At 44.5% G+C, this 124,335-nt stretch overlaps 1 protein-coding gene and 1 long non-coding RNA gene across 3 annotated transcripts; both read right to left on the bottom strand.

The window, feature by feature from the left end:
• Nucleotides 1–24,078: 24,078 nt before the first annotated feature.
• LOC143482846 (uncharacterized) lies at nt 24,079–27,299 on the bottom strand. Its single transcript, XR_013122304.1, has 3 exons — nt 27,205–27,299; nt 25,621–25,693; nt 24,079–24,135 (listed from the first exon to the last, which is right to left on the bottom strand). It is a non-coding gene; the product is annotated as an uncharacterized LOC143482846 (long non-coding RNA).
• A 14,407-nt stretch (nt 27,300–41,706) lies between these two features.
• On the bottom strand, nt 41,707–121,531 carry LOC143483082 (cadherin-18-like). 2 transcript variants are annotated; one of them, XM_076981797.1, is made up of 12 exons: nt 121,233–121,531; nt 79,405–79,994; nt 68,628–68,922; nt 66,242–66,361; nt 53,405–53,572; nt 52,569–52,756; nt 52,120–52,373; nt 51,333–51,469; nt 49,637–49,758; nt 47,860–47,974; nt 44,763–45,014; nt 41,707–42,533 (listed from the first exon to the last, which is right to left on the bottom strand). In XM_076981797.1, exons 2-12 carry the CDS (start codon nt 79,753–79,755, stop codon nt 42,025–42,027), a joined length of 2,511 nt encoding a protein of 836 aa, XP_076837912.1. In that variant the 5' UTR covers nt 79,756–79,994; nt 121,233–121,531; the 3' UTR covers nt 41,707–42,024. The 2 variants fall into 2 exon arrangements, with proteins under 2 accessions (XP_076837912.1, XP_076837909.1); XM_076981794.1 differs by lacking the exon at nt 121,233–121,531 and adding an exon at nt 87,417–87,760.
• Between the last annotated feature and the right edge of the window lie 2,804 nt (nt 121,532–124,335).

The following is a 124,335-nucleotide window of genomic DNA, read 5'->3' as shown; positions in this document are numbered from 1 at the left end:
TGCTATGTACACCCGGGTGCAAATAACACATACTGCTGCATATACCCGGGTGCAAATAGCATCTGCCATAAAAGGATTAATAATAATATAGTAAACAATATCAAATGTGTGTTCTCTCAGATTTTTGTGATTGGTAATTATTGTGGAGACTTTAATCTTATAGCAAGTTATCCAGCATATTGGACTTTTATTTTGTACTTCCCATGAGGCTAGGTGCTAAATGCTTTATGGTTTCCTCCTCTTCATGAAGCACTGCTGAAGTCTATTTACACACACTGGTTCCGCTGGCAGGATGTTTTGCATGCGTGAATGTGTTTGGAAGTGGTGGCCTCGCGGGGGGACAGTCTGACCACAGATGAGACTGAGATGAGATGAGATGAGATGAGATGAGACTGAGATGAGATGAGATGAGATGAGATGAGACATATGGCTGTGTGCAGTTGAACCCCCATCTCCAGAAGGTCAGGCCCTGGAGCTCACCACGCATGGCTCGAGGCAGAACCATCGTCTGACCACCACGTTCTACCATGAACGCCCTACTGCACGTGATCTTATGATCATGTGATCAGTGTGCAATGTGGTGTTTTGTAAACGTTCTTTCCTCGACAAACCTCACCACAATCATGTTTGTGTACAATGCAGGTTGTTTACAGAGCTGCTTTGATATTACCTTCAATTTTAAATGTTACCAAAATCCCTGGCCTATCCCTGGCTTTCTGCTCACCGATACAGGGCTGTCCCAAGGTCACCTGTGTAATTCTAAGAAGACTAAAAACATCAGTTAAATGTGTTACATCCAATGTGTATCCACTATTTCTCTCCACTATAGAGAGAGAGAGAGAGAGTGAGAGAGAAAGAGAGAGAGAGAGAGAGAGTGTAGCATTACTTCACCAAGCCCCCCCTCTCTTTCAATCTCTCTCTCTCTCTCTCTCTCTCTCTCTCTCTCTCTCTCTCTCTCTCTCTCTCTCACCTGACTTCATCACTTGTTCCCTGAGGTTTCTCTCTTATGGGTTCACGTCTATATCTTGGTTGGGATCCGGTTCCTTTGAGATCGACCTGAGGTCCAGCATGCAGATGTATCATCCACACTTGGCCTATAACTTCTTCTGGCTTTTTGTTCAGAACCCAATTGACCTTCTGTACTAGACCTCAGTGCCAAAGCCGAATGGGAGAACCCTTTCAGTTGTTCTCTGCTCAGTCGTCCTACTACGGTTTAATAATGGACCTTTAAAATCTTCCTGTGACCTTGCAGAGGGGGGTGGTGACCCCACCCCATGGCCCTGGGTTCTCATTCTCACACTAACAGGTGAGTCCAAGCCTACATTAGGCCACATGCAGGTGTAAACAGATACCTGTAGTACCCAACGGTAGAAACCAGACAGGACTGCACCTGCCTGAATCTGTCAACACCTATATGGGGACAAAGGTCAATCATAGTACCCCTCAACACACTGAACAGAACTAGTGTTTCTGGGCCCTCACCAAAATGTGTACTGCCATGATCCATGCACAACCGGTTAAACCTGCTCCATGTTGCTATAAACCTGTCAGTGTTGTAAATATTCCCATTTGTAAAGGTGCCTCATAGACAGAGACTTAAACCCAGAACTTCTGTTTCAAGCAAGACAGGTTATGTTATCTTCACTGTCACATGTGCTCTGTCTAAAACTGTAAAATTGATTGTCTTTCTGACATTCATATTATATTCACCTTGGAGTGAATTATATTCACCTTGGAGGTTCCAAGCAACTACGTAGCACTTTTGTAAGTCGCTCTGGATAAGAGCGTCTGCTAAATGCCATAAATGTAAATTATTTACCTCCGATCCATATCTATGTCGCCCTCCACTGGCGATCGATCGCGATATACAAACCCCCACCCCGCTCAACAACTTACGTTCGCCACCGCCCCCCCCCCCCCCCGCTCAACAACTCACGTTCGCGCCCCCCCCGCTCGACAACTCACGTTCGCCACCCCCCCCCCCCCCCCCCCCCCGCCGCGCTCAACAATTAACGTTCGCCACCCCCGTCAACAACTCTCACACTCTGACATGAATCCAAAACTTGAGAGCCCTGGTTATGTATGCAGGGCACCACAACACGTCACTATATACTTGTGGTCTTAACCTTTCCCAGCAATTTCTTACTACAACTCCAAAGTGCCGTTTAACACCTACATGAAGGACTCGCATGACATGCAGACACAGGCTTTCTCTTCACCAACAGTTACCACAGCAACTGGAGAACTCACCGGAACACAAACCCAATATTCCCAAACCCAAGATTTATTTTATAGGACAATCATTGTAGTCTCTGGCTAAAAGTTACAGCGCTAAAATTAGTTTTCTGTGACATCTACAGTATAATTGCAGCAGACTAAATGTAAGTCTACATGCACTATTATGTGTTTCTGTAATACTATACTGTCTGACCTTAAAGTTGAAATAAATAATGGTTAGAGAACACGAATAGCTACCATTGACATTAGGAATCACAGCAATGCCTAGACCAACTCCATCATTAGGGCTTGTGGAATCAGGTGCAGGACTGAACCTTGTTGTATGTTTGTGAAAGACAACATGCTACAAGCACATTCCACTAGCAGCCCAGGACAGTTGGGTGGTATAAATAAAGTAACAACACAGACCCAGAGCTTTATACCACACTCTACAGCACAGTGGTTTACAGGCTTACGCTCAGTGAATATTTAGGATGCCTGACAGTGCAGATCTTGTCTACGTTATTAGCACTTCTTTGCTTTTTGATACAATGTAAAACATTTTCTGTAAAAAAGACTATACATACACAATTTAGTTTTAAAACAGAACATCACAGAAACAAATATGCAAACAATGACAATTAAATGCTAACAATTAAACAAAGGAAACTTGGAATAACTGAAAAACTGCCATAAAACTATTATTTGTGCCCAGCTTGTATCAGTTTAATTAAATAAACTCAATTGCTTGGACTCATTTGCAGTAAACTGCCAGTGGGGGGTGCCATATAGGGCCAGGTTGGGGGGGCTAGGATGATTCTAAGGGTCTGTGACTGACAGAGACCCTAAAACATTATTAGAACATTAGGTCATGTGTTTTCATTGGGGCCCAGTGTCTTCTCACAGGCCCCAGATCAGCCTGGTGCGCCCCCTGTTGGAAGAGCCCCAGCTGCATGAGTCAACCACTGACTGATGGTTTTATGCTCAGAGAAGTTCACTGTCGTTCTCTGGCCTTTCCTGACAAATGGTAAAGACAGCAGTGTTGAAAAGAGAAAAAGCTCCATTGCTAGAGAGGTGTCAGGTCATCTCGAGAGATCTTGATAACCGTGTTTCCGACACGAGTGATGCTGAGATGTTTGTGGGTCATGGAACTATGAGGGATCTCCAAGGACACGGTAGAAAGACAAAAGCTGACCTGGAGGAGTGATCAAGAGGAGTGATCAAGAGGAGTGTCCAGGAGGAGTGACCAGGAGGAGTGACCTGGAGGAGTGTCCAGGAGGAGTGTCCAGGAGGAGTGACCTGGAGGAGTGACCTGGAGGAGTGATCAAGAGGAGTGTCCAGGAGGAGTGACCAGGAGGAGTGATCAAGAGGAGTGACCAGGAGGAGTGACCTGGAGGAGTGATCAAGAGGAGTGTCCAGGAGGAGTGACCTGGAGGAGTGACCAGGAGGAGTGACCTGGAGGAGTAATCACGAGGAGTGGTTGCAACTTGTGCAACACCCAGAAAGGCAGCGTACAGACGGCTTCCTGAGAGATGAGAAATCACTACTGAATGGCCAACATAAGAAGGCACGACTGATGTGTGAGCAGATCTACCCAGAGACACTCCAACACTGACAGTGCAGATCAGCCATGTGTGAGGAAACAAAGCTGATCCTGGATCTGAAGATCAGCCATGTGTGAGGAAACAAAGCTGATCCTGGATCTGTAGATCAGCCATGTGTGAGGAAACAAAGCTGATCCTGGATCTGTAGATCAGCCATGTGTGAGGAAACAAAGCTGATCCTGGATCTGAAGATCAACCATGTGTGAGGAAACAAAGCTGATCCTGGATCTGAAGATCAGCCATGTGTGAGGAAACAAAGCTGATCCTGGATCTGAAGATCAACCATGTGTGAGGAAACAAAGCTGATCCTGGATCTGAAGATCAACCATGTGTGAGGAAACAAAGCTGATCCTGGATCTGAAGATCAGCCATGTGTGAGGAAACAAAGCTGATCCTGGATCTGAAGATCAACCATGTGTGAGGAAACAAAGCTGATCCTGGATCTGAAGATCAGCCATGTGTGAGGAAACAAAGCTGATCCTGGATCTGTAGATCAGCCATGTGTGAGGAAACAAAACTGATCCTGAATCTGAAGATCAGCCATGTGTGAGGAAACAAAACTGATCCTGGATCTGTACAACTGAGTTAGTTTTAAAGGAAAATCACCAGACTGATGTTTATAAACATTGTGAGATATTACTATATTACTAAATATACTAAAGCAAACTAAAGTTTTAATTAAGTGCAATGACCTGTAATGGGAGCTTTAAAGTCGTTAATTATGAGTCAGTTGTAAATGTAAATTGTGAGTCATAATGTGAAGACTTTAAAAATGTAAAATTAGAATATGTTGTAATATGAGGACGGTGTAATACGAGATTTGCAATGGACATGAACACAACAGGAGACATTTATAAATGCCTATGAATAAATGTCTGTGTGAGAACGTATCTGGAGTGAGAGTGATGCCTTTATAAAAGTCAAGAGAGCATCTGGAGTTATAGAGTGAGAGATATACAGTGAGAGTTATAGAGTGAGAGGTATAGAGTGAGAGTTATAGAGTGAGGGTTATAGAGTGAGAGATATAAAGTGAGATATATAAAGTGAGAGTTATAGAGTGAGAGATATAAAGTGAGAGGTATAGAGTGAGAGTTATAGAGTGAGGGTTATAGAGTAAGTTATAGAGTGAGGGTTATAGAGTGAGTTATAGAGTGAGTTATAGAGTGAGGGTTATAGAGTGAGTTAGAGAATGAGGGTTATAGAGTGAGTTATAGAGTGAGGGTTATAGAGTGAGTTATAGAATGAGGGTTATAGAGTGAGTTATAGAGTGAGGGTTATAGAGTGAGTTATAGAGTGAGGGTTATAGAGTGAGTTATAGAGTGAGGGTTATAGAGTGAGTTATAGAATGAGGGTTATAGAGTGAGTTATAGAATGAGGGTTATAGAGTGAGTTATAGAATGAGGGTTATAGAGTGAGTTATAGAGTGAGGGTTATAGAGTGAGTTATAGAGTGAGGGTTATGGAGTGCGTTATAGAATGAGGGTTATAGAGTGAGTTAGAGAATGAGGGTTATAGAGTGAATTATAGAATGAGGGTTATAGAGTGAGTTATAGAGTGAGGGTTATAGAGTGAGGGTTATAGAGTGAGTTATAGAATGAGGGTTATAGAGTGAGTTATAGAATGAGGGTTATAGAGTGAGTTATAGAGTGAGGGTTATAGAGTGAGTTATAGAATGAGGGTTATAGAGTGAGTTATAGAGTGAGGGTTATAGAGTGAGTTATAGAATGAGGGTTATAGAGTGAGTTATAGAGTGAGGGTTATAGAGTGAGGTATAGAATGAGGGTTATAGAGTGAGTTATAGAGTGAGGGTTATAGAGTGAGTTATAGAATGAGGGTTATAGAGTGAGTTATAGAGTGAGGGTTATAGAGTGAGTTATAGAATGAGGGTTATAGAGTGAGTTATAGAATGAGGGTTATAGAGTGAGTTATAGAGTGAGGGTTATAGAGTGAGTTATAGAGTGAGGGTTATAGAGTGAGTTATAGAATGAGGGTTATAGAGTGAGTTATAGAGTGAGGGTTATAGAGTGAGTTATAGAATGAGGGTTATAGAGTGAGTTATAGAGTGAGGGTTATGGAGTGAGTTATAGAGTGAGGGTTATAGAGTGAGTTATAGAGTGAGGGTTATAGAGTGAGTTATAGAATGAGGGTTATAGAGTGAGTTATAGAATGAGGGTTATAGAGTGAGTTATAGAGTGAGGGTTATAGAGTGAGTTATAGAGTGAGGGTTATAGAGTGAGTTATAGAATGAGGGTTATGCTCAAGTCCACACGGATGTGGTACCTCTAGGTTTTTCTCTGGCCCTTCACCTTTCTCTTTTTCTCTCTCTCCCCCCCACCCTCTCACTCTTTCTTCCCGCTTCTCGCTCACTCTCCCTCCCTCCTTCTCTCTCTCCCTCCCTCCCTTTCCCTCTTTCTACCCCCTTCTCTCTCTCTCTCTCTGTGCCCCCTCTCCCTCCCTCTCTCCCTCGCTCTCTCTCCCTCCCTCCCTCCCTCTCTCTCTCACTCCCTGCCCCCTCTTTGTACAGACTTGGTCTTTCTTGTCTCTCTGAGGTTGGCCTGTTATTCCATCAGTTCTTTCCCAGCATGCCCCTGTGCCCACGCAGCACTGACACAGAAGCATGTCTGTAGCTCTCTGGGCAGCTATGGTCCTCCCTCTCCAAAGCAGAGGCCTAGTTGTTCAACCAGGAACACAGCTCACAATCTGGAAAATGAGACGTTGAACCAGTTTTACGGGCATACGACGAGCAAACATCAGACTGTCACTCATTTTCCAATATAACAAAATTCTTTCACAAAAGACAATTTGTTACTATGTGTTATTATTAACTACACATTAACAAACTGCATCAAACATCTACAAACATCCTTGCAGGTTGTGTGGCTCTTGCAAAACTCACACACTGCATCTCACACACACACACACACACACACACACACACACACACACACACACACACACACACACACACACACACACACACACACACATGCATTATGAATATGAATTGGAGCAGCGGAACTACAGGGTCAGTGGCTCCTCCTACTTTGCTTAGCAACCAGCCGCACAGCTGCACGGATGATCACCAGTGCACCTGTGTCCAAAACAAATATCTCCAGCAGACACAGCAAAGCTAGTCAAAAGGTGTCGCAGAGAACGTTGTACAAACAGATGACAGATAAGATCTGGTTTCCAGAGAAAATATTAAAATGATGACCTGCCTCTTATTTGGGTCACCGTGATCAGATAAGGCTTAATTCAAACTCTGCAGGCAAACAGCTGTTAACTGAATGACACATATGAGAAAAGTGGTATTGACAGGCAAAAAGTGGTATGAACTTCTGAAGAACTTTATTTATTTTGACTTCTTTGGAAAGTGTGTTGACACAGCACGCAGAATTACAGCACGGATAACTTGGAAAGACTGATCTACTGAGATCTTCAGGTTTCCTCTTCTGTCATGACATGACTGATCTACTGAGATCTTTAGGGTTCCTCTTCTGTCATGACATGACTTTAAATTGCCTTTAAAGCATGTTGTTTGTCGGAGTTTTATCTGGGAACGACATAATTGTATTACAGCGTCTGACCGCACACCCACGTCGTTCAGAGACCGCACCATTGTTAAGATTCAGACACAACAGAGTGTAACCAGAGACGTCCATTAGACAACGAGTTGTACCTCAGACATGGACAAAGGTTTTTTTGGAAGCATGGCACAGAGTCTCGACTTTGCTTTGACTTTGCATTAAACCAAATAAAAAAATAAAGCAGCAGTTATGATATCCAAATCTAAAACAAATGCTAAACAAATGTTTAACAGAAGATACACTGTTTTACAGAAGTAACAGCACACAAATTCTTCAAGAGGAAATAAGAGAAACAAGATTGCAGAATAAAGTAATACTTATCAGTATGTTTGCTTTGGTATGTGTCATCTTGTAAACAGCTCAATCTCTGGGTATTAATTACTAGATTTCCATATAACAGTTAAAACAGAAGCTTAAGTCATCATTCCAATTGTGTGGCAATCCAGATTGCATCCGACATTCTACATATAATATAATCTTGAAAAATAATAAAGATAAGAAAATATGATGCTAAATGACAATTAAGGTGCAATAAACATGGACCATAAGGTCAATTCAATGCATGTGGTAGTGAATTAAAATCAACAAAAGTATACTACAGTGACCTCTGGTGGTAAGGTTACAATATTACATAGTACTTTTTAATTTTTCCCGAGGCCTTTCCACGCTGTCAGCTCCAACCTCCAGAGAAATGGCATTTTTATTTTCTCCTCCACTGAATAATGTGTTCCTCTCATGTCCATATAATATCATTATGTGCATGAATGGACGGCTTTGACCACAAATGCATCCACGGGGGAAACAAAACTCTCTGCTTGTTCACAAGTGAAAAGTCACAGCAAGCCCGACTGGCAGTTAAATTAGATCTTTTTCTTTCCCACACGGCCAAGACGCGTCTTCTGTTTTCCTTCAAGTCAAACTGCTTTGGACCTAATGTCTCTGTTTGCAGGTTCAATTGTTTTAACGTTCTTCCCAACAAGCACGAGATGGCGAGCACACAAACTTTCCTGGACTAAAAGATGATCCAACAGCTAAAGGCAACACAAACACTGGTGTTTTCTGGAACTTTCTACACTCTAAAACTTCCAGATATATACTGCCATTAGCACCCCTGTGAAAATGATGTCCCTCACCTACTGATCAGCAATATGGACACACATTTCTAAAAATACTTAAAGAATGTTTTTGTGGGTGTATGTAGTTTGAAAGAGGGACTTTGTCCAAGTACAGCATTCTTATTTTACCAGGTCTGATAATCGCAGGTCATTGTCCTCAGGAAGGCAGCATTAAATCCATTTAGAAGTAGCACCAGAACCGGATCACATGCCTTTGCCCTGCTAGTTATTAATCATGACCCGTCAGACAACCTTCGAGGTGTCGTTATGAATTTCTGCCAGATTTGCTTGTATCTACAAGGCAACTTGCTGAACAAGGACTTTTTGAAGCTAATGTACAGCGTGATCTGTAATTGGACAGTGCCACTTACAGGCCCAGGCCGCAGTGTGTGTGTGTGTGTGTGTGTGTGTGTGTGTGTGTGTGTGTGTGTGTTGTGTGTGTGAATTTGTATGCACACTTTGGAACTGGCTTGTCATTTCGATGCCCTCAGCCCATTTATCCTTAGAACCCACTATCAACCTCTAGGCTATTTGTGCAAAATACAGAGGAGAGAGTTTGGAGAACAGACTTTCATGGGAGGTAAGATATTACCCAGACCAAAGCCTGTCCCCACCTGCCCCTGTCTGCCCCCCCCCCCCCCCCCGCCCCCCGCACCCCCACCTGCACCACCACCTGCACACGCACTACAGAAAAGACTGCAAACCCAAAAAGCAATTGCATGCTCAATGCAAATTAATCTTCTGGACAACTATGACTTACACTTATTAACACTTATTAACTCTGAGCTGTGCAAGCTCACTTAGGGATTAGGCAGGACTGCAGGTTCCTGTCCCAGCGGAACACCCCGCCCCCTTCAATTAAACTCCCCGCCCCCTTCAGTTAAACTCGCGTTTGCAGTAATATACATTTTTTAATGCTGACACCGACATTCTGTCTGTCCATTCATCCATCTGCCTGTTTAGAACCCGAGGACTCAAACTTCTTCCTTTTTTGCCCACCACTAAATAATTCCAGGCGGTCAGGCATAAAATTGTACTTTCTCATGAAGGCTGAAACCAGGCTGGCCTAAATCTAAATCACTCTGTTAATCACCAGCACTTCAAGATCAGGTCAAACGTGTAGTGTACAGACTGCTCTAACTGCACACTGCAATAGCATTTATGATGAGTATTGCAACGTGTCGTTTATCGTTTGTGAAATTATATCCCAAGGAAACGGCCGTCGCCACTTTCCGTTGTCGGCCACCAGGGGGCAGATGTGTAAAGAGAAAAGTTTAGACGATCCAAACCTGTCCAGAATATGAGATTGCAGGGTCTTTGCCCACATTCAGGGGGGTTTTGTAATCTCATACTAAGTAGAGGATTACGCTCATGTTAAGAAAAGCTGTGAGACATTTAGACGAAATGCAGGTAAACGCTGTTCGTAGGCTGGAGAGTCAGCCAGGATCTTGGCCTTTTGAAACTAACACCTGCTCGTACCCGCTGTGTTTACAAACGGTTAGGTAATAATAAACTGACCAATATCACCCATATAAGGGGTGGTGACGCATGCGATAGGGCATCCACCAATCAGAACGCCCAATGACTACATTCGACCAATCAGAACGCCCAATGACTACATTCGACCAACCCAGTCGCTGGTCTGCTGAGCAGGTCCAGGTTCATGCACACATTGAACTGTGCAGCTGTGATGTTCTAGTCACTCACCAAAATGATGTGTGCTAGCAAACCGCCTTCTTCTCCCCTGATTTATCCACTGTACATGTCAGAATACAAGCCATAAACATACGATTGTCTGTGATTTTTTCATATTGCAAACATGCAAATAACTTATTATTTGATTATATGATTATTTGGTAATATTATACTGAACTAACTTATTTGATTATAACTAATTTGATTATCGAGAATCATCGTAATAATAATGTGGTATCCTCACAATGATTCAGTAAAACCGGTTTCATCATACACGTGTATAATACAGGCCTTAAGAGGGGTCTTCATAAACAATGTGCAAAAAACCTCTAAAAGAGGAACACAGTTCATATATTCATAAAAAATATTAATGCTTTTATAATGCCATGAGAGAAAATCAAATATTTCATCTTCTACTCGGTTATCACACAAGTTAATAGGCCTACTTTGTTTTAGTGGTAGAATTCATTTTGTTGAGGGATAGTCATGTTTGCATAAACACGCTCATTTTAACGGAGAGGAAGGTGAGCTACTGAATCTTTACATCCTGGAGGATCCGAGAAGCAGGCGGTGGGGTTCGGTGAGGTTCGGTGGGGTTTGGTGAGGTTCGGTGGGGTTCGGTGAGGTTCGGTGAGGTTCGATGAGGTTCGGTGAGGTTCGGTGGGGTTCGGTGAGGTTCGGTGAGGTTCGGTGGGGTTCGGTGAGGTTCGGTGGGGTTCAGCTCTGCCCGGCTCCGTCCAGCGCTTTGCCTCGTGCAGCCCAGTTACTGAGCTGATGAGCTGAATCAAGTATTGATTGGTGGGACCTGCAGGGAGAACCGTGCGGGCCGCGCTGTGCCTCTGAGGCCGTCTTATCCGCCGAACCGGACAAAGTTAAAGAAAGGGAACGGATGTGTTCATATAATTTCAGGACGCCTTTTCCAAACACTTCAATCACTCTATTCGCTATTCAGAACAAACCAACAAGCAGTTCGCCCGCCCACTCAATTACGACTAATTATTACGACGCCTTTTCTTTTCTTGTCTGTTTTTTGTTATTTTTCTTTTGTTTCGTTTCCGGAAAAGTGGACGGAAGGAGAGTCCGGGTACTGTAGGTGGTAAAAGACGTGTTGACGTGAATAGGAGTCTGTAAAAGTGGCCATATTCTTCTTGAACATAATCAATTCTCCATTTATATGAGAGAGGCTTACTGTCGCACACTACAGGACAAACCAATATACTATTGTGCTGGCTTTCATGTGTGTGTGTGTGTGTGTGTGTGTGTGTGTGTGTGTGTGTGTGTGTGTGTGTGTGTGTGTGTGTGTGTGTGTGTGTGTGTGTGAGTGTGTGTGTATTATGCATGAATATAAAAAGCTAATTAACATCAGTGTTGCCATTCAACAGACTGCAATAGTCGTCACAATCTACCCTGTTTGAACTGAACTACTCTCAGACAGGATACGATGTTCCAAACTTCAAATCCGCTGACATGCTATGTTGACTAGTAAAGTGTCCTCCCTGCCCCAAAAAGGTTTGGTGCTCTTCCCAGTTATCATTAAGGCTAACGGGGCACGTAATTAGCAATTACGAAAAAGACAGATAAGTGTGTGTGATGATAGTCTCATTTCTCCATCTGAAAGTCAACCCTGGAATTTAATTATTAATACATGAGCTTTAATTGAGCTTCTGTCTGTGCACATGCTTGGAGTAATTAAAATGTGACTGAGATACGCTCGGAAAGTTAATCAGGGAATCAGGGCTCTAGATGTTTCATGAAAAACTGAGCAGGCTTGATAGCGAAGGCCATTACACCAGAGAAGGCAACGCGGTCACGGTTGTCGGTGAACCCTGGATATCCAGTATCTGTGTGAAAACTATTTATCACCTTCCCCTGGCAAACATTATGTTTCCCGCGGTACTGCACATCCATTTAGTGGATGATTAAAACTGAATCGTACTAAACACTGGAGCAGAGGTCCTCGGTCCAGTCCCGTAGAAGACGCCGGCCAAGACACATTTTCGAACAGCTACAGTGTCCGTCACTGAGCTCCAGTACACCAGGAGCTGGAGTGGATCTGGTAGAAGGCGACAGGCCTTCATTAAAGCTAACGGGCTAATCTCACTTCCAAGTTTCAAGCTCTGATTACGCTCCCCGATTTCGCAAAACAAACAAACCGCAAAAAAGGCAATCGATCGCCAGATTAATTTATGCATACTTAAATACAAACAAAAGAGAGGAATCTGGCATGTGAAAGGTTAGTCTGAAAATAACAAGCATTAATTGCATGTGAAATGCTCATTGATATTTTATCAAGAGCGAGGCATTGAGGACGAACTGAGGGCACAAACGCTTTGTGTTCTCCCATTATTGTCTCAGTGTGAGTGCCTGCAGCCCACCCAGGGCTGTGGTATAGATCCCTCCTGCATGCTTCTCTCTGCCTGGTTTAACTGTAAGAATGTGGGGCGTGGTGATGGAGGGCCCCTCCCATCACAGAGCGTGGGGGCGGGGCTGGAAGAGGAGATCGGTAAGCTAAGCACACCCGGCTCTGGCCTCCCCATGGGGCAGGTGTTGTGCGTCGCAGCCTCTGAATCCGTAAGCATTTCTATTGATCCGCCAAGGAAATTAGAATTCAGGGCCGAGCAGACAGGAGCTCTCAGGAGCGGCAGGTCTCTCCGGCGCCTTCCACGCGGTCTGCGCGGGGCCCCTGTCCGAGCGGCTGCCCGGGCCGAGACAGAGGAGTTTCCAGACGAGGAGAAAAGGGGGGGTCGTGCCCCCTCCCCCTCCGGTGGAGCCAAGGGGTCAACTTTCTTTCACTCTCTCTGCTGTTGTTCCAGGAAATATCAGAGCTGAGTGGGGGGGGGGACAGACGCATCGAGCCAACAGGTCTTCGGTGTCCATTCTGAAGTTCCGAAAATCCATAGACGTGATCCACGGATCAGCGCGGTTCGGCACTCCTGCAGAGCCGTGACCTTTCCTTCGGTCTGGGGTGGGAGGTGTCGGGGGGAGGGAGCCCATCTGATCAAAGACCCCATGGGCACTTCTCCACCAGACAGGCCTGGGAGACGGGATAGTGGAGGTATCAGAGGGAGATTAGATACAAAACAGTAGAAAGCAGCAATTTGAGCTGGATCTGAAGGGTTTATCCCTGCCCATCACACCACATGGAGCTGATAATTGGCTTCATGTTACATTTTGGCCACTGGCTCATTAGGGTTCACTTTTAACTTGACTCCTTCTGCGTTCATGCTAACTGGATGAAGAAGTTCAGAGAAATCAGTAAAAATTATTAAATAATATAAATAATAATTAATTTTACTCAGCCAGACAATTTTTTTTTAACTGAGGTCGACACAAATACATAATATTATATAAAGCAGGTGAATAATGACTTGGATGTGCCTATTCTATCACCAAGATACCATTTGTTCTATGGAATTTTTGTTGCCATAGGAAACCCATGAGTAATACGGCATCTTGACAGTGATCATTCACATGACAGCTGGTTTGACGTTGTCTCCTGGACCAACTGTGGCAACAATAACTAAAAGGGCTCACGGTCTGGACTGCTCACGCCGTTAGAGATTAGAACAGCTGCTGTAGGGTTGACTAAGGGCGTTTTCACATGTCTTGAATGCTTGAGTCTATGCCCAGGACCGGTTCTGGGCTCGTCTGGGGACGGTCTCAGTGTAGCTGGTGTCGTTGATTTGCTTTCACACGAAAGAATCCCGTCCAAGCCGAAGGAGCAATTGCGCAATTCCATTTGTCACTTTTCTGTGAGCAGGACTGAAATATGTTATGGAGAAATGAGTCAACCCGACCGGTACCGGTCCACATTACAGCCACATCTCTCCTTCCTGTACAGTGGAAATAACCAACCTAGAGGCAGACAAGCAACAGGTAGTATGACAGGTTTCTTGACTTTCATCTCCGAGACAGAGAAGATCCCCCCTCCCCCGGGACCCTTCCTCTGATTTAGCAGTGACATTCAAGCCTCTGTCTCTCTGATTTGGGATTCGCCGGTGACCCAGAGCATCCTGATGTCTTGCTCGGAAGCGAATGGCATTTAATGCTTTAATCCTCAGAGTGCAGTGCATCTCTGGAAATATCAGTCCCTTCCACACCCACAACATCTGAAGTGGATTTGCATTCTATCCGAAAGCATGACCAATGCAGGGCTCGGAAGATTTTTCAACAATTTGCACGTACCAAAATATTTGCTGCAACAACTGAGGAAGTCACCAAAACATCAGTGCAAAATACCATTGAATAGATTGAGTGAATATGTGAGTTGAAAGGTTTGAGTATGTGATTTGAACGGATTGTGTATGTGAGTTGAAAGGTTTGAGTATGTGAGTTAAAAGGATGAGTATGTGAGTTGAAAGGTTTGAGTATGTGAGTTGAACAGACTGAGTAGGTGAGTATGTGAGTTGTACGGATTGAGTATGTGAGTTGAAAGGTTTGAGCATGTGAGTTGAAAGCTTTGAGTATGTGAGTTGAACAGACTGAGTATGTGAGTATGTGAGTTGTACGGATTGAGTATGTGAGTTGAAAGGATTGAGTATGTGAGTTGAACAGACTGAGTAGGTGAGTATGTGAGTTGTACGGATTGAGTATGTGAGTTGAAAGGTTTGAGCATGTGAGTTAAAAGGTTTGAGTATGTGAGTTGAAAGGTTTGAGTATGTGAGTTGAACAGATTGAGTATGTGAGTATGTGAGTTGAACGGATTGAGTATGTGAGTTGAAAGGATTGAGTATGTGAGTATGTGAGTTGAAAGGATTGTGTATGTGAGTTGAAAGGTTTGAGTATGTGAGTTAAAAGGATTGAGTATGTGAGTTAAACAGACTGAGTATGTGAGTATGTGAGTTGAAAGGTTTGATTATGTGAGTTAAAAGGATTGAGTATGTGAGTTGAAAGGATTGTGTATGTGAGTTGAAAGGTTTGAGTATGTGAGTTGAAAGGTGTGAGTATGTGAGTTAAAAGGATTGAGTATGTGAGTTGAAAGGTTTGAGTATGTGAGTTGAAAGGTTTGAGTATGTGAGTTGAAAGGCTTGAGTATGTGAGTATGTGAGTTGAAAGGATTGTGTATGTGAGTTGAAAGGTTTGAGTATGTGAGTTGAATGGACTGAGTATGTGAGTTGAAAGGTTTGAGGATGTGATTTGAAAGAATTGAGTATGTGAGTTGAACGGACTGAGTATATGCTTTACTTCCATATGAAGTGAACATTTAAGTTTCCACCCTAGTTGTACTTTTAGTGTGTTATGTATGTGATATCGCACTCTCTTTTTCTTCATGGTGTCATTAGGAACATTAATGACTATCTTGTAGAGCTCCAAATATAGACAGTGCAACAAGTAAAGGCAGGAGCCTGACGAGGGACGTGACACTACACCCAACGTTCCCAGAGATCTGTTCATTTTTCCTGCTCCTACAGCAGAACCCACGGCCCTTGCTGTCTATTTCTGGAGGATCCCACACCCATCCAAACTTAGACCCGTGGCAGCAGGGAGATGTGCATTTAACAAGGCCCATGCTCGTATTAAGGGAAAGGGCCGGCGTGTGGCCCCTGCTCCGCCCCAAGGTTCGCTCCATCGTTATCCAAACTGTTTCTATTGAGTCACATCCACAAAATGACCCGGAAGGAGATACCAGTAATGGAGAGACTGGGATGGAGTGGGAGTGGGTGATCGGTACCGCCGCCTGTGTCTGTGTGCCGCTGTTTTATTAGGAATGAGAGAGGCAACCTGCCCCGCTCTTGCACGGACATAAATGAGTGCTACACGGGGAGTGTTAGACGCAGCAGATAAACGTTAGTTAGAGCCACAGGCCTCGCCATGTGTTTTTCTGCTTCTACGGCCATGATTAAGAGCCCTGGTGTTATTAGGAAGCTGTTCTCTCTCGCTTACATAGCAACTTTACAGAAGGAATAAACATCATCCCTTTCCTTTGGTGTGTAAAACACCAAGACTGAAGAAGAGGCCGTGTGTACGCCACACGTGCCAGGCTGACGTGTGCCAGGCTGACATGTGCCAAGCTGACGTGTGAATTTCTTCTTCTGACTATCTATCTTAGCTTATTTAATAAGATAAGCACAAGAAAATTAAAAATAAACCAGTGCGATATTACTGTAAAGCTACAGACGTACAAGCTACAGGAAACTTTTTTGTGGACTGAGCGCAAGAAAAGAAATAAGTGATAAGATGCAGGTACATGTGGGCGTGGCAGAGATTGTTGCTAGTTTTGTGACCAGCGCAGAGGGACCAATCAGCACAGAGCGGCACAATTACCTGCCAATATATACGGCACGTAGTGTTATTATTATCGTTATCTGATTCCTGTTTAATAGTCACAGCGTAATTGTTGCTGCCTACAAAAAAAAAGCAATTAAACCGGTTGTATTGAGGGTGAGGATATATTTCGATGGGATGGCGATCATGTTTAAAATTCCGCTGTGAGAAACTGGAGGCGTTATGTACCTGATTGATAAGAACTGGACTGAGAAGGCGACCCTGTCGTAAGTCGAAATGAGTTCAAAACTAATGTTGCACTGGCGGATTTTAAATGTCACATGCGGTGTTGTGCCAGGCCAGTCACGTTGTCGCAAGTACATTTATTTCTGTTCACCACATTAACAAATGGCTGTGACTTCCTGCTAGTCGGCTTTAATTTCTGGTAACCTCTCTGTTCTGAGTTCCCGTACAGGAAGTGCCTTCTTCTGCTAAAACAACTCCTGTACATGTTTCTCCATAATCTTGACTTTATAATGTATCAAGAAAATGGCGCAAAGCACAGGTGGATGTAGACGGCTACTCGGTGGTCGCAGTAAGCGTTCTTTCAGGCTGCAGATCACATGCAGAGAGCAGCTTGGTGGCCTCCACATGTCTGGATGGGAAGAGCCACTCTTGAAAGCCCACCTGACGCGCATTTGATACAGTCAAGGACAAAATTGTTCCCTGTTAATGGAAACATTTTGATCCAAATGTTAATCATCTACAAAAGTGGTCCACTATCTGAAATGTCATTGCCACCCTCTCCATCGCCCTCCTATAATTAAGAACCTGTTATGGACCTTCTTTTGCCTTTTTGTACCGAACATCCAGAGCCCTTGTGATTTAGTGATTTTTTGCAGGACTGAACGGTTCATTATTCGGACCCCTGAGACGCTGTGAACGGCACTCCGTCCCTGTGAACAACACCTCTCCTCTAATCTTACACCCTCACTTCCCCTCAACACAGAATTTGCTTGAATACATCATAAATCGTCGTCACACGGTACATTATTCAACAGGAAACCATATCAAACATGGACAGCCTGCACAAAAAAAAAAACCACAAAGTCCAGTGCCAGGACAGAACCGGCTACCATCGTTATTAAATAAGTCATCACAAGGAAAATGTAATTTACAGCAAATTAATTAAATAGGAACTGCATTATGCAGAGTATATATTTTATGCATCATAAAAATGAGGTAATTTAGTCCACATTTTAAGCCGGATTTACTAAATAAAAAGGTCATTTATATCTGAACAGGATAGCTATAATGTTAACAGATAATCTTCATAGGCTGCAGGATCCATGCGGTCTCAGCCTTCCCACGTGGTACGGAAGGCGCACGCTCTGCAGTGTTAGATCGTTACACCGGGAACGTAAATCTGCGCTGTCAGGATGGCACGGTGCCAAAGGAGACCACGAGCTGTTTTGCATTCTCAGCCCATCACGGCAGCGCGAGGTAAAACCTTCCACCATGTCTAACATTGCCCAGTAATTTATAGCCAGGGACTCTTGGAGAAAGAGGTGAGATCGAAATTCACGGGTCGGTCGCCATTATCGCGTGCTTTGGTGATGTTTTTTTTTCTGCATAGAACCAACAGCCGTGACCTTTGAAAGGGCCCCATCACACAGAGGAACCTGCGAGACGCCTGAAGGACACAGTAGATGTTCGGGCCTGCACCATATTCGTATGACATCTTTATGTATTTGATTAAAAATAAATAACAGATGCATTCAAGAAAGCAGAATATAAAAAAATGTAAGGGCCAAGAAGTGTGATATCGTTATCAGACAATTCAGGGGTACTCCATACTCGTTTTATATCTGGAACTATTACTACCTATTAAACAATGCTACTAGGCATATAATGCATAGTGTTGTACCTGCTACATGTTTTTGACTGGTTCTGTCAATAAACTGTCAATAAGCTTCCAGTTTATGCACTAATACATTATACACAGGCGTCATGCGCTCAAGTACATACCGCCGACAATGTGGATCTACACAGCAAAGATGGAGGATTCAGTAGTAGCTCAAGTAGATAAAATGCGGGTATTTTCATTTGTCTATGTATTTAATGATGAATTATGAACCAGTACGTTGTGATTCACATGCCAAGACTGCTGGAGGCTCGCGCTACCCCCTGTAACACCCCCTAATTAGGACAGGCGTAGGGAAGCAGCTATGGGACTCCTATACTCCGGAGTATGCCACCCGTTAACAAAATGCTTAGATATATTGTAATGAAATATTGTTATAACATCGGTCTTCCTTGCAAACAGTGAGACTCTTTTATGTGGTACATTTGCTCAGCCCGAAATGGTACATAACTAGCTAGCATAACAAATGTTCACTTGCTAGCTAACATTAAACTGCCTTTGTTTGCTAACAAGTTTTGGTTAACCTTAGCATCTAAGAAGGTTATATATGAACTGTATTTAGCTTGAGTGTACCGCACGGTTTAACTCACATCCGATATATCTCCTCTTGGCTTTGGAAAAGTGAATAATACGGCACCATCTCTAAACTTATTCTCTCTACTTGAAATAGCCTACTACATACTACTTGTGAACTGATTGGGCCCCAAATCAATAAACAGTATGCAGTATGTACCCAGGGCAGTATACAGTATGTAGTATGCTTTTTCAGCCTTCCTAGACTAATTCCAAGTTGAGCATGTTGAAAGAAAATCAGCTAAATTAAAGTTTTTTGTGTCCACCCTTTCGCAGTGTCACCCCCGGTTACCCATTACCGAGGCATCTATAAATCCTGAGCTTGGACATAGGTTTCATTAAATAAAGTTATTAAATACAATAAAATGTAATTAAAGTCATTATGTTACACACTGCTGACCCGGACATTGCATTAGTTACCAACTGTCACCAAATGGAATTCATCTTCGGACTCTATTAAATGTTTATTTTTAAAGAATCGAACCGGACCTTAATAAGTCATAGTCTGAGGATATATGGCCTGTTTATATTCATGACTCACAGCTATCAACTTATATCAACTCAATGGTCACAATCTAATCATATCTCTGCTACAGTCCCTCCTTGGGGACTAGTGTAGACCACCATTGAGCACATAAACTGGGTAGAAAGGAGCACATTGTTGCCACATGCAATCCTCATAAGAACAAGAATGCAAAACAATGGGCCTCCTTATTGGACACTGATTACCATATTCCCAATCAGTATGCAGCAACTTCTCACTTTGTAGGAAGGAACAAAGGTGAATAAAGAATGAAAAAGCAACAACAGCTCAACACTTGAGAGAGGTGAACAGGGAGGTGAACAGGGAGGTGAATGCTAAGTCTCTTTGTTGAAGATGGCGTTGCTATATACCGTTGTAAGGTCTAAGTAAAAGCAACTGCTGACGTTATAATGTATAAATACACGACAAATTATGCTGATAAAAGTCTTTTATTAAATTAATGAATTACAGAAGGCTGGCAGTCAATTCTGATTATGTCTCTCACAATAGACACACGCACACACATTTATCTTTGCAATTTATTCACTCCCTCCAGATTCCTCCACAAGGCTGCAGTCGTTCCTGCCGTGACGCCTCTAACCAGATGGGCCGCACAGCTGGAGTTTCCCATCATCCTGCCCTCCATCATAGCTTCATCTGACATCCTCAGATGGACAAAGACATGGCGGAGGACTGAAAGGAGGAAGGATTTGCTGTGACACGTCTATAGTGCCTCCCAGAGATGATGCTGTATTCCTCTTATCTCAAACACTGACATGAAATCCAATGAGTTCGGGATGTTTATTACAGAGACAAGTGTCTGCAGGTTTAGGCCAGATACCACTGCGGTAATAATCCCCAGCAGACTGTAAACAGAAATACACTGGATTACCAACTCTGGACTTATCGGTGATCATGTGTCTGCCCTATGTCTATTTTTTGTGAATCTACATTCAGTTCTTCCCACATTATTTCTATGTACATGATCAGTCCTATCGAAGAAAATAATTTAAGGAAAAATACAGAATGTATGAACCTGCCTGTAATGCCATCCCCGTCCAGAACATGCTCTGCTTGGCTCGAGGAACCGGTGTCATTTTGCTGTGTTACAAGAAATATGGAGGCAATAAACACAAAGCCCACCAGGGAGGACCAGACAAAAGCGCAGTCCAACACCGTGCAAATGCGGTACAAAATCACCCAAAGATGGACGCTGAAGTCATTAAAGGACTCAATCACGGGAGTACCTTGGGCTTGCAGCAAAGGCAGGCCAGAAACAGCTGAGGACCCAAACGCCGCTAACAGAGAAGGCTTTGTTTGCCCGCCACCCTGGGAATCAATGTGTTTAGCATAGGCGTACATGCTTTAATTTGCAGCATTCCACCCACACACACGCTGAGGGCCCGAGGTAGGGCTTAGACAGAAACACAAATGTGAGGGCCTCCTCTACACACACACACACACACACACACACACATATACACACACACACACACACACACACACACACACACACACACACACACACACACACACACACACACACACAGGGTGAATCTTATGTTTTCCTTAAAACCACACAAAAGCACAAACACAGCACAACAAGTCATAACGAGCCGAGTCTTCTCAAACGCTCCCACGTGGAGAGTTGTGCATTCCTGCTTAATGCCGTGTCTAATTGCTGGCTAATTGCAACAGGCTGCAGACTCTGTGGATATTAGCACCAAGAGCTTGGGACTGGGCACAGGTGCCAGTTGAGAGGACTTCAGAACCACGGACAGGGACACGAGCAGCTGTTGCATCATTGCTACTGACGACGGGGAGGGAGGAGGTGTGTCTCGTATACAAATCAGTCACTTTTGTCGAAGGAGTCTAACTGTTGGGGAAATATGAAGAGGTGGGACTCACTACCTTCATGATTTGATGTGAGCAAACACGGAGGTTGAGACCTCACAACTTAACAACAGTACAGGAATCCTAAAGGAGCTGTGATCACGAAGACCGTCTTCAATTGGGCTGGTGCACAAGACACTTACTACAAAGGCTGTAAGAGTGTATCACCACACTCTGCACTTACTATAAGGTTGGAAACAGTGATGGGGAGTGATGCTTCCAAGGTGAAGGACACTCCAATGTACATTTAGGAAAACCTTGTGAAATGTTTTGAGATTTCTTGGGTTTCTCATTTTACCAGATTGTTAATTTGATGATGGAATTTATTGGTAAAAGTAAATTTACAATATAAAATGTACAGTAAAGTTAATTATTGGTTTGATCATTGTTTTGATAATATATTACTAAAACACTTGTATTACATCTCAATAGTAATAATTATTTATAATATTGCTGGCAAACTTGAACAACCAATTTCACGATAACAAGAACTTGGGAATTGCGTTTGGAAGCCTTGAAGGTTGCTAATGCAAAACATTTGTGAAAGAGAACAGAAAGGTTCTGGTGCATATTGCATACGATGGTGAGTGGTGGGATATAGTGTAGCCAGGTTCTGAATATTCTGTGCAGTGAGGCGGTTAGGAGCAGGTGCAGAGAACGGGCCGTGTAACATTGGTAAAAATAACGGATGGGTGCAACATTCATGTAAACTGCTTATAGGTTCGGCTTTGTTTGGAGCAATGCGTCAAATTGTTAGAGAGAAACAAATAAGTAAAAGCTACATTGCACAGTTATTAATGTGACATCACCAGGTACATTGTGGTTCTGTACAAACTCTTGGGTTTGTGCGTTATCTCCTGCTGAACAGACGCTCTCCGTGCCACCTAGATCTGAGCTTTGAAATTAATTAAAAAGTCATTGTTTTCCTTTACCAACCGGTCCTAGTGGCGCTGGCATTGCGAATGGTCAGTTTGTTGTGTATAAACAAAAAGAAAAGTCTCCGTCTCGAGCTGGACTGGAATGTTTTGGAGGAAAGGGTTGGTCTTGTTAAAGGTTGGACAGCCTGCATGTGGTGACCTAAATGGGCCAGATCAACTACTGCCTGGTCCAGACTGACAGCTGGCCACTGAGCAGAACCATGCACACCTTCTCAGGACAGAGACGGACCTCCTCTTGTGCAAGCTGTTCTATCTCCTGCTCCTAAAGTTCCCCCGTAGACCCAGTTACTGCCGGGGCAGAAAATGAGCCTGTCTCTCACTCATGAGCCGTCTCCCCGCCTGTCTCTCTTTCTCTGCCTGTCTGTCTCCCTGCCCGTCTCTCTCTCTGTATTGCACACTCCCACGACTGCGTACACACACACACACACACACACACACACACACACACACACACACGCTTATGCAGTGCGAAAAAGTTCAATGCAATGTGCAGTTACATCCCGCCAAAACAGACCACGCATGGCCGTCACATTCATTTTCATGCGGACGTGTCTCTCAGACTTGTCAAAAGCTTTATCATTATGTCACTCCTGCATTCACTAGTAAATGTTTTTAGATGACGTTACAGAGATGCTCAGAACAGGGTGATATCCAAAGTGCCTTGCGTCTTCTTGAGAAATGTGGATTAGTGTGGCAACCATGGCAACCAAACATCTCTTTAGCAATTCTCCTTATTCTCAGTTCTAACAAAACTGCAGGCATGATTTGCGTTCTGCTAATAGAAAACCATTTCCTGCCCAGTAGCAAAAAAGGTAAATTCAGGAAATTTGATGCAGCTCATAACATACATCCCCCATTACTTCTATCAAAACATAATTATCATCCCTTGTTCTTCTGAACAAAAATAATACTAGCTTTCACCAGCTTTCACCACATATTTGGCAAATCTACAGCATATAGATCTATAGCATAACTGAAGATCACACACCATAACACTGTACAATGAGCTCTAAAGTGCATCTAGGTTAAGCCCTGAAATACACACTGTGAAATTTTAAAGATAAAAAAATAAATAATTTAGCCCTCCGCAACTGTAACATGAAGGGAGATTGAGTTCTTAGAGGTAAGTTTAAGGAAATGCACCTTACAGGGGAACTGTACAGTACCCACTGTTCTGACACCGCGGAGGTATTTCCTCTGGCAAACAGCTGTGTCCTTGACCTGGATTCTCTGTGATATTTCTTGCGCTGCACATTGGATGATGCAACCACTGGACATGTGGCTGGACTTTGAGCCCTCTACTGAGGCTCTGTGTGACGGAGCTGACCGTGGTGCTGAACAGAACATAGTTCAGCTGCTTATGCTGAAGATTGAGGGGGTTTTAGACCAGCGTTTCAGAGGCTGTCCAATATCTGAAATATCAGTTTATTTGGAATAAATTAAATCACACTGTTGTGGATGACTGAAGACGAGTGCCTACGTAATAACTGACTTTGGGCCAGAACAACAAACACTGAATATTTAAAAGATCTTCTAAGCAAACCAAACAAATTATTCTTCTTATAACCACCTATCACTGTCGGTTACTGCAATATAATGTTCATTTGTTGAACAGAGTTCAAGTGCTCTTCCAGACATGAAGTGAAATGTTCTCAACAGCCACAATGAAGAGCACGACGAGAAGTACTAAAGCTGACCAGCTGGATTCTCATGAAAAACAAACCAGTTTGTCTTTCATACAGGCTGGTATGTAGCACAAAGCAAACTTCGTCATTTACAAAGGATGTTTACAAAGCTGTTAATTACCTCTGCACCGCAGTCTTCCAGCGGCAAACACGAGAAACGGCGCAGTCGTCTGAATCGCTGCTGGGCGGAGTTTGGAGAAAATTATTGCCTTTCATTTTACCTCTCAACAAGAGGTAAAACACAGTATATTATATTACGTACAATGTATTTAATATATCAATTAATAGCTCCGTTAATGTTCAGGTTTCCGTGGCTAATCGATTCTGTTGCCAATTTTTTCGTTGAAGTCTCTGTTGATTGGTGTCCAGAGCCACTGTGATATTTGCCCCCCGCTGATGTGTGTGTGTGTGTGTGTGTGTGTGTGTGTGTGTGTGTGTGTGTGTGTGTGTGTGTGTACATGAGGAGATGAAAACAAACAACAAACAACAAACATTACAAACAGGATCATAGCCTACAGTGCCTACAGAATACAGTAAGGTCTCTAAAGCAGCTTTAATTAATATCTTTTTCAGTGCTTTTTTTTGGTTGCAGTAAGTTTCCTTTTTCTCATTTATAAACCTGAAAAATCCCCAAACGAAGTTATATTAAAAATGACATCAAAACCCTCTGGCTGTCATTCCAATACCAGCAGTTTCAATGCATTGCCACAACTCTGCTTAAAGAAATGTGCTCCATTATTTCAAAGATCACAGACGGGCTTGTGCATTTTCTTCAAAGTGTTTAAAAAAAAAAATATCACCGCTGACAGTCTCCCCCTTCTCGTCCCCCCCGTTTCTATTACACGGCGACCCTTTCATTTTCTTTTCTGTGCAGTATGCAAGAACAGCCCGGCCCTGCGCACTTCTCTCGTGCTACAGTGTGTGAAACGTTCCTTTCATTGCATTTGCTGTGATTTCATATAGCGCTGCGCGCTGCGATAAACTCCCCCGTGCCCCTGCCAGCACCTACAGGCTCCAGCAATGCATCAGTTTCCCTCGCCTCTCTGGTGTCATCCATCACTCGACAGCAGCAATCAAGGCGTGTCTATGGAAAAACTCCTTCCCGGGCGTAAAACAGCATCGAGCCCAGTGCTGACAATAAACTACATGCAAACCTTAACAATTTAATTGAAAAAAGGAGGGAGAACTGGGGAGATGAGCTCAGAGTCTGTTCACATACCCGCTCTCAGCGTGCGAGTCATCACCGATAGGTCATGCTTGGGTATCCAAATTAAAGAGGTAATTAATAATGTTTGCCACATGTTCAGGGATTCTAACAAAGCAGCAGGCCCGTTTGTACCTGTGGGTAGTCGCCCTGTGTCTGACAAATCCATCACGAAACCCCAGTGACACCAGCTTTAAGGGGCTGTTTGCAATGGGTCAGTGGCTACAGGAAGTGCCGTTTTCAGCTCGGCAGTGTCTGTGCCGCGCGGTGTCCATGTGGACTGATGTTAGATCCTCTTTGATCCGCCTCGCCTTTACCCCTCCACCCACCCCCCCCCCCCCCCCCCCCTTGCCTACTTTATCTCCTGTCAGGCGGTGGAGTAATGCCTCTCCCCTCTCTCCCCAGAGAACGGGAAATACACCGGGGCCTGCAGCAACGCAAGCGTCAGGACGTCCGTACCTCCACATCAAAGCGCAGGTGCTCACCCACGTCCGTCCTTCTGACACAAACCCGCCGTCCCGGGCCGCACTTCCTGCGGTGGAGACATGGCAGGTTACAGTCATGCAGTCGTTGGCTATTTGGTTAATCTCAGTCATCCCCCTCCACTGGGGGAGCGTACCCACAGTGAACAGCTCAGCTGTCATGCAGAAATCTCACTTTATTAAAGCAATGTGCAGGGTGGTTATACAGAACTCTGCACTATCGTAAACACTTTCAACAGTGTTGTGTTCTTAATCCGCACGTACGAAGTCATTTATGTTTATTTTGTGTATGCTCGTGTTTGTTTGGTGCTCGTGCCAAGATGCTTGAGAGATTTTAATCAATAGTCCTTCATGACTTCTGTCATTATCTCTAACTACCCCATAAACCGACAGCCATCTCATAAACTCCACGCCTGTTTATTGACCTTTCAGTCATGTACTTGTACTGAATTTCTCAAACATGCTTTTATATCACTAGTTTGTCTAGACGTCAGTTATGCTCTCTTTAACTCTAATTGGCTCTTAAGATTGTCTGCGGGCTTGTCTGAAAAATCTTTCCACCGTGATGGTTTCTCTGTTTTAATCTTGTTTATGTCAGTTTGCTCTCACGGAGGACGGGCTGGCCTCAGTATTCCTCACGCCATCTGCGTGACATTTTTCATTTCCACTACCACCCGTGTCGTCCTCATTAGGAGTCTCATTAGGGAGCTGGGACCCAGGTTTCTGTAAATCTACACTGTGACAGCGTCTACTGTGGAAAAAGTGCCTAAAATGAATTGAAATACAAAGGGCAAAAAGACAACAGTTGTGACCTGATTATCTCACACACCACACTCCTGCTCCGGGCTCGCGGAACTTGATTAGTTTAACCACTAAGGATCCAGTCCTATTGTAACCTTATTAATATTCACGGACGTAGTTTTGGGGGGGGACGGGGGGGACATGTCCCCCCCACTTTTTCAAAAGCCGGTTTTGGTCCCCCCCAGTTTTTACAGTTAAAACCAAATATTTAAGTAGCGACGAAGTCATGTCCCCCCCACTTTTTAACGGTTAAAAAAACAATATCCAAATAGCGACAAATCTAGCACTAGGATCATGCAGCTCCGAGCCCCCCCCCCCCCCCCCCCCCCCCCCCCGCTCAACAATTTTTGTTCACAGCGCTCAACAATTTTCATTCAACCCCCCCCCCCCCCCCCCCCCCCCCCCCCGCTCAACAGTTCGCCACCCCAGGTTGTGTCCCCCCCACTTATGAAATCAAAACTACGTCCATGTTAATATTAATGAATTATGTAGTATCTGCTTTCAATTATTTAGCGATTACAATGAAATTTAAATAAAAGGTTTTTAGTTACAGAGCAGAATGAGCCTCTGGACCCATCGGCGGGAGTGAAACGGGTTAACTACGTTCACCATCGGAACTGAAAGTAGCCAAGCAAAATAGCTGCACATTAATCACGCGCGTTAGCACGGACGACCTCTGGATCTCCACACGTGCTCGGGTGAACCAACGTGCGCACTGGAGTCGGAGTGAATGACAGCGAGATGCAGTGATATTACTCACTAGATGGACTAGAGCGACTGGCATTTCCCGAAGCTCACGGGGAGTTCAGACGGAATCGGCGGTTCGGGGATTACTGGGTCAGATACACGTGAACACGGCTCACGACATCCACGCGCGTCGTGCGCTGTGCGCTGCGCGTTGCGCGCTGGAACCGCGAGGTGCGCGCACAGCGGACTACATCCGTACGCACACGCACAAAAGGCCCAGTGAGAAAATGACGTGCTTTAGATTAATATTGTTCGGAAAATTAAACAGTCAATGGTTAATCTGTTAACCTGCTTGACTCTTCTCATACGTAGCTTAAATAACAGGACCAGGAAAGGAAGAATTTTGGCTGCAGCTACTGTATCACATACATACTCCATTAGGTCTGTCTGCCTTCAGACGCAGGAGGGAACGAGAATCCATTTTTTCATTATGCCACTTTTCAAAACGGAACATCTCATTTGACTAAAAGCTTTAATTTACTGCGCTTCTCAACCGATTTAGCTCATTCTGCCTGAGGGCATTGCGCTAAAAAGAGTTTTAAAAACCTGACAGGCCTACTAAAGGTTTCTGGGGAATTGATTGCACATTTTATTTCGTTACAAAGTAAAGATAACGTTGGCTAAGTTTGGAATTCAAGGCCAGTCTGTCTTCATTTCACGTCGTGATAAAGCGTCTAGAATTCCCGTCGCTGGAATCAAATGGATTAACACAGATCAGATTATATTCGGAAAATCCGAGTGGTAAAAATTGCTTGTACACCGAACAATCACGACATTATTACTCAGAAAAAGAAATATTTTTACATAGACCTGTGAAAATGTGTTTTGACTCATCACGCCGAAATTTATACTGTTCAGCAAAAGCAGAATACCTGATCCATTTTTTTGACCCGAAGCCACTGACATTTCTGTCCTCGACATAATTACTGTCAATTACATTGGCACCGTCGCTGGCACGTATCACAGTGGAGACTCAGACTGCTTGTCGTATCTCCTCTTCAGTGTAGGTCATGCTAATTTGAAACGGGCAGGCGAGGCAATCAGCTTGAAACCCTGTCATATATAGATGCTTCATTCGTTACGTGCAAGTATAAACGACGCCAGTAAATTCATTACACTGGAAAACCTGTCTGTTTCGAAACGCATCACATGGTAAACTCCAACGAGATCTTTAAACTGGTTGGTCAGTGTATACAAGTTGCCAAAAGGTTGTGTGTGACATCTTGTTAAACAGTAAAGAAATAAATAAAATGAAGGAAATAAATGGTATTGCATTTGATCCAGTGAACCTGAACGGCACTATTTCCTTCCAATTTAAACATGAGCGTTTAGACCTGCTCTCTCTCACCTGACAGCCCTACCGGTGTAGGAGCTAAAATGGCGTCCATACTCATCTTCTGCGTTGGCTAAAGTCTGTTCGCTCTCGAACGTTTGAAGGCCAGAGCTAATGGTCTGACTCTGCCACATGACCCCTCGTGCTCTCCGCTCCACCAGGCCCAGGGGAGGTGGGGAGGAACGTCTTTGTCCTTCCTGGGGAGGATGTGGTGAAGATCTTACGGGGCAAGAGGCCACAATGGGAAATGGGGGCCACAGAGCTGGATCCTGGCGTAAGGGTTCTAGACTGCTGATCACTGCTCCAGTGGGGAGGCCCCCGGTGGACACACGGAAGGGCCCGAGAGACTTCACATCTACAGTGAGTGGGGATATTGTGCCATCTGTGCAAGACAGGCCCCAAACAAGCACCTATACATGACAGAGAGGTGGAGAGAGAGAGAGAGAGAGAGAGAGAGAGAGAAAACAGCACATCCACAACAAGAAAATTGACCACGACACACACAGCCCAGACGTCATCAGCTTGGCGGCTGCGTTTGTGGGAGTGTGTATTGTGGAGTTCCCCTGGCTGTAAAGAGGGAGTCACTACAGACACACACACACACACACACACACACACACAATCTGCTACGTCTGCTGCGTCTTCCAGGAGACAAACACAACTTTCTCCCTCATCACCCAGCACTTCTATCCTCTCACTGTCGTTCTCATAAGCCGCCAGTGCAGCAGAAGAGAGAGACCAGAGGAACCTGCAGATGCCTTCACACGTACGGAAGAGGGAACGCAGGGGAGTCTGGGAAACACAGCACACGAGCACCTGCTTAACTCATTGTTAATTCAGCACCGCTGCTGGGCTTAGCTGGGTAGAATATTCCTGGCTGGGTAGAACATCCGTCACACGCTACATTTGCGCTTTTATCCGGCTCGGGTAGTTAGAGTCATCCAGAACTTTGTTCTGCCAGTGGATACAGCACAGAGGTAGGTGCCTCATTTGAGAGCTCTAGTGTTAGGTCTTTTTAAGCAAAGCAAATGAAGAAAAAAAAAAACCTTCCTGCCTAAAATTAAAAGCCGATCCAGAATCTATTCAAAACATAGTCCAAATATTCCAGCCACAGCTCCTCTATAATGTTTATGTACCTGCATAAAACATCAGCTTCTGTTCATTTACCGCTGTTTACAGGAGACAGGACATCAGGGGAGGGACAGAATTCTTCCGCCCCGCTGTATGTAATGGATCATGTGTCTTGCGTGGGTTGCGATCGAACTCTGCGACTGCAGTCACATATGAAAACAGCAGGTACTAGCAGTGTGATCATGTGAACCCACCATCCACATACGAGGGTGAGAGAGAGAGGGAGAGAGTGAGGGAGAGAGAGAGAGAGAGAGAGAAAGCTGAGGTTCGGTTGGTCTGCTGTACTTCCTATATCTACAGTTATTATATTAGAAGTCGGGTCTTCAGTAATGGTATCACAGCAGTACATGTGTTTCCTTTACTGTACAGGCATAATTGCGTGAGACAGCTACAGCTGAGAATATCTTTGAACAGACGGCTGCAGAGCGGTAGACATTAATAAAATGACTAAGACAAAAATGATTTACCTTGCAGTTTTTACTTTTTTTTAACTGTTATTTTGACTAATTCACTACGTATGATTAATGAAGAGTAAATATTTGTGAATCATTAGATGTATTAAGGAAGCTTATATGAAGGCAGTATAATTACATTTGTTGAGATTTCTGATACTCGCTGATAACATAATTACGCCTTGCTTCATTAAACCCACTCTACACAGGCATAATCTGAGATTTGCGAAGGTTCCTGAACTGAATGTGACTGAACAAACATGCCTTGTTGGTTTTGAAACCCATAACCAACTAACTCGGACCCAAAGGAACATTCATTGGTTCCCTAAACTCCCTCTAAAATGATGGTTAAAGATACTCAGTCATTATCAGTTCGCAAAGAACAATCTGTTGTTGTAATGATGTGATTGGTCAGCCTGTCAGATAGGCCCCGCCTCCTGGTGGTGTGTGAAGCCAACCAGCGTCACCTTTTCAGCTGCTGCGTGTCTGATGTCACAGGACAGCTGAAGACACCGTGGAGAGCCTCACCATGAGTCGTGTGGAGGAAGTTCTCCGAGCGACCGAGACAGATGCAGCCAGGCAGAGGTTCTCACGACAGCGGCGAGGACATGAACGAGGACGCTGGATTAACGTCTCCACGTGGAGCTGTGACCCCCCCCCCCCACCACCACCAGGCATCATCTACAGTAGGTGCAGGTGGTGTCAGATCTATGAACTGGCCTTGAGCAATGCCTGGAGGCACAGGATAGGGGTGCACACACACACACACACACACACACACACACACACACGCGTACCCACACACATTTGATGCTGCATACCTCTGGCAGCCTGATGAATGACTGTTGCCCTGGACAGACTAGAACTTCCTCATCTGAGTGTTTCAGAAGCTGCTGGCAGCGGAGAGCAGCACATCTAATCCACGATAGATCCAAGACACAAATTGGTTTATTTTCCTCACGTGACTTGATATTTCCAGGCATTTTCTTTCCATTATCACCTTCCCCTCATCTTTGCCCGCCTTAATAAGAAGGAGCTTCCAACATCCCATTATCGCCTGAGCAATCTGGCTAACTACACTTTAACCATCTTCCTCTATTATCACTTGCAAGACTTTAATGGAGGGGGGGGGGGCAGGAATCAGAGGGAGGGGAGGAGGAGAAAGAACAGCCTGCCACACATTCACTCCCACACGTCTCCTTACAGCTCAGGGTCGCCATTGTCGCACTACACCGAACGGGCCTTGGCGATCCGGCACCTTCTCCTGTCTCGGTCACCCGGACCTGGACGCACGTGCTCAGCTGTCCGGCGTGACACTCGGAGTACGTCCCACGCGCCGCGGGGACACCGTAGTTACCGCGGGGACACCGTAGTTACCGCGGGGACACCGTAGTTCCTGCCGAGCTCACGGATGGCGTCGGACGGCGTCCCAGGAGAACTCTGGTGAGTCTTGGATGGGAGACTACATGTTTGGATGGGACACTACATGTTTGATGCTGACCAATCAGGAACACATTTGCGTGAGGTCATAGGTCATCAGGAAGAGAGTAAAGAAATTTACCAATTATGAATTTCACACAAGACATTGTAGGAGTTGTAAATCTAGGCAGAGAAATACAAAACAAATGGAGCACGTGAGACTGTTCTTGGGGGTGTTGTGGGCACTCTAATTAGACACAATGCTGCTCTGTGATTGTTACTCAAGATGTCTCATTACCAACGCTCATATTTGGACTCAGAGCAAGACATTTACCAGCTATTCCCGGATTGAATTTGTGCAGTCTGATCCCAGAATAAGGCTTTGGTAGTTGAGGCCAAATAATTCCAACTGAATAATGAGTGTGGCTGACTTGCTAGCGGAGATGGCTTAACAGTCATAGCAAAATTAGTCAAGCTCAGTCATCTCATTCATACCATGCGTGTTTTTGTGAATACCAACATGATCTGCTAGAACAGAAAATACTCACGGCTGGCCCAAGAATGACTATGATATCTACAGTATCATGATAGCCACTGCAGACAGAGTTTTCAGGTCAAAACCTTGGACGACCTTGGTTAGAACTAGTTCAGTAAAATTTTATGTGATATACAGTTGGTGTCCACCACTGGCCCGAGTATCGCTGAGGCTGACCGGGCCGTGTTCCTCCCCCCTCCTTCCACGGAGAACTCTTCACTTTATTGATGGGCACATGCTTCCAGCTGGCATATCTAACCCAGTTTAAGAGTCCTTGTGCTCTGGTGCTGCTGTATAAGACGACTGTGTTCACCAAGAGCACATCGAATTTAGGACGTCTGCCTCGTGTATCATTAATCTCACCGAACTACTAAAACTTTAAGAGCTGCTAAAATCTAAAGGAACACTTCCATTCAAACAAACTAAAGTTACAAATGACAGAAGAAAGCAAACAAGAAGCAGCATTTGGCACACAAGTTCGTGTTAAATGAGACTGTGCAAGCAGGGTAGTCAGTGCACCTTACACATCCTTTATGTAACACTGGCAATAATCCATTGGTCAGATTAGAGGCCTCTCAGTTTGACTGTGCAGTTATCTGTGTGTTACTTTGAATGAAGGTTTGCAGGAAGCATGTGTGAATACACGACATCCAGCTGCATTAAAATATCTGTTCTGCATGTATGCGTCTATGTTTCCTTTTTACAGTTATGAATGATTAATAAACAAAACGGTATTCACACTTAATGTAAATTCTATGCACCTTTGCCTGTTGAATAAATATTCAACTAGATTCAATTAAAATGTATTTGTATAAACTCCTGGGATGCCTGCGAGGAAGAAACCTTGAGAGGAACCCAAGCTCAGAAGGGGGTTCCTCATCCTCCTCTGGTTGATACCAGATGGCAATCGAACAACACAAAATAAACAATCATTAGGCAGAGATATTCAAATTAATCAGATAGCACATTCGCACTGGTATGGTACGGGTGCTGCAGCCAAAATCCCAAATGGTTCTACGCTTCTCCAATGCAAAATCACAGATTCTCAGCCAGATAAATCGGTGCCATTCTGGCCCAGTGATCTCGCTGGCCTGGAACCAATGGCTGTGATGAAAGGGTCCAAAGGGCCCGGACCCATCATCCCCTCGTAAAGTTGTTTATCCACCTCACCACCATTTATGACTAAAAGCGGAAACCTGCAGTGAACACAGCAGTACAGAATCTACAGTGGCGGAAGAAATAAACTCACTGCTTGCGATATGTCCATGCAGCTTAAACGAACTCTTCTGACTTCTGCCCACATGCACATACGTAATCATTGGGGTCTCAAACCGGTGGAAACGCAAGTCAGAGCTTAATAGTTTCACTAGTTTGCAGGAACCAGCATCAACTCCGTTATGCGCACCAGTGCCAAAAAATAGATCCACAGTGGTCACACTGGTCCATCTAGGAGACATACAGGAACTCTTCTAGTTATCTCTGTTTGGAAATGCAGCAGACAAACATATCGGGTTAGCGGAGCGAAGCAGAGATCGCGGCAACCTCTGCTGCGGCCGAGAGAGAGAGAGAGAGAGAGAGAGAGAGAGAGAGAGAGAGAGAGAGAGATGACAGAAGGCAGCGCAGGCGTGAGGGCTCCCTGAGACATCAACGTCCCTCTGCTCAGCTGTCAACCAAACCATGTGAGAGCGACATCTCCAACATATCATTTACCATTAATCTCAGTGTCCACGAGGCCCAAGATCGATGCTGTTCGTCTACACAGCAAACGTACTTCTCAAAAGCTTGGCTAAATGAGCGCGTTCTCAATCTACGCTTTAAAAGTGAGATGGTGTCTGAATGTTTGATTATATTCCAAAGTGTTGTATGAAACTGCTTTTCTCCCTGCTGTAACATGATTGTAGGTACTAACAGATAACCAGGACCTTGTGATCAAAGTAGATGTGATAAAAACAGGATCTTATTTAACTTGGGTACTTAAGGAAAAAGGCTGTTCAGAAATTTATATTTCAGTTACAAAATTTCACAGGCGGCCGGTGTAATGTAATAATATCAGTCTAATGTGGTGAAACGTTCTGGTTCCTTTAAGGAGTCTAGCCACGGCATTCTGGACTACATGAAGCTTATTTTTACTCTGGCTGGAACATCTCAGTATCGTGAAGTGGTAAAAGGATGTGCATTGCATGTGCTCCTGCAATACAGGACAGCTCAGGATATGTTCTGACACCAAGATGTTTTACAGTGCAGTGTATTCAGTGCAGTAGAAAGGCTATCAAGATTTAACATTTATTATTCATTAGTTTCCATCAACTTTAGGGCCAAGAAGAAGGACTTGTGTTTTGTCTGGGTTTAGTAGGAAAGTCTGACTGTATCTTTTACATAGTATGCAATCTTATTAAGTTGAAGTATACAGTTAGGATTAGCTGGTATACACAACTATGTTTAGGGTGGAAAATATAGGGAAAAAACAGAGGCCCTAGTGGAGAACCCTGAAGAACACCTTGTTTTACCATTACTTAAATTCTTCACTGTTAACATTTACAAACTGATATTGTTCAGATAGATAAGATAGGGCTTATCTTGTGACCCCAACAAGTTTTCTAGCCCATTTAGTATGATAGGAGCATATTTAATGTCAAATGCTGAATTCACATAAAGCAGAAGAAGCAAAGATATGTAACCTTGATCAGATGATAGTAAAATATCATTTATCTTCACTAATGCTGACTGTGACATGGCCCAGGTCCTGATTTATGAGTTTGATGTCAGTGCAATCTTAGTTTTTACACCACAGTTTCCTTCAAAATCTTTCATATAAACAGAAGATTCAAAATAGATCTTTAATCGAAGAGCTCAGAGGGTTTTAAATGAGGTTTTTTTTGGTGTACTGAAAGATTTTGGTATACTGAAAAACATGATCAAGTATGTTCCAATTATCTACATCAGTTGTAAGGTAGCAGATTAATCAGGGTTACATGGGCGATTTCAAAAATTCGTCTAACAGTTTACATTTTATTACTGAAAACATTCTTCTTTCAGACTACTGGAAAGAAATAATAAAATACAACAGTGAAGATGGAAGAAAACACAATGCTTTCATCATCATGATGATGCTTTTTCTGAGTGGGGTCTTCCACCTGTTGAGTTAAACAGCAGACCATCACTACTGAGCATCTCTGCTTCATCAGAGCACACTTACCTCTAAAACCACGCCCCCTGTTTCTGAGAGCTAATTGGTTTACGTACAGGGTTCATTGTTTCATTTGACTATGAACCAATAGAAAGACGAGCCCTGCAGTATGCCACAACCCACATCTGTGAAAGGACACACTGGTCCCTAAAAGTAATTACCCCTGAATCTACACAGAAAGACCATGTGACTTCTACAGGGCAATAATGAAATGGGCAATTATGTAGTTCATTATTTTTAATGCTGGCTGCCATGTTGAACAGGGGCGTGGAGAATCTTCCAGCAGGAGCTTCTGTGCCATAAAAGTAGTCATCAAAGGCAGCTTGGGAAATTACTGCACACCAGCTATACCCGTGTTGTATGACTCATCACGGTTTGATTCCCTGAGCAATTTATGCAGACGGGATGAAATACGTTTGACATTGTGGGACTCGTCCAAGGTCTATTTCTGTGGTAACTAGCACATCTGAGACAGAGTCGAACAAAAGGAGGATAAAGGCGGTATGAAAGAAAAATGCACTCTGCTTAGCCATCTTGGTAGGGGTAAAGGGGTGAGTAGCTCTGTCTCTCTCTCTCTCTCTCTCTCTCTATCTCTGTCTCTCTCGCTCATACAAACACACACACACACACACACACACACTCTCTCTCTCTCTCTGGTGGTTCAAACCGATTGGCTGTTTTGTTATTCACAGCTCCCTTGGCTGGTTTGACTTGAGCAAATCTTAATGTCTGTATGCTTTTTTACATATAGGATTTCTCTCTGTCTCCGAGACCATGCCTCATGATGCCATGGCGGACGATTAAAGGATTACTTGAGAGAGAAGCATGCTAATACGTTTTTTTTTTTCAGCCATTGAGTTGATGTGTTGGTACAGGCTGCCACACACCTCTCATTACTGCCGGTGCCCCATTATATTCTACTGCAGAAACGCAGATTCTTTTCCAGCCTTCGGTTTTGCAGAATAATCCCTGCAAGGCTGAACAGGAAAGGACTGAGGTAATAACACTGGATGTTTGAGTTAACAATCGTGATGCCTGCATGCAGTCATTAGACAGGCAGAAACTACTACACATTGCTACTAATGATCAGTAAGAAATCAAAGAAAAAAAAAATAGATTTAATAATAGCGAATGTGGCAAAGCTCAAATCAGGCGTTTACAGTATGTCAAACTATTAATGCAACGGTTCTATTTTGCACTGTGCTTCTGTGCTTTTAAAATCATGTTTAATAAGAGGCAAGAAAACTGTGTCAAAGACCAGCAACGCAAAACCCTACAGAGCATCTAATACCAGCTCACAGAGCACACATCAGGAGCAAACATCTGAACTTTGTTTAATTCATTAACAGAGTCCACCGCAGGCAATTATTGAGGTGCTTAAAGAAGTATTCAGGTGCTAGTCTGACCTACCAGTCTGTCCTTTCCACAGACCTGAGATCTCTCTATAACCTGTTCCTGAGTGCTTTCAAGTGTTCCGTGTTCACAAATGCAGGGTTGTTTGGGCTCATTTTGTGAACGTCAGCACCTGGGCACATGTCAAGCTGCTGATGTTGCTTTAATTATTTGTTTGTTTGGGAAAATGACACAGTTAGCAATGGAGAAAGTGAGCCCACATCTACAGGGCTCGTCTTCCGAAAAGTAAAGAGAAGCATAAAGCCGGCAGATCCAAGAGAATACCTTTGTTGAAGTGAGAACAGCGCCATGCTGGCCCAACACACTGGAACGTGGCCCAAACAGACTCCACTTTGTTCCGTATCAAGATCACAGTATAAAACAGAGTCAGCAAACAGAGAACAAGCAGTCACGTTTCACTATCATCGCATGAAAGGATAATTTACTGTGAAAGAAGACGAGAGAACCCGGTCTACAAAGTGCCAGATTTAGCCACCAAACGGGCATTTATCCTCAGCGTACTGTAATTCATGAATGAGCGCGTACTTGTTAGAAGCATTTGGGAGAAGCTTTAGTGACCAATTTAAATCTCACGCTGATAGCTGCCGTCGTGCTGTTGTCGATGGCTAATTGCGCTGCGCCTCCTTCTAAATGAAGTCAGAAACAGGAATAGAATGTGGCATTTAATTACGGGATGCTTCAAAATGGCACTGGGTTCCCAGGAATAAGGCTCCCTGATGACTGGGTGTGATTGTTGAATAGGTCTGAATGGCTCTGCTTTGTCTCGGTTCTGCTGGGAGTCAAGCTCACTCTGACAGTCTGATCCGTGAGAATTCGCTCTTGAACATGACAACCGAGAGTACACAACCAACATGAAGGGGAGTATCTCTCTCTCTCTCACACACACACACACACACACACACACACACACACACACACACACACACACACACACACACACACACACACACACACACACACACACACACACACACACACACGCTTGCACACACAATATGTTAGCAATTGATTTGCCAGTCATATGTGTAAGTGGCCTATTTAATCGATGATGAGTCATTATATTTAGGCAAGTAAATGAGAATATATTAACGCCATTCACATCAACACATTGACCTCACTATAATGTGCCATTTTGGACTTAAACTGTGAGATGACGTGGAGTTAAAACTGCCGTTGTCTTCAGCCTCATGCGGTGTGAATAATTGTAAATCCATAATACTTTTAGAAGCTCTTTTTTCCATAGCTGGATGCACAATAATGATGATTTGAAATGTCAGTGTGACGATTTGGCCGTGTGATGTGCTGCACGTGATTCCCAGCAGGCCGTGCGTGCACATACAGCCCATCTCGGGAAAGACACTAATCATCAGAATAGATCATCACCATCAGAACCAGCCATCGCTGTTAACAAAATGGCTCTCCCTTCCCCGTAAACAAAAACATCCAATTCTCCATCACGGCCATTAAGCTGGAGAGCGGAGAGGAATCCACACTCTGGATCAAATCCACTGTGGGTAGATTTGATTTGCTGAACCGTTGAATGAACAGCAGTCTTCTTCCAGCTGTGAGAAACACAGAGTAAAATTGAGGTGTATTCCCCTCCAGTATCCAGACTGGGGCAGGAGAGGGGTGGAGGTGGGTGGGGGTGGAGAGGGTGGAGTTCACACTGTGCATGTCCATCCATGTTGTGAGCAGAGGAGCCCAGAGAAACACCTACATCCATCCACACTAGCAAAAACACAAAAGAGTACAAGCCAGATGTTCTACAACTAACCCAAGATGGAACGAGGAACATTATAATGAATGTATGCCATTGTGTCCACCGCATAGTTAAGCTATTAACGGCCATACCAGATAGAAGCTATCGAAAGGTTTCTAGACTTACAGCTGTGATTAGCCTGATATACGCCAACAGTCATTTCATTTAGAAACGTACCTTACAGGTGCTTTTCACAAGTGCTCAGTTACACACTGTAGTCTAAAAAAAAAAGAAAACTGTCAGCCAACCTCTACCACTGTTCAGGTTCTGATCACAGAATTGACACAGGATTAACGGGGCGTGGACACAGATTCATCAGGTGCTGCAGTGTTGCTGGGGTGTCAATGTCACTTCTGCATCGAGAGCGACTCACGGCCCAAAAATAGCCAGCCAACAGCAGGGCTGTGCTCAGAAACACTACATCCACTGGGCTGGATTCATTCGTTTTTTTTTTTTTCTTTTTCAAAAAACCTTTTGAAATGTTTTTCATGTAGGCCTGTTACAATATAAAAAATGCTGTGTGTGTTTAATAAAAACTAACATTTTCTGCAACTGTTCTAAATTGATTTGAATGCACCGGAAAGCTGAGACGCATCACTACCCACTATATACGAATGACTACGGAGCGGAGAAATAGTCCCAGGCAAGGTGTAAGATTACATGCGTGCTTTATCAGGTTTTTACCAGATAGTAATAAAATGGCTAACAGAACCGCTGTTCGATCCCAGTCAATGTGCCGTGAATGCTTATTGGAGGTAATTTTTTTTTTGCTTTATCTTATGACATATTTCAAAAACAAACAAGAAAACCATCAAAACATCTCAACAGAGAAATTAATAAAAATCCATCAGATGTGTCAAAGATGTTTCTTGTCTGGAGGGCGCGCGGGGGGGTATTATTTAAATCACATGTGCTTCTGTTAAAATTTTGTCACCACGCCACCATGTGGAAGCCCCCAGTGTCCACCACCCCCGTCCAGTTCTGCTCATCCTCCTCTTCATCTTCTTTTTGCCTTTCCCTACGTCTTCAGAATCACAAACAGCACCACTGACAGAACCAGACCCAGTCAGTAGTCGCACGAGTCACACACACAAATAAAGAAAACACATACATGAAGCTGGAGCTACGAAAAGCCCTGGGTCCGTATCACGAATCCGTATCAAGAATCCAAATCACAAGCCACATGGAGCTACTTAACTCCTGCATGCAAATGCAACATCGTATTGCCAGTACGCAGATGTTTGTGTTTCTGGAGGCTACAACTAACCTTTGACAGCCACACTAGCCCAATACACAATTAACAAAGCATTGGGACCAATCATGCTACCTTTGGCAATAGTGATAAACAGACATTAGGTGTGTAGACTATTATATGAGTGAGCTCGTGATAATTGATGTCTATTGGGTTCCATGGTCCGGTGGTAGGGAACTGGTCTTGTGACCGGAGGGTCGTGGGTTCGATTCCCAGACCTGAGGCCATTTCTGAGGTGCCCTTGAGCAAGGCACCTAACCCCAACTGCTCCCCCGGGCGCCAGGCTAGGGCTGCCCACCGCTCTGGGCACGTGTGCACCACAGCCCCCTAGTAATCACTAGTGTGTGTTCTAATTGCACAGATGGGTAAATATGGCGGACAAATCTCGATTGCGGTGAATAATCACAATTGACAAATAAGGCATATTTCACATTTCAGGAACTGTTCATTGTCAGCATGTTTGGTCCAGTTGGGTTGTAACTGAGCGGGTCTTGTGCTCTGCTAACATCTGCCTATAAATAAACGGAACTGAGCAGGACTCCACTCGCTCTTACGACTCGTATTTTGGGTGGACTTCTGCACCAAGGACATCGTTTCTCTCCGTAATGAGGAATTATCAGTGCTGCCACGCCAGGCAATTAGCCAGCCAAAGCACAGGGAGACTTGATCAGCGCACTGGTGAAACTGTGTGAGGTGAAAATTAAGAGCAAAGGTGCAATTATTATCATAATAATTACATTTGCTAATTACACGTCAAACTCTTGAATACCAATTAAGATTAGATAGTCTACGCTTGAGGTGGGGGTGCGTTCTTGCTTCCTGCGTCACGGAGGAGGGTGCGGGCCGCGTTAGAAACACCGTCCTGGGTTCTCCGTACACAGAAGGCGCCAGCTGCATTGCGTGATTTAAGGCGGCCGGACCGCACAGCCCGAAACAATCACAGGCTGATGAATTATTCAGGAAAGGGAGCCTTTTTTCTTATCAAACTATGGTAATATGTAGAGCTATGACTCTCATACTCATCTTAGATGGCCAATTATATTACACACACACACACACACACACACACACACACACACACACACACACACACACACACATATATATATATTGAAATGCAAACAAAAACAAACAGATAAACAAGCAAAGGGATAGTGACTGTCAGTCTACTGTGGATGTGGCACAGTGTTATTTGCTCACAGCTGCATCTCTACCCAAACAGCATTCAGCAGCTCACACAGTTTCTGAAGCCTGTGTCTTCCCAAAACAAAAGACTCGAGAAGCGTTTATGCCACTTTCTCCGTCTCTTTCACACACGAGTGGATGCGTTGCCCGTCTGTATGGATTCAACTTCACTATCTCCCGGAGAGGGTTGGGCAGAGCAGGCGACCCGACGTGAATCCGACCCGTACTGGAAACGCAGCACGCATCCAGACCGTCGTCTTCCCGCACAACGCGCTACACGCTAGCTCACTTCAACACAGAGGATCTGCACTTATGATCGTTTGCAGTACCGCAGCAGACATTAAAGCCGGTTTCGGCCTTCTTCGTCATACTGGTGCTGCAAGACTCCGAGGGAATTGATCAGAACCAGACTGCAAACACAGACTTTTCACAGTTGATTTATAAGTCCCAGCAAAGTACTAAAAGCTGCTCACTGAAGCATTTGAATCCAATTATCTTTTACAGAATGCTGTTGTTATCCAATTAAAACTCTTCCAGCTCTGGAGAATTCTAATAAGTTATTTTGTTGGATTTTGACAATGATGATTTATGTTAAATTGCATGCCCTCTGACCTTGGAAACCATCTGTGAGCAATGCGTGTAGAAGAGGAATGTCGAGAATGTATAAATGGGGCTTTGGTATAGTTACTGGGCACTGTCAGGAAAACATCGGCCATAAACGTAAAAACCACACAGCTTCATCTCACAGTCTCCCGTGAAATATTCAGACCACAAACTCAGTGTTTGGGTGATAAATTTGGAGCATTTGCCTTGTGCTGAGAAAACGTAAATATACAATAGAGTTAGATATACTTACTCAGGAATCATGAACTTTATTAAGCAATATAAAATAATAAAATAGACAAGAGGGAAAATAGTTTCTTTTGTCTGTCCTCGTTTTTTCTCAGTTTTGTGCATTTTCTTTGAAAAACAGCTTTTACTTTCTTCCACTAGTAGAACCCAGTTTAAAAAACAAAACGAAACCAAAAAAGAAAACAAAAAACTAATAGTCAAATAATCCCACAGCAAATCTGGACAAACAAAAAAAACGACAGCCGTCTGTGCAGTACCACCGGAACATGGAGGAGGAAAAGAGAACACGACAGAGTCGACAGACAGACGCCGCCACTATGAGGTCTGCTGGCCGCCCCCCTCGTGGAGACGTCTGGCGAGTGCGTGAACTTCGGGACCCCAATCGGCCGCCTCGGCGGGGTCCGCCTCCAGCTGCGGCCCGGGCAGGTCCAGCGAGCTGATGGACCCCGCGGGGGAGCCCTGCCCCTCGTACGCGTACGTCTGCAGCGAATCGTACGGCGGGCCGCTGGTGTCCCGGTCCGCTTCCACCACCTTCATCTGGATGACCTCCTGGATGTCCTGAACGGGCAGGGTGACGGAGGGGCTGAGGCCGTCTACGCCCCTCGCCGCGCCCCACGCCTCGCCCTGTGGCTCCCTCCTCCTCCTGGCCTCCACCGCGGCCTCCGGGTGGCGCAGCGCGGCGATGTCGAAGGCCTCGGTGTCCGCCTCGCCGCCCCCCTCGTCGTCGTACGTCACCACGTTCTCCCGCACGTCCTCCTCGGAGATGATCAAGGCCTCCTTTTTGCTCTTTTTGCTCCGTAAGGTTACGAACAGCACGACGATCGCTGCCAAAGAGACAAAGAGACACGCATTTGACTAACACCCAGTCAACACGCATTTGACCAACACATAGTCAACACGCATTTGACTAACACCCAGTCAACACACATTCAACTAACACCCAGTTAACACGCATTTGACCAACACATAGTCAACACGCATTTGACTAACACCCAGTTAACACGCATTTGATTAACACCCAGTCAATACGCATTTGACTAACACCCAGTCAACACGCATTTGATTAACACCCAGTTAACACGCATTTGACTAACACCCAGTCAACACACATTTGACTAACACCCAGTCAACACACATTTCACTGACACCAGTTAACACACATTTCACTGACACCAGTTAACACGCATTTGACTAACACCCAGTTAACACGCATTTGACTAACACCCAGTTAACACGCATTTGACTAACACCCAGTTAACACGCATTTGACTAACACCCAGTTAACACGCATTTGACTAACACCCAGTCAACACGCATTTGACTAACACCCAGTTAACACGCATTTGACTAACACCCAGTTAACACGCATTTGACTAACACCCAGTCAACACGCATTTGACTAACACCCAGTCAACACGCATTTGACTAGCACCCAGTCCAAGACGCAGAAAGACCAGCAATACAAATTCTGCCTTTCTTACTGAAATACTCTTGGCCACAGCTATGGCAGCGTCGTCTGCCAGCGTGCATATGTTTGCAATGCAAGAGGCTACAATTAGCCTTTGACATTAGAAGGCACTTGAGGCAAAGGCTTGTCTGTGGGAATGATTGCATAATTGCTCATCTGCTGATGTAAAATCAATTGTTCTGTGTCTCCCCATTAATCTTAAAAGTGGTTGATGAGCCATTCAGAACCAAACAGTGAATTATTAATTCTGCCCTATAGCACTGAGACTGGTGCCAAGACACGACGCGTTCTCCTGCTCCAGAACCTTCCTGTGCATTGTGTTCTGTACTGGCAGCAGTGCTTGAGGGAGAAGTGGACCTCACCATCTATAACAAACACACCAACCTTCGATCTGGACTAATTTTAGTCCAGTTTGGTTCTGACCTAAAAGGACTATCCCATTGCCATGAGCGTTGTCACAGAATACCGATAAGTGGATCGTTTACCCCCCTGTACCTATTTTGTACAACCACGATGCTCTCTGGGAAGACAGGAGCCATGTTGGGAAAGGCAGGATTCTCTCCGGAGAGGGTTTCTATATTTGGCTATGTCAGACATGCTGAGAAAAACATTGGGGTTTGCACAAGTGACGGAGAGGGACCTCAGCTCCTACTGTGCGCCCTAACGGCATAACTTTAGGTGTAGCACGAGATGGAGAAAAGCTCTGAGGACAGTATATACAACCCGTCTACTTTAGCTACATGTCACCAAGTATCATATAGAGCCAATGTTACTGGAAAAAAGATTTTCATATCCCATATTCCCTTATTTTTAGCTACCATAAGAAGCTATTCCATCTGCAATTTTTTACACTTCCAAGATAAATCTGTTGTGTGGTATTCTGACATTTTTAGAAGCTAAAAAACTTCTAAACAACTTTAGGCAGATCTTAAGGCAGTGGTTATCAACCCAAGTTCTGGGGCCCTTCAGCGTACATATTTTTCTCCCTGCACACCTGACTCAAGCCATCCTTAAGGCCCAGATAAGCATTAAAACTGTAAAACAGGACACGATGCTAAAAAGTCCTGCTTCTTGGTCTTCAGGACCATGGACAGAGGCATAGGCAGAGTAAGCACCACCAGCCCAAAGCAGGTAAACAGATAAATGACTGATGAAACCCGGCACAAATGTTGGTCACAACTGAGACACAGCTGCACCTAATCAGGACCGATCACAAAGCTGCCTCACTCAGCGACTTGGCGGGGGGATTAGTGCAGGGAAGTCTCAGTACTTCTGGCTGACATTGCTCTCTCTTTCTCTCCTTATTTCTTCTCTGATGGCACCACATCACAGGAGATCACATCAAACCGCGGTGAACAGAACTGGGACCGATGCAAATGCCTTAAGAATTCATAATCAGAGAGAACACTGGAAACCTTGAATCTGCTGAAAAGTAGCTGGGCTCACTTGACAGCAGGGATAAATGAAGTTTTAATAACGTAACGATGTAGAAAAAAAAACTCAGTCCTCTCCACTTCACTGCGATCATACACAACACCACACCCGCCCCCACCCGCCCCCACCTGCACCGACTCCACCTTCTTACCCAAGAGGATGAGGACGCAGAGTAGGATGGCGATCAGGGCCCCCGTGCTGAGACCCGCGGAGGAGAGGAAGGCCTGTGCCTGGCAGGCGGGCACACGCAGGCCTCGCTGGCACGGGCACACGCGCAGGGTCAGGGTGGCGGTGCTGCTCAGCTGGGGCTCGCCCCCGTCACGCACCACCACCGCCAGCCGGTGGAGCTCCTGCTCGGCCCGGTTGAAGCCCCAGCGCCGTGCCACGATGCTGGCGCTGCTGTCTGAGAGAGAGAGAGAGAGAGAGAGAGAGAGAGAGAGAGAGAGAGAGAGAGAGAGAGAGAGAGAGAGAGAGAGCAGAGGGTTACTCCCACCCGCCACTCACCCCGGGGTTCTATCGGTTCAGCCGGATCGGCAGGCCGAGACCAGACCGACTTCACACATCGAAAACCAGGAGGGGATTCAAACGTGAGGGCCCGTTGAGCGAAACGCAAAGGGCCCGTGGTGCAGCCCGAGCCTTGGGGGGACGACGTCTTATGGCGTTCGCAGCCACATGGCAGTAAAGGATCGAACTGTTTTTTTTAGAAGTCACACTGACCCGTCTGGATTCGTGCAGGTTCGGAGCGTCTGCTTGACTCGTCACTTGTGCGTTTTTGAAGACAGAACCCGGTACTGGGCAAGTGGGCCGTCAGTTGGACCGCCACCTCACACAGCAGCAAACGTCACACTTCATTACATCTCCAGGTCCCCATCTCATCACATTCTGCACAGTTGTGCAAATTTACTTTTTTAATTCTCCCCGTCACCCACCCTCTCTCTCCCTCCCTCCATCGCTCTCTCTCCCTCTCTCTTCCTCATCACTCTCTCCCTCCCTCTCTCTCTCCCTCCATCATCACTCTCTCCCTCTCTCTCTCCCTCCTTCTCCCTCTCTCTCTCCCTCCATCATCACTCTCTCTCTCTCCTTCTCTCTCTCCCTCCATCATCACTCTCTCTCTCTCTCTCTCTCTCTCTCTCTCCCCACAGAGCCCTGTAGCGTATGCACAAGCACAATCGGCTCCTCAGCTATGCAGATCTCAGTCTCCATGGAACAGGCAACCACAGCACGTGCCCAAGCCCTGGGGTGGGGGGGTCGACTCACTACCGGGCGGCCCCTGTCGCTTCCTGCCTGTCAACCGCAGTGTGCAAACATGCCCCCCAGGGGAGGTCTCCTCATCAGCGCCATCGCGATCATCCACCACACCGCAAGCTGCAGGTCCACCATATCACTGAAGTCAAGGCCGCATCGCCCCCTGGGGGAGGGTGTAGGAATACTGCTGGTGTGGCTCGCTGGTGCAGCATCGAGTTCATTCTCACAGAGTTTATGATGAAACCCAATTGGGTTTTAAGTTGCCCTTTACAAGTAAAGAGAACGCTCATCGCAAGTAAAGTTTACAAAAATAGCTTCCTCACTTTTTTGCCTGCAGGCTGTATACACACAAACACACAAACACACACACACACACACACACACACACACACACACACACACACACACACACACACACACACACACACACACACACACGTCCTTATTTTGATATGTAATGAACAGAGTGCCTCTCGTGAAAATAAGCACATTTCTTTAATTACTCCAACGTTCACAGCAGGTCTTTCAATGAGACGACAGTAAATCATAAACACATTTCCTGGAAATCGCCATGGGAACCAGGCCTGCATAAACTGCAGATGCGATGGAACTTTGCGGTGAGGTGTACGGCCCTGTGTCCTCACTTCTAGGTCTTAACTACAGCAGCACTCGGGTCAGACGAGTTTAAAAGGGCCAAGTTAACACAACAGATGAAACGTAAGCCACCTAGAGCACACAGTGCCACAAAGGTGTGCTAACAATGAAAACACATTATACATAATAAAACCCATATAGCATTTAATGTAGTTTTACGATGTATGCTAGCCCAACATTCCTGGTTTAATGCAGTTCAAACCTCCCAAATTTTGAATATCATTTATGCCACAGCACGTGAGAGTCAGACACACTCCCTCAGAATTCTTCTAAGAGGAACTACAATCCGGTTTGTTCCACGAGCTTCTGTTCAAGCCCTGCCAGTCGGCGCAGTGGCACAGCATGCCAAGAAAGATGCCCTGGAAAGTGACTACACCGAAGCTCTTCCTCCACATCCATCCAACATCCATCCACATCCATCCACATCACCCAATGACAGTAAAGTCCTGGCCAATCGGTCGCCTTGAGTGGCCAATCAGGTCAGACCACACAAGGTGGTTGTGTGAGATTGACACAGGTGCCCCCCAGCATGTAAATCCTTCCATAATGACCCATCCGTGGAGACGTCGTTCGGACGGAACCGCCAAGCTGTGCCAACAGAGCTCCGAGCTCTCGGGGAGTCCCAGCATCTGTTTCTAACCTCCGCGATTGTGGCGGTAAGCCTGGTGCACTCGACCTGAAGCCCCGACGTGTTCCACAGGAGCGGCCCGTTTTGAGGGAGATGGATCATTATGGCCTGGCCGTCTCCAGCAGACAGCCTTGAGCGAACACACACACAGACCTGGTTTCCTGGGCAACGGCAGCGCGGGTCTCTCTCTGATATTAGACGAGTGCGGGGGGGGGGGGGGGGGGGGGGGGGTAGGGAATGAACAAAACCTGTGTGACAACACGCAATGCTAAATATGTTTGTCTGGAGGCACTGGTGGTTTGCTTGAAGCAAACATCATGAAATCAGCTCTCACAAGGCAATTTCCATTATCGGGGGCATGAGTGTAGAGCACTTCTAGATTTTATTTGATATCGCAAATATCACAACCAACGGGATCCCAATTTTTGCTTTGCCAACGATACGTCAGATGTCATAAAAAAAAAACTTTTCCTGATTGAAGTATATTTCTTGCTCAGTAAAAAGAAAAGAGTAAAACTACTTCAAGCAGGATTTATGATTTATTTCTTTAAAATATCATAAAATGAAAATGGTTTTTTTTTGGTAAATGTACAGTGACATGCAAAAGGGCTGAAGTCTCTTGGGTTTGAAATGCCAGCAACAGCTGCGTACTGCAAACAGAATGTAAGTGGTTTCATGCATTGTCAGCCAATACAACAACACACAAAACATCCGCTTGTACCTTCATTGTCCTTCAGGGTGAAATTAGGGTTTGCTGGCATGTCGGCTGGCAAGGCAAAAGAGAAGCGTCCGTTGGCGAAATTGTCCTTGTCCATAGCCCTGATGGTATGTATTACCTGTACAATGACAAAAAGAAAGAAAGACACAAAGGTAGATAGACAAGACAGTCAGACAGACAAACAGACAGACAGGCAGTAAATGAGCAAGCAAGATAAGGAGGTGGAACTCCTTGATTCAATTCTCCACCGTGTCCGTCTTTTTAATCCTGCAGCGTCATTATTCAATGACCTTCTCCCCTCTCTGCCCTGACGTGTCTGAAGAGCATTCGCACGACTCCCTCTCCTCCTCTCCTCTCCTCTCCTCCTCTCCTCTCCTCCTCTCCTCCTCTCCTCTCCTCCCTCCCCCGATGCGTCTGAAGGGTGTGTGCTCTTGGACCCACCGCCCACAGTACACATACACCATTTTTGGCCTTGGCAGGACTCCTGAAACCCAGGAGGCGGACGCATGCCGGCCTCCAGCGCCGTGACGCTCTGTCAGCTCGTTAACCTAATTGGCTCCCGCTAACGGAGCAGCGGCACGTGGGGGGAGCTCCTCACGCCCAGGACGGACCAATTATGGAAGCTCTTCACCTGTCCATGAGGGAAGACACCCAGAAACTGGGGAGGGGGCTCGGCTGGGGCTCAAGCCGGAGCCGGGCCCACTTAGACACCCTCCCGGGCAACTCTTCGCACTTCTAATACGAGACCCAGGATGTGACAGCCTCTACTGTCTCTTTGCCTGCTGCTGTCATAGCTACCAGGCCCACCGACAATCTTGTTTCTCTCGTCATCGCTCTCCGTAAGAGGATGAAGTCAGGCGGTCAGAATGAAGAGAATTTTCCGCTGTTTTGAATTAGACCTGAATATGTTTTATTTTTAAAATGTGGCGTGGTTCACTAAAAATAAAAACAGAGAGGTAAACAAAGCTATGCTTTATTCCCAGTAATTATCGACTCCATTTATCTGCAGGGCAGGCAGGGGAATTTTTCCCCCTGTGGAAGTCTGACCTGGCCAGTCACCTGCCGGACATTCCGGCTGCAGAGCCGAGAGATTCCTCCAGGATCCCGACACGCATTGTCCACCATGTGTCTGGCTTATCTTCCGTGTTTCGCGATCTCCATTCAAGGGAGAAAAGACGACAGCCAAGAACTCCGGAGCCTCGCGATGCGAGATTGGAGCGGCCGCGCTCCGCTGTGCACGGGGCCCGTGTGGAAGGGGCCCGTGATTAACATTTGCCACAAACCTGGCACCGGTGGGGCCGACACGGGCCACTATCTCCTCCCAAAGACATCCGTTTATGCTGAATAATTTATGGGTTCAAGAGGCTCAGAGGCCTGCAGAACCATAGATAAAGCCGACCCTGATGGTGTCAGACATATCATAAAGGGACTGTGTGTGTGTGTGTGTGTGTGTGTGTGTGTGTGTGTGTGTGTGTGTGTGTGTGTGTGTGTAGAAGTGAGCCTGGGGAAACAGAATTAAACAGTAGACAGGTAGAGTGTTTGAGGTACAGTGAATACAGAGATAGTGAGAGGGAGAAGAAAGGAGCTGTCAAAGAAATGAACAAACCCAAAAAAAAAGAAGAAAAGAAAATGTGAAATGAGATGGGACTTTGGAAGTTCCCAGTAGTTCAGAGGCTAGATGAAACCTGGACGTGTGACAGTGTGAAACGTAGTAGGGCTAGGTGAGATGACATTATTAAAATAAATATATTAATAAATGGACTGTGGAGGGATCACCAACCTGGCCTGCCTTAGCAGCCTCACACACGATGATGTCATGGTCCGTAGGAATGTAAGGTGTGTTGTCATTGACATCCAGTACCTGCACTGTCACTAGCACAGAGCTCACCAGACTGGGATTCTCTGAGAAACACAGATATAAGACGCAAACGTTCAGAACGTGAATGGTCTTGAGGTCTTCATCAATGATGAAGATGATGATTCATTTGTTGGAGTCATACGATGATCATATCAAACATAGTTTTAAGGAGATGCCGTCTAGGAGTTGAAATAGACGTGGAGTTGTGGAGATCGGGTGGAATATAAACCCTAAAATGTTAAGACAATCTCCAGACAATCTACAGGTATAACGACTTGGTTGCATCATTCAGATTTTCATCAAATGTGTGGGCGTGGCCAGTGTTCCATGCTTGTATGATGTAATGGCTGAGATTTTTAAATTAATAATTTAGAGAGTAGACAGGAGGCCACTAAGTCGCACATGAAGATGATGATGAATGTGACAGTGTGGGGAATTCTCCACTGCACAACTTTGCATCAGCTGGGCAGATCTCGCTGTAATTTTACTTGAAATGTGTTGTGTGGTGCTGTGCACCATAAGCGTACTGTGAAACCACACCCCTATATATTGTATTTCTATGGAAACTTATTTGATGGATACAGATAGCACTGGGGAAATATTTTGGGCAGAGACCACTTTAAACATAAAGCATTTAGGGCAGCATGACATCAGCACAGAGACCCCCCCCAGCTGAATTTTACTAATAACTGTGTGAATTTTGTATTTAGATGGTGAATCAATTTTTTATCTTAGTGAATTCCATTATGTCTTATTGATTAAATGTAACCCCAGAGTTCAACTTTTTGCCATCCTCTGACGGTAATCCTAACCTTTCCTAATTTAAAGCATTCTGGATCTGAGGCCGTTATCACTATGCATTGCCGGGGTGGTGTGTGTGTGTGTGTGTGTGTGTGTGTGTGTGTGTGTGTCTGTTACTTTGTGACCCATGTGAATCCAACGCCTGCCCCTGGGGATTTACGTATGAATTCAGCAGCTTAAGTCTACAAAAAACAGAAAGCACTGGCGTAGATCATGGTGCTATTTGAATGTAAATTCCATGAATATTTCATCAAAGCTATCTATGAACACACTGAGATCAACCTGAACGGCTTTGCATTTTCAATCCTAAATTCTATCTCCATCAAGCTGATTTCTGAAGTGCTGATAACCGATTCTAAAAAAAAAAGATGAATATCAATGAAAACCATGAGTGTGTCGATACTCTCCTCCAAACATATGCAGATTGCTAATGGTGATTGATCACTGCACTGTGTTAGCTGATGTTATCAATGTGCACCTTCAACCCATTAACCAAACACCTTTACACAGAACGGGATAAGGAAAAGGGTAAATGCGTAGACAAGCACTGGCAAAAAAAGGCAAGAGAAAGTCAATTTGGCCTGTGCACCTCGATTACAGAGGCACGTCACCTCCTACCACAACAAGCATCCCATAATGCATCACTCCTTCAAACAGTCATTTGCTGTAGTCAATAATCATGATTTTAACCGTGCTTGGAGATAATTTCTCGCATAAAAAAAAATCAGAATGTCATCGGTAAGATTTTCCTCAAACGTGGCTCGCTGTATCTGCATGGAACCGGTTGACATGGGATCCTGGGCCTAGTGTATCTCACCAGCCTCGGAGGCCTGAACGGTGATGTTGTGCCAGGGTACAGCCTCCCGATCCAGACTGGCGCTGGTGGTGATCAGTCCGCTGTTCTCGTCGATACTGAAAAGCCCTTCTCTAGTCACACTGCTGTCAACGAAATACCTGTAATTAGACGAGAGAACAGTTTTGAATAGTTAAGAGGAAATGGGTATGGATGAGTAAATTATTCTAGCACTTTCTTAAAAAAAAAAATTGGAGCAAATATAATAGTTCTTCATTACTAGGCGCTCTGTGGTAAAAGATGGTGGAGGCCTTGAATGTGCTAAATATTTTAGAGTTGCGGTGAATATGTTAGCCAAGCTAATGCACTGAAATGAGATCAACATGCCAGGTCTCCTTTCATCAATTTCTTCCTTTTCTTTTTTCTCCCCATAAATTCGTTGAAAGCTCATTCCCTGTTTAACGCTTTGGGAACTGTGCAGTGCGTCTGTGTGCAAGACAGCAACACCTGAATCGGTTCATGAGGGCTTCGGTAATGAGGTGGTAATTTGAACACACAGTGTAACAGCAGGGGAAACATTAAAATGCACTGTGTGTGCCCCTCAGGAGCTGGATTGGGAATTATTGCTCAAAATGTCTGTCAAGGCATTCAAAAGCACTGACTATGTCACCTTTTAAGAGATGTGCTCTGTTTGCTATGCTAAGCTACACCTTCAGCAAATTAAGGACAAATAAAAAACAAGCAATTAAAATGTGACGCGTCACGGTGGTTTGCTTACTTGAATACTGAGTGGGTCTTCTACGCCTCTCACCTGACTTTGCCCCTAGCGTTGTCGGGGTCTTGGGCTGTCACCACGCCGACGTGGGTGCCGGCCAGCGCGTTCTCGTAAACGTCCATGATGTAATAGTCCATGGTGAAGACGGGAGCTTCATCCACATCTCCGACAATGATCTTGAGGGTGGTGGCGTCCTTGAAGGGCCCCAGGTGGGAGAACCGGGGGTCGAGGTGTGTGTTCTCCCCCTCGATGCTCAAGGAGTAGGCTTTCTTCTTCTCGTAATCCAGCGGCTGCGAGAAGCACAGATAGCAAAAAAAATGACCTTCAACTGCAGAGATGTTTCATTCTTTCCCAGGCGGGGAGGGGATCCGCTCGACTGAACAGGAGGAAGCGCTCGACTGCAGGAGCCTGAAACCGCCTGCAGACACTGTGGTGCGCTATCGTTTCATTTCATTTCAGGTGGACGGCAGAACGCTTTTACAGACCTTTCCGAGAGAGATGACCCCCTCTCTCTTGTCACCGTCCGTGGCGATGGAGAACATGGCCGCCCCATCCTCATTAGTGATTCGGTACGCCATCTCTGCGTTGACGCCGAGGTCCTCGTCGTTGGCTCTGATTTTGCCCACAGCTTTTCCGACCTGAGCGGACTCTGGCACGTACAGCTGGTAGTTCTCTGAAGCAGAACCCTAGCTTTCAGCGCTAATGTGTTCGAATTGCCCATCTCAAAGCATAGGCGCAAAGAGGACAGTACAAAGGACGTGAATAAGCTAATTCTGCTTAACACTCTATATGCACCAACAAATGCCTATTTCCCCCTTTTAATCTATTTTCTTTTAGCAATGGAATATCAATGCTGCTGGTGTGATTGCGAGAAGAATATGACATCATTATCACAGTTTATATACATGATGCCAAAAATACACAACAATACTTTATGATTTGAAATCTGTGGCTGTCCATCGCAGCGATGGCAGCAGACTCACGTTGCTTTAATGGTCATTTTTCCGAGCCAAACGCGGATATGCATATTTGGCAGATTAAATGTGTGTCCTTTGGAAACACTGCATTAGCCTACCGCACTATGGACTCTGCAATATTGGCAGAAAGGTATCTGATTATGGTAGATTAAAAATATCATCTTTGTTGGAGTGAAGTATGGAAGAGACTATTAATTTGTGAAAGGTTATTGCAATTCTTTCGGCTAACAAGTGAGAGCGGACCAGCTGACAGCCTGTCCATGCTAACACCCACTCGGTTGCTATAGCTTTTTTCGTTTATTACTAGCAAAGAGTAAAGTGCTCATTTGAAAATTGTCACACACTTTGAGGAAACCTTGGTGGATTGTCGTTGACATCAGTGAGGGTGATGTTGACGGTAGTGGACCCAGACAGACCCCCCACAGAGCCGGCCATGTCTTTGGCTTGGATGATGATGGAGAACAATTCTCTGGTCTCCCTGTCCATGTTGGCCAGAGCTGTCCTAATGACACCTGCGGAAAAGAAGAAGTTCATATACAAAAGGGGTTTTGGACGAAAATACTTTATACTGTAGTAAAGTCAATGTGATTTTTAATATATTGTGTCGTTACAAAACAAACAGTAGAGTCGTGTAGAAACATTGCGTCATGACACGACGTCGCCACATTAAGCTGAAAATGCCTTGTTCATTTTTGTTTGGTCTGAAAACAGTTCCTTTGAACTGTGGTCTCTTAGTCAGTGGTTTCCTTCCTAATGGATCTATCAGCTGCCCTCGCCCACTAAGTCATCACATTAGCATGGAGCGCATTAGCCCTCATCTCTGTACTCTGCAGAGCAGTCGAGACTCGGTGTGAGCACAGGGCTTACTACACCTTACTCCACCTGCCAGTCTTGAGATCTCTGAGATTTTATAACCTCATGTGGCATCAGGTTGGGTGAGGGGGGGGCGGGGCTGGCTGTCTTCTCCCAAAAATACTTCAATTCCCACATTTTGCTGTGACTTTTTATGCAGTCCCATGGAAATCAATAGGCAGCTTTGGTCTGCCTCACAAACTCTCAAATGATGCGGTTGCCAAGGGGGACAACCACATCCAGGAGATCAAAGTAAGAGCCGTCACCCCGAAGGATGAAACAGAACACACATCCACTCTTACAATGAATGCAACTTAGCTTGGTTCTATTGATCAAATTACCATTAGCCGTCTGGGTTCGTGCAGCAGGCTGCAATAATAAAAAGGCAAAGAAAATGGAAAATTAATCTTAAAACCTTCAAAACACTAAATAATTCTGGGAGAACTCTTGGCATGCTCTTACATACCATATAATAAAAATGTATTTTATTGACCAGGTGAGACAGAGTCTGATTTAGCAGTTACTGAGATGGTTACAAAGACATTTTTTCAAATAAGGATATACACTCACTGGCCACTTTATTAGGTACACCTGTCCAACTGCTCATTAAGGCAAATGTCGAATCAGCCAATCGCATGGCAGCAGCTCAATGCATTTAGGCATGTAGACATGGCCAAGACGATCTGCTGCAGTTCAAACCGAGCATCAGAATGGGGAAGAAAGGTGATTTAAGTGACTTTGAACGTGTCATGGTTGTTGGTGCCAGACAGGCTGGTCTGAGTATTTCAGAAACTGCTGATCTACTGGGATTTTCATGCACAACCATCTCTAGGGTTTACTGAGAATGGTTCGAAAAAGAGAAAATATCCAGTGAGTGGCAGTTCTGTGGGTGCAAATGCCTTGTTGATGCCAGAGGTCAGAGGAGAATGGCCAGACTGGGTCGAGCTGATAGAACGACAACAGTGACTCAAATAACCAGTCGTTACAACCGAGGCATACAGAAGAGCATCTCTGAACACACAACATATCAAACCTTGAGGTGGATGGGCTACAGCAGCAGAAGACCACACCAGGTGACACTCCTGTCAGCTAAGAACAGGAAACTGAGGCTACAATTCACACAGACTCACCAAAATTGGACAATAGAAAATTGGAAAAACGTCTGATGAGTCTGGATTTCTGCTGCGACATTCGGATGGTGGGGTCAGAATTTGGCATCAACAACATGTAAGCATGGATCCATCCTGCCTAGTATAAACGGTTCAGGCTGGTGCTGGTGGTGCAATGGTGTGGGGGATATTTTCCTGGCACACTTTGGGCCCATTAGTACCAATTTAGCATTGTGTTAACCCCACAGCCTACCTGAGTATTGTTGTCCATCCCATTATGACCAGTGTACTTCCAACAGGATAACGCGCCTGATAACGCAAAGACTGGTTTGTTGAGCACAACAATGAGTTCACTGTACTCGAATGGCCTCCACAGTCACCAGATCTCAGTCCAATAGAGCACCTTTGGGATGTGGTGGAACGAGAGATTCACATCATGGATGTGCAGCTGACAAATGTGCAGCAACTGTGTGATGCTATCATGTCAATATGGACCAGACTCTCTGGGGAATGTTTCCAGTACCTTGTTGAATCTGCCACGAAGAATTAAGGCAGTTCTGAAGGCAACAGGGGTTCAAACCCAGTACTGTGTGTGTGTGTGTGTGTGTGTGTGTGTGTGTGTGTGTGTGTGTGTGTGTGTGTGTATTTAAATAAGGACAGTACATTTTAAAGACAAACAGCTAGTTTAAATAAGGAAGAGGTGTGTGAACATATGCCTCACTGTACACTGAAGCATATGTTGACACACTTATAGCCAAGATCCAGCACGCCCTTCAGTGGTGGTTAGAGTTGTAGGCAAGCAAATACGTTCTGCCTATTAGGTATTTAGACAGCACCATATACACCAGCAGTGTTATTGTACAGTTGATCATTTTTTACCCCATTAGTTACTGAGGAAGACTACTGTTTTGGAGAAGAAGCTGTTCCTGTTTCTTGTTCTTAATTTTTTTTGATGGACCAATATCTGCTCTCTGAAATTAGAGGCTGGGAAGCCCGGTGGGCGGGGATGTGTGAAGAATACCCCTGATCCGCACTGCTGTCTCTATTCGTTATGGTCTTTCAGGCGCCTTTGACGGAGTTCTACAGCCAATAATCTCTCCTGCAGCAGGAACGAGTTCGGTCTCGCTGCCAGTTGGAGTCAGTCACGCGTAGCTGTGACAGCTTGGCTTGTAGTAGCTGCCGGATTACTGGATTAAATGCAGAGCTGAAGTTGATGAACACAACTGAGATATGGGAGTCCATGCAGCGGAGATACAGCAGTGTACGCGCCCGATCGCACCGATATGAACCCGCCAGCTCTCTACGCAAACCGCAGAGACTCCAGTCTGGGGCCCGTGGTGGTTTTCAAATGGAGAATATCTCAAAAGTCTGACTACTGAAGTCAGCATGAGAAGTCTGAAACCATGCTGACCTGATGTTCCTGGCATGCTTTAACTGGAATGTGATGAAGTAACACTTCTACGAGAGGTTTGCACACTGCAGTGGGCCAGAAATCAATTGAAGATATCAGCTGAAAGTGGTGCTGGTTGGAGTGGCAGATGCTTCAGGAGGAGTCGATTTAGCTCTTATTTGCAGATCCAGGGTGGAGCAGATGGAGCAGCGGTGGGTGGAGTGCTGGTGGAGGTGTGGGAGGGAGGAGGAAGAGAATCAGAGTGATACGGGCTTCAGCCACGGAGATGTGCAGTGGAACTTTCAGAACAATTAACAATTCTTGTTAAAATGTTGGTGGCTTCCTGTTCCTTCTCCTAGCTAAGGATAGATAATTGACTAATTGGCTGGTCATTAGCTGTTTTAATTCATTGACTCATTGATTATTGACCATTCCAATTACATTCTCCACTCTACAACAAATTGTAAAGGTCATTATTTCTGCTCTGGTATTTATGTTCCTTTGTCTATCTAAGCTGCCAAAGTTTAATGTGTCACCAGGGTTTATAATTATCTCGGCTTCATATATAACACATTTGGCATTTGTTTATTTACAAAAACCGATGTACAACATATCTTTGCATGTTAATTCACTTTGGTCTTCTCTGGTGCTCTGAACATGTTCCATTTTGCGGAGTTCATCTCTGCAGTTCCTCTATGGTTTGGGTCATTCATTTTTCAGTAGTGGCATCAGGCTTGTCAGTTTTTAGCTGTTACCTTTACAGCAGACTGAGATGAAACACGCTGTGGTTAGGATACACCAGAGCCACACGAGGATGAGGACGATACGCATACTTCATCACAGCATAGCGATGATCAAGCACTTCCGTCCTCCCCACTGGCACAAGCGATGTGTTGTTTATGTAGTGTGCTTTCTTTGCTTAGCAATGCATTATTAAAATCTCCCAATGTGATAACTGAAAAGTTAATATATTATGACTCCAGGTTGGCAGTTTATTTTTTCATGCAGCACACGTGGTTACTCTGTTACTAGTGTCTGGATGTTGAACACTGCCCCTCTCCTCTTTCCTCTGTAACTCGTGGGTCATGGTCGGCTCTCTGTGAAGCTGTAAGCTGTTCAGCTGGTGTGCATTGTCCGGAAGTGATTCACAGGTTTCTGTGCTACAGAGAGCAGACGAGAGACCCACATTCATCATGATTAACAGCTGTATGTGGTTTGTTAGACAGAGACAGAAGGTTAGCAAAGATAACTCCAGGATGGGCTGAGCGTAGGCACACGCCCCTAGGTTGAACATTACGACAGTTGGTACAAGAGCTTATGAAGACATCAACTAGACTTCACAGGACAAAAAACAGCATATTTAGTGAATGTTTGGAGTCAAAAAAAGCACAAAGGTTCCTTATAGGCACATTTGCTTGATAGCCAAATATATATAGGGCCTACAAGCACTGCTCCTACCATATCTTAAATTTGAAATGCATACTGTTAACACTTCTATCAGGGAAAAGATGTAAGATTTAATGTTGGTAACAGGGTTGCAGTTAGGACTAACTAAATGTCATCTGCATAGTAATGAAAGCTGGAACCATAACCATTTGTCCCAGAGGTACACTGCATACGATGTGGACAGCAATATCAGGGTCTGATCATGGGGGTACACCGTGATACGGACACTGGATGTCTTTTGATTTTGTACTGATGTTCCATGAGAGATATATGATCTGCACCATTCTGGAACCTTTCTGAGCCATTCTGGAACCTTTCTGTACCATTCTGGAACCTTTCTGAGCCGTTCTAGAACCTTTCTATACTACTCTGGCTGAAATGCTACCTTGTAATATAGAGTATAGAAAGCCACACTGAGGTCAAGGAGAGGAAGAAGACTTTGTGGACCAGCATCAGAAGAAGGCTGAAGGTCACACACAACTCTTAAGAGAGACGACTCCCTTTTGTGATGTGAATGAACGCCAGCCTGAAAGGGATCATAGAGATTATTTACAGTGAGAAAATCTTTAAAATGTGTGAGTAGCAGTCTTTCCATCAGTATAGATTAAAACAATCTATAGAGATTGATCTGTAATAGTCAAGAATGGTAAGAGCAGGGTAAGTGTATGCCTGCTAGCGTATGACATCACATCGCTGCCTTTCTGGGCCATCCATGGTAGATGACGAGTAGGAGGGTCTTTTTTATGCAGAAAGAATTAAAATCATCATGCAAATCCAGTGGAGTCTTTTCCATTGAACCTTATGCTACACACGTGTGAATCACAAACGGATCTGTTAACAATAACCCCCAGCCTAAACACATGCATTGTGCACCCTGACATTCATTTATGCACATCCTTTTATATTTATGTCTCCAATTAATGGTTCTTGGGAAAAATCGTTTTTAGTCAGTAGCGTGTTAGATAAATATGAAGATTCTACATTCAAGCACAAAACCGAAAATCGCAGCAAAATTAAAGCGATAAAGGGTTCTTGCTCCGGGTCCCAGAAGATCAAAGCTCTGAGCCTACAGTTTCATCACGTTTGGTCGCTCAAATAGAGGATTTATATTTTTTTGAGTACCAAAAGTTGTTCATAAACGGGAAAACCCAAGAAAGTGACCAAAGATTGGAGACAAAAGCATCTGGTGAAGCTTTGCTACTGGTAGGAATGGAGCTAATCACAAATGTAATACAGCACATACACAAGCTGCATCAACTAAGGTGACCTGTGTGTACCTGAACAATACATAGTCACCGTAACTCTTGCTATCTCCATAATGTTTTGCAGGGTTTATTACTAGAAGCATTTGACTGTGTTTATTCATCTTTCAGGCTGTCTGGTGCCATAAACAACATGGAGTCTGGAGACCGGGCAACAGAACTTCCATCATTTAATTTGGTGATTTGATTACATGGACGCCTGGAGGAAAGATCATTGAATCTATCTACTACCTTGATATGAGGCGAGTCTTTCCAATGAACATAAAGTTTACTTTCAGCATTTGTTGCAATTTCCTGTTTATACCCGTTTCTCTTATTATCATATAAAGGAGCACAGAACTAGCATGACGCCATCTTGTCCGTTTTTACATCCTGGCACTCTGTGTGTCATGATTACTGCACACGACGCATTAGGCTAAAGGAACAGACAGAGAAGACAACTGCAGGAGTAGAGACGACAGAGAAGAAGAGTTGCAGTAGAGTCAAACTCACGGATACACTGGATGTAGTGATGAGTTCAGAGACGGTGATGGGAACTTCAACGCGGAAACACATTTTCGGGTGGGGGGGGGGGGGGGTGTAGTGAGGGCATTTCTTGAAAATGGGATATTGTGCAGCGGAATGGAATTGTTGGAAGATTTTGCTGACTTTATCCTTGAAGAAATCTAGTAAAGCTTCAAAATGTTCTGCAGTGCTTGGAGCAGTTGAAGAAGGGGGGATTTGAGGAGCTCGATGATGACGTCTGGAGGATGGCTCAGGAACGGAGGAGGAGATGGTAGCAGGTGTGGCATTCAGGAAAGGCAGTTAAAGATCAAGCTAGTTTTAAGAAAAGTATCTTTTGAGAAAAAAAGGGGGGGCGAGTATGTTAATAACAACAACAGTGGTGAGCAAAAGCATCAAGCACTTAAAAACTGTATCATTGAAGCTGACTGTGGAGAAACGCCCTGACCAATGAGTCCACCATGGTATGTGACATACATGAACACACTGAAATCAAGCCTGTGTGACCGTTTACATTCTTAAGTTTATCTGTGGCAAAGGTTTACTGGATCAATTACCAAAGAACAGCCTGGCCAAACATAAAAAGATGAAAAATTAAACCCTGAGTCAGACATAGTGACACTCATTTACCGGTCACATTACACAGGGAAAATTTTGAAGTCTTCAATGACACCGTGTTAGTCCACACCACACCAAGTTGGTAAAACACCAATTTCCTAGCACCTATTAGCCAGAGCCTCAGGAAGAGCTAAACCGTCCTACATAACAACGAGACAGGATGACAGCCCCGCGAAAGGGTAGCAGCTCAGACGTAATCAGGTGGTGTCAGGAGGGTGGAGAGGACAGACCGGTGGAGCAGCTCCATGGTGAGAATTTAGAGGACACGAGGGAGAAATCTCAAACATAAGCAAGTCCAATATATTAGCAGTAAGGGATCTGCTAGTACAGATTGTAGTATAGATAATGTAGTAATGTTATTGTAGTAATGCCATTACGTATATAGTAGTGCCATTATAGCATTGCCCCTGCAGAAATGCCATTGTAGAAATGCCGTAATTCATCATCAATGTATTTATAGGTTTTTGGAATACAATGTATATCTATTTCCTACATAGGGTTAATTTTAATAAGTTGTCAACTGAGATTCTTGCATACACACAGCCATAAAGATTTAGAGTTCAGAATTGGTCACAAATATACATCACAGACATCGTGGTTAAAGGAGATAACCATCCTGCTCCATATGTTGTATCTGATACTGTACACCAAGGCCCATAATCAGACCAAGCATCAGACAGCATCTAAACAGAGACATAGGACACAAGGGGCAAATATACATTGTAGACAGTGGTAAAGGGAGACGGTTACCTGGGTCAATATGATGCACCTGACACTATTACACTGAGACCCATAATCAGAAAGGACAAGAGAGGACACAGCAGAGACACTGGACACATTACTGTACTCTCCAGACGTCTGATACACACACACACACACACACACACACACACACACACACACCCTTGGAGCTGCCCTGGGGAATCGGCACCCCCTGCAGGCCAAAATGCACAACTACAGCATGAAAGTGGGTATGCATCCAGTCTTCAGCAGCCTACACAGAGCAGTGGGCAAAGACTGTTAAACAAAGAAGCTGACATATTTGACTCTGGGACGCTGACAGTGTGTGAAAGCTAAAACAGTATGTGATAATTATTAGTGGCTGTGCTGATCATAGACCTGCTCTCTGGATCTGAAGATCTCCGTTTGCTCTTTAGAACCTGACATTCAGATAAATTGCCATCTGCACCCTTTGATAGGTGGAGGCACTACGCCATACCAATATGCATAATTACATCCACATCATGCTACGCTGTTTTAATATAGCGGATTTGAGTTTTTGAGTTTGGACTGTGCTCTTTTTTAACGATTAAAGCTAGTAATGACAATAACCACTATATCTGATGTTCTGTATTGCTGTAAGTGTTCATACTTTAGCTGTATGCCTACAGCGAGATACAGAATAATGTTCTGGGCGCACACGAATCACATAGTACATGAAGAGCCATGATTTCACCATCAACCAGGCTCCAGAAACAATAGCCCCGGCAGCAGGAAAACACACAAGATACAAACATGTACTTCAGTTTTGACATGGTGAACACCAAGCTCTGTACGCACCATGAGAACATTCTTAGTGACACGCACGTCCATGTATCTAGAAACCCCCAAACAAGGACGAACTTCACACCGGCGCCCGAGTCTGCTGGTGGGAGTGAGATTTGGAAACAGCTCACTTTACTGCACTAAAGAACACACGAAAGGTGTGTTTCTTCATTTGGGCCTTTGTCCCTTGTGGCTACAGCACAACCAGGTCACACTGCAAGGCGATGCTTCAAAACACTCGAGCCTTCTGGAACGGTGAAGACCTGGTTTCCTGATTACGGTTTAAGCTTTAAAATGGCTTCGTTGGAATGTCTGAACTAAATAAATGCCTCAGGATTCAGTCTAGACTCAGGACAAGACCAGACTGTAGATCCGTGTCTAGTAAGGGGCTACGGCTGCACAGACGTGTACCGCAGAAACGCTTCAAATGCCACGGAGTGAGAACAGCTCAGCTCAGAGGGTCAGCCAAGAGTCCTCACAGCAGGACGCCACCCTGCTCAGTAACTGCAGGAAACATTTTGGCTGCCGTCATTACCACTACAGGAGAAACAAGTGTTACAGTTTTGTGTTCTTTTCACACTCCATTTATTTAATATCAGGTCTTGGTTATGTCGCCATCGAAAAATGCTCAATGTCAAAAGTATGTAAAACTGTAGAAAATCAGACGGGAACAAATATGTTTTTTTAGAGCCCCATAAAGCATCTTCAATTTACCCGAAGCCTGCCCTTTGTCTAAGTCTAATATATTACGTTGCCACAGTTTCAAAGCCAAGGTTAGCCATCCCAACCTTTTCGTCATTTTACAGTTGACTATACAACCTTGAGAGATATGAAACACAGCTCCCCTGAAATGCATCCATAACATCAATTGAAGAAGTGTGTCGTAAATTCTATGAGGTGCCATCGTTACGTAACCAGCACCCCGAGACGACGAGCCTTCTTGGACCGGACCAAGGCGGCGCTGCCCCGAAAGCGTTTGCACATACAGACAACCCGAACGTGCTCACGCAGACACGCGCCGGGTGTAATACATACAGAGTGCACGCAGAGATTAGAACAGAAAATAACAGCGGCGGCACAATATATCATTTGTTAATCGTAACCACAATATTGGGGTTTTTGCAATTCTTACATTTCAGAAGGCTGCGGTGCGCAAACGAGCCCTTGAACAAATCACGGCTTTTTGTATTGCATGCTGTGAGCACTCCGGCCAATTTGAGACAATTACAGCCGTGTACAAATGATGTATGCAGCTGTTCTAATACATCACAGCGGTCTCTTGATCTCCGAAATGTAAATAATTATCATCAAACTAATGCGAGCCAACCTCTACGTGAACGGCCAGCCAGTGACATCTGAATCGCACCATGTAACAACACAGCCACAACATTGCGTTTGGTCATTTTTGTGATGCCTTGGATAGCTTGAGAGAAATGTGCCGTGACTGCAGGACGCCGGGGAGAGACACATGCAAACAGGCACCAGAGTCCACCAGGACTAATAAAGCCATGGTTCTGCACAGCCCCGGAGAACGCCAGAGAGACCGAGCACATCCACAGACCCTGCCAGGATCCCACCTGGCAGGATACAAACATCAGCCCAAGACAGAATGCAAAACAGCCAAACATCCATGTGAAACAGCCCGTGGCATTGTGCAAAAAAAAAAAAAGTTCTGCAGGAGGATTCAAACAGGAGAGGACAAGAACGTTAGCCCCGTGTTAGCTCTGGTGGAGGGCCACGAAGGTGTGAACGTGCTTTGGAAAAACTCCACCGATCAGCAGCTCACGGCCATTAGCCGTTAGCATCGTTGCTAGGATCCATAGTCCCTCAGATCCATTATTATTTGTGATATGAAATGAGCTTTTGAATATGATGAAGGGCAGGACGACTCGACCCAGAGGTTCACTGTAGGTTTGCTGTAGCAGGGCGCTGTCGTTTCCCATATGTGTTTAAAAAAAAAAACAAGTGCCCTTTTGCTCCAAGTAGGTATGCAAATACGGAAATAGGGGGACAAATTTGGGACAAAAAGCACAGAGAGAGAAAAGAAATTGGAGAAGCGTGAGGTTTCAGAATAGAATCCCTCCTGCCACATGACCTCATTTCATGTAGAAGCCTGAAATTTGCTTCATACATTGTGCTTTCAGGAAAATGGTCTTTTTCAACCAAATTCAACCAATTCACAACGATAATAATAACGTATGTGTGAAAAGAACTGCACTGATTTTAATGCACTGCATTTTTTTTTATAATTTCTGCATTTCATCAGCAATTGACCGGTCTTCCTTTGACAACAATCCTTGACAAAAGAGGACACAGCGTTAACTAAGTGTCGTGGTCCTTGTGCAGAGCTCCACTGATAATGCCTTCCCCGCTGACGAGCACAGGTGTCACAAAACACACTGGACCGAGTGTCCTATTTCTTTAGCTGTGCAGGTGAGAATTTTCCATTAACCATTCCATTCTAAGACAAATTGTTCCTTCCTGACCAAGGAGGAGGATTAAAGCCTTTAGCCACAGTCCCGGAGACTCACCAGTAAAACCTATGGTAAAGACGTCGACTTCCACTCCACCATAAACAGCCAATCGGCTTGTACGGCAACGGATCCCACAAAGAGCAGCAGAGAAACTCAGAAAAACACACACTGCTTTCTTTGAAAAGAGAAATCGAGCCGTTTCATCATATTGATAATTTGTTAACAGTTTTCATAGAGGTTGACAGAAATTATACTTGTCCAACCTCCAATGGCCTAGAATAATCAATAGGTCGGATATCGACAAGTTCATTAGCCACTGGGGTGGAAAGAGTTGCTGTCTTTGCAGCTGAAAGTTCAGTGTTCAGGGCTCTCTCAAGTTTCAGGCAGACAGGTAGGACACAGAAGCTTCAGGCAAGCTGTGAGATCGATAGCCAGGCTGCAGACATCCCAGGTGCTGCGTTTGACAGGGCGTTGTTGACGATGGAGCACTTCCAATACATTCAACACTTTGTTTTATTACGAATATAAGTAGCTTCATATGACCGAGAGAAATATAATTATGCTTGTAATACCTCTAAAATATGTATCTAGACAAAGCAGAAATAATGTAACGCAAATCACATCAGTGACATGCCGACACACACACACACACACACACACACACACACATATAGGGAGCCCTGGAAATTTACATCACAGACGAATAAGAGTCAACCAGACACGTTCAACGTGTGAAAAACAACAGCGGCATACGCCATGACTCAGCTTTGAGAAGCTGCCGCTACATACATCACATCCCCACGGGCTGAGCGAGGGCTCCTACCGATACCCGTCAGTAAAAAAAAGATTGCACTGTATTGTTTCTGAGAAAATGGGCCTGGATTTTTAAGGCCCATTCTGAACCGGCCTACGCCTGCCACATCATATGCTTCCTGACACAAAATATATATCCACACCCTCTACCCCCTCTTTGCAGTAAGAGGGAGGTATAAGCTAATAAAAAATTAGGGGCTATATTAAAATATAATCATATAAGCAACCCTATAAGCCTGATCCCCAATGCATACACCATGAAATATTAAAAAATACTTTATTCATACTTTATAGAAACAAGTGAATAGGAAATAATAGGCAACATTATATACATTTATAAAATACACTCATAACCTTTCTTCTTAATATGTGCAATTTTCCTCACCCACATTTGAAATATTCATTTGCTATTGGTGGGTTATAGCAGAGTGCGTTATTATGCTCACAGGAACGCTGGCGAATTTGCAGCCGCCGACATTCTAAAGCTGGGTTCAAGTATAGTTCAACAAATTGGTAATTCCTCTTTCCCTTGTCTCCCTGCTTTCGGCTGCCTCGTGCGCCCGCATGCACGTGCACGAGCAACCTCGTGCGTGAATGCGCCCCCCCCCGCGCCTAACCCCCCCCCCCCCCCCCTGCGTCCAGTCAATGTGCTCTAAGGCCATCTGAAAACGTTTCCGCGTTGCTTTCAAGGACGCTGCCACAAAAGACGCATTCCACCAGTGATGGAGAAAAGAGCTTCCTGTCGTGGTTTTTTTTTTCTTCTTCTTCCAAATACTGAAGAGCTCGTTGGAAACTCCCCTCCACAATAAGAAAGCCCTTCAATTACAGCCTGTGGAGGCCCGCCACAATAACCCGGGACGCTGAAGTACTCTTTACGGGTTCCCCGACCGTCTGGGCGTAGGGGCCGCCGCGGGGAGCCGACTCCGTCGCTGGCTGCGTTGTCAGGAAGCTCACGGGAGGGAGGCAGAGGGCCCGGTATCGGTGATCGGCAGCTACTGTCTGATTACTGCCTTTGCCCTTGACGATTAGCACGAGCTGAGCGAGGCGCGTGAGGTTGACACGGAACGTGGGCCTCGTTGAGGGGAGCACGTGACGGGCGCACGTGAGCCGAGGGCGTAGAGGTTTATGTTGCGGAGGGGGGGGGGGAAACGTGCGCTCTGATCGCACTTACCGTTTTTGGGGTCGATGGTGAAGTACGGCTGACCTTGCAGGAGGCTGTAGACGATGCGTGCGCTGTTGCCGTATGTCGGGTCGTCGGCGTCCGTGGCCGTGATCTGGAACACCGACGTTCCTGCGAGGGAGAGAAAGCGAACGTCGCAAAGACAAGGGGTCTTGGGGGGGAGGAGCCAAAGGCGTGGCCTGAACAGAACCAGGAAGTGAGCTCGGGGATGTAGCGTCACACGGGGGGAGCACAAAACCGTGGTGGGGCAAAGACGTCAAAACAACCCATTGCATACGCGGGGCGACCTGCGTTGAGTCACATGACCGAGTCACATGACCAGGGGTCACATTACATCGCTGCCACCGGCCGTTAATCCCGCCCTCCAGGAGCAGACGGCTCCGCAGTCATTATGCATCTCCGCTATATCCGAGCGGGCTGAACTAGGGGAGGTGGACGTGAGAACACATCGGACTCTCTCCACGCTGGGGCACCTCCAGGGAGACACTGAGCAGACAGGTCGTGAAGAAGGATAATTTCACAGCTCTTTGGCTGGAGCGCAGCTAATCGATTTAGAAAGGAAGGAAGAGATGTGCAGACAATTAGCACTTCTCTCACACGCCCCCTCCAGCCGGGGGGGTGGGGGGCAGGGCGGGGGGTGGGTCGGGGGGCGGGGGGCAGCCGGTGCTCGGGGCTGCAGGCCGCGTGGACGTGATTACCCGTGGATCGGACCGGACCTCTTTTCCCTGAAAGAGGAGAGTGGGGGGGGGGGGGGCCGCGTAAATATTTGGTTTGTCTAAGTTTGCACCATCGTCCAAGGTTCCAGGGTGCAAACAATTTTTATTTTTTTTTATCTGACTCTTGTAAAATATGGAGAACAGTTTACGTATTGACTGACCAGCAGGCTACGAGATGCTGGAATGACTTTTTTTTTCTCGTCTAGAGCCGTTTAAGGCCTGTATCCTCTGTGCAAGTGCTCCGTAACCATGCCAATAGACGACATAAATCGTGGTTGCAAACGAGCCAGGCTTAGACAGGCCAAACCCCGGGCACAGCAGCGAAGCCTGCAGTCCTCCATCAGAAGCTGATGACCCGGCTAATAAAGCCATGTGCACAGAACACATCTCTCTCTCTCTCTCTTTCTCCCTCCCTCTCTCACTCTTTACCTCTCTCTATCTCTCTCTACCTCTCTGCCTTTCTCTCTCTCCCTCTCTACCTCTCTGCCTTTCTCTCTTTCTCTCTCTCTCTACCTCTCTCCCTCTCTCTATCTCTCCCTTTCTCTCACTCTTTACCTCTCTCTCTCCCTCTCTCTTTCTCCCTCTCTCTATCTCTCTTTACTTCTCTGCCTTTCTCTCTCTCTCTCTCTCTCTCTCTCTCTCTCTACCTCGCTCCCTCTCCCTCACTCTCTCTCTCTACCTCTCTATCTCTCTTTACCTCTCTTTCTCCCTCCCTCTCTCACTCTTTACCTCTCTTTCTCCATCTCTTTCTTTTTCTCCCTCTTCTATCTCTCTCTACCTCTCTGCCTTTCTCTCTCTCTCTCTCTCTCTACCTCACTCCCTCTCCCTCACTCTCTCTCTCTACCTCTCTATCTCTCTTTACCTCTCTTTCTCCCTCCCTCTCTCACTCTTTACCTCTCTCTCTCCCTCTCTCTCTCTCTCTCTCTCTCTCTCTCTCTCTACCTCGCTCCCTCTCCCTCACTCTCTCTCTCTACCTCTCTATCTCTCTTTACCTCTCTTTCTCCCTCCCTCTCTCACTCTTTACCTCTCTTTCTCTCTTTCTCCATCTCTTTCTTTTTCTCCCTCTTCTATCTCTCTCTACCTCTCTGCCTTTCTCTCTCTCTCTCTCTCTCTCTCTCTCTCTCTCTCTCTCTTTACCTCTCTCCCTCTCTCTATCTCTCCCTTTCTCTCACTCTTTACCTCTCTCTCTCTCCCTCTCTCTTTCTCCCTCTTCTATCTCTCTCTACCTCTCTGCCTTTCTCTCTCTCTCTTTACCTCTCTCCCTCTCTCTATCTCTCCCTTTCTCTCACTCTTTACCTCTCTCTCTCTCTCTCTCCCTCTCTCTATCTCTCTTTACCTCTCTGCCTTTCTCTCTCTCTCTTTCTCTTTACTTCATTCCCTCTCTCTATCTCTTCCTTTCTCTCACTCTTTACCTCTCTCTCTCTCCCTCTCTCTCTTTCTCCCTCTCTTTCTCTTTCTCCCTCTCTCTCTCTACCTCTCTATCTCTCTTTACCTCTCTCCCTCTCTGCCTTTCTCTCTCCCTCTCTCTATCTATCCCTTTCTCTCTCTCTTTACCTCTCTCTACATCTCCCTCACTTTCTCTCTCTCTCCCTCTCTCTCTCCCTCTCTCACCCTTCCTGCCTCCAACACCCACACAATCATGCCAGGTGAACACAACTCACCGATGTCTGCCATCTCCGGCACGGACGCGGTGAACGGCCCTTCGGGGAAGGTGGGGGCGTTATCGTTCACGTCCTGCACCTTGATGATGAACTCGGACTCGGGCTCCACGACTCGGCCGGTGAAGCGCTCCACGGCACGAGCGTGGAGCACGTAGTGACTCCTCTTCTCCCGGTCGAGGCTCTGCGTGGCGTGGATGTCTCCGGTCACCTCATTAATGGTGAATATGGTGCCTGCTCCTTCTCCGGAGAGGAGGTACCGGACCGAGCCGTCACCCTTATCTGAATTGGAGTGCAGCTGTAGAAGACGACACAAATATATTAGCCCACATTGCACCATGATATCATACTACAAAGCACTCCCGTGGTAAAATTGGAGGAAGTGCTGATTTAAAAGTCAGTGTAATAGCTCAGTTTGACACTTCCAAAGCTGTTTATGAACATACCGTCACAAGGTGACACAGGTTACCTCGGAAACCATGCCGTGACTCTGGTTTGCCAATCGTATATTAAGAAAGTGTAATTGGAAATGGAATGACAGTCGATGGCCTACGTCTACAAATCTAAATAGGCATGGGCAAAGAACATTATATTAGAAATTCAGTGTTTTGATTTAGTTCTGTTTATGATTTAATTTGGAAGCACTTACGCTGACATAGCTGTGAATTTATTCATGTACTTCAAGTACCGAGCATGGGAAACTCCGTGGGAGAAAGACCGAAAATAATGTATTGATTGAAGCTCGAACTATTTCAAGAGCAACCTATGAAATTGACTTCCAATTTCTAAGAAAATGTTTTCTCAAACAGTAATTAGAATATGCATAAATAGGTTTGGCTCAATTCTAAACACAGGCCAATCAAAAATCACAATTCTTTTGTCATTTACACAAGGAAAGAAAAGTGTATTTTCAGGCTCCTTGCACATCCTGTACGGACTACAGGATTTTTTTAATGATGTGCACATCAGATATAATAACGCAGTTCCTATTGATTTCCACTCAAATTCAAATGTTGTTAACTGCTATCACTGATGCATAACGTGGGAAGATTACCCTTTAATACCAGTGAAACAACCTCAGATAATTGGAAGTGAATTATGAGTAGTGTGAACTAGACTTGTTAGAGTCTTTTCAGCATTTGAATTGCAAACTTTTTTAAAGTTCAAAAACGAGGGCCTGTGAATTAGACTGGGGGCAGCATTATCTCATTTTCCTTTAATCTCACTTTAGGTGTAAGGGAAATATTTTCCATGAAATGTCAGCTTCATGTTGGCCTTTCCCAGACTCCTTTGCGCACGACGATCCTGCAGCAAACGGCGCCTCTCCGTCACAGCAAAGCTGAAAAGTTTTGTTTTTCTCTGAATTTTTTGGTTTTTTAAATCCAATTTGCAGGGAGCAGATTCTGTAGATGTTTAGCTGTGCTGACATCGAAAGCTCACGGCGCGCGGCTCGAAGAAAGCAGAGATACTGTAGCTTGAACCGTGAGGGCTGAGGTGAAGGAGGGCCGGCTAATTCACACCGCATAAACTCACAGCAGATGGCATCCGCCCAAAAATCTTTGCTACGTCACGGTTACTATTATACGATCAGCGCTGCGCTGCTATTGTGAACAACTATTCACAATTAAGGGAAAACAGAGTGAGTGTGCACTATATGCGTCATGTTGAACAAGCAAACGTATTTACTGAAGAATTGTTGTTTTAAAAAAAAAAACAACAGAAAACAAACAGAAGATTGTTTTCACTGCAATGCAAATTCAATGAACTTATTATTTGTTGCAATATTTATAACAAAAAACATACAGCCTTTGGTCTATGTACTTTATGGATCTGATTAGCATTTTCCCCTTTCATATTCCTCATCAGTAATAAGTGGTTATGAATTTTTGATGCAGATTCCAAAGGTGTTTGTGTCGTAGCAACAGCAAACTTATTTGCATATAGTCTTCTGGATCTGCTGAGAGACAAACTGTGGATTTGCACATTTGCGATGCACCTTAAAATGTAGCATGCTGTAATACAGAATTAATACACAACTGCTATTGGGGTTGTGCATGCCACACGCACACCACGGCAATCCATGTCATTACAGTAATCATATTTACTGCAAGCAGCTCTAAGCCAGCAACAACCCTGAGGCAAACAGGAAAAAACGGCTGCATGAAAGCGTGAACCAATCCAGATACACGATCATTTGCAGGTCACTTACGCTTATGCTGGCATTTAATTTGCTAATGATCACTACCGCTGCCCTACACAAGCAGGGAACAGGTTCAGTGGAAGACACCAGGCGAGGCGAAATGGCATGACATGTCCCCGGGTGAGAAAAAACAATGAAATAACTTGGCACAATGGCCAGACCCACCCTCCCAACACACACACACACACACACACGCACACGACACACACACACACACACACACACACACACACACACACACACACACACACACTCTCTCTCTCTCTCTGTCCTGCTGTGTGCTTGTTGGTGTTGGCCGCCACCGAGATCCCTGAGCAGAGAGTAATTAGTCAGAACGATGTCCACCTTCCAGACCCACTACCCGTGTCTGCTCACCTTCACAGAAACGAGAGCCAGGCCGCCCCTCTTATCGTGCCACACCTGTTTACTCACACACACAGAGCTCACTGTGCATAGTGAACGCTCTGCATACAACACACATACACACGCACACGCACACACACGCACACAGGCACACGCACAGGCACACACACACAGGCACACACACACACACACACACACAAACACACACACACACACACACACACACGCATGCACACACAGAACCAAGCTCAGCACTTGCAGCCTGAACTCATTCACACCAAAGCATCACCCTGTAGATGGTTTGAAGGGCTTGAAGGAGAGCGTTGCTTTGAAGCCCACACTGATGCTTCACTTAAAGTTCACCTAACTTCCCAGCCCGTATTTGGCACCAGCGAACACCGGCAGAAACTCCATTCAGTGTCAAAACTAGAATCTAGCCAGAGTCTCAGATCTACGCAAGCTTCAGAAAAACGGTTCTTATTCACACTGGAAACTTCACAATGGTTCTTATCCACATTGAAACCCTCACAATGGTTCATATTCAGATCGAAAAACGAATTCTTCAGCTTTTTCAGTTGTTTTTTCGGTCTTCGCTGTGGTGGTTCATATACGAGGACCGTCCTACCAGCAATTTATCTAACGTGAGCCGTAGCAGGTAAACATTATACAGGAGAAGAGAAGAAAGAATAGGGAGAAGAGAGGAGAGGAGTGTGGGATTGTTGAGGAAAGATAACATTCACACAGCATTACTAGAGCCTCAAATGATCCACATTAATTGTCTCAATTACACAGAGCTGCAAAGTGATATTTTACCACAGAGAGCTGCACATAAGATCAGAAATCGTTAGACCTTAATTGCAAAAATGATTTGGGCTAATTTCTTTATCCCACAAAGTTACACTACCTCACAGAGCTGAATTACCCCCACAGATACGCAATGCCATAAAAGCTGTATTTGCATACAGAGGAGGGCTCACATATAGATCTCCATTAGTATATAGAGCATCAGTAAAAGAATGCTAATTATTTAAAAGAGCTGCATTAGCATACAGACCAGAGTTATCATATTATACTGCTTTAGCGTATAGAGCCGAATTAGCATATAGTGCTGCATAACGCCACACCTTGCCGCACAGTACATAGCAGTGGTATTCAAATCACAAATCACCTTTAAACCTTAAAGTTTAGGTTTAAACACCTTTGTGATTCTTCATTATCATGTCGTGATGCATTAGCACACGTGAGGGACTCGGGAAATGGAGCATGAAACATGCATGAAGATCATACAATAAAACTACTGCATAACATATTAAGAAAGGTTGATGTGCTGGACACAATGGGATACAAGACTGGAATTAGCGTTTGAGACCCGAAGTGGAACACCGCTGGAGAAGTGGATATTCATTGTCATTTGACACCCACACACGACCATGCACAGTGCCCTAATAACCTTTTCTCCTTCACTAAGCGAGCTGATCTTGAATTACACAGCACGCTACACTGGCATAATGCACTGCAATAGCGTTTGGTGACCACACTCGTAACAGATGCAGTGTGCAGTTACACTACATCAGTCATCGTCAACCGCTCGTACGGAAGAGTGGCTCAAATCTGGCTAAAATTTCGTGCAACACTTTCAATCAAGTGGATCCTGCGAGATGTAAATCGGAATAATTGCAACATCACTTCAACCGTGCTGGAAGGAATCTGAAGGCTATTTCGGCTAGATGTATCGCTGGATTCATCTGTGCCTTAAGAAGTGAGTTATTTAAATATGTGTGTATTGTGCATGTGTTTCAGTGTTTAAGTGACACTTTGAAGAAATATTGCCCCATATTATCATAACAAGGCCCTCATTAGGAATACCTTGCTTCAATGTTACATTGACCCCATTCTGACAGCTTCCCCAAACGCTGTATCAATATTCATAACAACGGCTACATTAAGAGCAGTCTGAAGGAATAAAAATAATTGGACATTTTTCTCTTTTTTTTCTGTCCATCTCTTAACAGGCTCGGCAGTAATATGGTGAGGCTGTTGAGAACCCGAGAGCGGCTGGCTGGTGCGTGCAGGGGCGGTGGAGGCAGCGGTGGAGGAGGGTGGAGGGGGGGGTTGATACACCACCCACGCAATGAGAGCCAACTGATTAAATCGGAACTCAGGCACTGCCGCTGACCACAAATTACACCTCTGCGCCTGATGGAAAGGTCAATTTTACACTGCAGCCAGAGTCTCTGCTCCTCTAGAACAAAGCGTCGAGGTGTATAACTCGGAGTTCGTTTAATTCACTCTTCGTTTGAAGAAGGTGAGAGTTTTTTTTTTTTTTTTTTTTTTGCCGAGTCTTCGGTACGGAAACCTCATTAGCTGTTGTTTACTGTACAACAGGCGTGGCCCTTGTGCATCAGGGCGACCTCTCGCCCGACACACAGGCTTCCAACTCCTCGCCCGACGTTGGCGGTTACAGAGCTTGGTTTCCCACTGTGGCTCGCAAGCCGGAAGGGGTTTGTAGTGGACACGCGTCACTGGGCGAATGTGACCTCTACATCCTTGGATTTCCAGACCCGTGAGCAGCTGGGCTGCTAGAGATTGGCACAGTGCTAAATGTCCGTGGCTTCAGGAGTGACGAAGCGATCCCAGTGCTGAATGCAACCAGGCTGCAGTAGGTGAGAACGTGGAAGTTGTCTGGCCTGGTCAGATGGTCAGTGGGCGTAATGCAGTATTTTCGCTCAAGCCTATTTCTAGGATTGCACTCTTCTGGACTGAGATTGATGATGAAGTTCTGGGATGTTGGAGCCACTCCTCCAGCTTAAGGTTCAAGTGCCCCCATCACCTAAAACCTTAACCTCAACACTCCTCTGATTTTATATGGACGTTTCTTTACTTTAAGATTTCAAAAGGAAAATCTAAATCAAATCATTGTTTAGTGTGACCACCCTTTGCCCTAAAACTGGATCAGTTTTTCTACATTCTTCTAGATATTCTATGTAGGAGAACACTTCTAGGTATTCTTCTCAGAGATTTAGTAGGATTATAGTCATGTGTATGATTAACCGATTATACCAAACTGGACGTTTCATGTCACAGGTCACACACCATGGCAAGAGTGAGCAGATGAACAAGCTGCAGGGTGTTTATGCTGCATCAGAAGGTGTCTCACAGGGAAAGATCTCAAAGCATGCTGGGGTTTCAAGATGAGCTGCACACGCTTGTTTGAAGAAGCACAAAGAAACAGACAACGCCAACGACAAGGAAACAGAAGAAAGACACATCATGCATACTTCTCCTCGCAATCGGAAGTTGTCCAGTAGTACCCTGAGCTTGGAACTGGCAGGAACCAATGAGACACAGGTACACCCATGTCCTGCTCAGAGACGTCTGGACAGAAGTGGTGGTCATGGAAACAAGGCCATGTGACTCAACTATGCACAAAATCACAGGATCTGGGGTGCCGGAAAGTGTAGGTAAAATGTGAGATATTTGGGCTTTCTTTAACAGCATGGAGGTTTGTTAGGGCTGAAGTGTGGTACAAACAATGTGGAGGTTTGGAACATGGTGGAGGTTTGGAGCTGGCTGCATTTCAGCAAATGGAATTGGGGATTTGGTCAGGATTAAAGGTACCATCAGAGATCTGATTGGCTCCAAATTTATTATGCAGCAGGATGATGAACTCAACATACAGTTCATCCAATGTTATTAAGTGTTACAAAGTAATAATGTAATGTTCTTATTACAATCTTCAGCATAAGTGAATCCTGGAAGTGATACGGTCTCATCAGAGCCCGGATTTCAACATAATTGAGTCTATACAGAATTACGTTCAGGAAGAGACAGACAGATTTGAGCAAGCCTCCATCCACTGAAGATCTGTGGATACTTCTCAAAGACATGTGGAGCAAAGTCCTGTCAGGTTGCTTTAAGAACTGTGTGCAAGTGTATTGCGCACGAGTGAAGTTCTGGGAACAAGAGGTGGTGACATCAAATATTGATTTGATTTAGATCTCTCTTTTTTTTCATTCACACTGCAATTTGTTAACTGACAAAGATAAACTATTAACACTTCTGTTTTTGAAAGCACTTTTTCCACACCTAAGCTAAGCTGCTTGCCCACACATTTCAAATATCTAGGTGTAGCCTGCAAAATTAAAAATTTGAGTTATTTGTTTGTCTGGGTGTCTGTTGGGGTATGTGTGTGTGAGTGTGTGTGTGTACACATGCATGCGTATGTGCATGTGTGTGCGCATCGTAAGGCTGCAGAGACTTTGGGGAAAGTGTGTGTGAACATCGTTCTTTTTGGGCTGGTACAGGAGAGCTTTGAACGTGTCGCTCCTTCAGTGTGGCGTGAAGTTCAGAGCAGCATGTTCTAGTGGTTGGAATGATGGAGCAGAAACCACAGGGCTGACAAACACAGCCCCTCAGGGGTCCTAATGTTCCTTTGCCCTTGAGCTAGCCATTTAACACTTCTACTGAAGACTCTTAGCAGGAAAAAGATCCCAAACATCTCCATGATAAAATCATTACTTCAGATTAACTTAATTCGTCTGCACGTTTTCCTTTGTTTAGTATTAAATACTTTAAATTTCCAATGCATATCGACGACATCTGGAAACGCTACCTGGTTTAGGCAAAGTCGTAAAAATAAACATATATCTTAACGAGTATAATCACTTATACAAGGATTTATTGCTTTGTAATACAAGTCCGACTGCAAGTCTTTGGTATGTAGCTAAAAAATTTCAAATGAATTATTAATTTGGGTTTCGTCAGTAAATCAATTAGTAAATAGTGTCCCAGTTTTTAGAAAACAGCCCAGTATTATAACCACCCTAACCACCAGAGAAACTGTTCAAGGCTATGGTGCCTCGGCCATCTTATTTGTGTTATGATACCTTTGGGAAATGTCTGCTCTACTAATTCATATCTACTGAGTGTGTAAAATGAAGTTAGACAAAAGGCCAGCCAACTTCTCCAGTCCTTACAGTGCCCTATCTATGCTTTCTGGAACATTCCATGCTTTATTTCCACTATTGTCTTCAACTCCAGCTCCTAACCCACAAAAAAACCCACTGCTCCCATGACAATTTCTTATCATCTGTTTGTCAAAGTCACACACTTTATGCCCTGTTGTTCTATTTGAGGCCAGAGGAGTTTTAGTAGAACATACCCATCTCTGTGTGTGTGTGTGTGTGTGTGTGTGTATGTGTGTGTGTGTGTGTGTGTGTGTGTGTGTGTGAGTACACATATGTGCAATTGTCTGGATGGCAACAGGTAGAGCAAAATGAGACCAAACCTAGTTCTGTCATGGCGCAGAACAACAACCTCAGACGATAGTGTATTCAGCTCATTCAGATGGTTCCTAGACCTATAGAAGGTTCATCGCCAAGCATAAAATTAAATGGCACCCAAGTGTCTAGAAGGAGGCCCTGTTAGTGTGTGCCACGCTCGAGGGGGTTCTTGAGGAACGGTGGACCTTCATGAAAAGAACCTGCAGTCTCTACTGATCCTGCCGCCTTACCCAGACTATATAATTGGGAAGGAAAATTAAAGGTTGAGACTTTCACAGAAAGCATAGATTAAAACACGATTCTGTGAGGAGCATGCGGGAAAGAGACTCGGCTTGATATGACACAGCTTGTCTTCATTTTTACCCGAGACTTGCCTGCTAATACTCGTTAAATTTAAAGAAACTGCTCATTCATTTCGGCCCATTGTTTGGAATGGTGCTTGGTGTTGAAGATATGAATACAGTTTTCTCATCCATAACCAACAAAAGGACAAGAAAACATTCAAATTCGAAAAAGATGGAAAAGTTTGGGGAAAAAAGCACAAGAAAGTCTGTACTGTCTCCGTTCATAAACCACTGTGCACCCCAGAAGCAGAGGAGATGCCCGGGACTGTGGGTGTTGTGGTGGACCGTCAGAAGCTGCTGTGGAGAAGCAGGTCTCCTCCACTCGCCTCAGCGCCTGAGGGATGAGGGTGTGAAGGTGGGTATTTGACTTCCACTTGATCACAACTCTGAGTCAGTGTCACGCGGTCACCATGCTAGGGACATCCTGAGGTAATAGAAAACATGGAGCTGGAGGTGATCTGGGCTATTATGAATAAACAGGGTTGGTTCTGTGAGGTCCGGGCGAGGCCTCCTCCTTCTTTACTGCCCCTGCTGCACCTCGATCTCCAACCGCCACCGAGGCGGTGCTGATATTATCTGTAACCCATGACAGTGAAGCCCATTTTGTAGTGGTAGCCATGGTAAGCTTGTTGTTTTCATCAGGGTTCATCAGGTAATAGCCAGGTATAGTGTGTGAGTAACAGCCAGGTGTATTGTGGGAGTAACAGTCAGGTGTAGTGTGCGAGTAATAGTCAGGTGTATTGTGGGAGTAATAGCCATGTGTAGTGTGTGAGTAACAGCCAAGTGTAGTGTGTGAGCAATAGTCAGGTGTATTGTGGGAGTAATAGCCATGTGTAGTGTGTGAGTAACAGCCAAGTGTAGTGTGTGAGCAATAGTCAGGTGTATTGTGGGAGTAATAGCCATGTGTAGTGTGTGAGTAACAGCCAAGTGTAGTGTGTGAGCAATAGCCAGGTGTAGTGTGTGAGTAACAGCCAGGTGTATTGTGGGAGTAATAGCCAGGTATAGTGTGTGAGTAACAGCCAGGTGTAGTATGTGAGTAATAGCCAGGTGTATTGTGGGAGTAATAGCCATGTGTAGTGTGTGAGTAACAGCCAGGTGTAGTGTGTGAGTAATAGCCAGGTGTAGTGGGTGAGTAATAGCCGGGTGTATTTTGGGAGTAATAGCCAGTTGTATTGTGGGAGTAATAGCCAGGTGTAGTGTGTGAGTAAAAGTCAGGTGTAGTGTGTGTGTAATAGCCATGTGTATTGTGGGAGTAATAGCCAGGTTTAGTGTGTGAGTAATAGCCAGGTGTATTGTGGGAGTAATAACCAGGTGTAGTGTGTGAGTAATAGCCATGTGTATTGTGTAAGTAAAAGCCAGGTGTAGTGTGTGAGTAATAGCCAGGTGTATTTTGGGAGTAATAGCCAGGTGTAGTGTGTGAGTAATAGCCAGATGTATTGTGGGAGTAATAACCAGGTGTAGTGTGTGAGTGATAGTCAGGTGTAGTGTGTGAGTAATAGCCATGTATATTGTGGGAGTAATAGCCAGGTTTAGTGTGTGAGTAATAGCCAGATGTATTGTGGGAGTAATAACCAGGTGTAGTGTGTGAGTAATAGCCAGGTGTATTGTGGGAGTAATAGCCAGGTGTATTGTGGGAGTAATAGCCAGGTGTAGTGTGTAAGAGTGTGGAAATCTCCTCATAGGTCCAGTTGTACAGGAACTACTGACAACACTAAGGAACTATTGGATTGGATTTAGCTTACTGTATCTTGCCTTCGTGAACAGGGCAGCTAAAATAATTTTATGGGATAGACAGCAGCATTGTCAGGTAATATTAAATTACTTAAATGACCAACACAAAACAGATTACGACATCCATACCTCATACCATAATTCAAACCAACGTGCTTTTCGGTATAATGACTGAAAAATAATACGTTGAAATCTATTGAGTTGAAGAACAATGTGTGTAGGTAAAGATGAAGGATGGTAGTCCTTCTAACAAACAGTTATAATAAATGAATGATAAATGTCTTTAATTTTCCATTAATTATGACTTTCGCAGAAGTTTCATTAAATTGCACAACGTCTAGGCTGTGTACAACCTTTTTATGAGGTCGAGTCAAATAAACAGATAATGAAATGACCAGTTTTGTTATCTCAGCTTATAATCATCTCTCTGTGCTGTCCTCTGTGATCTATGCATGCACTTAATTAATCATGAACTAATTTGCTGAATGAAGTTGAACACAAGCTAAATCAGTAATCTCAAGAACATAATGTTCAAAGGGACAGGGGGTTCGTTTCTGAGTGTGTTGACTCAGTTCTTGGAAAAGGACTGAAAACACTAAAATTTCAAGAGCTGTATGTCAGTAGCAATTTAATAGCAGAATGCATTTGCTAACAAGCTTAAAGTCAGAAGACCAATAAACAACATCTACTCTTTTCATGAGTTGGGGCCAAAATTGAAACCGCCTGTATGACCGTCAAGCTCCACGTGTAAAATGAAATATCACAGCTAAAATACATAGGTGGTAAGGTTGCAGTCTCTTGCGTCTGAAGTCTTTCTCACCTGTGGACAAAATTTGGACGGATGAACCCAGATCTCTTACCTTGCCGACATATTGTGCTTCCGGACCCATGTGTTCCTCCAAAACGAAGAACTGATTCCACACCCAGCCTCGTTTTGGCCGGTGATGGTGATCCTTCTCTCCCTCTGGGAGTTTGGTCTGGTTGTGGGCATGCGCGGTCCGACCGGGACCCTCAAGCAGTTTGGTCTGGTTGTGGGCCTGCGCGGTCCGTACAGGGCCATTATAAAGTTTGGTCTGGTTGTGGGCGTGTGCGGTCCAGATAGCGCCGGCTGGAGGCGGGGTCCCGTGGATCCTATGGAGCGCGGAGAGGCACAACAATAGCAGAGAGCTCAGGCAGGCCCCGCCCCGAGTCCTGCCCATGGCCCCTCCCATGATAAAGAGTGAGGCCACGGCCCTCCGTCAAGCCTGCCCCGGCGGGCACCTTCGAACGTAGATCAGGCCCACACACCCAGCGCGACGTGTTTTAGATCCATGCTTTAATCCAAACCCCCTGCTGAGAGTCAGTGGGCAGTTCTCACATCCTGAAACGACGGCGGCCGGAAGGGGCTCGTGCTGGACAGGGCATCCGCTGAGGGGCTCAGCAGAGGCAGCGGAAAACGGCCATGAAACATCTGTGTGTGAAGAGAGAGAGAGAGAGAAAGAGAGAGAGAGGAGAGACACGGCACGTGAGCTGCGTAACTTAAATGCAGTCAGAGACACCTCTGGTTCTGTATTGAAGCATAAATTAATCGCTGTGCGGATGAAAAGACACATTCTGTGAAATCACCTTTATCTACTGCAGTGGTTCCCAGTGCCACTCCCAGTGGTCCTCCCTCACATGGTTTAATGCTGTCCACTAATAAGCCAATTACACGACTCGAATCAGGGGGTGTTTCAGAGCAGGGAAAAGACGAAGCTTCACAGCGTAGTGGCTCACCAGGACGGGAGAGCAGTGACGGATAATTCAGCGTAAGCGTATGACAACGGCACAGTAACGTGATTTATTTCCAAGTTGTGCAGTCGTCCTTTGTCTGCAAATAACGTTGACAAAGAGGTATAGCCTAAGCTGGTATTCTAATCCCGTCACCCAAAGGTGGGAAAGAATCCATTTCAGTCAGCGCGTGTGAATGGTTCAGGAGTCTAAATCGTTTTAACTCACACCCAGAATAATCTGCAGGCGGTTAGCCATCCAGTAAAACATCTAATACGTTTCTGATGGAACAGCTGTTCCAGTGTAACAGCAGGCGCCGTATCTAGCAGCTCGGAGACCCACTTTAGCGATGGCACGGCACGGTGAGAAGAGGACACGCGTGGATGAAAATCCTCTTACGATACGAGAGCTGTGAAGTTGCGGTTGCCTGTCCCATAAGAGGGCTGCTGGAGCCCACACTATACACCCCCCCCCACCCCCCGGGCCGTCACGTCCCACATCCAGAGGCAGGGAGTCGTCTCAGAAACACTTCCCAGGTGATCTGCTCCCGCTGCCGGGGGGACGAGGGTTAATGAATGAGGGATATTTGGGTTCAGAACCCTTGGGAAATGGCAGAACCAGCGCCGTTGCGGCCCACTGGGGAATACAGCCAACAGCGGGCACGCTAAATGCACCTTTAAAGACACGACTAAATGGAAACAGCTTGTTTTGAAGACCTTGGGACAAACCAGGATGGAAGTCTCGGAGGCGTCTGGCGGAGAACGTCTTCCTCACCTGGCCTCATCAACTGCTTCGAAACGTTTACATCAACAACAAGGCAGTGCCCCGTGCCCCGTGCGCTTTTGTCGATGTGGAATAAACGTTGGCCCGGGTGTCACACACTGACAGCTGATCGTTTCGAGACCCCGGCGGTCCCCGGTGGTGACACAGACATAGGCCTGACCTGAAATAGCCATTTTAAACTGTCACCACCAACAAAACGTTCTGTTTCCAGCAGAGGCACCTGCGTTTCGATTGTTCGCTCAGAGGTTGTGATTCGTCCGATGGGAGATTTAGGAATACAGAAAACTCAGCAGGGGCAAAAACACTCTCTCTGTTTACACTATGAGGTCCACGCTTCAAGCTTCAAGACTGCGTTTGCTACTGTCATAGAGGGTTCAGCACGAAGTAAAATGCTAAATGCGTGAACTGAAACGCTACCATGTGTAGACCGCCTCTGTGTCTTAATGCGACACTAGTGATTCCTTGGCTCATTTAATATGGCCACACGTAAGACCCCACGCACTGACATTTCAGAAGGTAGAGATGTTAAGAAAACAGCTAGATAACAGACCTTCATAGTGTTCACCTCTCCTAATCAGTCCTGAGGGATTTATAGATTTCACTTTCTCATGACTATATTGATGACTTACTCTAAAAGCAATTACCAGGTCTTTAACCACATCCTTCAATGTGTCCCGGTGTTCTCCAGTGACGACAGCAACATGGTACAGGGTTATAGCTCTGATTCACTCATTTTATATACTGAATATGTTTTCGGAATTTCTCGGTCACCTATAACTTTTAGTTCCAGTGTACTGCGTGCCATTGTGTACAGTATGGAAAAGCAGTCGCAAGGGAACTCACGACAGCTACGATACTGACTATGGGTGTTGCTCGACAAATATAGGCAAAGATAGGTTTGTGCATATTATAAGCATATCAACAGCATTGTTTAATAAGAATAGATCATATATACTTAATGTATAATGTACACTTAAAAAGCCAGTCATTAACAATATTGTTGACTTAGCCGACACATAATACCTATATTATTTAAAACCCACCAATCTTGCTATATATCGCTGACGCGGCTTGGAAACCCTTGTGTTGTTTGTGCCAACAGCTCTGTCTCCCCCCTCTCTTTAAGGACCGCCCATTTCATAGGAGTTGTCGTTCACGGAGACTCCAGGGAGCAACTTGCTTGCTGTTTTCTGTCTCCCCCACGCATCACCGAGTGCTCTGTACAAAATGTCACTGGCTTCTGGCCCTGGTAATGACTCCTCTGTAGTCCCCTATAAACTCTGCGTTCTGCAGGGGGGCAGAGATCCCAGATACATGCTGTGCTGCATAGTTTGTTGTCAAAACTCTGTTGCCATATGGAGTAGAACTCAGGCACCAAGTAGACACGTGATTTTCGATATACGTCTCCGGATAGTCGTGACATATCAAGTCAGGACTTTTACAAAGTCGTGTCCTGTATGAATCTGTGTCCTGTACGAAGCCGTGTCCTGTATGAATCTGTGTTCTGTATGAAGCCGTGTCCTGTGTCCACTATTTTCAGTCAACACTGAAGAATTGTGCTGTAAATTGGTGATTGTAAATTTTGGAGTAAAAAAAAAATGTTTATTTAAATATTGTTTCCATGGGGTAATGATTCAATTTATCAGAGTATCAGTGTATTGATTCTTGTTGTTATTGTGTTATTACACAAGATGATGCTGATAAATACTGATAACAATGATACAGTTTCAATATATTAGTGGTGTTGTAATAAATTTTACTGTGTATTAACTAAAATGTTTCAATGTGTAGGCTTGGTCTTGAAGGCAAGCTGCATATGTCCAATGATCAAAAGATCCATGTGATGCACTTTTGAAGAACAGCCAAACATCTGTACCTGAAGACTCAACACACACGCACAGCAGTGTAGACAACCCAAGTTATTTAAAAGATTACATGCATTCTCTTCATGCCTTACCATAACATAAAAATTAACAGCACACCGATTAGAGTATATTACACTGAACTGCTGGGTTATCAGTACATAAAACTCCTTTTCTAAAAAGCATTTTTACTGTCTCGTTCTATGCACCATAGAAGCCTGCAGGAAGTCGTTTTCTGATATAACTGAGCAGCCACTAGCAGTAATCAAGACGTTTCACCACTTAGAGGCATCAGTGACGTGGACATCCAGCCCAGGACGAACATGTCCTGGACCAACACGTCCTGGACCAACGCTTGACTGAATTGTTGCAAATTGTTGGGCTCCAATCAGAGGTGATGCTGGAACTCATTCAGCTTGGACAGAGACCAGTGAGTCTTGGCTGGAGGATGAATCTCCAACCTTCATCACAACACGGAAAGGTCCGTCCTTTAGTCTTATAGACATGGTAGGAGCAGAACTGGCTCTTGGTGGTAGAACATACCTGAACATCTAAACGCATGTCCAGTAAAGAACTGTCATTGAAACAGTGGAAGGAAACTGTACCTATTTAAGCTCTAGTGCAGATTCAAAGTTTATATCCAAGAATTGGTTTTAGCGATCAGTAGATAAAAATGTAATCAGAAAGCCAAATTATTTTGTTGCTTTATTGTGATATTTATTGTTATTTATTGTATTGTATTTATTATTGTGTTAGTTTATCTAATTAATAAACTCCTCTGATTCAATAACTCAAAGAAGGAATTATAAATTATTATAATTGATGAGGGTGATCAGGTGCCTACTTTTTCCAAGCTATTGATCAGGTTGTCCAAGATGCTTACAATGTCTGAGACTTGGCTTTTCTTTTCGTGTTGACATTTGACTTCTATAGTTGCTTTCACTGTGCAACTGTTTTTTGTGTAGCTTGGACCATTCTCTATAGGTCCCATGTGGGTCAGTGGGACCACGACCTACTTACACCTATTGGTCAGACTTCTTCTCAGCATGTGTGTAGCAGCTACATATAGTAGTGTATGGCCAGAGAAGACATACGTGTATATAGATAGAAGTTTAGCTACTACATAATCTTTTGTATGGCACCTCAACACGTCCTAAAAGCATATCCGATGGTCTGATAGTGATGGTCTGATAATGATGGTCTGATAATTGGGTCCCTTTTATTTGCAGTGGCTGGTTACACATGTACAGCATTCATGTGACAGCATAATTTGACAAAAATCGAAAAGTCTCCTTAGACTCCCACTTCACCACTTACACGCCGATAAAATTACTTCTTAGGTTTGAAAGGCTAGTGAAACAGATGTTAAAATCTAATCTAAGAGAAGCTGGAGTTTGTCTGGTGATCTGTACAAGACGACAAACCCACATGTAGCTTCATTCCTTCCTTCAAATATAAAACAGGTTTGATCTTGAGGAATCTGGGTACCTGGGTACATCAGAACTAGTAATACCACATTTTGAAAAGTTAGTGTTTACTATGTGTATTGTATAGTTTTTTTTTTTATCTAAAATTACACAAAAGAATCATAAATAATAATTTGAATGATAACTTTTCAGAAAACAGATATCCAGATATCAGTAACGAACCGTGGCCATTAAACCTGGGCCCACTCCCATCACCCCCCGAAAAAAAAATTGTTTCCTCTTCTAATTATCTGCAATAAAGAAAAAATTAAAAAATTGAGACGACAGTACAGCTTTAGAAACGCAATAAACAATAATATCTGTACTAGATAACTTCTTAAGCAAAGTCCAAACAAAATAAGGTTCACAGCTCCGTGTTCCTCAGAAGCGGAATATGTAAACAAAACACGCGACGCCATCAAAGGAATGAATCGAAACTAGCTAGCGGTGGTACGCTAACGACAGCTAGCGTCGCCACAGCGGGCAGAAATCATCATACAGTTAAGCCCGCCCACTAAGAGGGAATATATGATTGGTCAATTTTACTGTCATTTGAAACTGGTATTGCTGAATTATAACTGCCAGGCCCTCTGTAAACGAATAGCGGGCATCACAGTCCTGATAGGGGGAGACACAGGCTCACAGGCTTCCACTTAACCCCTCACCTTCAAACTCAGATTGAATAGACACGGGTGAATAATGTATTTGCTTATATTTTTGTAATTGTTTTGATGTCGATTGTCAAACTGTAAGTAGATAAAATAAAATTGGATAAATTATATTATATATGTAGGGACAGTGTTAATTTTACAGAAAATAGTTATGCCAGCACCACGTTTTTAGATTGTTTTAGAAAACAACTAAATGTGCATTATATTTTCCCGCGACTTATAGTGTTTAGGAATGGCGCACATTTTCTCCCGCCCTTTTGATAATAAACTGCTTGTGTAGGCGTGTTAATGATCAGAAGCAATCGAGAATAAATACAGCTCAAATAAAAGGCACCACCATTGTTTGATAGCTATGTAGAGGTATATGGTATTGCCTACGACGCCTTCCTCAGCCTTATTCTGCACTAATTATTAGCAGATTAACAGATGTACAAAACTCATCGTACAAGAATCCAAATCTCCAATAAGTCATATGATGTGACTGCATAATTGAAGTTGTGTTTGAGGGCAAACATTTGGCAAACATTCTGGTGTGCATCAGCTGGTCACGGCAGCCAGATGTCTACGCTCCGTTTTCACAAGATATTGTTTTGCACATAACTCACATATAAAAAAGGTGGACGAGATTATGGTCAGATGGTTTGTGGGCGGTGCTAGGGCGGGGCCAAGATGCGTGACGTCTTCTGAAAATTGCTTTTAAAATCGAGTTAACAAATATTAAAAACAAGCTCGCAAACGTTTAAGACAATTTATCTAAAATATTCCGACGTTAGGCGACATTTCATGGAACTGTCGAGGAACGTGGCTTGCTTTAAACCCCAGTGAACCATGACAAAATGGGCTATGCGAACTCTTTCTGCAAATGAATGGAAATACCATGTTGAAGGATGACCTTTACTTTGGGTATGATGCAGAATAACAGGTCTAAATGGCAAGTGGTCACTATCCCCATAGATGTGCCATACATTATCTACACAAACAATCATGCGTTATGTGAGCTTAATGAAATGTCCATACATGTTATATAAGGTCAAGTGATTCGGATTATAATCCGTCGTGTTAATCTGAACAGAACGGCGCGTTGATCAGATCGACTTCTCTCTGTCATGACGGACGACAAATGTTTTTACCTTCCTCTCTTTCGTTTACTTTCGTCTAGTCGATTGCTTTGAGAATCGTGTTTACCCAAATAGTGGTGTATGTTTGTAGCCACAACATTTTATACATCACTGCATATTTTGCGCGGAGTTTCTTGGTCAGTAAAATGGTGAAAATCACGCAACGATACAAGCGTGCTCTCTCTCTCCCTCCCAGTCCCTCTCTCTCTTTCCCTCCCAGTCCCTCTCGCTCTCTCTATATATCCATCTCTCTCTCCCTGTTTGTGTGTGTGTGTGTGTGTGTGTGTGTGTGTGTGTGTGTGTGAGACCCAGCATGTGCTATGTAGAAAATGGAGCACTTCCAGTGGCGTTCAATCAAGTTCATAATATCCCACCCCGTGAAGTGATCAACAGCAGTTCTTTTAAGATAAACGCAAATATATAACAATGATCTGGAAATCAAGCAATTTTCTTTTTTGCAGTGCAGTTCTGTGGAATCTCGGAAACTCGGAGACGGATTGCTCATTACAGTGTTCGCCATACCCGGGAGAGGTTCTTCAGGATGGCATAACCACCTTTATATGACCACTAAAATCCCTTGAACAGGCACAACTGCCCCAGAATATCTATAAACCGTTGCGTGCAACAAAACGTGGCGCACTGAATATCCCAATGCGTATTATCACATAACTTTAACAGGCTTAAACAGACCCTTTACAGAGGGTACATCATGTAAGACGATACCTGTCCAGAGTGTATTCTATAGAGAAGTCACAAAATGCACTCATATTTAATACTATATTTAGATCAGGTATAGGCTCTGTGTGACAGCGACACGGAGCTTTAACGCAGGTTTATATGCGGTCGGAGCGCAGAGTAAATAAATAAGAGAAGACCTCTCAACCTTGGTGAATTGAGGCAGTCGACACAGAGCAGTTAGAAAGCAAAGGCAGTGTGTGTCGTCTTGCAACGCTTTCAGACTGGAGAAGGATCACAACACTAGAAGGATCAGACGCCACGATAAAGCGGAGCGCTGTCAGAACCGGTGGGGAAGCGATAGACAGGCGCAGCGCTTCCACACGTCCCTACCCGGCTGATGCGGGCTCTCCACAGCCACACGCGCGCATGCACACCGACTCGCGCACCATTGCACGCTTTTTTTTGCAACGCTTCTCTAAAACGCACGCGGATGATTCTCAGCCCACCTTAAGGTTTGGAAAGACGAAAGCGCGCGAGCCTCTTACCTTGCGCGTCTATCCTTAAACGGTGACAAGGCTGTGCAGTACAGAGGAGTGCAGCCGGTTTCTCCACATCTTTGCTCCCACTCTGAGCGAGTGTGTGTGTGTGAAGCCCTGCGCGCGCGAGAGAGTGCGTGTGTGTGTGTGTGTGTGTGCACGCGCGTGCAGCTGCCAGTCTTCCCCAGAACCGTCCGCTGGCTCCCAAATCTGCCAGCCAGCCGCAGCTCTGGAGGGGCGTTCTGATTGGCCGGCTACACACACACACACACACACGCTCTCAGTTCCTACTCTCCCTGTTTGTGCGTGTTTTCTCCGTCTCCTTTCATCTCTCTGTTTCACTCTCTCACTTGCTCTACATTTCTAGATACCTCCTGCTTTACCTGTCCCCCCCCCCCCACCCCGCTCACGTGCAGCCAGGCGGGGAACACGGGCACGCGGACCGAATGCTATGAGCAACCTTTGGTTTAAGGCTATCGCCCCAAATGCAGCCTAATTAATCATATGAGCATGGCATGGAGGAAGAGGAGGGGGGGGGTATGAAGCCCTCCCTGTCCCCGCCCCCACCCTCCCCTTCATCTTCATCTTCCTATTAGACCGGTAGAGGATGCGTGCCGAACCCCCAACCCGCCCACCTGCGTTCACCTTAACTCAGTAGAACCCCCCCCCACCGCATCCCTTCTAAACCACCCGTATAAGCCGATGATTTATATGGCCGATTGCGTTTATTTATTTACTTTTTGGGTCCTGCTCGCGTCCAGGTGGGCCTGAGGTGAGTTTATGTAAAATGAGGCTGCCTCACATGGAGAATGAGGAAAACTCCAGAAGGCCATTTTTCATATCCCTCAGATTAATGGAATTTCCTTCCCGTTTTGAAATGCACTCCGAGCCGCGTGTCGTCCGTTATTGATCACGACGCCGGTTCCGAAGTGAAACGCGCCTCCATATTCCGCCTTCCATCTCCGATACGGACCTATATTTAAACCCCAACAATACGACACGTATTAACCCACAGCGCTGCAGAATTGCAGCCGTCTCCTTATCTTTTGACTTACTATTGGCTTGCTTCACGTAAAATAAAAAAATCTGCACGCTGCTAAATCTCGGTGTGGCTCCGTCTTTTTAGGGCTGGCGCACAGGCAGGGGAGTGTAGTCAGCAGAAAGTCATTTGACCCGTTAACGGCCCAGCGGTGCTGACACAGAGAAGACTGTGTTAAGATATGACAGCTTCAGACAGCTAATCGAACGCACGGGTTCTTCTGCTGGGGGAGACTGCAACCCCCTCCATCTCTTCCTGATATAAACAAATAACACACACCAAAGGAGGAACAGAAGAGGTGTGTATGTGTGTGTGTGTATAGACACACATAATGCATACAAGTAAAGAAACCGATTTCATGTAGGCCTATTGAGTTTTTTTAATATATGCATGTTCATTGTCATGTAGCTTAAACTATTATTATATATTTAGCCTGTACAATATATCCTATATTGTTATTCATGTACCATACAATAAATTGTGTTTTAATGCACTCACAACTATTAGCTTAACTGAAGTAATAGTTTCAAATGCAACCAGATTAAGATCAAGATAGGTGTAATTTTATAGAAACCCTACACAGAGGGATACAGGGGCAGGTTTGAGGGGCAAATCTAAGGCAAAGAGATGTGTTTAAGGGGCAGGTTTGAGGGGCAAATCTAAGGCAAAGAGATGTGTTTAAGGGGCAGGTTTGAGGGGCAAATCTAAGGCAAAGAGATGTGTTTAAGGGGCAGGTTTGAGGCAAAGGGGCAAGTGTTAGTCGGTGGGGCAGAAGAGGCAGAAAGCTTGACTCTCAGATAGAAAGAAAGAGAAGCGACCGTCCCTCTGGAAATCACAGGGCAAGAACTAGATTATGCACTTGAATAAATCTCATTTCAGGCTTCTGGTTAGGGTGTCAGTGTGTGTGTGTGTGTGTGTGTGTGTGTGTGTGTGTGTGTGTGTGTGTGTGTGTGTGTGTGTGTGTGTGTGTGTGTGTGTGTGTGTGGGCAGCAGCGGGGGCAGCACAAGGGCCTTGCCAAGCCAGTGTATGAATGACCCACATAGGCCATCAATGAACAGTGAGGATCTCAGACAGGAAGCTGGAACGGTCCTCACACTGTGCTCTGCTAGTCAGCTGTGTGTGGCTGCCTGTGGACAGCACCGGGAGAACAGACCTGCCAGGTGAGATTACAGGACTTTGTGGGTAGAGGTCTAAAATGTCCTTCGCACGGGTGACACCTGTGCAGAACTCAAACGTAATCCTGAAACGACGTTTGTGATCGCTTCTCTGCGTGCTGTTTTATTTTCCGAACAATGATTATTTATCGCAATCAAATCTAGGCTGATCACCGACCACGCTATACGTACTTCGAGCCACGTACTTAGGTTGGGGCTATTTGCCGTGACCCGCTGATGATGTGTCATCAGGACTCACAGTCTCGCTAAACCAAATGATGTGATGAATTATCTGAACATATTGCTGTTCTGTGGTCATTTAAACAGAATGTCACCAGAGTGATTCAACAGCAGCCATCTTGAAATTATTTCAAGTGTCTGCTCCGTTCCATGAGTCATAGTTTATTTTATTTACATACCCTTTGTGTACGACAGCATAGGTAAACATAGGTAATTGTACACCATATCATATGTGTGTCCTTAACATCAATAACACATTATTCTCATCATTATAGTCTATGAAACAGTTCTTTTTAAAGAGGGTTTTTTTTTGCTCTTCACAAAATTATTTCATTTGGACACTCATTCAGCTGGCCATAGAGATCAAAGCATAACAAATTCAATCACATCCTGTTTTCCATTAAATCTTAAGAAGCATTGAAAGGCAAGCCACATATTTGTAGGCTACCCGACGTGAGCAGGGCATCGTGAGCAGGGCAACGTGCTTTATAGAGAAGAGTCTTCTTCGTGTTGAGAGTTAATCTGGCATAACGTCTGTGCCGACTGAGTCAAAAGGGGAACTAAGTAAGAGTAAATCGTAGGATCACCTCTCTGAGAGTTTACATAAAACCAACAGTTTGGACAAAAATTCCGAAATAAATATGAAAAGTTATAATTTCATGTCACAGCCCTACTGTTACAGCGCATCTCCGCCGTGCAATGCTGGGTACATATGAGAAATGAACATATAAAACAACAAAAAGAAAAACAAATACATCAATAAGCAAGGAGGGCAGTAAAATACGAGGTGATCACAATACGAGAGACCAATCTAACATAAAACAGGATGTCTCCCTTTGTTCATCAAATGGAATAGAGCTTGATCTGAGCGCTGGTTAACTGCTTCTTTTCTCCCCATTACCCAGGTACCTGGGTTAATGATCCATGCACACATAGTGGGCAGAGAAATACCTCGGCTCTACACATACACATACAGTCTTAGGCACTTTTGTCGATTCCTACCAATTTTATGAGCGTATAAACATTACACGTCCTGATCACTGGCACCGGTTGATGATGCTTCGTTTCAATCTAGACCCCTGCATTAATTCTGGGGTTGATCTTTAAAGACCTTCTTTTTGTTGAGAATAACCCCCCAACAAAACCCGCGTAGTCCTGGTGATGGCTGGTGCAGGTCTGGATAATACTTCCCTCCGTGAAGCTGTTTGATGTTTACCCGCATCGCAAGCGTGAACAAACGTGCATCCCGTTCTCAGGTGCTGTCTCACGACTCCGCACACCGTGACGCGGATCTCTAACGGAAACGGCGGTAGCAGGCAGGCGCGCGAGAGCAGATGGAACACGGGAAATAAACGGCGCGAGCGTGGGGAGGGTTCCAAAGACTCGTCTGAAGTTTGCGGAGGAGCAAAGATCTTCAGATGTAGTTTCAGGACTGACTGTGATCGCTAAACAGTCTACTGTACGGTGCCAACGATCTAGCTTGGGGTCCTGATTCATTTCTCCTGTTTTCATATGAAGAAACAATTAAACCTACTTAATTACCGCCTTTCCACATGTGCAACAGGATTATAAGGGTATTTCTCATAATCCGTAACAGTAACGTGTGCAATTCCTAATGATTTAATGATATTCAGAGGAAGACTGAGACGACAATGCACCACCTGAAATAGGCTAACGCAATGTAATCCATTTAATTCTAATTGGACCCTGGTCTGGCCAAGACTGTGGCCCTAATATTTATACAATTAATAAATAAGAGAGCTGACATTCTGATCACGCTTTTAATAAAACCTTTTTAATTAATTTTATCTGCAATTCCATAATGAATTGATATACTTCCATAATCATTTATGCTTATTAATACTAACACTCCAGTTAAAATCCCAGACCCGCAAAGGTATCTGGGAACAGAATTAACAGCAAGGACAGACAGACAGACAAGCAGACAGACAGACAGACAGACAGACAGGTACTAGGCACAGTTTGTGTGATAAATCGTCCACTTCAGAGCACAGGAACGCTGGCAGCTTGAAATATTTTGGTTGACGGTCTGCTCTCACCTCAGCAGTCAGTCCGACTTGTGTAAGAATCCCCAGCAAGACTTCTCTGCCTGATAAACATTTACCATCTCGAATCCCACAACCACAACACTACCATGTCAGTGGAAATGGTGTGTGAACGGTCCCCAACTTCAACAATATCTGGTCTGCAGTCACAAACTGAGCAGTGATGAATGAAGTAGCAGTGGGCTAACAGACCGTGCATGCTAACACACTGCAGTCGAACGGTACACTTATAAAATGCACCTGCGTGATAGGTGAACCCAGTAAAGTGGCCAGTGTGTGTAACAACGAGGTAAGTGTGTATAATAAAATGTCTGTTGAGTGACAAATTGGCTGTATGTGCCAGAATGGGTAATGATTTTAAAAAATGGCTTAAATACTCCACGAAAAACTCCTCCATGCCCTATTCCCAAAACTGCTGATTAAAGATCCCTTGGTAATCTGTTTAAACGTGTCTATTATTCTTTACCTCTGTGTTTTGTCTTGGAAATTCTGTCTAACCAGGAACCTCATTTGTAGAGTAGTCAATTTATCTCAATTTCTTGTGATAGGATTTTCAACAGGGCACTGTGGCCTGATGGCTGTAATTGCTGCTCTCTGTTCCATTACCGAGCTAAAGCATGACACCGTCACCACTGGCACCATTAATCACATGGCATCCCAGGATCCCTTTGTACTAAACGAATACCAGCAATTGAAGAGCTCGTGGGCCCGAGCGTTTCGTCCACAGCAGGTCCTTGTGGTTCCCGCACACACACTGGTTTGTTTCATTTTTTTGCTCTGTTGCTTAAGCATGCTATTTGAACCTCGTGGAGCAAGTTGGCCACACTCGCACACACCGATGGTTAGCTTCTCGGACCCAGCGCAGTGCTTCGATCGGTCTACACGAGGCACTATCGCTCCTTCATCATTTAGCTGTATCACGACGGTTCGTTCTGCACTCAAATCGAGCCCAGCAAATAATTCAGAAAGTTTGTTTTTTTGCTCACGTGGGATTTCCTATTGTGCCAGGGGCGTCTTAAAAAAAAAAAAAACGGTATTTTTGCAGAATCCAGCCCATCCCGCTTTCTCCCTGCCGCATTTGCTATCGTTTGTCTCCACAAAAACGAGTAACTTCTCCACCACGCAGGACAGCACACAGCATCTTGAAATTCACAGGCTACTCTCCTGAACACGACGGATGCTGAATTCTGGGAGAAGCGGAACAGGGTTGAGGTGTTGCCACAGCAACGAGCTGGGCTTCCACACAACTTAACTTCAGTGGTTTATGTTTTCATATTCTTGAACTCTCATGAATATCTGACAACACTTCATTTAATGCACGGGTCTTTCAATAACCTCACCATGTGTGTGCTGGAATCTCCATAGCTAAAGGCAGCTAATGCATGCAATACTGTTGGAAGGAAGTTTTCTAATTCAAGCTCATTCCGAGCTCGTGTGTGATCACCCACATCATCATAAGTGTCAGTCATCAGAATAGTTTGATGATAAATGCATATGGCCACATCATCACAGTATGGCTATGGCTCACTATAAAGAGATCTGACATCCAGGAATTTGGGAAGGAGGCAAAATCAAGCCCTGCAGCAATGGCAAAGATTTTAAAAGTACAGAGTTGACAGCAACCCATTATCCAATCTCTTAATCTGGCATCTGCGTTGCAGTGTCAGAGAGTATTTAGCCCTGCAGCGAGGCAAGGATACCGGATTACTGAAGTTACTTAAATGTCAAGGCATAACGTCAATGGCTGGGTATTTAGAAGAGTACTTAGTCTAGTCAAAATGCAGCAAGATAGATGCTATGAGGAGAAAAGTTATTGAGTTTGTGCTTATTTCTTTATGTATTTGGGGGCGTCTCAAGGCTTGACTTTAACATTAAGATAGCGTTATGATATTCATCAGTGATGTACGATGCACGGGGTCCTATCTGGCCCTTTTACTGTAACAGCAGGAATGAAGGCAGGGTTAACACAACGGGACTCCCATGAAGAATCAGAGCCAATAGATGTTTGCTCTATACTACACTGACAACCACACCTCGTTAGGCAAGAAAAGGTGTCCAATTGTCCAATCTGCAGCTTCTCTTGAGCTCTGACCCAATACCTCTAGACACTACATCCTCGTAGGATCTAATTCATTAGCTCTTCTGTATGGCAGGTACCAACTAGTGTCACTGTAAACGAATATACTCCACCCTAATAATCATGGCTGCTCACGAACCATCACACGCGAGGGAGCGGGCTGCAAAATCATCAGAATAAGTCGAATCATTTCTGAGACGGTGCTAGAAACTGCCACCCGGTGCGACCCGAAAGCGAAAAAGTGTGTGTACAACCGCTACTAACGATTCTAAACACAGCCCAAACACGTCGGGCTCACGGGCTGCCAGTTGGGTCCGAGAACAAGACAGCGGTGGTAGGAAGGCGTCTAGGGGTCAGCGTGCCCAAGGCATCTTTATCCCAGTGGGTAATGGCCCATCAGACAGGGGCCGGTCAGGGGCCGCTAGCTTATTGGCAGTCAGTGGCATCCTGCAGTCCACTGCTGCAATGAAACACAGACCAGGGGGCTTCTGGGACAATGCTGATAGCAAAGGGGGCACAATAGGGAGAGGAGATGACAGGCGTGTGGGGTTGGAGCCGGGCAGAAAGGAGAAAGCAGCTTCTCATTTCCTCTCTCTTTATCAGCGTGTGTGCACTGATTTGTATCGTCACCCATTCACAAAACAAAAAAATGTCTGCGTCTCTTCGCGTCTCTCTCTCCGTTCCTGTCCGTCTTCCATTTGGACGGATGAAATAACAATTTCTCCAGGCCGCCGAGGTTGCTCCCTGCTGAACTTCTGCAGGGGTTCTTCAGAACCAAGCCAGCCTTATGACAAATCACCGAACACACGACCTGTCACCTGCCACCATGACCACCTTTCACTGCTCCCAGAGTTCTCGTGATTCATCACACCTGCTGTCATCAGGGAGGCATTTATTTAAGTAATAAACGCTGCTCCTCGGATGCCAATAAGAATCCATCTGCATCAGAAAGCTCACGATAACCTTTTACATTTGTTCTCAGCCAGATATTGAATTACATCGCTGAGCATGCTTCATATGTTGGAGGGAGAAGAACTTTGGTGAAATCGCAGCAGAATATGAAGGTATATGAAGGTATGAAGGTACATGAAGGTATAATTCACGGGTTGGTAGGTAAAACACGTCTGACGGCAGATACATGTGCGAAAGAGGCGTCGGGGACACCGAATGTCATTCTGTCCACGCATGGAACGAGAAGGAAAATATCAATAAAACCGCAGCCACGCTTTAGACCTGTAATTAATCATGAGACTCTACGAGGCCTTTCTGAGATGCCTCTGTTATGATGATTGAACCGACATGTCGATCGAGAAAAGCAACGCGGGCAAAAGGAATCCATCTCAAACGAGCAGCGTATCCTCTTTTTCTAATTTCATATTAGGCAGACAAGCAGGAGGCATTCATAAGATATGCATAAGCCATTCATAGCATGACTTACTTCAATGTATCATTGCACATTGGCAGCGTTCAGAACAATAGGACTTCGTGTTGATTAATAACTGATAGTCAACGTGTCCGTGTGATTCCGCCATCTCGTTATGACCGCCGCTCTTCAGTGCTTCTGGAATTAGATGCGTGGCCACACTCTTCATATCCTTTGAATTTGGGGGATAAATGTTGCATTGAAATTCCACACTGAGACATTAGTCAAACGTGATGGATGGGTGCAGAGCTACGTAATTTGTTTCCGAGGCTCTGTCGGACTCAGATCTCTAAAGAGGCAGCGCCACGACAGGCCCAGTTGCTCCAACCACTATTAACAGAACCAGAAGTAACAGAACCAGAAGTGGACCTTGGTCAGAGCGGACACACAGACACAAGGTTCAAGGGCCGACCCTAGTAAAACTTTGCCTGGGCTTTGAGCACACAAGCTTAAAGAAGGTGGCCATCCGTCTAGGTTTTCATTCAAGGAAACTCCTTGCCTTGCTTTAAAAGGGTAAGCCGAATTGTCCTTTTGCAAATAGCCACATAAATGCTTGTTGTCATTTTATGTGGGGATGTTTAGCCTACTGCATCAGTCATGGTCCCCCCCCATGAGGAATCTTCGTCAGGCATGTGGCTTTTGTTAACATTTTCTTTTCTGTTTCACATGTTCTTTATTTGGGTTTAGTGTCATGACCACTCAGGTGCTGTGAGTTTTACCTGAACGTCCCACCACCTGTGTTTTGCTATTTCACTACATTCTTTCTTTTATGAGCCCTTTCTGATTATGTGACTGGTGTCGGTCACTGATAATGATGCGTTGGCTATTTTATTTTTTTGTTGTTGTTCTGGTTAGTGTACTTTTACATTCAGTTTTATTTCGTTCATTTCATTCAAACCTTCAGATGGAGACTCTTGTCTGCTGCCTCTTTTTTCCGGCACATTCTACACCCGGGACAGCTGCATTTTACAGCTGTCACAGATACAATTTCAAAGCAGATAACGAAGCCGGCTGCCAACGCGTTGGTTGGGAGGCAGAAGAAAAAACTAAACTAAACAACAACAGCAAAAAACTGGTATCAGTTGGACGGGCCGCTTGATTTCCTGCTGTTTGGCCTCTGGTCCTCAGCTCCACTACTGCACAGCGATGTTCCGGAGGCCCAGACAAAATCCAGGCAAAAATCAGACTGCACGTAATAGCAGTCTGTACATATTTTAAGTGCATTTTAAGTGCCTTATTTATGAAGACGCAATATATAATTAATGGAAAACTGAATTGCCCTGTCACTTGAAAACCACATGTTACAGAACCATTCTAAAACATTTGAATTTAGCGTAAGAAGTACTTCAAAGTCCATCACTTATCCAGTTCAAATTAGAGTGTAATAAGGGTTCAGGTGCTGCCATACCTTCAACCTGGGTCACCACGTGGAAACATGGTCCGCACAATTTGCCAAAACCCTTACATGGTACCTGATGAAAGGCTTTTAACACATGCAATTTTTAGAAAATACATTGAGAGTATTAGTCCTTTGGTATTATCGTCATGTGCACGTTTTTAATGGATAAGAGCATTATAACTACATCTTTTGTGAGCTGCTGAATGACTTGAGCCAATAGCATACAACGCAAACGTTTCACACACTGGAAATGATGAGATCCTCCTGATTTCTGCAGACTTTGGATGTGAATTGCGTTATGTCGCCCTGACAGTGTGACGACCTGTGCTAGAGGTTTTGTTTTTTCCCTGTTACAAACACATCTCAGCATATGGAATTCCTAAGGGCCAATGAAAAATTGGACAATATTTTCTATGTTTTTCATGCATCCAATTCTAGAACACATCCTTGATTGCTGTTTATAAAATCGAAAACATACAGTAGCAAGAAAAATAAGCCATTATTGTTGTTATTGTAGTAATCATATAAGCTGGTTTAGATTTAGAAGATAATGGAACCAAATAATTTTAAAAATAAAACTTAATCAAACAAAAGTGTCTAAACAATATTGTTTGTTACATGCGAAGGTCTTAAAAGCCCAAGAACATTATTCTTTTCTTTTTCAGGACAGAAATAATATCCTGGATACACATCAGTGCAGGTCCTCATTTGTCCTGACAGTGATGGATTCTAATGGCAGTAGTGTTGACGGGCCAGAAGTGAAGACTATTTTAGTCCTATCTGCTTGCCTTCCAAGGGTAATACACTCTTGATCAAAAGGTAAGCAGGTGAGGCATTATGTATGTGTACATCTCATGGAGGAATTGAAAAGCGGAAATAATGTTCAATCCTGGATTATGGTTTAAGCAGACGTACACAGGCTGGGGAACTCTTCACCTATAGCGGGATAATGCTGGCCATGATCTTACGCCGTCATGGACGTCCCCATGTTGACCAGCACCATAACGAACCAGAATCCACATCCGTTATCACGATCTGAACAGCTTTGATGGAACACAAACATACATGTGCCTGGAAATCTCCTGTGTATGGTGGTTCTATTTGATTTCAACAAAATCTTTGCTATTTGCTAACGATAAGCCAGGCAATCCACACCGTGTTCCCCTCTACCGACGACACTCTCAGACCAAGAGCCTCATGTACACTTTAGTCAGTTTCCCAGCCTGAGAAAGCAATATTTTGAAAGTTGGTGTTAGTCTCTCTCCCCCACGCACCGCTGCTCAAAGCTACGAACGTCTGCTGATTATTTCACAGTTTCCCCCATGATCTCTCATTCTTGCCTTCTCCCCCGGCCCTCCGCTCCTAGATGAGGTTGAAAGCATGAGTAAGCTGCTGTGAATGTCCGTCTCCAGAGAGCCTTGACAAGTACGCTGAGCTCTGCCCCCCCCCCCCCCTAAACATTTTCCTTTTTTCCGCCCTTCATACGCTTTGGCTCGTTTTCTGGATTGCCACCTCGTCTCTCCGGTTGTCTTAACCCAAGGCCCTGTTGTCGGGAAGGAGAGGGATGTGGCGCCGTGTCTGAACGTTTTCCCCGTCCTCGCACCCCCTTCGGTTAGAGGTGAAAGGTCACGGCTTCGTGAGCATGAAAGATTACAGAGGAGCTTTGAGGGGTGAAGTATAAAGAATCCATCCCAGGAGCAAAAGGAGCTGTAATGTGGGATGAAAGGTGGGCCAGCTGTACAGTGAGGCTACTGAATACGCTTAAATATAATGAAATTATTGTTGCTGTTGTTGTTTGCGGTAGTAATAGGAGCGTTACGCCCTTTTTTGGTATCGTTACAGATTGCGTACATTTTAGAAATTCTAATATAAAAACAATCTCGGTAAAGAATGGGTGTTTGCGTTCCCTTTGGCAGGCGAGACACCTGCTGATTTAATCTACTCCAAAGCGAGCAGGTTTCACTTCAGGCCAGATCTCCTGCCTTAGCTAGCAACTTACGATCTGATTAGAGACACGCTCCGCATCTGGCTGCCGGCACCTGGCCGCGGGGACTTAATCGGGACGTTCCTGTTGAGGAGGGGTGGCTGTCCAGGTAAGTGACGAGCAGGCCACCGGCTTCTGGAGGGCACATTAATCACCCGGACGGGCCGCCTGCGAGTGGCGAGCGGACCGGGGGCTCGTCCGCCCGAGTCGGCTAGTGTCACGGTAATGAGACAGACCCGCAGGTCCGCCGCTCACTCTTGTGCACTCGTTGTCCTGTAGCCCCAGAGGCGAGAACACATACGGGTGTGTGTGTGTGTGTGTGTGGAGGGGGGGGTGTCCTCTGGGACGCTCACAGGAGGCTTTCTTTAAAAGAGAGAGGCCAGAGATGCGGAAGAGACAGAGGTTTAGTGTACATGGCTGTCTCACGCATTCACTTTCTATGCCTCAGTAGTCACTTCATTAGAAATGAGTCAGAAAAATATGATTAAGAGCATATTAGCTATTTTTTCCTTTCTTTTGAACAGATTGTGTTTTTTTTTGGAGGTGATAGAATGTGAAGGTGATAGGAGGTGATAGGAGGTGAAAGGAGGTGAAGGTGATAGGAGGTGATAGGAGGTGAAGGTGATAGGAGGTGAAGGTGATAGGTGATAGAATGTGAAGGTGATAGGAGGTGATAGGAGGTGAAGGTGATAGGAGGTGATAGAAGGTGAAGGTGATAGGAGGTGAAGGTGATAGGAGGTGATATAAGGTGATAGGAGGTGAAGGTGATAGGAGGTGATAGGAGGTAAAGGTGATAGGAGGTGATAGAAGGTGAAGGTGATAGGAGGTGATAGGAGGTGAAGGTGATAGGTGATAGAATGTGAAGGTGATAGGAGGTGATAGGAGGTGAAGGTGATAGGAGGTGATAGAAGGTGAAGGTGATAGGAGGTGATAGGAGGTGAAGGTGATAGAATGTGAAGGTGATAGGAGGTGATAGGAGGTGAAGGTGATAGAATGTGAAGGTGATAGGAGGTGATAGAAGGTGAAGGTGATAGGAGGTGATAGAAGGTGAAGGTGATAGGAGGTGATAGAAGGTGAAGGTGATAGGAGGTGATAGAAGGTGAAGGTGATAGGAGGTGATAGGAGGTGAAGGTGATAGGAGGTGATAGGAGGTGAAGGTGATAGGAGGTGATAGAAGGTGAAGGTGATAGGAGGTGATAGGAGGTGAAGGTGATAGGAGGTGATAGGAGCTGAAGGTGATAGGAGGTGATAGGAGCTGAAGGTGATAGGAGGTGAAGGTGATAGGAGGTGATAGGAGGTGAAGGTGATAGGAGGTGATAGGAGGTGAAGGTGATAGGAGGTGATAGGAGGTGAAGGTGATAGGAGGTGAAGGTGATAGGTGATAGGAGGTGATAGGAGGTGAAGGTGATAGGAGGTGATAGGAGGTGAAGGTGATAGGAGGTGATAGGAGGTGAAGGTGATAGGAGGTGAAGGTGATAGGAGGTGATAGGAGGTGATAGAAGGTGATAGGAGGTGAAGGTAATAGGAGGTGAAGGTGATAGGAGGTGATAGGAGGTGATAGAAGGTGATAGGAGGTGATAGGAGGTGAAGGTAATAGGAGGTGAAGGTGATAGGAGGTGATAGGAGGTGAAGGTGATAGGAGGTGATAGGAGGTGATAGGAGGTGATAGAAGGTGATAGGAGGTGGCTGGTTGTGCTACAAATCATCTATACCTTCTAATAAAAAATACACCTGTTCATGTAAACATGAGGTACAGGTAACTTAAGTGTGTCAGTATATATCAGGTATCGGCAGAAACCAAAATGGAGCAGGGTTTGGTTGAACCCATTGCACATGAAATAGTTATGAAGGGAACATCTCAGGCCATCGATATTCTTTATTTTGAAAATCACCTAACTTTCCTAACTGGCCACTCCTGGAGACATCATCCCCCGGTCCTTTAGGTCCTTATTTTGCAGATCTAAGTAATCATGTCTCTGAACTTCATCATTAATAAAACAGAACTGGCTCCTATTACTCTGCCAAAAGAGCACTTGATGAATCTGTGCTCTCTTGATGCTGAGCTATATGTGCAGAATACATGTGATTGCAGAGGAAACCTGATTAGAGCATCTAATGGTTTCCAAGAATAGTTCCCCATTCAGGGCTCTTGTTTGTACTGTGTTTTTTGCTTTGTTTTTTCTTTTCAAATCGTTTGCTTCTGGAAAACTCATCGCGATTCCAAAATACTGCCTGCAGTGCTAACCACAGCTGTTATCACCATATATTGTGAATGAGAAAGTGTCAATGAGCACAGCGTTTGACACATAGTGAAAAAACTCAGTGGCAGAACAATTTTTCTGTCTATTAATAACTCCCACTAACATAGACCTTAACATAAAAATACATAATAAAAGATCTGCAATTAGTTTTGCCTAGAAGCATTTTCTTGCAACATATACTCAAGCAGGCAATAAATCATTAAAAAACAATTATCGCAATCTTCTTCTAATTCCATTTTACCAACGATACATCGCAAATGTAAATAATGTACTTCAATGACTTGCTAGTATTTCTAGTATTATTGCAATATTCTTGAGAGACACCATGTCTGAAACCATAACCTGCTGTTCATAATCACTATGCAATTATTGTGGAGGAAGTCTGGCGTAATACAAGAGCTGCCAAGAACTGGCATGAGTTGGATGCAAAGTTTGAACATGACTAGCGAAGACTGTGTGGGTGAAGAACATTTCCTATCCCAGAGGGCTTTGCAGGGAGTGAGGCCGTGTACCTTCTGGATCCACCCCAGGTTGCAGTGGACTGGGAAGGCCACAAACAGAGGGAGAGCTTCCTCTAACCTGCACCGGCATTCCTCCAGGGATGTTCTGAAACCTGCGTTCCTTCAGGGATGTTCTGAGCTCGAAAGGTTCTCTGTTCCTAATATTCTAGTTCTTCTCTACAGGAGACCGTTTCTTGGATATAGTCTCTTACCTGTTGAGCACGTTGCTTTTTAAAAAGTAGGCAGCCAAGCTAGAAGTTATTCTACAAAATTGTTCAGATACGTTGACTCTATCCTTGAGAGACCAAAAGCTATTTCCATGACTGATGTAATCTCTTCTGCTAATTATACATTTCGAATAATCAAAAAGAAGCAAAACAAAACAATAAGAAGAAACAGTTGCGGCTCTTTAACAAGTTGCTCTCACTGGAAGCCAGTAACGCATTTAGGTGTTTGTCCTGTTTCAAACAACCTTCCAAAAAAACTGTTAAATGACTTTAATAATAAACTAAAATATACAATGTATATGTTAAGATAAATATGATATTAGATATGATGGTCTCCATGCTTCTCGCCTACTCAGTAAAAAAAATGGACCTGCTCATAAGCCACGTGATTTAGGAAGTAGCAATGCTGACTCCTCATTACTGGGAAGTGTAGTTAAACCAATGCTGTTACTGCTTGTATTGATGCATTGCTTGACTATGAATGCACATAGGAACAATTACGCAGTCTCACCAATGATTCTGGGTAGAGGCTAGAAACCATTTCTGTTGGCAAACGTTCATCTCTGTGACAAATGGCAGAGCCGGGCCCTCTAATCAACATCTGACCAGCAAAGCTCGCCTGGGACCCTTTAGAGGAGTCAGTTCTGTACCGTGCAGATCTCTAGAAAAACCTTTCAGCTTTCAGAAACATCTTTCCTCAAGCAATCTTGCTGTTCACAGACCACATGCCTTTTCGAAATACGTCAGGATTATCAAAGTATGTGACTGTCAATCACTGCAGCATGTCCCAGAGGAGAAAAACAGATGGCCTGCACAACATAATGAATTTGTAATTTCTCAAGGTGGACGTGGATGTGATCTTCCACTCATCAAGGGCCCAAATTGGGGATTAAACAGTAGATGTGATGGTAAGTGCATTGGCTCGATATAGCTGCATCGGGTTGGCAGGACACACAGGCGTCAGGCCAACAGTACTTAAAACTGTCACCTAATTCAGGCCTGGTTAATCATCCCTTTTCTTCAAAAGAACTCAGTCAAGATGGGCAGGTGGAAAACAGAAAAACACGATATAATGCTCAAGACACCCTGAGCATTCCTTCAAGAGGGGTAAAGTTCGACAGGGGGTCTATGGCACCGTCCCAGGGATCTTGATACGAGCTGAAATTTTCAATGGACGTGAAGAGTTGGAGGCACTGATACTGACAAAAGGACCACCAATGATGCACCTGCATCCAGGATAAAGCCTGACCCCAGATCAGTTCATGACCACATTGTTACTTGCAGGGTGCTGTGTTAAATATTGCATTTGTATATAAATACATTATTGTGGGGCCAGAGACTTTACCAAGAGCACAAGGTGTGAAGACAAATACATATATATTTACTGATTTAAATTATGTTTTAATAATTTCTTTTCTAGATTTGCCAGTAGTTTTTCTTCCCAATTTGTACAGAGTTTATTCTCCCCTCTCAGGTAATTCTCTACCGTCACATAACAGCCGTCGACCAGGGAGGGCAAGCACTGTTATCTGAGACACATGTGGTCAATCACCACGTCACCATGTCACTCTGAGCTGCGGCTCACGGAACAGCAGGAGGTGGAGTAACACACTGATAGTGCCATCCGCCACCCGTAATTGGCCAGCGCCGCTTGTGATTGACAGGTGGCAGCAAGCACGCCGTCCCTCCCTCCCTGAGGAACACAACCAGTTTTTCTCTCTCCCAGCGATGGGGCAAACGGTCTTCTGTTGCCCCACTCAAGAGCAACATGCTGTGCTTATGGTATTATGGTATTGCTTGAAATCAATTTGCCCTTGCATTATTAAAACAACCTACAGGAAACAATGATCCCTGGATACAGCTTTAGAGAACATAAAATCAGAAACATCACATTTGGTAAATGAGATTAACGAGGATGCAATTTAAGATTTTTTGACTCTTTTGCTGAAGACAGAACATCTATTAAATCTATGTCTTAAATCTATTAAAACTATGCCTTACACTACACAATTACTGTAACAAATTTATTATTAACTAGCGCTGCAACGAAAAAAAAAACAAATGTTTTTAGAAAGTGTTCAAAAGCAAAGTGCAATGTTTATAATGCCATGACGACATCTTGAACCACGACCATCACCATGCATTATTGTTCATCTTTTTACCAACATTTTTGATACATTATTTTAAATTCTTTTCAAATAAACATTAGGCCATGGCTGATTATACATCGTACACTGCATGGCCTTGGCGGTTTAATTACGCACGTCTAAGATTACGCAGATGGTGGAACTGTGGCTGCTTGTTTGACGTTGAAAAACCCACCGAGTGAAAAGCGCTCTCGTTTCTCCTTTGCAGCAGGAGGCGTGAAATGCAAAGCACACATTGTACATCCCTGGCTGTTTGCTTGGAGATACGTAAGGAGGAATACTAGAGAGATTATGAAGACGATAGCGTGAGACTGAAGGCATATGCCTGCGGTTGGCAGCACGAAACGATTGTACGGAGAGGAACAGTGGCATGGCTTTATTTCGGCCTCCTGTTCGGCTATAGCACGTGCATCCCAACACAGAAAAGGCATTTGCACTAAGACCTTCCGCCATTCTCTTCCCCAAGGAACATTTGAATCCGCTGAGATATTCAGTAAAATGTTTAGCCGCTTACGCCTAAAAGCTTATACATACCGTGTAATTGGTAGCGTGCACATTACCAGCTAATTGCTTCCAAGGCTCTAATTAGAGATGAACAAGTTTTAAATTACGCATTTTGAAATAACATCGAAGAACTCTTAATTTTTTCTTTCTATATATTTTCTTTAATAATCAGCTTTGATAAGATAGCCAGGTTGAACAGTTGAGTCATTACATTACTCAGTGTGATGAACTGCAGGATGGCTAATATTTTTATCACAGAAAACTTTACCGTCTTGAATAACTTTTTCACCAATGCATCTGTACAAGTTTGGCTTTAAAATAGTGCTCATATTGTCAGGAAATGTTGAGGATTTAGTTTTCAAGTAGAAACAGGAATGTAAATTGGAGCATTTTGGGAAAAATAAACTGCCAAAAGTGTTTTGTTCCACAATCTACCTCACAGGACAACAGACTCTTAGCTAGCTCTTAAGACTCTTAGCTAGCTAGTGTGTTTATGGACTTCTGATATTATTTCAAAAGCTAAGCTGCCATTCAGTTTTGACTTTGACATGGTTGGTGAATTGTAGGTGCATTGTTTGGTTAACACCAAAGAATAATTGAGATTAAACACGTCTTAATAGGCAATGGTTTGACCATAAAATCTTCATTTTCCTTTAAATCCCACCATCCATGTGACCTTGGTAAGGTTCTTGGTTGAGCCTATATGGGATACAGCCACAAGGCCTCCCCTGGCACAAAGCCTGTACCCGGTTAGCACACGTTACACGCGAGCCCGTTACAAAGCGTCCCCCAATGCATTTCCAAGCACCTTTTCCAAATGCTGCTTGAGTTGGCCAAGAAAGGAACACGAAAACACTTTGTTTTGCATTAAGAACACCCAGGTGCCGTGCTGGATCAACTCAACTGTGAAACCAAATGCAAACGTTCACACATGTCCTTGAAAGGCGGGTCCGTGGCATGTCATGTCATGCTCATTAACTCTGAATGTTATCACATTCACCAACTCCTCCATTCCTCTAATTAGACTGTTGCTCCTACTTAGATCTGGAGAAGACCAAAATGTGCGTGTGTATCCCAAATGATTCAACTTACATCTCGGTTTGATCTTAATGTGACCTGCCCGAGTCTTTCTGAAGTCTTCATACATATTCTTCGTTCAAACGTCAAAACAGAAGTGACTATAATGGTGAAGTGCCTGTAATGGCTGATTCATTTATTACTAAAAGCTGGGTCCTAATGGGTGGTGTCTGTGCTCTTTAGTCTAAGAAATTATTCAATTTGATGTTGGATTTGTAAAACCTGAGGTAAGACCTTATGTAAAATGTCAAAAAAAAAAAAATCTAAGAATGAGAATAATCTTTTCATCAACAGGCAAGATGAATCATGCTTTAATCTAATAATTTAATAATTCAGACCCTTATTCAGATTGTGAAAGGAAAGTAGATATGAATATGGAACATGAATTAACGTACTTTATTTCATGTTTGCCAAAGTAATAAAGCATTACAATTTCACATTGTCTTCCAGCAGGGGTTTCAGTGCTATATTGCCCATGAAATACAGGAAGCAATGTTTTTTAAAAACAATCTAGCACCACTGTAGCTCTCTCAGTTCACATCTGTTCACAAAGAGTCACTCATCAAAGTAGAACTCTACTGCCTCTAATGACTGACAGAACTTAAATTTGTGTAACAAATTGCCTTATTGATCTTATAAATAATTCTCTGTAAAGTCACTTGCGATTCTCATGTTTGGCACTGGGTGTTCATATAACTGAACATATAACTCAAGTTTAGATAAACATGGTTCAGATATAGATTTCTGGCCGTTTTGTTTTGCCAGCGGTTATGCAAGTTGTTAATACTGAATTCTTGGCGTGCCAAATCACTTCTCCTCCTGATGCCTCTGGTCGGCGGGTTTTATGAGCGGTGCAGTGATGGTGCAAATGCAAACCCCTAGCCCGACATCACAATTAATAATACTCCCCTCATCCTGTTGGTGCCCGAATGAAAAATCGAGTCGTTTCTGAAATTGCCACCTTGGTGGGTGAAGGAATAAAGATGCACTTTTGTTCACTGGATGCAGCTGTCCCTCGAGGGCCTATAGTTAGTCACAGTTCTTTACTGTGTTCCCAAACTGGCATAATTCCACCTTAGAAGCTAGAAAATTACAGCAGTCATTCAGCCATCTTGGACAGGTAGTAACCTCTGACCAATATGCTACTCAGTAGATGAAATCAAAGAGATGTTTTATAAGCAGGACTTAGAATAAATAGATCTAGTCACACACACTGTGCTCTGATTTTACCACCAACTGTCATATTGCAGTTTATACATATCTGTTTTTTCTATGTGTGAGAGTCACTGTGTGTCTATGTTTAACATGTGTTGTGTCTTTTTTGCTCTGGTTGCCACCTTGTCATCTGTCTTTTGGGTGTCTTTGTTTAAATGTTGTGCTAAAATGTAACTTGGTCAGACATCTTGGGGGGTGTTTTTATGAGTCTGGGGTAGTGAGGACTCAAATGGAGATGTTTACCACGTGTTCTAACATGCGGTATTCCGAGACGTAACTACATTTATATGAACGTTAAGGTAAAAATCTTTGTTTGTTTATTTACTTCAATCATATATCTTGGTATGTAACAGACCTTATTAAAATTGTGGTTTTCTATCATTTATAACTGCTACACAAAGTTGCTGAGAGCACTGGAGGTTTTAGGCCATCTGACCTGAGGGGGGTGGGGGGGTTGTTGAGGGGTCGATTACTTTACTTACCTTACGGTTCCAGCATTTAAGAAGCAAAAACAAAATTCAATATTGTGTGCAGATGAATATAGCAAATTGGTCTCACACTACGATGGGATTTCTGCATTTGCCATATAATATAGCTAGTTAGCAAAAGTACTTCATATGCCTAAAAAACCCACTAAAAAGAGTAGCTAGATGTCTGAATATTCGCTAATTATAGTGACAACGTTGCTAAGTAGGAAATGATGGTGCCGTGTCTCATGCCATGTCTCATTTAGGGGGTCTTGGGGGGTGGTCCAAGGATGTTATGACTGGGGCACTAACCCCAGGTGTTTTCCTGGGTTTCTGATGGTACTCTCCATATACAACAGCAGAATCATATAGGAAACCTCCTGGAAATGCCATCTGATCCATAACCAGTTACTCCAGTCCAAAAAAATTGAGAATTTTGGGTATAATATTACTCTAACATCACTTTAATAGCTTTAATATTAAAGTTGTATCCATTACTGCCACTGTTTAATTTTGGTTTGGTTAGTGGATTGGCTCTGCACTTTTGTAAATGCTATTAACACAAGGTTTTTGCTAGTGTGGCAGATAAGGTCTTAAATATTGCATATTTCAATTCCATGTAGATATTTTCCATTTATACTTCGCACATAACTCCTTACATGAACCAAATATTAATTGGTTAAACTAATTTGAACTAAATAACAATCTCTGACACAATTGCCCTTGGGGAGCAACACTGCACAACTGACTTCACATTTCTGGCCATTACAAAGTTTCTAAGCACTCTGTTTCTGTCTCATGTTGGACCTGTCACACAACAGAGCCGCTCCAACAAGACTGAAACCTTTCTAACTGAACACATTTCACATCATGGAATCAGATTTTTTCATTATGTTTGTTCAGAAACGAGAACATGTACTGCAGGGCTTGTCTACTGTATTACCTGGAAGAGTGTGTCAGGTAGGATAAAGAGGGAACCCAACAGAGAGTCCCTGGTGTTGAAACTTTCCTACTGATGGTTTTTAAAGCCAGACTTCAGTCCAGTTCAGCCAGCCGACGGACCCACATCTAGTCAGATGATTGGGTAAAAATGTCAGACAGGGGCAGAAATGGCTGTAGTTCCCCCTCTCTGCAGATGTTCACGCTGGAGTCAGTATACACAACATGGGTAGACCGCAGCTTCAGAACTGGAATGTTCTGTCCATCCTGTGCACCCGTGCCAGCTAATGCCCAGGCAGCTAGCAGAATGACATCTGTGCAGTTTACGGAGCATATGACTACTTGAGTATGAGCTAAGTGAAACTGGCAGGTGTTAAGAAGCTTCCCAGGATGATCTTTTTGATCGTGCCTTTGAGCTGGTAGGCGAGGGGCGTTTGAGCCAGCCTTCATAAGAGGACGGACCCCCTGCTGAGCCCTCTAATCAGAAAGCTGTAAAGAGAAGTTAATGAAGGCAGAGTCTGTCTGCGGTGTCTCCAGGTGTAGGAAATCTTCTTCAGATGTCAGAGGCAGGTTTACATGCTAAGCTACGTCATGCTGGGGGTTCGGGCCCGAAAACTTCCTTCACAGCCATTTCAATTTGACATCGTCCGCCGATTTGGACAGCACCTTAAAGCCGCCTGCTTTAAGTAATGATCCTTTCCTGTCAGGGTTGGGGGAACTGACACCAGGTCAGTTTCTGATCTCACCATGAACTGGCAGACAATTTCACATCCCGATTTTCATGTTATTATCACTTTGCTTGAGGTGAAAAAATACTCTGCCAATTATGCATGACTTGTAGAGTTCATTACATTCAGGTTGCATGTTGACAGCTCTGTTTTATGATTTAACATGTATTATGGCCATCTTTAATGTTATTCATTACCTGAAAGGATGTACTTGAATACAGCCATAAAGGTTGTTCTTTACCTGATGAAAAAAATAAAAAAGCAATAATTTTTTTAAAGCGCGGTGTTAAGATCAAAGGTTTCCAAGAGCTGGTTCACCATTTATTCTTGAAAATATCCACTTTTTTCCCCTTTCAATGCACTCATAAATGGTCTTATTTGCAAGCTTTATAGGTCATGCCGGGCACACGTGTTTGGTTGCATGCGAGACCCGTCTTGTGCTAGCGACCTATGATGAAGCGCCTTGCCTCAGGTTTAAGTGATAACAGCAGAGCTGCCAGACCATAAAACCACATGCTCAGGGTTGCTAATCACACCCATTCATCACCCACCGCACACCCACCGCACACCCCCTCATTTCTGCGGGTCCCGGGCGACGTTATCCCCAGGCCATGTTCGACAGCGGGGATGTATTGGCACACAGTGGGCATGTGTAACCATTTAACAGTCAAGGTCTGAGCCTCCATATATATATATATATATATATATATATATATATATATATATATATATATATATATATATATATATATATATATATATATATATATATATATATATACATACATACACCTGGCATCACACATCCCTCCTTGTGCATTGCTATGTAATTGTCTGCTGTATTACTTCAAGAGATAGAATAGAATCATCCTTACACAGGAGAAACCACGAGAGGAAGGCTTTCTGATTTTTTAACAAGCAGAGTTAAGGATTTGACACGTACAGTGGCGTTTTAACACTAATGGACATTAATGACATACGTGTTTGCGTTGCCAGATGCTGATATGACATACATACGTCAGTTTCCCTCTGGGATTAATAACGCGATCGATCGATACATATATGTGTGTTGTACTGTACGATATAGCAGAAGAACGAAGAGTAGATAGGCAGAAAAGCCTGGAACAGGCTAGTCAACGATAAACAAAAAAAGAGTCAACAATGGGGTGTTTGGCACAACTGCTGTCCAAGAGCACAACTTCATAAACACATCCCACTAACATTGTTTCAGTACCTTGATTATGACAGATTGTGTTTGGGTAAAACACATAATGTGTAGGTCAGTGCAAAGTCAACACAGCTGTTCTGTGCGATGTGTAATATTAATGAACCTCAAGTAGATATCATGAAAAATGTAATAAATATTCAGAGGGAGATGACAGATGCATTAGATGGTTTGATTGCACTGCACTTCTCTGTACAAGAAGACCAAAAAACAGCTAAGTACACCAAAGAACTTGAGTGAAAATTCATGTACTACGTAAATTTAACGTAGTCACGGGTCACGGGTCGGCCCACTCCGTCCTCCTCACCAGCAAAGCCGGCACATCAGGAGAACGGAGGCGAGCTTGTCTACCTGCCGTGAACAGGTGTTACGGTCAATTTAGATCAGCATTTAGTCCTCCCTGTTCCACCCAAAACCACGCATGCGCGAAATTTATAAGCTAAAAATAATAGCTTAAATAATACATCAGATGCATTAAATCTAACTAGCAAGCAAATTAACAAAAACAGACAGAAAAAGTAGCGTAAACAACTAAATATTCAACAAATTTTTGTACATTGAATCCTCTGCTAAAACACCTGAGCTTTACAGCACAGTTAGACACAAGCACGCAAAGTTAAATTTAGCTAGAGAAACAAAACCAAAGCCCAAATAATAACGTGTATACATCGAGTAAAGGCGATAACCCAGCAGCAGACTAATGCGTGATGATTTCACGCATGCGCGGTTTCGGGGGAACAGGGGGGGACTGAACTGACCGTAACACCTGGACACCGGCGTGCCTTGGCGACACTGTGCACTCTTTAACACTCCTACACATACTCGGGCACTCGCAGCGCTGCGACTTCATTAACGAGGAAATGAGCGATGCGAGTTTCGAGAGAAGCCAATTTGCGCGGTGATGAATCAGCCGCTGCACCGCAGCCACTCGGGACCATTAGAGCGAAGGACCCGCGTACTGGTCCAACTGGCGGGTGGGCGACCCTGACCGTGACTGGGTGGGGGGGACGGGTCGGGGTGTTACACGCAACAAGTCATGGCATCTCACACATATTCATTTCTGGAGGCGTTGTTAATTGGGAATTGTTTAAAATAGAAAAAAAAAATTAATAAACAGCCTTCATTATTAAAATGCACTATTAATATACACTGGCCACTTTAGGTTTAGCAGAGTTTTATTGAAAATTATAGGCGGTACGAGATCTGCACAAGTCTTTGGCGTTCATTAGTCATCCACTACCCAGCTAATCACTGATAAGTTCCTGACCACGACAGAAGTGCTGACTGCCCAGTAGGTGCTACGCCATTAGCGCTAGCATGGTAATGGCACGGCTGTGGGGGTTTGAACTGCTGTATCAGACACAACAGCGATGTCAGGAACTCACGTGTCTGTGTCTCCTCTAGGCCGAAGGTAGACCAGGACCCAACAGCGGCCCTGTGGCCACAGACGTAATTGATAAATGATGAAGGTGCAAGGGATAGCTAACACGAATCTACAAACTGTATACCAATGAATGGGTTATAGACTCTGAACACACACATACTGTCTAAGGCACATATGTCAAAGTCAAGGCCCGCGGGCCAGATCCGGCCCGCGAATTGATTATCTATGGCCCCTTGGATGATATTTAACTACTATTAGAACCGGCCCGCAGGCCACAGCCGCCCGCTGGTGTTTTGCACGCACAAACACTACATTCCCCACAATGCAACAGTAGCCCGCGAAGTCACTGCAGCGCACACAAGCGGCAAGGGTCAGCGCGGCGAAAATAACGTAATCACAGTGGCTTCGCCCGTGCGCGAGGGCGTCGTGCGCGAGGGCGTCGTGCGCTGTCGATTCGCGAGGTCGTGCACCTCTCGAATTTTGTAACCTTGCGCACACCAGCACGTTAAACTTAATTAAGTTAAATATTTATACATATATTCGAAATGATTCGAAATAATTCGCTTTTTATTCACATTATTTAATGGTTGTTTATTTTCAAAACGCTCGATCTTAACGTCTTCACGTTCTCTCATGTTTCGTCCTGGAATTACAAGAGGCTCGTATTTGTTAAAGTAACACAAGAGAACGATTCAGTCAGATAGCAATTGGTTGTGAAACGAAGTAGTTACAATTTCAAGCATTTTCATGTACTTTAGCCTAAATTCCAGCACTTTTCAAACCTTTATTACTTTATTAATTTAATGTACAGGACATGTTTTCTTTGAAGGAAGTTTGTTTTTATCTGTTTGCTTGTTGAAAAATGTTTTCACTTGAAATTAATGACAGATCCATAACAATATAAAAAAATATTGCTTTATTCATTTAAGCATTAAATAATATACACTGTGTTAGGTCTTGGTTCAATAGGCTATGTGCAATCATTTCAATATGTTTTATTAAACATTGAACCAGTCCAGCCCTCTGGCTTGTAGCAAATTTGGTTTTTTGGCCCTCGGTGTATTTGACTTTGACATCCCTGGTCTAAGGCATACATTCAAGGTAGAAAGGTAACTAAATGGTTCTAGAGACTCAATATTTAGTGCGTAATCTGTGATGGTTTGGTTTTTGGTTTCGTCTCCCTAGAGCAGGCGTACTCAACTAAATTTGTCCGCGGTCCAATTTTGGCAGATACCTGTGACCTGAGGTCCGGTGCGGCGGGGGGTGGCGAACGGAAGTTGTTGAGCTGGGGGGGGGGGGGGGGGGGGCGAACGTAAGTTGTTGAGCGGGGGTGGCGAACGTAACACTCGTCACGGAGAGTTTTTTCAATAGCCCTGAAATAAATGCTACGGTTTTGTTTTGGTCTGTATCCAGTTAATCAGGAATGAGATTGGGTCCGGACAGAACTGCGTTCGGGTCCGGATCCGGACCGCGGTCCGCCAGTTGAGTACCCCAGCCCTAGAGGTTCCCAAATGCACCACAGTGCATTAATCAAAAACTCCCAGAGAGAGCATTTAAAATGATAGTTGTCCAATTATGTTACTGAAAACATTTGTGTTATGACTGTGGAACTTTCCCCTTTCTCAAGCTGGATCTCTTACCACTCCAGAAAGCTGCTGAAAGCCAAATTCTGCTATATGAAATCTTTTCATACAACACCATTGCTGTGCTCATCTGTGGCCTCACAGAGACAAGGATGCTAGAGTCACAGTGGTCACTTTGGCCCCAGCACAAATACCCTGATTATTCAGTACTGTAAATCAGCGTTCTTCCACCAGCGGTGAGTTCTTGTGGCTGGGATACCTGATTGTTGTCCTATGGTGGTGATAGCAGTGTGTGGTTGATTACTCGATGGTGGTCAACGCTGTTCTTGGTCAGGATGAGGCTGAAGGTTGAAAGTCTGGGACTGGGGTCGAGGATTTTTGGAGGAGAGTTGGAGTGAATCTGTGGAAAGAGCTTCAGAGCACCAGATGGACTAAAGAGTGAGGTTTGCAGCAATGTCTCACTTTCTCTCTTTCTCCTACTGCCCCCCCCCCTTTTCCCCTCTCTCTCCATCTACAGGTTTAACTCGGGTAGCGAGTTCTACTCTGCATTTGTTATTTACAGTATGACCTGTATGTTTAATGTGTAACTAATAGGCTTGTAACTGCTAGATCCTGCATTACCTTCGACTCATGCAAAGCTCAGGTATTTAGATTGTATTATGTAACGTAAATGCTTAAAGTACTTACAAGCCAGAATAAAATACCAGCTATAGTGTTGTGGATTGCAGACACCTATTCCCTGTGTTTCAAATCTGCTGTGCAACTTATAAAGGTTAAACCATACGCTAGGCTAGATGACAAAACAGCATTAAAGAACTTTGTGGAGATGGCTACACATATTCTAATGACATATTTTAATGACATATTCTAATGACATGCCAGGCTATTCATTATCATTTGGAGTCAGATCAATTTAGTACATAATACACTCATAACCTTCACCTGTACCTTCTCCCAGCGCTGGTTGTAGGTAAGCGGGTTAGGTGAAATTAAAGAGGTAAAGGGCAACTAAAACCCCTTCCACTGGGGATAAATTTCTTCACACAAAAGTCTCTATTTAATGGAATCAAACATCTAAACCGTGATTAAGTATCACATTAGAGTCCAGATGGTGAGGCTTGCATAAAATAATAATGTTCTTCTTATTTCGATTCCCCAGCACAAACTGAACTGAAGCCTCAACTCATGCCGAATGCGACTCTTCAAACGCAGAACACATCACAGCACAAAATACGAGGTGCAAGTGTGGCAGAGTGAGATTTTTGGGGGTAATCTCACTAATTCCCTCCCTAATTACAAATTGTGGTGGAGCCGTGTGAGTCGCGGGGTAGGTGTATCCTGGGGTTATAAATAGCAGGGGTGTGGTTATGTGGGCAGATCCCCTGCTGTCATCAGGTTTTTCCAGCACCTCTAATGGTGGCGAGTCATCATTGTTGGACCAGCTTAATACCGTCGAGGTATGGCGCTTCTTTTGGGCGTCTGATTATCAGTAAGTGCTGTGCGCAGAGAATTGACATGCTCTGCTGTTTCGTCGCAGTTCGGTGGGCGCGTCAAGAGAATTACTGTGCTGATATCTACCACGGGTGGGCAGTTGCTATTTGAGAACAACCTGGTTAGGTAAGGTGGGATTGCTGATTATTGGCACTTTTAATAAAGGGATTTGTTTTTAATTCATTTTCCTTTGTTTAGTCATCGCGCTGTTGTGAAGAATTCGCCGTGGCTGTTGGAGCAACCAGCGGATTCCAGTCATAAAGGGGAGAGAATACAACAGCAACTTTCACCCAAAAATAAAGTTTGCGCGTGGTTCCAGTAGCCGGCAGTGCTGCTGTTTTGTTTGGGCCGTTCGTGATTCACGTCGTTCGAGTGATCGTGTGTTTCGTGTTTTCTATTTGTTTTCCCTGTTACGTGTTTAGGCTCAGTTTGGCGGCGACCTTCTTCTTAGTTTTACATGTTTGATTTGGTTGAGTGTCTGGTTTTTATTTCTTTATCCCTTTTTCGTTTGCAGTGATTTTGTGGTGTGATTTGTTTCGTGGGTTCTTTAAATAGTGTTGGTGCCAAGCTGCGCTGCAAAGCGTTTGGTTTTTTGGGTTGTGTTTGTGACTTATTGGTCTTCTTATTGTCCGGGTTTTGTTTAATTATTTGATTGTTTGTGCAGGGCAGGAGCTGCAGGCCGGACAGAGGCAGATGTCCCAGGTGGTGGAATCTCGTGCACGGGTGTGGTAGTGAGTGAAGAGTATTGAGTGTGAAGTGTGGTCACGGTGAGCGTACAGTATAGAGGTGATCTCATAGCTCTCATCTTAATTACCAAGGCCGCAGCCCTGTTCCCTCTTGTTTTACTTGTCATTGTGAGTCTGTGCAAATTATATATTTTTATATACGATCCATAAAGTGGTCGAAGTATGTTTTTATATTAAAGAAATTATTGAAACTACCTCTCTGGTCCAGTGGTCTTGAACTTGTGTCCTTTTCGTTAATGGTTTTCGTTTGTGCTGAGGCTTTCATTTGCCCCAGTATAATTCCTTGGGGTGAAATTCCCCTAGGTGGCGTAGTCGTGCATCTTCTTTTTGGGTTTTTGTTAGTTCTGCTCGCCACATTTTGGCGTAGTCGGCAGGATCCACTGAGTACCAGAGACGTAGAGTGTATTAGTTTGTATGTTTTGGGGATTGATTATTTTTTTTTTTTCTCTTTTTTTTTTTTGATACAAAACAGCAGCATTTGTTTGAGGGACTGGTAGTTTGACTGGGTTGTTTTTGTGTTATAGCACACCTGCTATTAAAATGGAGGAAGAGATACAGCAGCTTCGAGACTTAGTCATGCAGCTTAAGGCTGATAATGAGCGATTACTCCAGGAAAGGGCTACTGTACCAACTGGTGCTAGTGTAGTTATCCCAGCTGTTCCTGTTGGTGTAAGTAATGCCCCTTCAACGGGTGCTAGTGTTACGGAGCGTTTGGTGGTTGTCCCTCGCGATCGTAAATGTTCGTTTTTTAATGGTAAGACTGGGATCGGTATAGTGGAATGGATAGAAGAAGTTAAAGCTTGTATGCGAGCCCGCCATCTCTCGGTATCCGATCAGGCTTTCTTTATTTTTGATCATTTGGAAGGGGAGGCAAGGGAAGAAATAAAGTACCGCTCTAATATAGAGAGGGGGGATCCAGCTAGCATTTTTACCATTTTAAAAGATCTTTACGAGTGCTCACAATCTTATGTAACATTACAGCAGGCCTTTTTCTCAAGAAAACAGCAGGAAGGGGAAACATTACAGGAGTTCTCATTAGCATTGATGGCGTTGATGGAACCGGTAAAGCAACAGGCCCCAGAGGGAATGTTAAACGCGCAGGTTTTACTTCGGGATCAGTTTGTAGAACATGTTTTAGACGGTGCTCTCCGTAGAGAGTTGAAGCAGTTTGTTCGGCAGCAGCCCACTGCCACATTGTTAGAGGTGCGTGGAGAGGCCATTCGATGGGAGAGGGAAGGATTGCCAGGGGGTGCCAGGGGACGTTGTCTCTCCCTACCATCTGCATATGGCTTACAGTATGGTGTGCAGGGGAGTCCCTGTTCAGTTTCACCCAGTGCGTCAAGGTCATCTGAGTTGCAAGAGTTGAAAGAGTTGATGAAGCGTCAGCAAGCTCAACTTGATAAGTTAACTCAAACTGTTGCTTCTTTGCAGACGTCCTCAGAACGTAATCGTCCCTTTCAACAAGGGCGTGTCATTTGTCGCCGATGCCAGCGGCCTGGTCATTTTGCAAGAGAGTGTGATGGGGAACGGGTGTTGCACTCCAATCGGGGCCCACCCTTAAGGGCAGCAGAGTCCGCTCACCAGCAGCAGTCGGAAAACTAATGCCCACTGAGCTGCAGAGCCACAGTTCAGAAGGGGTATCTTTGGGCTCTGAGGCAGGTACTGTTTCTAGGCTAATGTCATCTTGCCCAGTCATTGATATTGTAATTGGGGGCGTTTCAGTCTCTTGTCTGTTGGACACGGGTTCTATGGTGTCTACTGTCACCGAGAGTTTCTTTTTGCAGCAGTTTGAACCTTGGGGTCAGGACCGTCTCCAGTCCTGTCATTGGCTACAACTACGGGTTGCTAATGGGTTTGATATCCCATATATCGGTTATCTGGAGTTGGATGTAGCACTTGTGCGGAGTTACCTTTTGGTCGCTCTGTTCTATTTGAACCTCCTGAGGCTGGGTTGCCAGCCGGGCTATCGGCCTCTTCCTGCCTAGTTCCGGTGGATAAGGGTACAGTGTATGTTCCTGTCGTCAATGAAGGAACAAACACACCTTGGGTTTTTAAGCAGTGTTCAGGTTGTTAGCCTTCCTACTGGGGTTATGGATGTTAGGTCCACCACTGCTGCAATGCGAACCTTCGTAGCAGCTACTGCTGTGCAGCCTGGAATAGAGGCTGTGGACTGATCGGCACTGACAGACCAGGAACCGAGTGAAGTGACGTTTTTTCTACAGGATTACAATTCAGTTGTTAGCCTATGGGTGATCTGGGTTGCACCAACCTTATAGCACCTGAAATTCCTTTGTTGGATAGGGCACCAGTGTGGCAGAGGTATAGACACATTCCTCCATCCGAGTATGACGTCGTAAAGGCTCATATCGATCAGCTTCTCGAGTCTCGGGTAGTGAGAGGGAGTAGTAGTGTACGTGCCTCTCCTGTCGTGTTGGTGACGGGGAAGTATGGGAGTTTGCACATGTGTGTAGACTATCGGTTGCTTAATAGCAAGACCTGCAAGGATGCGTGCGGTCGGTGGGGTTTGTGAGGCAGACGAGCCACACAGCTCTGTGTCAAATGTACAGTTGGCCGTGTTTGGACCATGGCACTAGTGGTTTCTACATGGGTTCATCGTCGGGGCGACGATATTAAATGTGGGGGTAGAATGTGGCAGAGTGAGATTTTTGGGGGTAATCTCACTAATTCCCTCCCTAATTACAAATTGTGGTGGAGCCGTGTGAGTCGCGGGGTAGGTGTATCCTGGGGTTATAAATAGCAGGGGTGTGGTTATGTGGGCAGATCCCCTGCTGTCATCAGGTTTTTCCAGCACCTCTAATGGTGGCGAGTCATCATTGTTGGACCAGCTTAATACCGTCGAGGTATGGCGCTTCTTTTGGGCGTCTGATTATCAGTAAGTGCTGTGCGCGGAGAATTGACATGCTCTGCTGTTTCGTCGCAGTTCGGTGGGCGCGTCAAGAGAATTACTGTGCTGATATCTACCACGGGTGGGCAGTTGCTATTTGAGAACAACCTGGTTAGGTAAGGTGGGATTGCTGATTATTGGCACTTTTAATAAAGGGATTTGTTTTTAATTCATTTTCCTTTGTTTAGTCATCGCGCTGTTGTGAAGAATTCGCCGTGGCTGTTGGAGCAACCAGCGGATTCCAGTCATAAAGGGGAGAGAATACAACAGCAACTTTCACCCAAAAATAAAGTTTGCGCGTGGTTCCAGTAGCCGGCAGTGCTGCTGTTTTGTTTGGGCCGTTCGTGATTCACGTCGTTCGAGTGATCGTGTGTTTCGTGTTTTCTATTTGTTTTCCCTGTTACGTGTTTAGGCTCAGTTTGGCGGCGACCTTCTTCTTAGTTTTACATGTTTGATTTGGTTGAGTGTCTGGTTTTTATTTCTTTATCCCTTTTTCGTTTGCAGTGATTTTGTGGTGTGATTTGTTTCGTGGGTTCTTTAAATAGTGTTGGTGCCAAGCTGCGCTGCAAAGCGTTTGGTTTTTTGGGTTGTGTTTGTGACTTATTGGTCTTCTTATTGTCCGGGTTTTGTTTAATTATTTGATTGTTTGTGCAGGGCAGGAGCTGCAGGCCGGACAGAGGCAGATGTCCCAGGTGGTGGAATCTCGTGCACGGGTGTGGTAGTGAGTGAAGAGTATTGAGTGTGAAGTGTGGTCACGGTGAGCGTACAGTATAGAGGTGATCTCATAGCTCTCATCTTAATTACCAAGGCCGCAGCCCTGTTCCCTCTTGTTTTACTTGTCATTGTGAGTCTGTGCAAATTATATATTTTTATATACGATCCATAAAGTGGTCGAAGTATGTTTTTATATTAAAGAAATTATTGAAACTACCTCTCTGGTCCAGTGGTCTTGAACTTGTGTCCTTTTCGTTAATGGTTTTCGTTTGTGCTGAGGCTTTCATTTGCCCCAGTATAATTCCTTGGGGTGAAATTCCCCTAGGTGGCGTAGTCGTGCATCTTCTTTTTGGGTTTTTGTTAGTTCTGCTCGCCACACAAGGTTAAAACCTTTAAACCTAAGATTCGTTTTGTGTGATCTATGAGATGCAACAAAGTGGAGTTATGAAACAACCAGCTTGGGAGAGATCAAAGAACAAACTCTCTTCTCATTAATATCCAGCCACATTTACTCTTGTGTTGCTCTACATATCGTCCTCATGGCCACCATATCGTCCTCATGGCCACCATATCGTCCTCATGGCCACCTCCTGTAGCTCCCTGTTTTCCACCACATTTTCCCCATTAGCTCACACGGTGTTCACAGGGTTCGTGCTTATGAGTGAGAGAGAACTCAGAACTTAGAACTCGAGGAACTTCGAGCTGTTCTGAAGCTCCACCCCCTTTACCGTTGTCCTCTTGCGGTCGGGTGAGTCACACGCCCCACCAGGTGAAGTGTGGTGGTGGTGGTGGAGCTGGAGCTGGCTGAAGTGCGCCACGCACAGTTCCGTTTTTGTCCTCCTCCGCACTAAAGCACTTTTCTGAAGTAGTGAAACCCAGGCGGTACAAATTAGTTCCACACGAACAGCCGTGCTTTTGGATAGGTCTCTCAGCATCAACAGAGAGGTGACGTAGAACACCCTCAGAAATTCTCTGACAGTATGAATCATGAAAAAACACTAAATAGTAGAATAGATGTGACATCTTATTAAAGCCAGTAAACTCGAGTGTAAAACAGAAAGAGAGGACAAAAAAATGCATTATTCTTTGATTCTGATAAATACGCCATATGTGCACAGCATTTCAGCAGTGAAATGTCTTATCCACGCTGTTTAGGATGTCAACCGCAGAGATCAAGCAGATATTTTCTTCTTTTAAAAACACACTCCAAACTCTTCTGCTATGCTGTCAGGTGATCAGTTGGGCTCTTGAACAACCAAAACTTGTGTGTCTAAAGCTCGCAAATGTCAGTCAACAAACTGTTACCCATTGCCGCCTCTTACACTACTGACGCAAAAGGCTGATCTAGAATCAGGCTCCCCACAACCATTTTCTACATTCATCAGGATTTAAAGGACCCAATATGCACCTGGGGGTGCTCCACCCTGAAGAGAGGGATGTAGTTAGCTGACTAGGCTGAGGCTGGATGACTCTGAGGGCTGTGCATTAGGCCCGGGGTTCTGTCTGCGTCTCTGTTGAAGAGACAGCGTGCCAAAAGAGCCCAGGTGCCTGTTGCCGTCTCACTTGGCAAACGCTCAACTCAGATATCAGCCGTGTAGTACCTTCACACTTCAGCAGAAGCTGACCGCATGCACATCTAGTGTTGCATCTGAAACCGTTCACAGCTAATGAGGCATGATCATTGCACATGAGCGATGTATGGATACACACACTCACACAAACACACGCAAACACACACACATACACACACACACACACACACACACACACACACACACACACACACTTCCAGAACTTGAGTTCTGGTCTAGGAGGTCCAGATGCAGTACAGAAGAACACATTAATGGTAAAAGTGACATCTGCCTCAGCTCTAGTGTTTCAACATTCAATTCAACCTCTAAATAGCTCAGAAACTAAACAAATCAGAAACTCAACAGAACAGCTGCTTCACCTCGGTCCTGAAATCTGTTTATGACGATTAGCCCACAGCATTTAAAGAGCACATAACACAGAGCACCATTCAGCTGTGATCCAGGCTATCGGTCAAATGGATTTAGAGCAGGCATTTAATCAATCTTATCACTACATTTATTTGACACTTTAACCTCTGATTTGGCTCCAATACACCTAAAAAGTAATTTGACAGATCATAAACAAACAAGTAAATAAATGCATAAACATCAGAGTATCAGGGTATTACTTCTGGAGCTCAGCTCTGATTAGAGATTTACGTTTGCCAACAAAACCATCAGCGTGTAGGTCTCATTTCACCAACAGCGCTGTGCCAAAATGGACCGCATGAAAAACGTGAAAAAGTAGCGCGACTGACCTGTTCGCTCGGCGCATTGGGTCAGAGCTCCATCTGAAGGAGGAGAATAGAGAGGAGGAGAGAGGAGCAGGAGGTGGGAGAAACGCAGTCACCCTGGACTGGAAGTGCCGCAGAGAGTTGCTTTAAGGAGCTCCCTGGCTCCAATGATCCGGTCGATGGCTACGTGCGTGTCTAGACGGAGGTGTATCTGGCTGGCGGTTCGGCAGGCAATCCGTGCGCGGTAGAGGAAACGGGGAGGTGGTGAGCAGCATCATGGCACAGGGTGGGGGAGAGAGAGAAGACCTCGCCGCTCTTGCGTTGCTGTTTCTTCTGTGTTATCCCTCATTGTAGCCCCCTCCTCCACTCCTCTCTTATTCTTTTATCTTTCTCTCAGTCTGACCTTCTCTCTCTCTCTCTCTCTCTCTCTCTCTCTCTCTGCACATTTGACTGCAGTTAATCAAACACCAATTACAGGGAACTGTTTCTATTTAACTAGCTCATCAGTAATAAAGAAGCTTCATTCTGAATCTAAGATGATGAAGACATTAAAACTGGATATCTCTAATAAGCATCTTAAGTGCTTTTTTCACTCATTAACAGTCTATACTAGCTATATCAGTCACATTACTGATATCAAATAGCAGGAACCTACATAAGTTAAACGCAGCACGACAATAAGAGGTGTATGGCTTTTATGGAATTTTTTTATTTTCCCATTCAGATTCAGTCAGTTATTCTCTCATTTGCACGCAATCAGATGATTTTTCTTTATTTCTGATGCATATTATTAAACGATGCATGACCCGTGCAGACTTTGGCAAGCAAATGTTTGACCATTTCAGCCCCTGTGGGATTTCATTAAGCGGCAGGGGAGACGTTACTGGGGGCAGATTGCAGAAAATGAGTTTCAAAGCCGAGATGCATAGAGGGGGGGGGGGGTCAATTCTCTTGGGCACCATGATATTTACAGTGCGGTATTTAGAAAACATCAATTAAAATAAAGCTTGTCGATAGCTGGATATGCATGCAGCAACAACACTCCCGTGTAAACATCTCGTGTACAATACACGAATCAGCAATTGCACTTCTCAGTAGGGTTTTTGCGCATTAACATGAAACGTACGTGATTTTAAATGTGGCTGGGCCGTTTGTTTTAATAAATCTGTCTGGTTTCTTGAAAAAAGTAGCTCGCCTCTAAATCTGCATCTTCTTTGCTGGCTTATTTGATGTTGGCTAACAAGGTGTCGTGCAGACAAACCGTTAGCTGACAAGAATGATCTGAACACAATGGCGACGTGATAGCTTCCTGGCAGGCATGTTTGTTTGTTTGTTTGTTTTTAACTAATGCTCTGTTTTTACTTGTTGGAAGACAAAGTCCTTCCGTGCCTCACATTATATCATGGTGATAACGTTCTCCTTGAGGATGGTGTTGACCTGCTGTTTCTGATGCAGGAATAATTGTGGAATAGTCCAGGACTGCTGCCTCTGAATGATAAAGAAATGCTCTAATGCGTATTAGCCACTCGTTTTAATCCTCACTCGTTGTCTGTTAACCAATTTATTTTACCTGCAGTGGGTTTGGACGCTGCCAAGACGTTCTTTGTAGTTTGTTCTTATGCATTAGATAGATATCCATGATCCGTGATAATCATACAGTCAGTGTTTAGGATTCAACATGAATTATGGAGGGTGGTTCCTCTGTCCTTGTGTAGACCTAGATAGCCGCAGGAAACAAAACAAAACACTTCTTGGTTCATTATACTGTTTGGGAGTTTGAGGCAAGGTTAACTGCTAATGCTTGATGAACCTTCGATTGAGGTTGTAAATGGTATAAAAATTCTTTGGCAGTATACTGAAAAACAGAGCTGCAGAATATAATCTGTAAGGATCCGTGTGCTCTTGCATTAAAGTGACGTTATGCCCCAGCTGCTAGGCTTTGATTTTTTTGTACAAATTACATGAAAATGTAAATTGCTTTAAATTAATCAATTAATTGCTAGTTAATTGCGTTTTTATATATCAGAATGATGAATTAAATATAGCTGTATTGGGACAAGCAGTGGGCTTGCAGGTGTCACAGCACCCATATGTAAAGAGCTTGGCAAGCTGTATGTGGAATTCATAGACTTCCTCTGAGCATCAAAGTGGGATGACCCTCGTGATTCCTCTAGCTGTTTCTTCACCAGCAACCTGGGTGTGCGTCCATGGGTGGACCTGTGCTCTTGGGTCACAATAAATGAACAGGTTATGAAGGTGTTACCTAGAGGAGTGAAGCTACGGCCTTTGAGAAGCTTGACAGATTCTCCAGATGGCGTTCTCACTATAAAGATAGAGGCAATATGACATGCTTGTAAGAAACATCCTGAGCTATGACCCATGACGAACAAGTGCTTTGGAGATGTTTTGCACTGATCCAGAATCTGATCTTTTTGGTATTCACAAGCTATCTAATTCAAACAATGAATCAGCATGTAGTTGTGGGACACAGTTGGTCTGCCACCTCTGGAGATTGTATGATGGCACAATGACAGCAGTAGGCCTCACTGTCAATGAAGATGCTTGTAGGAATAAATAAAGCAATAGAATTGCAATATATGAAGCATTATGTAGAGCATAAAACACACATACAGTAGGTCTATGGTATGAAATATGATAATCAAAGTTAAATATAAGATATAATAATCAATCAAAGCTTAAGTTAATTATAAGTATGAGTATCAGACAGCATCAATTTTCTTGTGATGTTCAGAATTACAGTGGATCATAAACTAGCTAGATACTGATATGACACATCTTACATCTTTCACCATGGCCAAAGAATATTTACCATGTTTCATACAGTTGCTTTTGCATTGTACCAGGTAAGTGTTTTGAACTTTGAATTCAAAGTTGTAATAACTTTAATGTCATTTTTAACTCAAAAAATCTTTTGAGGTTCAGAGGTCATAATAACAATCTGATTTGTTGTGTTCATTATGATGTAGAATATTAGAGGGTTAATTTTAGTGTTCTTCAACTAACAAGAGTCTGTGTGTGTGTGTGTGTGTGTGTGTGTGTGTGTGTGTGTGTGCGTGCGTGCGTGCGTGCGTGTGTGTGTGTGCGTGTGTGTGTATACTGTAACACA

The sequence above is a fragment of the Brachyhypopomus gauderio genome, chromosome 19, assembly GCF_052324685.1.
Source record: "Brachyhypopomus gauderio isolate BG-103 chromosome 19, BGAUD_0.2, whole genome shotgun sequence".
NCBI classification, from domain to species: domain Eukaryota; kingdom Metazoa; phylum Chordata; class Actinopteri; order Gymnotiformes; family Hypopomidae; genus Brachyhypopomus; species Brachyhypopomus gauderio.
This window is presented reverse-complemented; position numbering and strand designations above follow the sequence as displayed.

Excerpts from the sequence above, each read along its gene's own strand:
- LOC143483082 (XM_076981797.1), bottom strand. The coding sequence starts at position 79,755 with ATGGGAGGGGCCATGGGCAGGACTCGGGGCGGGGCCTGCCTGAGCTCT. Across the intron at positions 51,470-52,119 it reads AACGCTAGGGGCAAAGTCAG|GTATTTCGTTGACAGCAGTG; the intron begins GTGAGAGGCGTA and ends GTCTAATTACAG. Across the intron at positions 49,759-51,332 it reads CGTTCAGGCCTCCGAGGCTG|AGAATCCCAGTCTGGTGAGC; the intron begins GTGAGATACACT and ends TGTGTTTCTCAG.